The following is a 144,179-nucleotide window of genomic DNA, read 5'->3' on the forward strand; positions in this document are numbered from 1 at the left end:
AAATCAATTGTCGTTAAGAGTAAAATATACTGGTACTTCATTCATAAAGATGAATATTTTTCAATACTAATATGCCATGACAAAATATTACATAGCGTTACACCGACATAATTAACTTTTATACGCTAGACAAATAAATATAATAATATCATTACGAACTCTTTTAGATCGTCTCAAGATAGAAAAAAAAACAAACAAACAAAAAACAAAAACGAAAAAGAAAAAGAAAATACGAAATGGTGACGAAAAATTTATAAAGTACGATATAAAAATGTATATCTCGTTGGATGAATCTAAACGTAAATATATACCTACTTACGTGGTATCTAAGATTTTTGTAACGTCCCCTTAAGAGGTGCTCGCGAATTCGTAAGCGAGATCCTTTCCTAGAATCGGAATTCAAGGGAGTTCGGTGAATGCTATTCCCGTCTGACGTGAACGCATTCGAACGCTGAGAAGCGTCTTTGCCGTTCGAATAATCGAATAAAACTTTTTTTATGCTCCTAGGCGAGAGAGGAGAAGGAGAAGAAGGAAAAGCTTGCTTAGAAAGAAAGAGAGAGAGAGAGAGAGAGAAAGAGGAAGAAAGAGAGGGAAAGAAAGAGAAAGAAAGAAAGAAAAAGGATGGAAAGAGAGAAAGAGAAAAAAAGAGAGAGAGAGAGAGAGAGAGAAATAGAATGAGATAAAAAAAAAGAGGAAAAGAGTAGGAGGTAAGAGGGAAAGAGAAAGATAAGAAGTATAAGAAAAAGGAGAAGGTCTTTCAGTCCAACCACGACGCACCTTTCTGTCTTTGCATTCGAATCGGGAAGCCGTGCAGCAATGCACCTCCTTAAGTATTCTTCTCGTAATGTCCGTATTGCCGTGTGATTTCCTTCTCTCTCTTTCTCTTTCTCTGCCCTCCCTCTCATCACCTCTCTCTCTTTCTCTCTCTCTCTCTCTGTCTGTCTCTCTTTTTCTCATTCTCTATCTCTCTTTCTCATTCTCTTTAGCTTAGGAAAGATATTTACAAAATGTATCGTGGCCGATGAACGAGAAGGAGGGGTCGGTGATCTTGAATAAATGTCGAGTCACCTTGAACTTTCTCACCTCGGACGATGCTGTCAATCGGGTCCATACAAAAAAAAAAGGATTAAAGATAAAATATTATTCTCGCGAAATATATAGGGAAAAGTTATGGTATATAGTTTCTTAGTATTAATATTTATAAAAAAAAAAAAAAAAAAAAAAATGAAATAGAAAAAGACTAAATTAAAAAGATCTATATAGTATAGGCAAGATTTTTATCGACGATATCTGAATCAAAAGTTGATTAAGATATATATATATATATATATATATATATATATATATATGAATAATACATATATATCAAGAGAGGCATAGGATTCAATGGACATACGTAATTACGTATGTACATATATGTAGTGTATATAATATATACGAACAAAACTATAAAGTTATATACTATAAATATATTCTAATATATTTATATGATTATATGTAATACGTTCTATATATCGTTCAGCTAAATATATATATATATATATATATATATATATATATATATGTATATATATATAAATATCATATATATCAGTACGTACATGTATATAGCTAGTTTACATAAAGCACCACGTTGTGTATATATTAACATATTTGTACCATATAAATCTTACATATCTACATACGTATTACATTACATATAACTATAGCGTCGTATACGTATAATATACGTCTACATATATAACTACACTGTATATTATATATATATATCTATTTATCTATATAATGTATATAGTATATATCCATATAGCAATAATCTATATAATATATACGTACATATATAGAGGTGTATGTAATAGAAACGAAGAACTTGCGGGGGTCGTGAGATTTAAACTCTCCTCAGGACATTTTTGGGCAGCCCTCGTTGGACACCTGCGAGGATCACGCCGTGTATAAACGTAAGGTCTTGAGAGAAGAACGAGAGAGGAGAAGGAGGAGGAGAAGGAGGAGGAGGAAGGGGTAGGAGAAGGGTTAGTGGGAAGGAGGGTGAAGGGTGATTGGGGGAAGGGAGGGGAGGGAAGAACGTAGGGAGTGAGGGAAGGGCGCACCACTGGCTCGAGGAAAAAGAAAGGCGGTGACCGTGGTAAAAAACAAGATAAAAAAAATTAGACGCATCTCGCAGAGGGGTAGACCGGTTCGTCTGGTCCTTGATTTGAAGCCAAGAGTGTCCTTTTTCTTTTTCCTCCATTTTTATATTTCCCCCCTATCTCACCCCACCACACCACACTCTCCTTCTTCGTCCTCCTACCACTCCCTCTCCCTACACATCTTTCTCCTTTCACTCTCTCTCTCTCTCTCTCTCTCTCTCTCTCTCTCTCTCTCTCTCTCTCTCTCTCTCTCTCTTTCATCTCCTCTTTCTCGTTTTCATCCTTCGATCTCGATCCTTTCCCCCTCCCTTTTTTATCCATGCATCTCTCTCTTTCTTTCTCTCTCGTTTTTTCTCTCTTTCTTTCTCCTTCATTTTCTCTCTCTCTCTCTCTCTCATTCCCTTTCTTTTTCTTTTTCTATCATTTTCTTTCTCTTTCTTTCTCTCTCTCTCACTCTTTCTCCCTTTTTCTATTTTTTTCTTTCTTTCTTTCTTTCTTTCTTTCTTTCTATCTTTCTTTCTTTCTTTCTCGTGTATCTCCCCAGTTCAGTTTTAAGGGCGTCGCCTGGTATCACGTCACAGTGGTTGGTAGACCACATACAATTTATATTTCTCCCCATACTCTATCGAAGATTTCCTCTAATTGGATCTCTTCCCCTTTCCCCTCGTCATCTACCCGCCTCCTAACACCACCCAACCCTGTTTAATGTAACGACCCATTGCGCTGTTTCTTTCATTAAAGGATTCTTCTCTTTCTCTTTATTCGTGACGAACTTTTCGACGATATCCTTGTTTTTGTTTATATAATTACATATATGTATATATACCAATGATTTATATATATATATATATATATATATATATACGTATATATATATATATATATATATATATATACGTATATATATATATATATATATATATATATATATATATATACGTATATATATTTTTTTATTCTTTTCTTTTATATCATATCTTATATAATTTTTAAAGATATACTTTAAGATATGTTCCAAAATTTATGTTAATAAATAGAGAATAATTATTTAATCTATTGATAGAGACATATTGATATTATAATGATATTATAAAAATGAAAGAAACGATTGTTATCGATCATAATATTTAATAATAATGCATTTGGAGATAATTATTCTGTGAGATTTTTCATACGATTCTTTTGTTAATATTTTACGATCTTTCATTATAAGTATTCGTTTGCTGCGAAATGTGCTCATTAGATGGAATAGGTTTAAACTCGTTAGAGAGTTTATGAGAGACTTATGAAAGACAAAGACAACGACGACGAAGACGACGACAATATTTTCGAGGACGCGTTTCCACGTTGCAGAAGCAAGTTTCATTCATGAAACCTTGCGACACGAATGTTATACGCTTGATTACATAAAGCCATACACAAGCTTTTTTTGAATCTTTCGTGATATCTAATGTTGTAGCCCGGAAATAACTCGAATCTTATCGAATATAATACAGTATATATCTCTATGTGTTTATATGATAATATTTATATTTTTTATATATATTCATTATTATAGTATATATATATATATATGTATTTAATATTTACATATTTATTATAGTATTTATATATGTACAATATTAATACATGAGAGATATTTTGTGTGATCTGAGCACGTCTAAATAATAATAAAAAAAAAAAAAAAAAAAAAAACCTGTATACGTCCTATGAGATTTTATTTACGAGAGTTATAAGACTTAAGCCACTTTCATAATCGTCTATTAGTATGCGTTTAATCTATACTTAATTTATGACTCGAAAGATTTTTTCGTCATTATTCTATATTAAAAAAAAAAAAAGACAAAAAAATTTCCTAACCTTATTCAGTTATTATGATTGTCACACACATATACACGCATATATATATATACATATATTACTATATTAATTGATATAGTATAAACATAAATATCGTTAATATCAATACTAAGATAATACGAAAACGATAAAAATATTTGTGAAATTCATGCATCGTGTATTATTATCATTATTTTAAATATAAATACACACACATATACACATACACAAAGAACGGACTTAAGTATTCGTATAGTACGAATATATTACCATATTCTTACTCTACCAATACTTGAGTTCCCACTGTTACATATGTGTGAATATATATATATATATATATATATAAACGCATGCACACTACTTACGCTTATCGATAAGAAAAATTGAATTCTGGAATCCTAAGCGATTTTTCCACAAAGTCTTATAGTGTCCATGGAGATTGACCAATACAAAGACGCTCTATGAATGTTCCTTTTTATCGTTAAGTATAATAATATCGATGATGATCGTCGTGGCTAGTAGAAGAACGATGGTAACAGTGAACGGTGCGCAAGTAGGACAGCACTTTCCCTGGATTACTCGTTGCTTCGTACCTTCTCTCTTTCTTTCTCACTTTCGTGTTCATTGTAACTCTCTCTCTCTCTCTCTCTTTCTCTTTGTTCATGATTAATCTTAGATAGTAGCGAAAATGAGAGTTTTCGCGAAGTTCGAATGACTTTCGACGTGTACGTACATATATATATATTATATATGTAAATTTATAAATATATATATATATATATATTAATAATGTAAATTTATTTATGTACATATGTAGAGAGAGAGAGAGAGAGAGAGAGAGAGAGAATCTTCCTTTTGTAGAAAAAAAGAAAAAAAAAAAAGACGACTTTTCCTTTCAACGATCTCCCTGGACCGACCGGTTTATTCTCTTGCAAGAAGCTTTTCTTATCGTACTCGTAGAAACTCAAACGTTAAATCGAACTTCCCGGTTATCTCGAACCCAAGAACGTAATGTGTTTCTCTGTTTCTCGTTATCATCGCGTATTTTCTTATACGGTTCGCCCTTGGTGTTGAGGTATGACGTCAAATTGATACATTGTTTGGTTATATTCGATCTTTTTCATATGTCAATCGCGAAAATAAAATGAATAATCTTATCTTATTATTCTCGTAGAATAATATAATAAAACTTATTTATATATTCTATTATAGATCCATACGGGATATATATATATATATATATATATATATATATGTATTATAGAATTTAACGCTTCGGGGAATGAATTTTAATCTCTTTTTTTTATTTTTAGATATAACGGAAAAATAGAATATGTTATTTTTGACTGTTATGTTTATAAACTTGATTTTGACTAACGACGTTATGGCGCACTTTTTAAACTTTTGTATTCGAAAATAATCATTTTTGATCTCTGTGAATTGTACTTGCTTGATATGATACGATACGATACGAAAGACAGAGAAAGAGAGAGAAAGAGAGAGAGAGAAAGATCATTTTCGATAAAAATAATCATTTGATTAATTTTTATCTCCAATGAATATAGATATATATATATATATATATATATATATATATATAAAATTTTGTTATCAATGGTCAAACGACTTGTTTGTCAGAAAGAGTCATTTGCAACAACTTCAACGATTAGATTATATATTCCGCGAAATACAAAATAATAGTTGTATGGTATAAAAGATTCGCCTAATAAAATCGCGCGTGACAGAATTATATTGGTAATGTAGACGATAGGGACAATTAATTATAATGAATGACTCAGCCAATCGAACGGTCAAGTGGTAACAGAACGTTAACCGCTTGTTGAGATGGTGACACACGCGAATTCACATTTTATTTACATATTCTTTTTCTTTTTTCTTTTACAATTGCTTCGATTCTCTATCAACTCTCTCTCTCTCTCTCTCTCTCTTTCTCTCTCTCTCTCTTTCTATCTCTCTTTCTGCCTCTCTCTCTCTGTTATTTATAAAAAAATTTTTCAAAAAATTTGTAATATACAGCACAGTTTAAAAATTTTGAAATTCTATAATATTATATCATTCGCGTTATTTTATATCGTTAATATTAAATTAACATTGCATCAATAAACTAATGCATTCAGGATATTTGAAACAATTGTTCATTCATACATGTCTTCAAAATATTATTTTACAGATTAATCGTCGAAGGTACAAAATATTGAAGTTATTTCTATTTTCTTTTTAATAATTATTGAGATATATAATTATTTTCTGTGATTACTTTAGTATATCTTTTTTTTTTCTTTTCTTTTAGAATAATAAAAAAATACGAAATGGATGATCACAAATCAAAGAATAAGAAGTATGAGCGTAAAGAAACTCGACGTGAGATGATGGCCAGGAAAAGATTGTATTTAAGACAACTTTTTGAGAAAGAATTCATCGAACAGGAAGAACTGTTACGTCAGATAGGCTATGCTTTAATTCTTACACAACCTTGACCATTTCTTTTGTTATACTTTTGTAATTGTAAATGTACCTTGGATTTTTATTTTTCTATAAATTTAATAAAAATAAATTGTGTCATTGGTATATATCTTGCGGTAACAATTCTGTAAAGAAAATATTGCCTTAGGGAGCATTTATTATACGTTAATGTTACATATATGTGTATGCATTTGTGGTGTAATATAAATAAAATAGAGATATATTTTACAAGGTGACAATGAGTGAAAATAGATTGATTCTCCATGCTTTCTTAGATTTTGGTAAAAGAGTTCATACCAAAAAATCATATAAAATGCCAAAAGAAGGTCAAAAAGCGTAAACTCCTTTAGAAGATCTTACTGTATATACACATTATAAAGAAATATTCTTTTTTTTTGCATTTTATTTGCACATGATATTATTGTCAAAAAGTATATCCAATGGCAGATACTTTCTTGCAATTAAATTTTTATGTAAACACACTGAGGACTATTGTGAACAAATACAGTGCAAACCATGTCTTATTCGAATTGTAATGAAATATTTGATGAATATAAAATAATAATAATAATAATAATAATAATAATAATAATAATAATAATAATAATAATAATAAAACTAATAAGAATAATATTAAAAATAATCAATTGGTGAATTTGATTTGCACAGATTAGATCCAAAAACCCTGCTGCTTGAAACAAATGCGTATTAAAATCGCATATTGTACAATATACTTTCTAATGGACGGCATAATATAGTATGCGCGGTATATTTTACGTTACGAGCTTCTATGAGTTTGAACTTATTCCTTCTTTTTAATAAGGACATTCCATATTTTTTGCCTTTTTTTTTCTTTGGATTATCAATCGTCTCCTACATCATTAGGAACAATGCAACTTGACATATATTATAATGCGTAGAAATATAAAGTACATGTACAGTTCGGTTAACATTCATCAAACAACAATTACGTAATATTCAATCATACACGGAATGTCCATGAGTTAAATTTTTGATTTTTGACAAACATTGAAACATTAATATTAAATGTGCTACATAAAAGAGAGTAATCATAAAATTACCACATTTCTTAATTCATTAATAATATATGTATCTCTTTCCATGTTAAATGTAGATGCATACTGTACCATTTCGTTAATCACAAATCGCTTTTGCAATAATAATGGCATTTTCATTGTTCTCTTGTTCATGTTATTTTATAAATAAGCTCGCTACGTGTTGACAAAGTGCACTTTGAAAATATATGTAAAAATATGTCCTATTGATTAGAATAGACGTTATCTTCTCTTTGTTCTAAATCATAAGTTAATTTACTATCCATTGGAGAACACTGGTATCATTTCCACCTGTTGACACCAGTCTAGTATCATCTTGAAGGAACGATATATTTGTCACATGACTGGAGTGACCACCATAGCTATGACATAATGACTAAAAACAAACGTATTTAAAAGATTTTAATATGCTTCATATATATATATAATATATATGAGAGTTTTACAGTAATTATTATTTTATAAATTACCTTTGGTTGACATGCAGGATGCGAAAATAATTTGATTTTTCCAAAGTCATCTCCCGTAGCAAGAAGTTTTTCATCTTCACTGCAGCAACAACAATTTATATCCGTGCCATCTGCACCTTCTGGCCAAATACCAATTGTCTTAAAAGATATTATGCAGGTTTGAGTTACCCATTTAATATCTTTAAAATTAGAGGGTTGAGGTATTTGACGACAAATACCAGGATTCCCTACAATATAATTCATAAATGTAAGATATATATATATATATATATATCATTTTATTATGATTTATTATATTATGAAACATTATTGATGAGGTTACTATACTAACAAAATAGAAGTTCATAATCTCCACTGTTGCTACGCAAATATTCTCCATCTATTGACCAATCCAAATGAGTTATAAAACTAGAATGTCCCTAAAATAAACAATGATACATATGCATTTAAAGATAAATTATAATAATTTTTGAAAAACACAAAGAAATTTGAAATTATAATTTTATTCGTTTGCCATGAATAATTAAATGAAATATATTTTCAAGATAGATGAATTGTTCCTGTTCCTATTATTATGTATTTTGGTATTTTCAACTGAGATACGTATATATTGTGAAAGCAGAAACTACTATACGTGCTCATGTGAAGCAATTTTATCTACAAATTTGCAAATAATATTTATTTTAAATATGAGTCGTGTTTTTCTTAGATAATTTATATTGACATAATATATATCTTTTTCATTTTGAAGCAACCCAAATATAAATCTTACTCGTGCCTTCATATCCGCTTAGGCTAAACAGGAAGAAAAGAAATATGTTAAGTAGCTAAGTTCAATTTAATGTATAATTACAAAATTGCCTAGTTTAGCTCTTATAACACGACTATTAAATAAAATATTTTTAAGATAGTGATTTGAACGAATATATTATGTGTAATGCAAGAAAATTTACAAGCTATATAAACAGATAATGTAATTATATGATTTTGAATAATCATGAATATACAATGATATGCAATTAACGATGATAATAAGTATAAAAAATTTAAATAAACATACCATACATCTGCCCACTCTGGTATATTTTGTAGCATACTCGCTTACTTGATATATGTAAATATAATTATCTCTTGAACCAAGAGCAAGGAGAATTCTATTCGGGGAGAATGCGACAACCTTTTTAAGAACAGAGAAATATATTTATCAATGAATTCATTCATGAAGATATTTCTTAATTTGTAAAAAAATAACTAACTTGAATTGGTTCTGATCCATCTGTATGGTGACTATATAGTTCACGCGTTTCACTATCAATGGCCAACCATTTTCCAGATACACAACCAACCACCATAACGTTACCTTCAGGATAGAAACCGATGCTTTGTGCTTGTTCCTGAATAGAAATATCAAAGTCAGTATTCAGAAAGCATTACTGTAAAATCTAAAAATAAATAAACTGTACAGTAAAGACAAAATATAATATTAAAGAATTACAAACATACCCCTATATCTTTACTCCATACCACTGTATGACTGAGACTATCCCACATTTGTAACAATCTATCATGACCTGCGGTAGCAAATTGAGGCAATGTAGGATGAGTTGCTAATCCCCAAACTTCTTCCGTATGTCCTAACATCACTGGATTGAATCCCATTTCCATGTCTCCAATGAGAATACAATTTTTTGTCGTACCAACTAATAATTGCGATCCTCTGCCTTCGGATATGGTACGGATACCACCAAAATGATCCTCAATCTATAGATTAACAATTAATATTATATATTCCACAAAAAAAAATGAAAGGAAAAAGAATAAAAATATTTATCTTCATTTACTTGTGCTATTTCTCCAGTCGGATTTAATGATATATCAAAATGCAATATTCTTCCATCCTTTCCACCTCCAGTAACAATATTTCCATTTTTAAGAACACATATAGAAAATATCGATCCTTCGTGAAGATTTCTAACCAATCTGAAGATAGTGTTGGTGCCTAAATTAATGAAATAAAATAAAAAAAAAAAAAAAAAAAAGAAAAATAAAAGAAAAAGAAAAAGAATGAAAAGAGAAAATAAATATAACAAGAATTTAATATCATAGATTTATACAGATATACAATACATATGTATATATAAAATAAAATAAAAATATAAAAAATAAAAAAATACCTCTTGCCCAAACAATAATATTGCCATTACTGTCGCCGGTAAGTACATCTCCATTTTGATTGAAAGCGACACACGTGACGTATCTCGGTTTCTCTCTACTTTCGAATATACCCATTCTTTTATACAGCATACCGCCATTATCCAAGGACCAGAATGATACGTGACCTTTACCACAGGAGACAATTTGATTTCTTTCGAGAGGATGCCATTCAGCGCAGACAACCGTGTCAACTGAGCACTACAATCCATTATCATTTATACTATATATATTTAGGTATTTTATAATATTTCCTTTTTTATTCTATGAGCTATATATATCTTTCATTGTATGCTCTCTCGAGAAGATAAGAAAAAGAGCAAGGAAAAATTAAAAATGCACTTCGAACAATTCAATATTATTTTCATTGAAAACGCATATTAAATTTGTTATTATTCATCATAAATAATATTATTGAGATAATAATATTGATATAATTTTATTCGATAAATTTATCAATTAAATGTCCTTACGTAATTAAGGTTAGTTCAAAAGCGCGGGAATTCAATACGGTTTTTAATTTTTTTTTCTCACATAGGGACAAATTTAAATTGAATTTTTCATACATTCTATATGTTCTCGAATACGAACATAAAAATTAATCGTAAATTGATTGAATTTTTATTTTTTAATAGATAAAGATGTAAAAGGACTGTACCTTCGTCTCCGTTAATTTAGATCCCTTATCGCCCTTTTGCCAATCCCAAATCGATATATTATGATCGGACGTTTCGTCGATGGCACATAAATAATTACCACCGTCAGTTTTTGAGAATGACAAACAACAAATCGATCCATCGAACTCGCCATTACCAATTACGCTCAATGTAGCCAAGGTTACTGAGTTCCATATTCTGATGTGTGGCTGTAGAAAAAGTATTTATTTATTAATAAAACACTATATTAAATTTTCATAGAATTCTCTCTCTCTCCCTCTTTCTATATATATATACATATATATATAAAAATATAAAGATATGGTATCCTGGAACTTCGAGGAAACGTTTTGACATTGGATTCGGCAAATGAGAATTATAAAGAAAATTCATACAAAAGTATGTGCCCCGTTTGACCTTCATTTCGAGTTATAACTATAGCGATTTTTATATTGAAATAATTCTATCGAAAGATTAAATTAGTTGAATTAATTTGTAAAACGTTTCAGTCTTTTCCCATATGGAAGAAGAACGTTTTGATACATCTCTTATGAGATTAAACGAGTACATTTTATGTATTAAAGAAGAAACTCGAAATATTATAATAAGTTGAAAATAAAAACATATCAAATATGGCAGTATGTTTATATGAACTTTTCTTATTTTTTTTTTTTTTTTTTTTTACTTTTACCTGTAAAATCCAATGTCGAAGTGGTTCCTCAAATTTACGGGGCACCCTATATATCTTACCAACGCGTCACGTCGATCCAGGCCACAGGTTTGTCCAGTTGCAACTACCAGTTTATTTGGGTGTATCGCGATGCTGGAATTCGATAAAGAAATTTTTTTTAATTTCTTATATACATACATACATACATATATATATATATATATATATATATATATATATATATATATATATATATATATGTCCAAAAGAAGTGATAAATTTAATTTGTCAAGATTTTTGACAACTCGGACTATATTATACCAACGCAAATGAATTTTAAATCACCACTATATATATATATATATATATAATATACCTATACATATGCCCCCACATACATGCGCGCGCGCCTACTTACACACATTATATATATACATATATATGTATGTATATATATGTATGCATATGTACGTATATATACTTTGTAAGGTCTTCACACATATATTATATATAATATAGATCGATATAATACAAAATAAGCGATAAATTCAATTTATCAAGACTGTTGACAACTCGGGTCATATTATAACAAATGCAAATGAATTTCAACTCACCACTTGACGTCGTCCGTATGACCCAAATAATGTCTCTGATTGTGCTCTTCCATATTATAAAGTACAACCACCGCAGCAACGAAGTAAACGATCTCGCAAGTTGGTAGTAGATGTAAATTGCTACGACAATCTCTCCCTCGGTATCCATAGACCCAATCCAATTTGAGTTTACTTTGGGGTGGTGTTGTTACTTTGTGAAGATCGTAATGACCTATCATAGATGTTGGAACATAAAGAACGACTGGTCGTCCTCGCAGGTACATACGAACGGTACCTTCCTCCTCGTTGTACTGCATGTCTCTGGTACTGATCAAATCAAACATTTATATTTTATTATCGATGTTAAAAAAGAAAAGAAAAGAAAAGAAAAGAAAAGAAAAGAAAAGAAAAGAAAAGGAAAAGAAAAAAAAACAGATAATAAGCGATATCATAGATATTGTACGATTTATAATTAATAAATCAGAGAGCGGAAAATAATTTTTAATCAATTAATGAGCAATCTTAATTAAGTTAAAGTTAACTTTCACGTTAAATTTCGCGCTACAATTTTAGCTATCATCTCCCACCCTCCTTTTTATTTTAAATTAATCGTAGATATATCATATTGCTCGTTTCATTCCAATCGTATAATACCAATAATTAAAGGCTATTAAATTCGATCACTTTTCAAATGGTTCTCGCGTGTTACCAGAATTTCGAAGTATAGTAAATTGCATTTCCAAGAGAGCTAACGTACCGCACGAACGTATTCCTATTTGAGGCTCGATAAAGCGTAGGTGTGCCCAACACACATGTTATCTATCAACATGTATAAAAGGTATCAGGTTGTCGTAATTACATCGTGTGACTTACGTCACCCTAACCGATTCATACCACAACACAAAAAACATTTTTTGCGATTCGACTAAATATATATCTTCAACGATTTTACTTTTTATAGAGTTATTTAGTTACCATACAAATATTTGTTCATTCTAATAAGATTCTCACGTATGTATAACGTAGGGCAAAGTTATATTTCGTAATTTCGATCGATTCTAATCTCATAAAATAGACACACGAGAGGAACGAGTTGAATCCTATCATTGAATTACATTCCTCGTGATTGGCACAATGAGAGAGTTCGCGATGATCATTACCTGGAATCGGTTGATTGAAAATTGTTAGGCCTTGATCGATAAAACAGAGCGTGGAAGAGAAATAAAGAAAGAAAGAGAAAAAAAAGAGATAGATAGATATAGATATAGATATAAATATAGCTACAGAGAGAGAGAGAGAGAGAGAGAGAGAGAGAGAGAGAGAGAGAGAGAGAAAGAGAGAGAGAAAAACCACAAGGATATACTGTTTGGCTCTTTCTTCAACGTGTCCTTCGAGCCTTTCTTTTTGATTTCGCAAATGCACGAGACGCGTTCTTTTTATTATTATTGTTGTTCTTGTTGTTATTATTATTGTTATTATTATTATTATTATTAATACTTGTGTACGTAGGAACGAAAAGGTAACTCGTAAAGTAACGATCGACCGTGCGACTCGCGCGTTACTGCGATCGAGAAACACTCCTGATTTTTCATAATGACGCAGTCTCTCCCCTCCTTTAGGTTTCGTTGAGAGGCGTCTCTCTGTCTTTCTCTCTCTCTCTCTTTCTCTCTCACTCGCTCTCTCTCTCTCCTCCCTCTCTCCTTCTTCCTCTTTCTATCTTTCATAACGATCGTACCGACCACCAATGGCTTATTCAGTAAATTCTCGAACAATTCGTGTTTTGTTGATCCTGTTAAAGAAGAAAGAAAAAAAAAAGAAAAGAAAAAAAAAGGAAAAGAAAACAACAACAAGAAACAATAACAACAAGTGCGAATTATTAATGATCGGGAATCGTTGGATCATAAGTTAATTACAAATCAATAATTTACATGCTTTGATTATTATCAAAAATTTGTAAATAAATTTGTGCAAGTAAGTTAATGAACGTATAAATGTTTCGATGTAAGTACGTATTGATTAAATAAGTACATACTTACATGTACGTTTAGATAAAAAAAGATAGGCAGTCACGACGAGTCTTTACATTACGATCTCATTTGAAATTTTTCTCACCTCATTTTCTTTTTTTTTTCTCTTTCTTCCTTTTCCCTGTTTCGTGTTATTTTTTTATTTTCCTTTTACCATTTCCTTTTACTCAATGCTCTGTCTCGACGATCGAGTAATGCAGTATTTGTTTTCCTCACTTGAATATATTAAGCGTCGATAATCACGTTAGACCGAAGGTTTCCTGATCAACGTAGCCTTTTATTTCGTATATATCTGTATCACCGATGTTCGATCAACGAGAAAATAAATACAATATTTTTCTTGTATTTTTTCTTTTTCTTCCTATTTTTTCTTTTCTTTTTTTTTTTTTTTTGGAATAGAAAATTTTACAATAAAATGATTCATTGTATAAGATTCTAAAATAGCGAGCCTCTATCTTCTCTCTCTCTTTCTCTCTCTTTTAGTTGCTTCCCGTGAAGGCTATCAACGATCGCGCTTGTAAACACAACGAAAACGTCGTTGTGTAAGAGCAGGAATCGTTCTACTCACTTTCTTCGGTAACGCAATAGCGCACTTCGCACCGCCGTGTTAAATGAGACTGGCTGTCACGTGGTACGGCTTCGTAATATTCGCCATTGTAAAATGATGCTTTTAAATCTTCGAAAAATTAAAAAAAAAGTTGACAATTTCTCTTATTTCTCTCTTTCGTTTTTTTCCTTTTTTTTCCACGTTTATTTCTTTGTTTTTTTTACATGAATCTAAAAGAAAAAAGAGAGAGAGAGAGAGAGAGAGAGAGAGAATAAAAAGACGAGAAAAAAAAAGGAAAAGAAAAATGAAAAAAAAAGAAAAAAGAAAAAATTAGAAAAAGAACAAAAAACAAAAGAACGGAAAAAATCTACGAAACATATTTCTTTTTTCGTTTTGGTTCAGCGAGAACAATCCTCGAGCGTGCTGGCATTTAAATTTTAAAACGTTTCAACCAACCAACCAACCAACCAACCAACCAACCAACCAACCAACCAACCAACCAACGAACCAACGAAAGAACAAACGAATGCGAAGTTCTTACTCCCCTTCCTCTCTCCGCCTCTACCCTCTTACCCCTCTGCCACTATTTCGTTATAAATTATGCATGCACGCCTTCCAACTTTCGTTTCTTTTTACAAAGGCGCGAACAAGCATTTCTTCATCTTCCTGAAGAATATCTATCCGCATTTTCGTGGTCGAACAATTTCTTTGCATGCGAGGTCGAAGGTCAACCTAACTTAAAGTTACTTCACGTGCACGTGGAATTTTGTGGTGGTGAGGGTGACGGGCAGGTGGGTTGTTTGATAATTAACGTTTATCGTGCCTGCCTTTTTGACCTCAAAAACTTTGAGTTTCTCGTTTGAAATACTCACGAGAGATAGCTGGAATACCTTGGATTCCCTTCTAAATAGTTGTGTCTGTTGTCTGCACACACACACGTACACACATGCACGTACGCACACACGCATGCACATACGCACACACGCATGCACGTACGCACACACGCATGCACGTACGCACACATGCATGCACGTACGCACACACGTATGCACATATGCGCATAGGCACGCACGTACGCACATATGCACGTACTTACGTACTCATGCACGGATTTCCGACTGATCAATTGTACATGTGACTTTGTAGTTGCAATAACGAGATAATAATGAGACGACAAAAATGGTGGATGAATGTGATGGGTGTTGAAAATAATTGCGTTAATGTAACACACAAAGAAACTTTGCTATTTACCCGTGTTTGACGTTGTTCAGCACCGCGGGCTTGAAGAGGTTGAACAAGGATTTGGTGGATGCCGACAATCTATAATGAACGAAAATGCAAAACGAAAACCATGCAGTGCAAAACAAAGTAGAAAAGTTGAAGAAAAAAAAATAAACAAAAAAGGAAAAGAGTAGTAGTATACAAAAAAAAGAAAGAAAACAAATAAAGATCGACGTATCCTCAAAGCACGTTGTTATTTTATTACTCCTTCACATTTCTCCCTTCCGTGTTCTTTCGACGTTTTCTTTTAACGTCTTCTAGATATTGTAAATTATTAGAAAAAAAATAAATAAATAAAAAATGAAGATCAATATGGAACAGATCGAGCTTTGAGCATCACGATATTAAATTAATATAAAAATACCAATGAGATTTTAGCGGTGTGTTGTAAAACGTGAGTTAAATATTAACATAAATGATGGATTACCAAACAGAAAGAAAACGAAAAAGATGAACAAAAGAAAAAAAAAAGAAAGAAAGAAAAAAAAAGAAAAAGAAATATAGTGCGAAAATTGCACGTATTATGTATTATATCTGTATAACAAAAGTCGTCGACCTACCTAGCACCAACTAGTTGAGAGTTGCTTCCTTGATTTTGCGGAGAATGCGTAAAGTCACCAGTGGACGACCACCTTTTTGCTCTTCGCAAGCTACTCTGTGGTGGACCATTTGACCTTGTTGTGGGTGACCTGGCGATCGAGATGGCGAATTTGTATTTAATGAAATAATAATAATATCTTATCAATGACTGATCGGGCATCGTCTTCTTAATGTTTTCCTTTTTCTTTATAAATTCGTTTAAATAGTATCGAATTCTTCACACTCTCGTATAGTTTTATAAGCCAGTTTTCAGTATACTTTCGTTTACGGCCGAGCACAAAACATAGTACATAGATACATACATACTCCATTAGCATTCCAAGCGAAGTTTCAAAGATGGAAGCGGATAAACGTGAAAGGCTCTTGCTAATTTATGGGATAACGACTTACCTGGCTATTGGTAATGGCGTGGCTCGTGGACTTGGCGATGGCACCGGTGAAACGCTACTACTGCTAGGGGTATCCGAATGTAACGATCCCGTTGACTGATAATGAACAGATCTTCTGAAAATTCATTTCAGTATAAATTAGATCCTTCGTTGATTTTTCAAATCATCAACTTGATTAATATTAATCAAGGAATAAGTGATCGTTCTTTATTTCTTTCTTTTTTCTTTTTTTTCTCTTTTCAATTTTTACGATTTTAATATTCGTTCATAACACGAATATCAGTAATGAGAATGAGTTTTGTAACATAGTTAATTTCACGGACATTACTAAAACCATTCTTTAATCGTAGAAAGAAATAAGTAATTATAAGGTACCTATCTCGTAATAAAATTTAATAAGTAATTTATTCTTACCTCTGTGGTAGTTGTGAAGAATGCGAATAGCTAACCGGTCGTCTAGGATTCGTGTTTGGATCCTGAATATCCTGAGACGATCCCAAGGATGACGAGTTTCTAACGTTAGTACCACTGCTTTGACGTAAACGCAAATCTTTTTGAGGCACCGAATTTTGATTATCTGAAATGAATATGTATGCACGTGCACATTCGTTGAAATTTTGAAAACTAATAATAGCTACATTTAAAATGAGAATTTCGTGATATATATATATATATATATATATATATATATATATATATATATGTATAGGAAGTTTCATGAAATATCGAGATGATAAAAATATCTTATCTTCTTACTTCTAAGAGAAACATGGCCGTTCCTTAATGGCGATGATACCATCCTTTCGTTTCTCCTCTCATTTCTTTCCTCCTCTCTCTTCTCTCGTCCTTCGAGCTGAGAGATTCGCCTTAACGCGTCCGCCAAAGTAGCACGAAGACAAACTATCTCGTCTCTTTGCGCCAAGGATTGCCTTTCGAGGTCTGCGACTCGACCCAACAAGGATCCAGTCTCGCATTCTAACATCTCGTCTGAGAAAGAAGAGAAAAAGAAAAACAAAAATTAAAAGTTTAATAGAAAAAAGAAATTAAAAAAGAGAAAAGATGGAGATATGTAAGATGCATTAGAAATGATAAAACGACACCTGGTGCAAGAGAATAATGATTATGGTAATGGTGATGATGATGATGATGATAATAACAATAATAATAATAATAATAATAATAATAATAATAATAATAATAATAATAATAATAATAATAATAATAATAATAATAATAATAAGTAACATAGGTGATATCGAATTTCACCTTTAAAAGATATCCCAATGTCGTGTATAACGAAGAAAATATTTCAATACTACGTATGTATTTTCTTAATACTCACGCCAAGCTTGCTCTGCCTCGTCTATGGTATCCATCATGTCCGGCGTGGACATTGCGATTAACCCCTCGCGATGACCCCGGCGTATTAATACGTTATTCAATTGAATAGATTAACGAACGCAAACAGAGCCAATGTACTCTCCGGCGCCAATACTTAGATTATTTCAAACATTCGAATATTATTTGGGTAAATGCGACTATATTTGTTAATATAGTTTTTAAATATTTCAGAAGAAAATATATCAAACGTTTTTTTTTTCTTTTCTTAGATCTTAACAATTATTCCAACAGGATTTTCATCGTTTTCGTTTCTCGTACACCTTCGACGTATTAGCAATTGTCTTGGTCTTTGTTATTGTTGCTATTTTTGTCTTTCTCATAACGAAACTTTCCGTAACTAGCATCGTATTTGAAATCTAACGAATTAAATATATATGTATATCGACTTAGAGATGGAATCCAAACCGCAAAGAGATCGATATCATCAAATCACTTTTTTTAGCTACCAATATGGGGAACGAGGAGGAGGAGGAGGAGGAGGAGGGGGATGGAGGTAGGATAAAAAACATTGTATCGGTCGAGTAGAGTCGTGACTCGTCGGTGTCGTCGTCGATAAATACGAGCCAATTAGCTTCGTGCAATTAGCGCTAGAAAGCTTCTCATCGTTGCAAGTTACGTACACGCATACACACACACACACACACACACACACGCACGCACGCACGCACACACACTCGATTCTCTTCTCGAGTAGCACGAGGTAAGAGATAAGAATCTGCGTTTCTTTTTTTTTTTCTTTTCTCTTTATCTATCTATGCCCATTTCTCTCTTACTCACTCACTCACTCACTCTCTCTCTTTCTCTTTCTCTCTTTCAAGAACACTGGAGAGTTCGCCAGAGAAAAGGTAATAAAAAATATTATTTAACAAGTAGAAAAGGATAATGATGGAATATTCAAAAATCAGCGCGTAAGACGTTCAAGTCGGCGCGTATACGAACGTTCTACTCGTGTTTCCGCGTATTCGTACCTCTTCGAGAGGCGTAGTTAGACGAATTGCGTTATGTAAGATAACGTATCTATGTCTTTCACTCACTCATTCTATTCGAATTCAACTAACTAACTAACTCACTCACTCACTCACTCACTCACTCGTTCGTTCGTTCGTTCGTTTGTGCGTTCACTTGCTCTCTTTCTCTTCGATTATTATTACTGCACTACTACTACTATTACTATTACTACTACTATTACTATTACTCCTCCTCCTCCTCTCTTTATCTCTGTCTCTTTCTCTCTCTATCTCTCTCTCTCTCTCCCACCCCTTTCGTTCTCATCCATTCGTTCACTGTTTCTCTTTTGAAGTTACGGAAAAGCATATGGAGTTTCCCCTTCCCGTTTTTACGCGCCGGTGCTTTCCCTCACCGCGTGGAAGAGACGATAACCGACGAGACGAACGGACGGACGGATGATCGACCGACGTTCGTTCGCTCTCTTTTATTCTCCTCTCTCTCTCTCTTTCTCTCTCTCCTCCCCCCCTCCCACCTCGCTCCCTCTTTCTTTCTTTCTTTTACTTTATCCCTTACAGCTTTCATTCTTTGCCTTTTATCCCGACTTAACACGATTTTTCGGAAAAAAAATGTAAAAGAGAGTGTGTATGTGTGTATGTGTATGTGTATGTGTGTGAGAAAGAGAAAAAGAACGGCTCGATCGAGCGTAACTTATGTGGGTGGATTTTAAGGGTGATTCCAGTTTAATGGAAGACTTACGACTCGTCCTTTCGTTTAATTTAAAATCTTTTTCCTTTTTGTCAATATATGTCTCCGGTAAATTTCTTTGTCAATGATCAAGACGTCGTAACGAAAAGACAAATTCTATTGTAATCTAATGACTATATATATATATATATATATATATATATATATATATAATATGCGTATGTACGTTTTTAAATTATAATATTATGAACTTCACTGAACTTGTTGTCCGGCTTATCTTCGGAGAAAACATCAAGAAAATATTTATTTTAACAAGAGAGAAATTTTTTAACAATTTTGTGAGTTTTGTGATATCGTTTAAAGAAATCGTTTGAAATTCGTACGAATTTTGAGATACGATAGAATCAAATTTAACGGTTTGATATATTGAACGTCGAAAGACAATATTTGTCACGCGACCTCGGTACTTGTAAACAGCGATCTTACTCGTTTTAACGTTTCGAACATACGTACAATTTCTATTTATTTTTCTTTAAAAGATCGATTAAAAGTTCTTTGAACGTGAGGAACATTCAACCGTACACATTATATAACAAAAATAAATAATAATGGAAAAGGATAAATTAAATAAATAAATAAATTAATAAATTAATTAATTAAGAAATAAATAAACAAATAAATAAATGAATAAAAATAAATTTCACATGGCACGATTGTTGTGTATATGTATGTATATCTATATATATATATAATCTCTTTTCTTTTCTCTCCGTTACGACTTCGAATTATTTTATATTGCGTATATTAATAATATTTTTAATGAATTAATTAATCAATCTTTTCCTACTAACGTCACCGAACCACCTCCTATCCTTACGATTCGTTATTAAATTCCATATAATTTTTCTTTGTTTTCTACGAACGAAAATACAACTCGAAAACTAAACGATAATTCTGCTCGCGCGACACGTGTGTTTTCCCTGCGATCGCCCCGACGTTACTGTCTGAAACGGAGTCCAGCTGCTTTAGACGCGATCAATACGTTCTAGATAGTCGAGATGAACCAGATAAATGCGAAGCGCGTGTTAACTCTAGGGTACTGAGATATATTGTATATGTATATATATATATATATATATATATATATATATATATATATATATACACACATAATAGATACTTATACAACGTATACACGCACTCAACAATCTAATCGAACGATACTTTAGATAACTTTCTGGATTAGATCGTTTTATCCTCCCATCCCCCTCTCTTTTTCTCTTCATCTGCCTTCACACAAACCACCATTTGCTACCCTTATCCCCACTACCATTAACACCACTACCATTTGTACAACCACCGCTATTCTTTCTTTTCTTCCATTTTCGACGTTTCAACTTCGATCTTTTCCTTTCGACTTGTTTGTCCTGAATAAAGGATAGGTCGTATCCTGTGTTATAATGGCGCTCCCTATTTCGATATTACCAATCATAATGCGTAAGCTCCGGATGTCGTTCCGATTCGTCTTACAATATAACATATATAGATAATCGTTTCTTTTACCTTTACTTTTTTATTTTTATTCTTCTATCGTATCATTTTATCGCTCATTTATTTTTATTTCGTTTCATTTCTTTCTTTTTCTTCTCTTTTTTCTTTTTTTTTTATCATTTTTCTATGTTAGATACATATATTTGATATATACATATATATATATATATATATATATATATATATATATATATTATGTTATTTTTAATAATTTATAATAATTATGTTACGTTATTGTTTTATACTTATTTATATATTATTGTTATTAGATCGTTATCGATATACATTTTTATAATATAAAACCATATACATACTTTTATATTATTTATAATAATTTTGTTAATTGTTTTTTTTTTTTTACATTTCTGTTGTTACCTCTTATTTTATTTATATTTCAGTTTATCTATCATCCGTTTTACTTGACGTAATTTATTTATTTAACTTTCATGTTTCTGCTTGTATTATATATCATATTTTATATTATTTAAATATAGTAATTTCTATAACATTATATCATAGTTTTATGTTGTTACTTTGAATCTTTTATATTTAGTTTTATTGTTATCTTTTTATTGCGTTAAATATTTATTATTATTATTATTATTATTTTTTTTTTCTTTTTTTATTATCAGCGAGAATGTTTCTTTTTATTTTTCCTGTGTAACTTTAATTCATCAACTCAAGCACATTTTATTATCTCACTGGTCGGTCACGTATATCAAGAAATTTATGGGAGTCGAATGGGGAAGGATAATATTCGTGACGCCACGATTCTTCGTCGGTCACCATGGTTATCTATGAGCTACCATAGAACACGTATCATGTTATACGCACGTTATATAAGTACATGCGTTGTAATATTTAAATTCGAACAATTTAATATATTATTATTTAATGTGTTAAATCCCATAATGATCGAATTATATTTATATTGCAATTATATGCAAATTTTATTTAAAATAAAAAAAAATTACATAATTTCTTTTCTGACATTTAGAAAATTATGTATAAGTATACTTTCTAATAAGAGTAAAGTTCAATATTAAAAATATGAATTTTTATGTAACTTTTATATAACAAAAAAAAAAAAAAAACAAAAAATATTTATAAAAAATTTAATTAGACGTATATATCAATGTTTGTAAAAAATCCCCTTTTACATAATCAAAACATGTTAATATTTTTTATTAAATTGTACGTACGATCATTATTGTCCTCTTTCTTTCTCTCTCTCTCTCTCTCCTTTCTTCTCTCTCTCCTTCTTTTTCTTTTTTCTAGAAAATAGCTATTGAAAAAGAAAAAAGAAAGAAAGAAAGAAGAAGAAGAAGAAGATGAAGAATTAGTTCGACGAGGACGAAGACGACAAGGGATGTGAAGATATTTATAGTCTGAAAATTCGCACGTATGTAGTCTCAACGTAGGCGTTACTCGTTCTGCGTAGGTGGTGCATAATTAGATACGTAACGTTAATAATAGCTTTGGATACGATCGAAAGAAGTATCGTAAAAAGTGTTTGGCCTTTTTCCGGATTCTATTTAAGTATTCTTTGATCGACCTAAATTTGATGAACTTCGACATCGAAAGGAAAAGTGCTACATCGAACGCTATCTATATGATTTGTTTTTTTCATTTAAAGAAATTTTTCACCTCTCCTGTAACCATCAATGGAACAAAATTCAACCTCAATGCAATTTTAAATTTTATTATAATTAAATAAAATTCGATCGATTGGATGAACAGAAAATTAATGAAAGAGCAGGATGAGTCGGGCACACCTTCGTGTAACGTCATCATGGCACCTTGAATGGTTTATATAACGAATGCCACAGTGTGTTACACCAGAGTGTCCATCGTGTGTATATCTATGTATTTACACATACACATATATATATACACATACATAAATATATATGTATGTATGTAGTGTACGTAGTTTACGAGAGTGGATATTTTTGTACGAGCACCTTCGTCTCGTCCATTGGAATTTTTCAAAGAGCTCGATAGCCTTGAACGCTAATTTCGTTTTCAACGACTTCGAGTCACGAACTATAGTCCTATCGTTGTTTTTGAAATAGTCCAGTTCGAAGTTGAAATAAAATGAAATGTAATAAAATTAACAAAAAAAAAAAAAAAAAAGAAAACAAAAATATAGAAAGATAAATGCGATAAAAGTAGATTGGTAATTCTAGCTTTTAAGATGAAATCAAGTTCAAAGAAATAAGAAAAAAGAAACAAAAAGACTTTACCCATTTCGTGGTTCACTCCGTGTGTCTGATGCCCGTTTACGCGCATCGTCGACTTCGAAGTTTTCTTTTCATATTTTTGAAAAACTTCGTTGGATGATCACCCACGTTCCTGTAAAATAAATTGAAAGAAATAATAATAACGCGAAAAATAAGATTGTTTATATAACATATATATATATATATACGTTTAATGTCAAAATAAACATTATTAATACGTTTTATTGTTTAATTAATTTAGTTCAAATCGATATAATCATTTAACAACTTTCATAACTTTTTTCACATAAAAAATATGAGGCAATACATATATATCGTCATACTTTTCCTATTAAATACTGCTTTTATCTTAATAAGAGTAATTTATTGATCCTTCTTAAAGTATACTTTTATTTTATAAAAATGGGCTAAAAGGTATATAGAAAAACGTTTTAAATGAAATTAGCAAGATTATTAAGTTATTATTATATATGAGTTTTATTGTAAATAATAAGTGCCAAGTCATTAATAATTTCTGGCATATTTAATGCTTTAATCTTCTATAACTTTATATAACTTTGAGATTACATATTTCTATACATACGTATATATATATATATATATATATTTTTCTTTATTTGTTTTCATTAATTTTATTTTTATTTTGTATTAATCTTATTTCCTTTCATTAAATCAGTTTTATATTATTATATCGACAGAAAATGAATTATTACTTCATATAGGAAGTAACATTTTTATATTTTTTAACTAGAAATATAATATAATTATATTTCTACAAGTAAATATATCGTAACTTTCACATTTTATATCATTCTCTTCTTTTTCTTTTTTTTTTGTTTTTGTAGATACAAAGAAAAATAATATCGTAGTGAGTTAAATGGAATAGCTTTCGTTATCGATTAGAACGATACAAGTCAGTATTTTCGATTAGCAAAAGATACGATAAAGTCGAGAGAATAAAATCGAGTAAAACCGATTGATTTTTGTTCAGATTTGCAACTTCATGAGTTTGCAGATCTTTGGTATTTCCGTCTTAATAATATCACGAGATACAATGATCATGGAGGAAAAAGAGAGAGAGAGAGAGAGAGAGAGAGAGAGAAAGGGAGAGAGATAGAGAGAGAAATCGAGCCTATCGACGACAGTACCGTTTGTCAACGGACCGAGTATAATGCAAAAATACATGGAATGTGGAAAACGGGTTGCGGAGAGTGCAGCAAACTTGCGCTTCGACCGATACACGGACCCGCATATCTCGCGATTTAGAAAGGTGCACATGCACGAGCATTCGCACGTGTATTTCTAGAGATAGTTGAAAACAATTTTTATTATATGTTTATCGTCATATTATCAACATTTTTATTTTATTTTCGAATAAAGGGAATATCAATGTTTTTTTTTTTCATTTATTTTAATTTAATTTAATTTAATTTAATTTAATTTTATTTTATTTTCTTTTTATTTATTTTATTTTATTATCGAATTAAAGGATTTACAATATAATTATTTTATATTTCAATGAAACAAGGTTAAAAAATTTCAAGATTAAAATATAATATGTTGTCATTGTATGTTTAACTTTATATATAAAATTATTTAGTTCTTTGTTCTGCGTGTACGTATGAAATAGAAAGAAAGGTGATAAGACATGTGGCAATAAACAAATAGGACAATATAATGTCAAGGTTATTAACATTTTTGAAAGGACAGTCGTAACTTGATGACTGTAAATAATAAAGTTGACTAGATGCAATTTGAATCAAGTTATAATATAAATATTATTTTTTCCTCCTTTTTCTTTTTCTTACTTTTTTCTTATTATTACATACAAATTTCTGTTTTAAGCGTTTAAATATGTATAATGTTAGACAAGCACTCTCTCTATCTGTCCCTCTCTCTCTCTCTCTCTCTCTCTCTCTCTTTCCCTCTCTCTTTCTTTCTTTGCTTATCATAGTAGTGGTTATATATAATTAATCTCACATTTATACTCACATAAATAATAATAAATATTTCATGTGAAATATTTTTACAAAAGTTTGTATATGTTTATACTGATCGAAAAAGTATTATCATTTATTAAAATTTATTAATCCTTTTTTTTGTTATTTTGCCTTAATCCTTTGTTTATAATAACTATTTCATATTAAAATTATATCTATTACGGATTATGTATTTTGAAACAAAAGGATCGACAAATTACGACGATATCATATTTTATGAAATTATAATACAGAAACTTTGCTTGTAGCTATCATTAAATAACATTTTTTTAAAAAACTTTCATATATTTTTCTTGTTTTTTGTTATATTATACTATACAAACGACAAGAGAGAGAAAGAGAGAGAGAGAGAGAAAAAGAGAAAGAGAGAGTTCTTTTATGAATGGGGGGTAAAATAAAAGCGATTGAATTTCGTGGTGCTAAAGGGTATAATGGATTTGATGGAAGGGGAAAGGGGGAGGAGGAACGAAAGTATAGCGTCAAAGCTGGCAACCCTTTGAGCGTTTCGAATTTTGCGTCGTGAGCTTCGAGCCTTCGACCCTTTTCATGCTTCGAAGGCATTTACGCTTTCGACCCTTTTTTCTGCCTTCCTCTTCGTAGCCGTTCATTCGCTTGGAAATTTGTTCTCGGCCTACGCAAAGCGTAAAGCACGTACTTACAAGTACACACACACATACATATACGTATATGTATGTATATACACATACATACTTTTTCGTTTGTGCGCGCGTTTCTACGATATACGAATGATAATTAGTTTTGCATTACTTTGTCGAGTAAAATAGTTGAAAGGTATTTTACTCTCTTCTTTTTTTTCCCTTTTTACAAATCTCTTAGATAAAAGAAAAGAGATTTTGTAAGTATCCATAGTAATTCTCATACATAACAAACTAATAAGATCGTTTTTATTCTACCATGAAATTGAGTAATTAAGTAAATTTAATGTAATTTATTCATGTGAATTTATAATTATAACATTATTTTTACTTAAGAAAAAAAAAGCAACGCATTACTCTCTATGTTATGCTAGAAATTTATCTAAATAGTGTGCGGCGATGCGTGTATATTAAGAAATTTCTATTGTAATAAATTTACTACTTTATGTTAGGTATTATTATAATTAAAATTTCTCTCTCTCTCTCTCTCTCTCTCTCTCTTTCTTTTTTTTCTCTCTTTAATAAAACTATAAACCTACGTATTATATAATTTTATTATATGATTTATTTATCTTATTATATTTGAAATTTATTTAAATTATAATACTGAATTATATAAACTATATATATATATATATATATATATATATATATATATATATATATAAATAATTTAGAACACAAAAATGAATAAAAAAAATAAACAAATGAATAAATAAATATATCATATATTTTTTTAATTATATATTAATCTCTATATACATATATACATAGTTTAGATAAATTTTAATTATACATACATATTAAAATTCGCAAAACAATTGTGTAAAAGAATAATAAAGAAAATTGTCTCGTGTAGATTATAATTACAAATCGCAAGATTCAAGATTACGATCAGCTGTTAACGTTTGATTGTTCGTATGAAAGAAAAAAAAAAAGAAGAAATAATAAAGAAAAAAAAAAGTGATGAGTAGGTACACGCACGTTTAATTTTTTTTTCCTCGATGGAAAACAGCTGGTAAGGTGCGTATAAGTTAATCGAAATTTGATCGGCTATCTGGTAAGGCAACCCTTAAAGAAAATGATCGTAAAAGAAGTGTCGGGTTCGGATATTTCTTACGAAGCTGAGAGATCGTTGAAAGTCCGAAGAGAGGCGAAACACAAAACCAGTAAGCATTGACCCGTCCAGAATGCTACCTTATTGGTGTATAAGACCGGACTCCACGGAGCTTATTTTACAAGATATCGTCTATACTTGTAAATGTCTGTGTTTGTGTGTATTTATGTGTGTATTGCACTCTCCGTTTTATCTACATGCACGATCCTTATATGTACTTGAGACGATGATGGAAAATTGGTTCACCGTTCTACGATCCATAAGCAGTCTCTCTCTCTCTCTCTCTCTCTCTCTCTCTCTCTCCCTCCCTCCCTCCCTCCCTCTCTCTCCCTTTTTTTTTCTCTCTCTCTTTTTTCAATACGTTCAAAATTGGCGTCAAGTCGTGATCGATAACTTTGACACATTTCTTCTTTTTACATCAAGTTTACATAATTCATTTACAAACTACGGAAATGCAAAAATACTTGGATGTTAAAAAAAAAAGAAATATTCGAAATTAATTGTTCTTCAGGAAAGAAAATTGTAATCATTATTCTTATTATTATTAAAGACAGATAAATCACGTTAACATAATCCATACGTAAATCGTAAAACGCAATGATCTCGAAAAAAAAAGAAAAAATATCATAATTAATTGTCCTTCAAAAAACAAAAAAAAAATTGTGATAATTATTCTTATTATCATTAGAGATAGACGAATACGAATCTTCGAACGTACAATTAATTGCTATATATATTAATTATATAAAACGAAAAATTTCTCTTATCGACCATCGGGATATAGATAAAAGAAAAAGATTAAAAAAGTATATTTGTAGGTATCAATCGTTAATAATTCTGATATAACGGAACAAAAGAAAAGAAAAAAAAAAAAAAGAAAAAAAGAAAGAAAAAACTTTGTTATCTTATTTCTTATTTTCGTTCATTAAGCTAAAAATTTATCCCAGAAATGTGAACGAAAACTAGGGTTAATTTAAAACGAACGATTTAACCTCCTAGTTGAGGAATATATATATATATATATATATATATATATATATATATATATATATATAAATGAAGGCAGTGAGAAATAACTTTGCGTGTATACGTCATGTATACATATATATGTATGCATGTGTATATATATATATATGTATACATATCTACATATGCATAGATAGTTACGTTATACTTATATATACGCAAAACGGTGTCACGATATTCGTCGTGACTCTTGACTTCTGCACGTTCGAAACTTTTTAATAGAACACTCGGTTAATTTAAACGAGAGACTCCATGGTATATTAATGAACGATCCCATAACTGAAAGTAGAGCATGCTTTCATTCGTAACAGTGGGAAAGCACATGTCGTCGTTTCTTCGTTCGTAATATACCGTTAAATACACCTAAACGAGACGTCTAAACTTCCGTTCGTCTTTATGATGCAGATTCTACGAAACAGACTTATTTCTTTTTCTTTTCTTTTTTTTTTTATTAACGTCATGTTACGAGCCAATCGTACATTGTCTAACATCTGCATCGAATATGAACATTAAAATTTTATTCGACTATCTTTTTAATTGTGATGGTATAGATATATATATATATATATATATATATATATATATATATGTTATATGTATGTTTATTGATTTTTAGAAAAAAATAATGTTTCGTATAAAATACTTCAATTGAATGAGCCATAAATAAATGATTTTATGATTCATATCGTATATATATTATTTTGAATTTATTTTAAATTATAATGAAAGATTTTTCCACGCGATATATATAAAAGAAAATAATATTAAGTATATATATATATATATATATATATATATATATATATATATGTATAATAATATTCTTTATATTAGTGAAATTATTTTCAAATAAATTTTTCAATCTCTTAGAGATGCAATTAAGTTATTTATTAAAGAAAATAATTAATAAAATAAAAGTAACATTATTATATACGTCTAATGGTATATATATATATATATATATATATATATATATATATATATATATAACCTGTTTTATATCATAAGTTGTTTATATTAAGTATTAGAATTAATATATTTCTTTTTAGAAATTCTAACCATTTATTATTAAAACGAATTCGTTTTATTACTCAATCATTATCTTACGTAGTATCAATATATTCAATTTTTATTTATTATATTTTTCTTATTATTTTTCGAGTTGTAATATGTAATTAATTAATTTTATTCGATTTCAAGAAGTAACATTAACACTTTTTTACGCAAATATTATTATATATATCCTATATCTTTGGTTTTTTTTTTTTTAATTAATTATATAAAATAATAGCGGAATGAAATCTTATAATAAAATTATTTATATGTTATTTAATCATTTATTGTTAGAATAAAACATGAAATAATAAAAATTATTTAGAAAAAAAAATATATATATATATAGTATATACGTATATATAAAATTGAAAGAATTGAAACCGTTAGGAATGTTATTAATACGTTCGACATGGCTTCGGTAGATAGGAAGGGAAATGCGTGATTAGAAACTAGAAACGATGACCGCTAAGTACAGTGATTTTATTTAACGTCACTGTCTATGCTTCTACGAGCATGCTAATAACGTGAACGATATAACGTGCGAAAAGCGGCAAATAACTGTCTGCATCTTCCGTCGGACTAAAAGAAGAGACGAGAGTTAAACACAGCTCTCAACGGTCCTTTCAACAATCGTTTCTAAGCGCTAGCAGTATCGTTTCTTGAAAGAAAAAGCCTCCGTAAGATTCTTCATCATTACTCTAGATTATAATTGATCTATAATCTTCTAACATATCATATAGTATGGTATTACATCGTACATTAATTTAACGATATAATGTGTGTAATTGATAATAATAATGAAAGAAAAGAAAAAAAAAAGGAGAGAAAAGAAAAAAAATTCGGAGTTATAGCTTCCATAGAGATTATTATTCTTCTTGTTGGTAATAATTTGAATTTAATAACATACGATTATTAAACTATTTCATTTCGAATTACTTGCTCGTCAGAAACATTAGATATTCATATTAATATATATCTATTATTTATTAGATTAGATATTAGATATTATTATTTAAAAATGTCATTGGACATTAATATTTGAATATGTTTGATACTTCAATGTATAAATATATTTGATATATATATATATATATATATATATATATATATATATATATTTATACATATTTAAATTTATCCTGATATCTTAATATTTAAATATATCCTGATATATTAATCATGTTTTGATCGATTTAACACTAAAAGGTGAAATTTTATATTTCAAGAAAATAAAAAGAAAAAAGAACGAAATGAAATGAAATCACTGTAACATATTATTTTTCCTAATCACTAGCACAATGTTATTTGTTATTATTATAAAAATTTATTTTCATAACTTTCATATCTAATATTAAACTATGACGAAAATTTTTAATTGAATTCCTTTTTCTTATTAATTTCTAAAATTAAAGAAGATATTTCATCTATGATAAGTCTAAACTGATTTTTGTAATATGATAACCGTTAAGGTTATATTAATATTTAATTTAAAATTTTAACGGATCGAATAGAAATATATATATATATATATATATATATATATATATATATATATATATATAGATATGTGTATAAATATGATTGAAATATTGAGTAGAAATAAATAAATTCGATAAATTTTCTTTCTAAGTCACTTAGAATTCCAATGGATTCGAAGCATCGATTCCCACTCATGGACACCCACTTACACTCGCTATTCCTAACGTGGATAGTGGACATCGAGGTCAGTCAACTGCAACGCAATGCAAGCTATGCGTTTGCGTGCACATAGTGGAATTAACACGTAAGCCTCTTATATATACGCGATTGCATCCGTGACTCTCACCGTTTCGTGCTTATTACGATTCTTGTTCGTTGCTTTGGAAGGTCAAGGAAGTTACTGAAATACTTTCAAATATAGTTTTTCATATCATATCGTTTTAAAGTAATAAATTAGGATAGATATTGCCTTTCTTGTCCGTTTCGCATGGAGAATAAATACCGGTCTTTTTTGACCTTGACACTTATCGCAAACAGATAAGAAATGTTGTCAAGTCTTTTTCATTATGATATGTGTGTGTGTGTGTGTCTGTATGTCTGTGTGTGTGTGTGTCTGTATGTCTGCGTGTGTATACGTATATACTTGTAATATGTATCGCAATATGCGAGATAACGCGTTGTATGAGCATTTATTTTTCTTTATTTTTTTTTTTGTAATATTGTACAATATCTTTTGAAAAAAAAAAATATCTGACGTGTTTACTTGTATTATTCTCGAAGAAGTTGAATATTAGACGATTATTTATTTTTAACTTGTAAATATTTTATAATTTATATATATTATATATATATAATATATTTATATATATTATATATATAAATATATCATAAATAAATTATATAAATAAATATAAATATAATAATATGTTTAATATAATAATAATAATCAATTATAACATATATATATATATATATATATATATATATATATATATATATATATAGATATAAATTATGCGTATTTTAATAATATCGTCATTCGATAGAGGTGCTCATTGAGCGAGACGTTTCTTATTATCGTGAAAAATATAGTAACTGTGATCAACAATTAGGTCACGGCCAAATTATTTGGATGATGTTTATTTTATGAATGCAAACAATATCTCAGAATATTTTTTCTTTACGATTACGCGATCCTCTTCTAATTTAAAACTAAAAATTTAAACGTTTGACAAATTTTTTACTATAATGTGACTAGCTAAAAGAAATATTTCTAGGACAACGTAAAGACATCCGAAGATTTCGTGTGTTCATTTTTAGCTGAGAATCAAGCCGTCATGTACGATGAAACGTTGCTATCTATTTAAGTGAGTACGTACCGCGAGAATTTCTCACGACATTCAGCATCGTAATTTCTCTCTCTCTCTCTCTCTCTTTTTTCTCTCTCTCTCTCCCTATTGTTTGGCTTCGACTCAGCAAATTCCGTTCAAAAAAAAAAAAAAAAAAAACGAAAAAAGAAAAAGAAAAACGAAATATTCTCGCAACATTTTGTTCGGTAAAATAAAAAAAAAAAAAACAGCATGACTCAGATAAGTATTCGGGCATTTTCGTAATGTAACAAAAATTCAACAACATCAAATTAAATATTTTGAATTTGTCCAAATTCAATAACATTTTCTAAATCTAATAAAATACTCGAACATTTCTTAATGGTAAATTAAAAGAAAAATAATTTTATAGCTATATAAAGTATGTTTAGCATGTAAAAGAGAAAATAAATCTTTTTCAGATAACTTTTTATTAAATATCATGTAAAATTGATCAATCCTAAAGTTATGTTTATCTATAGATATTTAAGATCGTAATTGCGATACAATGATAATACAATTATGTGAATTTGTAGATCTTTATAGAACGAGATCTTTGTAGATCTTAGTGTAACTCATTTCACAAAGTTTCACAGATACACATGATACACAAGCACAAATTCATAAAATATATACATTGTAATATAATATAATATAAAAAAAAAAAAAAAGATTTCATTCATCATTATATTTTTTATCTCTGTTACAACAAAAAGATCTATCTATTTCTTAACTTTTTAAATATTTAACTTTATACAACACAATAATTTCTTTATATTTGTTATTAAAAAGTTGTTATTAAAAAGTTGAAAGTATTTTTTTTTGTTTTGTAGAAAAAGATTATTCAATATAAAAAAAAAAAAAAAAGAAAAGAAAATGAGAACCTGAATATTTCTTTAATCCAACGTATAAGAAAGTTCAAGTTTTCGATCGATACTTTCGAAAAATAAACGAGCCGAGAAGATTGATTTTCTTCAAAAGGAACACTACGATCGACCACTTCCTCTCCGCGTCTTGTATTCATCTGCCAGAACGGGATGACTTTTCACTGACGAAAACGACTTTCTCCGTGTCGAAGCAAGTGCCGAAGCACGTAAAGACATTCCTGTACACTCGTAATACGCGACACACAATATAAATATATAAGTATATGTGAATATAAATACATACATACATACATACATACATGCATACATGCATACATACTTATATACATATATATATATATATATATGTATTTATATGTATGTATGTATATACTTATGTATACGTTGCGTGTTATCTAAACAGATATAATAAACAGCTTTTATTCACATAATATATTATATATATATGTGTATATATATATATATATATATATATATGTATGTAAATTCATAAAATCTATAGTGTAGAATTTTTAAATAACTTGTGTTATGCACAGACGCGATCGAGAGTGATCGGATCCGCCATTGTTGCGGTTGGAATGAAAAATCATCTCTCGACCTTGGCAGATGTTGTACAGAGATTGAAACTGGTAACAACAATGAGACGTGCCAATTCTATGCTTATGATTTTGCGAAACAACAATGACTTATCGAAATAGAAACGAATCGTGATTCGTGGATTTGTATTACAATGAATGTTAATAAATATATTTATCGTGATTATCTGAGCGAATCGAAGAAATCGTTTGCGATAAAAAAGTAATCGAATGCAAAGTAAGTAGGTACGTGAATATCCATTACGTGCCGATACGTAAGTAGCTATGTATATATAAGTATGTATTTATATGAATAATTGATCAGTTTCTTTGAAACGCTCTTTAATCTTTATTCTTTTAAGAAGATAAAAAGATACTTTCTATTTATACATTCATTATTATCGTTATAGTTCTTTTTACGATAAATAAGATATTTTCACTTTCAGATACGCTTTTCGAATCAACTGAGGAAAAACGAGAACGTTCGATGTCATTTAATAGATATATACTATTTTATTTATTAGGTCAATATTTCTTTTCTTTTCTCTAGTTTTTCTTTTTTTTTTTTTTATCAATCAATATACAAGTATTTTGTAAAATAAACGATCGTTATATATAAATATTCTGATTGATACAAATAAAATGAATTGTCACGTTTAGCTCACTTACGTGACGATATTTTATTATGAATATTCAATATTTATTGAAAATATTGATCAAATATTTAAAAATACTTATGGCAATAAATAACAGCCGTACGTACATATGTATATATATATATATATATATATATATATATATATATATATATATATTTAAATACATATGTGTTTGTATCTTTCGAGAATAGGAAAAATAAAAACTTGATTTCAATAAAACACTTCGATCACCGTCACATCATCATCGGCGGATTTATCTCTTTGATCGTTCGAGTACTCTGATCACGTTATCCTTGCGCATGTATGTACATCGTACATTGACGTCACTAAAGCTCATCTCTTCTTTTTCTTTTTCTTCTTCTTGTTCTCCTTCTTCTTCTTCCTGCGAAGGTATTCGGCCATTCCAATCGCATAGTTTTGAAATTTTTAGCGAGCGAACGATAACGCATAAACGATCGTACAATAAAAGCATAGATTCGTATAAGTTCAGATAATATGCTTAAGAATTTCTATCGTCTTTCATAATCCCGCTAATAAAAGTAATTTTCTATTTATACTTTAATGAGTAAACAAAATCGTTACTTCATCGATCCTTTTACAAACTTGTTATTCCTTATCAATAAACTTAAGGCATGATCAAATAAAAAGAAAAAGAAAGAAAGAAAGAAAAAAAGAATGAAAGAAAGAAAGAAAGAAAGAAAGAAAATAACAATAACAATAATAATAATAATAATTGTAATAATAATCATACTTTTCGTACGTACCTGGAGAGGAAGGAAGAACACGTCGAGCGAATCTCCTCTTGAACGGTGGTCACAGCAGCACGAATACACTCATACACGGTAAAGAGAGAGAGAGAAAGAGAGAGAGAGAAAGAAAGAAGTATATATATATATATATATATATGGAGACACACGCAAGTACAGAAAGAGAGTAAACTTCTGGGTTGCGTCTGGGTTGCGGGAGCGCGAGCGAAACGATCGTATGGGCGGAGCCGGTGCAGCCTCCCGAGGATATTTCCTCAGGAATTTGCATACAATCCTTTTGGAGCGATAGCGATACACTCTCGACGACTGATCCCCAACTTTGTGTGGAAAGTCTACTTTACTTCCTCTCTTTATTCTTCCCCTTCTAACGCTCTCTATCTCTTTCTATATTTCCTTGTTAAAATGTCCTTTGTTTCAATACATCACAACGTTTACTTTTTTTTCCCCCTCTCCCCCTCCCAACCCCTGGTTTGTTTTTATTCACTTACACCTAAAATATATTTATTTATTATTTACTTGTTTCTCTATATTTTGTTTTTTCTTTCTGTTGAAGATTGCGTGGAAAAAGATAATAGATGAGAGACTGAGAGAATAAGAAAGATAGATAAATAGATAGATAGAGAGAGAGAGAGAGAGAGAGAGAGAGAAGAGGGAGAAAAAAGAGAAAGAAAGAAAAAGAGTAACGAAATACTTCGTGCAGATCGACGATGATGACAACGATGATGATGATAATGGTGTAGAATCGATGATGCTTTTTATTTTATATTTTATCTTTTTTTATCTATCTATCTATCTATCTATCTATTTATTTATCTATCTATTGAGCAGCACCGTACAAAGAGCCACCACCGCACGCTCGAGAACCCAAGCGAGCACTGCTCGCGCCAACAGGTGAGCTTCGGCCTCAGCCACCGCCGACGATTTAGTCCAGTGACGTATCAACCGGTGTGGCGTCCTTAACAAGGGCAACAGGTGTTTATACAAAGCATCCCTACTACTCTCTCTTTCTTTCTTTCTTTTTTTCTTTCTTTCTTTCTTTTTTTGTTTTTCTCTCTCTCTTTCTCTTTCTCTCATTCTCTTTCTCTCATTCTCTTTCTCTCTCAAACACACTTTATCTTCGTCACTTTCTCTCTGTCTCTAGTTTCTTTCGTCGTAGTAAATTCAGTTTTCATTGTTATTTAACAATCTTTACGATTTTTAGTTTCTTAATTAATTAATTAATCCGTCGGGATTTAACATAGGCTTGAAATTATTTCCCCGTATATTAGATTATTATTATTTCTTCCTGATATATTTTCTTTCCTTTCCTCCTGTTGTTCTGATTGCAATAAAAAAGAAAAAGAAAAAAAAGAAAAAAAAGAAAAGAAAAAAAGAAAAAGAGAAAAGAGAAAAAAAAAGAAACAAAAATTCCTTTTCTCCATTGAGAAAAGGAATCCATTGTATTGTACTTTGATTTTAATTTTTTTACTATTACTCTCTTCCCATCGTAATTCTTCTACGTTTATAATTAGACGCAATAATTGTTTGTATTTGTCTCTTTCCTTCCTTTCCTCCTTATTTCTTTCTTTCTTTTTATTTTTTTCTTTCTATTTCTTTACTTTTTTTCGTGTAATAATAATACGGTAATGGAGAAGCCACGACAGTTGTTAAATTTTTGCAAGCTGTTATGAAATTTACACGCGGTTTGAGTCATCAGTCCGATGAGAAATGCATGACGTCGTTGATTAATATCGTAGATCCGTGCGTGGTTTTATAAGAGCGAATTTCGTCTTTGAAAACGAACGAATCATTGAAATAAATTCGAATGTTGCCTTTCTCGACGATCTTTGTATTCGTTTGCAATCGATTTTTCGACAGTTTTGCAATACTTTCTCCTATAGGCGATGGTAAATTGACATTTCGCTATTTTGAAATTGTTTCTTTCTTTTTACATGTCTTAAAAAAAGAAAAAAACAAAACAAAACAAAACAAGAAAAAGGAGAAAAAAGATAGAAAAAAAAAATAGAAAAAAAAAAATCAACTTGAAAGATAGTTCTTGTTGCAATATGTTTTACTTTTATTTTTTTTTTCTATGATAATAAATACTACACATGTCACATCTTGAGATCATTCTTGGTATCTATCATCTTAGGACATATATATATATATTTATATATATACACACACATGCTATCTATTTCAATGTCAACTTTTATATATAAATAGATACTCATGCGGCTTTTACAAATAATTTTTATTAATTATAAATAATATCGTAATATTACGAAAAATTTGAATTATGTATAATTATGAGAGTTAAGTTGACATGTATGAGTACGTATTTATTGTAAAGTATTAAAAAAATTATATAATCTTGTTTTTTATTTCGTCGTCTTCTTTATCGATAGAGAACAATGTGTTATTTGTTAAAGTTAACGCGCTATATTTTCAGATGGCACTGTCTATAACATTCATCGATTCTACATTTTGTTTTGAACAATTTTGATAACACGCATTTAATTTTGTATAAGAGCAAAGAAATATATTCAACATATGAAAAAAATTGACGAGTTTTGATAAATAAATGCAATGTGAATCGATAATAAATAATATGTACAAGAGTTTCGCGTTTACAAAGGCTCTCGATCAATCTTAAAGCTTATACGAGTTAAATATATATATAACAACACTTATATCATTTAATATATTCGTTGTTATAATGATTTTTGTAAATTTATAATAAAATTTCAACAGTTTTATTGTACACTCTTAACATGAGCTGCGGTGTCCGAGTGGTTAAGGAGTTGGACTCGAAATCCAATGGGCTTTGCCCGCACAGGTTCGAATCCTGTCCGCAGCGTATAATTTTTTTTTTCTTTTCAAAATTTTCTTTGCAATGTTTGCATTGCGATATATAAAAAATGTGAGGATATACTTTTAATATACGCTTCGCACAACATATAGAAATCGTTATTTTATTTTTTGATAAAGATTATAAACACGAAAATAATTTTCATAACTGCTATAGATTTTATTGACGAGTACAAAAACGAAATGATTGATGTTCAAAGTAAATAAATTATCATACAATGGAAATGAAAAATATCTTGTTGCTTAGGAAAATCGTCTAATATTATCAAAAAAAAAAAAACTTTAAGAAAATTAATTAATTTATTTAATCCAAAATTATTATTTCATTTAATTTGATTGTTTATGATTTTATCTTGATTGTTATATGAAATATTTTAAAATGCATGAATTAAATCGTCTTTTTATCTATTCTGGCGTTATGAATGATTGAGGAAACACGCAAACATACACACACATATACACACAAAAGTAATATTAAATGTTACTTTTAATAATGTAAGTAAGGTATTTATTAACATAAATACAAAGTATAATAAACGAAATTTATAACCTCAATTAACGCAAAAAAATTACATTTTGTTATTTCGAATATCTAATCAAGACTAATTCATATTGCTTGCATGCTCTTACTCTCTTCTTTTATTGTCTTTTTTTTTCATTTTTTATGATGATGTCTATGTACGTCTTACATACATACATATGTAACAAGAAAATCGATAAAAGTAATTAAATCGTGGTTACATTATATGCTTGTACTATGGCTTTTCGGTAATAGAAGATTTAATGCACTGGTAAAATAGAACTCATTAACTCGTTGGATCATGATAACGTCGAACGAATAATTTTCAAGGAATAAGAGATAATATTGAAAGAATATTATATATTGATGAACTCGTGAAGTGTATCTAACAGATTGAGAAAAATAATTTGCTTGTACGCAATTGAAAAACGCATTACGTTAAACAATTAACATTTTCAATTTCTTAAATGATTTTAATATTATCGTTTGTCAGCATAGATACTTTCAACAAAATTTTCTGTCACTTAACGAACGTTTACAGTCTAATACAGGACTTTTTAAACTTTTATATGCCGTGACTTATTTTTCAAAAACATTAATGAATAACAAAATGATAAGCATTACTTGTTGATTAGGCGATCTATGTAATAAAATATCTATGTAATAAAAGCAAGTTAAGTATATTAGTAATATAACATTATTATTAGATTTAGTGTTTCGATATAACAATTGTATTTTTAAATGTATCAAAATAAAAAATCTTAAATATTTATTTGTTTTGTTTCATTTTGTGAACATAATTTATCTCTTAGTCATCAACTGATATTTAGATTTTTATCAAAGAAAAAAAAGTAAAAAGATAATGATTTTCTATTATTTCATGGATATAAACTTGTTACGTAGAAGTTTAGGCAAACGAAAAATAATATCTCCCATCAATAAGTCATTAACGTCGAAGATTTTATTCATTGGTTCTAAGTAAAAGTTATTATTATTAAAGTATAATATTATCATATTATATTATCATATTATATTATCATATGTATGCTATCATTTATATAATATAAACGATTGTAAATTTTCGATCAAACGAAGGAAAAGAAAACAGAAACTTTGATCTAACTTTTGGGAAAATCATGGTATATAGATAATTAATCATTTTCTTATTAGAAATAAATTTGAATATGAAGAATATGAAAAATTAGTTCTATGGAAATATTTATCGTTCTATTAAATTATCGAGATCTTTTTACTTTTTTGATGTCATATATACAATCTCATTTGTCATAAGTCACTTGATCGAATATAAAAGGAACTATTGAAAATGATGCATGGTTTTTTAAAACAGATAGGTTCGTCGTTTAAACGTGTAAATTATATTGATCTTAATTTTGTAAAATTTTATAGGATTTTTGTATCATTATACTCTTATTTTATATAATTGCAAAACAGAAAACATTTCCATGAACAAACTATCCGGAAATATTCAGAAAAAATTGATCTGTTCAACGAGAATAATATTTCTTTTGAAAGGCTCGAGGATAATGATAAATGTATACTAATTGTTGAATAATAATGAATAATATTGATATAAATATTTGATCTTTTTTTTTTTACGGATTCCATACAGAAGAAAATTACTATGATAGATCTACTTATGTATAATAACATCTTCGAATAATAATCAAATCTTTGAAAAAAGAAATTATGAATAAGTTAATATTTTCATATTTGATTTAGATTGTAGTATACTGATTTATTTCGAATAATGATCTAAGTGATCTAACATTTAAAATGAGAAAATAATATGTAGGAAAAAATCTTCGTAGACTTATGATAGTACGGCAATAGCATTGTATTTTGTTTTGTGTATATTTGCAAAACACAAAAACATACAGTTAATGTTTTCAATCCAAAAGATTGATCGAAATGGATGTGTTTTGTATCTATAATGAATAACTAATGATCTAATAATTTATAAGAAGTTACGTAAGACAAGATAAATATGTTTATACATCAACGAGATGATAAATTAACGATCTCGACTGTAAAAAAATTTTTATACTTGGAAAGATATATCTATGAATCACATCGTTGTTAATTTAAGCGTTCCTTCTATTTCGTTATATTATCATGTAATATGTATTTACATTTCGAATGATTTTTCGTTTCATCATTTAAATCAAATAATTAATTATATATTAATTTTTTCTCAAAATCATTTAGTCCCAGCCGATTCGATTTATAATGTGAATATTTTCAGTGTACGAACAAATCCAGAATATTGGCCAAATTCTGATGTTTTCGATTCCGATAAATTTTAATCGAAAATTGTAGAAGGACGTAATCCTTGCACATACATCCCATTTAGTGCAGAATCAACAAATTGATATCGTTCTATATTACATGCAAAAATAAGAGAAAGATCGATATCGTTGATTTTATTTATTTTTATTGATTCATAAAAATCCGCAATGTTTGACCTTAAACTAATGGCACTTGATATCTTACACAATTTTCAATGAAAATCGAATAGATATTGTGAAAAAAATGTCTATTTTATGGATATGTATAAACTTGACATTAAATGATCTAGATAGAGAGAAAATAATATTCATTTTTATTTTGTCGCTATTAAATTCATCCATAGTTTACTTCATATTGAAGTAATAAGTTGTACAATATGCAAACTAACATTAATTCAAATTTAAACATTTCAGATCTTCGTCCTATGATTTATATTTTTTTTTTATTTCTATATGTAATATTCTTCGAAATGATTTATTAATCTTGTTCTAAAGGAGATATATGAGTAAAAAATATTTTCTTTTCCACATCTGTTACACGTTTTTCGATGAGAATTTATCGAAAAGAAAAACATCGGAATTTGGCCAGTATTATGGATTTCTTCGTATGCCGTAGATATTTATATTATATATAAAATAGAATGGGACTAAATAATTTTTAAAATATTGATATATGATTAAATATTTGTTTTAAATGATCAAACGAAAATTCATTCGATATGTTAATACATATCATATGATCAGCTGAAAATATTGAAAAATTTGATGAAATGTAAGAGAAATGTTTGGATATAAACAAAATGATACTTTGATAGATATTTGGAGGTATGAAAATATTTTTAGAACCGAGATTGTCGAATTATTATCTTTTTGTCGCATAACTATGTTCACTTCGTTTCTTATATTTTTCTATATATTAATAGATCGTTAATTATTTATTATAGTTATGAAATGAATCTCTTGATCAATCGTTTTGGATTGAAAATGTCATCTGAACTTCTTTGAATTTTGTTAGGAAATTTAAAACAAAGTACAATACGATTTCCCGTAATGTCGTTGTTCTATGAAGATTTTTTTTTTTAACAAAATTATTTTCTCTTTTTATTTCTTAGATATTATTCGAAACAAATTAATATATTACAACTTACGTCAATCATGATTGTATTTCGATTTCTTCTCGAATTTATTTCTCATTGATTTGATTACCATTAAGAGATGCAATTATAAGTAGATCCAGCATAGAAAGTTTTTTCTTGAATATCCAACCTGTGACGGAAATATTTGATTTCAATTACTACCGAGATTATGATTCATTATTAATAAACAATCAAAATATACTTATTATTCCCCTTGGAGAATGGTGGATTATATATTGTACAAATTTTATTCAAAACTAATGAATGAAAGTATCCAAAGTTAAAATGATATGAGCTATTATTACGCACTTGTCTAAATCATTTTACAATATGTTCATATCCATGAAATGATAGCAAACGAATATCTTTCTATTTTTTGAAATATCCAAAAGAAACTTTTAAAATAGGTTTTTTTTCTATTTACTTGATACTCATTATGAGTAACTATATGTAACTCATTATGAGTAACATATATGTGACATATTTATCGATAATACGTACATATCTATTTTTTCTTTTTTATTGAATGACATTGACGATTATCATTGAAAAATAGATAATGAGAGAGAGAGAAAGAGAGGGAGGACGAAGAAAATAATTTACTTTGCTCCTGTCTTATCATCACTTCTTTCTTCATTTTTCGTATGAAATGTAGTTAGTAACGGACGAAAAATATATCTTATAGATAGAAAAATATACTTTGTTCATCGCTCTTCATTCGTTTTCCAAACTTTTCCAAAAATAAATGTTCTAAAATAGAAATAAAATATTTTTTATTAAATAAAAATTCCATGGTATAAGAGAAAACTTTAAACTATTGAATTTTTATAAGAATTTTACTTACAATTTTCAATTAGAAAACGATGCGTATTTCATTCTATGGGATATAATTTTGAATCTTTGAATTTAATTGAAGTTATTTCGTGCTCTCTCGATATTTTGTTGAAAGTGCGCACAAGGCAAATAAAAATGAAATGAAATTCAATTAGTCCATGTGGAATATTATTATTTCTGAAAGAAATACGAAATTAATTCAATCAATATTTCTTTATATAGAATCGTATGCGATGATAATAAAGAAAAAAAAAAAAACATTTATTGTATGTGTGCAAGTATGTATTTATATGAACAAATATAAATAACATTTAATCAATAAAATTATTTTAATGATAAAAAATGTGTACAATGAAGTTAGATAATAGATGAATAAAATTAAAAAGATCACATTCAAAAGAATTCATCGTATAACAGAAATAAAGAATATATTGTCACAATAAATGTAAAATACATATACCTATGTCTAGAGAACCTTAGCATTAGTATTTAGAAAGAAGACTTTATGAACTAATTAAATTATTTAATACATTTTTATCAATGGATAATATATAATTAAGTGGACCGGAAAGTAATGTCGTTTCTGTGCATGTCGATATTTGATTGTTAAAAATTTATTCGTTTGAATTTAATTTAAGAAAGCGACATAACTTTCCGGTCCACTTAATATATATATATATATATATTATATATATATTATATGTGTATACATATATACGTGCACTAAAATGAACGATGATTTAATATGCATAAATTAAATATTTTTCTTAAATATTATGAACAATAGGAAAAACACTAAAACAATATTAAGTCCCTAATGGTAATAATGTATAATAAAAGAAAAAAATGAAAATAAAAGTAATTATATGATATTTACATTGTTTACTCTCGCTGCGATTTTCATGCAATAGATTTATCAAGGCACTAGTTGAACAGATCTCTTCAAAAAGACTGAATCGACGTTAAAACGCTGATTGAACAATATTTGAGGAATAAAAGATATTTGAAGGAATATTAGTTTTATATATAGCAATCGAAGTGTTTGTAATAATCTTGAGGAAACGAATCATAAATCAATAACAATTTTTATATTATTTTAAATATTTTTATCATTATATTTAATGAATACTATTATATATTTAATGAATACTATTATATATTTAATGAATACTATTTATCGCACCGAATTATAAAATCAGTCAACTTTATAATCTCGTTAGCTATGTGTAATAATCATAACATTTGTAGAGTTTAATTTTTTTACCAATACTTTTATAATAACTAAATCAAGAAACGCGATTGGTCGAGAATTTATTTTTACTATCATGGTGTTTGTGCGAGCGAATGCGTGTATGACTTCAGCGATAAGTATTATAATTTATTATTATAATAAATAGTTCGCACACCAATTGAAATAGTCCAATAAACTAATCTAATATATAAACTAGCGCTCCGATAGAGTAACTAAAAAGCGTTATATTCTCGGTAGATAACTGCATAATTTTTCTTACAAATTTGAGAAATTTTCTTTTTTCTTTTTTTACTTTATACAAAATAATAATAGTAGTTATTTTATCAAATGCATTATTTATTAACATATGCTTGAAAGTATAATTAAATTATATAATTTCAATTTATAGTCCAATTATCACGTAATTATCAATCTTTTTTATGTGATTGCATTTAAACATTTAAAAAAAATTTCTTTTACATTACTAATAGAAAAACATAGTAAATGATGAAAATTTTTACTTTTTTTTTTTTTTTTTTCTTTTTAATAAAAATCTTTGAAGAATACCGTCGGTATAATATGGTATTGCAGTGTGTTATCGCATCATGAATTACTTATGAAAGTACACAGATGGCGTAACGTCCTACAGGAAGTGAATTACCTTATCGACATGCATAATTGTAAAATTAATTATATTTATTTACATTATTTACATACAATTAATGGACATAAATTCTTTCTATCCTTTTTTTTTCTTTTTCAATGTTTTTATTTTCTAAATAATTTCTTGGCTCCTATATAACGGAGTTTTTAGGTTCGATAGGAAGACGTAAAATAAAAAACTGTTAAAGATAATTAACGTGTTATATTCTTGTAACATTGATAAACGTTGAAACGTATAAGTAAATCGTAAATGTATCATTAAAATATTTATATATATATATATATATATATATAATATATTTTTAGAATATTCGTATAAAGTTGAAAAAGTTTGATTACGTCAGAGTTTCCGAAGGTTAAAATATTTCTCTTAACATATTGAATGTCGCGTGGGCAATACCGGGTGGCCAACGTTGAACTTTTTATTCAGGGCAATATTATCATGAAATTCTTTATATCATCGGATGATACATAATAGACATGTTTAATGTTATTGTCATACCATGGAGGATATCGATGGATAATGCTGCGTGGTAATATATTTTAGAATTATAAGAGGGCGTACTTTTATTATCATCAAATTATCGATTGTGTCTATTTAATTGTTATTTCTTATTGCTATATAAATCGACAAATGTATAATTTTTTTTCCATTAATAACAAAATTTAAAACAAATAAAAAATTATATCGATAAATCATCTAATTTCAAAATATAAAATAAACGCTTATATATATTCTTACTTTAATAATCAATATGATATTACAAGATGAAGAATATTTTCATGCGATGAAATAATTTTGATACTAGCAATAAAAGGTTTCTTTTGAAGAAGGACATATTTCAAGCGATTAACTTTAATATACATAATTGTTTCACGTAATCCAAAAGCAAGAAATTGTACTGTAAAGCTATTAATGTTTAATGACGATTTTTTAGATACGGAATATCATTTTTGTTTACCTTGTTTCAATACGAAACATCATTTTATTATGCTACTTTACTTATATATTAGTGATATAATATAGAAATATTAGATATTATAATTTATAAAAAAATAAATTGATTTAATCTAATGAAAGTATAATATGTATGTCCAGATGTATATGTATGTCTTTTCATAGATGTAAGAGAAAATATTTTATAATTTATTAAAAGCTTACAAGAAAATTTACTACGAAATATTATCATTGAGCTTCGAGTCAATTATAATATTTGCATGTAAAAATTTTGTACTTCTTTTTTTTCTTTTTATTCATGACCTTTTCCAATTATAAAAGTAAATATAGTTGTTTTTTTTTTAAGTGAATATCTATAAATTTTTTTTTTGTGTATTTCTATAGTAATGAACATTTGCAATTGTAATCTTATGTATTCAAATAGTTTGTTTTCCATATTACAATTTTAAAAACTATCAATCACTTTCATTCGTTAAAATACACGATTATTTCATTCGTAAATATTGTATTTTTATGAAATTTTTCTTTTATAAAAGAAAAGAAAAAGAATTATATGTATTCATTTGAAAAAACTATATATTGATCTTCATAGCTCGAAAAGGTCACAAAAAAAAAAAAGAATAAAAGAACAGAAAAATGTTTACACGAACTTCGTTGCTGTAAAAGCGGTAATTGCTGTAATCGCTCTCAAAGCGGTGCAAATTTTTTTTAATAAACTTTCTTTTTCTTAATAAACTCAACCAATTATTTGCGAAATATTGTATAATATGTAAAAAAGAAAAGACAAAAAGAAAAAGGAAAGAAATAATTCATGAAAATAAGGAAATTATTGTATATAAATATAATTTAATAGATTATTATTAAAGCAAGAGATGAAAATATTTAAAATTGAATATTAAAAAATGTAATACGTTACTTTATATATATGTATATATACTATATGACCGTATTAATTAAATAAATTATATGTTTCCTGTTTATGGGGTATATTAACCCCTTTTTTTCTGTTTACTATTTATTTTTTGTTTTTGTTTTTGGTATTATAAATATTATAATTAAAATAAACATACAACGATGAGTGCAATAACTTGGATCATAAGGATAATCCATGCGGTCTGAAATCGTATAAGTCACGTAAAAACTTAGATCAACATGACGTTAAACGTGTTAAATTTGCATAAGAGAAATAATTCTGAAAATATTATTCATTATGACGGCTACTGAAGTTGACCGAAGAACGCTATACGATCATTTAGTTTTGTTCGAATAGACTATGAGAAATTCGATGCAGTAGCTAAAGCTGATATTAAAGGAATTAGTTAAGTGCTAAGAGTACACGAAACATTACATATCGCTTTTTAGCGTATATATTTACGTAGGTACATGTATATGTATGTGTGTGTATATATATATATATATATATATGTACATATATATGTACTTGCATTGAAATATGTCGGTAGATTTACAGAGACGAAGAGTCGTTAAAAGCAATGTTAATTACTCATTTCTTTTCCATGACCTCAATGTTTAGAAGGACATTGAATATTTATTTTACGCGAATCGACATTTATTTTACCGAGAGAAAAAGGAAAGTAAAACGAAAGGAAGAAATATTCTTTCTATTTAACATGAGTAAATGTTATTACAATTGTTACATAATTTTTATAATTTACGTATTAATGAACTTTAAAATGGAAGACAATTTTATTTCATATTTCAATGAAAATTCATACTTTGTTTCTTTTTTTCTTTTCTTTTCCTTTCTTTCTTTCTCTTTTCTTTTTTTCTTTTATCATAAACATTAATATAAAGTAATTTCTTAAATTTTCTTCCTATTAATTTATTTAATTGCGTCCGATATAAACGTCATCCAAGTTAGAAAGAAACGAAAAACGAAATATTAAGAAAAATTAAAACGAGAATGTAGTCGTAGGTTTGAATTTTATTTTAATTACCAAAACAGAAATGACAATTGTACATTACAATTGACGGTTGGGACAGTTAGTATTAAAGTCGAAATTGCCTACCGCCGTCATTTGTGTAATTTAATTTGAAACATGAAACAACATTCTTGCTCTTGCTGATTCCATAGCTTCCACTTGAGGTCGTATGTTCTCTGAAAATTGAATTGATGGAATCGTTAAAATAATTCGGCGCACGAGTCGAGGAGTATTTCTTGGCACGATTCTCTCGTCGCACGAGGTCTTATTGTATATATGTATCTATATACATACATATATATATATATATATATATATATATATGTGTACACACATATACATACATATATACATACATACATGTATATATATATGCGTTATCATCTATAATGATAACGAGAGAGAAAATAGCACCACATGCGTAATAAATTTTTAGGAAGATAAAACGACGACTCTTTTATCTTTTTTTTTTTGTTTTTTTATATATTGAAGAGGTGAAAGGGCATAGAGATGCGTCTCGTTAAAAGACAATGGTGCTTTAACGAAGTTAAATGCATGGACACATGCATTATATATGTTTACGTGTATAACTACATAAATAAGTATATATATATACATATATATATATATATATATATATATATATGTATATATATATATATATATGTATATGTATATGTATATAATTATGCATGAATTAGATTGTATAAAGAGATTCATAAATTATTACGATCGATTGTAAAACGATATGTAATCGATGATAGAAAAAAAATTTCGTAATAATTAGTACTCACGATTGGGAATTTTTTCGAGATAAATAATTGGACGTTGTAAGTTTGGTTTTGACCCGACACAATTGGGCAGGAAGTCATTGTACAAGCATCTCTGTTCATTCCTAGAAACGGAAGATCGGTAAGAGCACTGGCCCAATACACTGCAGTTTCTAATGTATCTCCGTTGAAGTCTGTAAGAAAATTTTATTACGATTAATTTTCATTTCATTAAAAAAATCATTAAGAAGATAAATCGATAATCGATCATTTAATATTTATTAAAGATGATATATTTGAGGTTAATGTAAACGACAGAATATTTTATGATGAAAAAAATCGTTTAAATCAGATTGAAAAGTTTTTTCTTATTAACTTATTAACAACTTACTAGGCGTATAATCAAAACTTATGCTCGAATTGTATCCTCTCCTAATTCGGCACGGTTTATCTTCAGCAGCTTCTCTGCAAGGATCGACGCGTACCTCGTGTATAGTGCAGTTGGAGACTGCATCGGCTGAAAAAAAGAAGAAAATTATTACAACCTTTGAAAAGCTTAAACTAATACCAATTGCTTCAGTTTGACGAAACGTATAATATTTTTGTAGTTCTATAAATAAAATACTATAAAGTGAATTTATTTCATTTTTTAAATCACCAATTTAAATCTCATCGAACGGTATGTAATATTTTCAATTTATTTCATTCTTGAAAATAAATTGATAATGAATTTATAAAATCGGACGATTATAGGGTCAGAAAATCTTTTAATCCATTACATTTGTAGAAATTAATAGACAAATATGATTGATAATATATTTATGAAATTAGACGTTAAATTTTATTATATAAATTCTATTTTGTTTTTATAATAAATTTATAATAACGAATAAAATTTGATTATAGATTTACAGATTCGTTCGTTGAAATGAATTTGTTAAATAATTTGTTAATAGAATTAAACGTTCGATTTTATTACAATCATGTAATTCTCGAGTTACTTTTTCGGTAATAGGAAATTACAATAGTATAAAATTATAATTCGCGTTATCAACTTCGTTTTTCGAAATTACTGAATAGTTATCTCGGTGTGACGTAATTTCGTCAAAAAACTAAATTAAATTAGACGATACCAGTATATGGGTCAATGTACGTTAACCTTTATGATATTTGATAAAAGAAAATAAGAAGAAATCAACGGGCAAATATTTCTAATTGATCTTACGTTGTTTGATATCAGTGCCGTTTGATACAAATGTACTTAAAATAGATAAACATTGTTTTTCCTTGTAAGTAAATAATATCTAATCAAAATAAGCTATAATTCTTCAGTGCATTTTGAGTACTATCAAATGTACTGCCGAAGGTCGTTCGATTTGTTGATCTTTCGACTGTTCCGGATAACGTCGTTCTTATATTTTATTCAATTAATTGTTATTAGCAATTAAATACTTCTTCATCATTCAGCAATTAACGATTCTATTTTCTTCTATTTCTACAGACATTTCAACGATAAGACACGACGAAATTATATATTAAGTTAAGATTGATATTTCCTTCTGTATACATATTTATTTAAAAAAAAAAAAAGAAAAGATGTTTCTTCGGAATTAATTAATATATTTTGATTCTATTTTGAACGATTAACGTGTCTATGAAGTCGCTTGATTGCATGATTCACGTCGTGTGTCTACGAAGTAAAACTCATTAATGATCGAATCACGTAGAGTCAATTTATTTCTCACTTTATCGTTTTTTGAATAATCTTTAAATAGTACTAAAGAAACAATTAATCGTAAGAAGGAAAAAAAAATTAATCGTACAAAATTAAATCGTTAATCATAAATTCAATAAAATATCGACTAAAGTTACATCTCAGATAATAAATTTCTTAGAATGGAATTAACCCTGTGACTTACAAAAATTATTAGAAAAAAAAAAAAAAAAAGAAAAAACTATAAACGATAAAAGGAATCGATCGGAAAGCATAAACCTTCGACTATTATTTTCTTTTTCTCTTTGTATTTCTTTTTCTTTATTTTTCTTTTTCCCCTTTATCAAATTAAATCGAATAGAACTTGACGAAACACACTCACGGGATGGTTTGGGACACTCGCGAAAATGTACGACTTCCGCGTAGCTCTTGAACGATGACAAAGCCAGGAGCAGAGCAACAAAGACGAATTCACTGTTTCCGTTCATTCTCGGTCTACGGTACAGAGACGAGTGAAAGAAAAGCATCGTCGAGGGTCGCTACAAAAGGCGGATAACGATCGAGATAAAGAGAGAGAGAGAGAAAGAGAGAGAGAGAGAGAGAGAGAGAGAGAAAGAGAGCGAGAGAGAGAGAGAGAGTGAGAAAGAGAGAGAAGGGAGACGAGGCCATAGGTCAATTGAGATAGTATCTTAGCTCGTAAAGAAGCTATATCGGACTTACTATTCGCTTCTTCGTTCTCATCTTTATGACAAAGCTAAAAGTAGAACTCGTATAGGTAGTTACCAAACCGTTTTACGTTTCCTCTCAACGTCAAACTTTATCGACGTTGATTTTGAATATGTAGGGTATTCGATTACCGGGGATATTCCTCGAAATACGTTGGTTGGTAGATATTTATTCTCACGCGAATCAACGGATAACGCGTGACCCAGAAATGACGATGTCATTTGCTCGACCTCACTCTATTAAATCATCTTTCTCTCTTTTTCTCGCGTATAAGAAAACAGAATGCATGGAAACAATTTCTCTCTCTCTCTCTCTCTCTTTGTCTCTCTTTCTCTTTTTGTCTCTCTCTCTCTCTCTCTCTTTGTCTCTCTCTTTTTCTCTTTTGTCATTAATCGATACGATCTAATTTTTGATTACAATGCTCTGTGAGATGAACTCGAAAATGTTATCGATATAAACGTGATTATCTCTTTTTTCTTATTTTTCCTTTATTTTATTATTATTATTATTATTATTATTATTATTATTATTATTATTATTATTAGTATTATTATTATTATTTATTTATTTATTTACTTCTTTTAACGACACATCTCGATTTATAAATGTTTCCTTTGACGTACTTAAATACTTACATATATTTATATGCACATGTATATATATATGTGTGTATATATATATATATATATATATATATATACGACTAAAGATATATATATATATATACTTGGAGCATATCGTCAGACGTTTGGCACGTTGACCCGAAGGCAGTTCACTCTATTTCCTTCGCGGCATGAGATCGGTCTGCTTTGATTCGTTGCGGACATAACAAACCTGTCGCAGTTGACGATGATCGTTAAATAAGAAGCTCTCCAACCCCTTCCGTTCCAACCCTTGACATCGTATCTTCTTATTCGTCTACTTGTCTCTATAATTCGAACCATTGGATCAAAGGAATTTGTCACGCATTGTTATACCAAACTGATTTATCGCTGTCCTGATTCGTTCAAAGGATTACCGACTACATCTAAATATCATCTAACCTACTGAAATAACATTTAGGTTCTTTTACATCGAATCCTTCGAAACAATAGCGCAGATACGCCAATGAGAGTGTTTAGCATTGTAATCAACGCTCTAATCTTCTAATCGTCTCGGCAGTTCTTACTCGTCAATTTGGATGGGTAATAATTATACCGGTCTGTTTAATTGAGCCGATTAAGTATTTGTCTCAGTTTCTTTCTCTCTTTCTCTCTCTCTCTCTCTGTCGCTCGTATGCACTCACAGACACACACATACACGCAACAAGCAAACAAACAATCAAACGAAACAACAAACTCACTCACTTCCTTTGATACCCAATAACAGAATACGAAGTTTATCGGAGTTTATACTCGTAAATAATTCCAGGAGTTCGTTAGTAGACGATACAATCTGACAAAGAGAAAAAGAGAGAGAGAGAGAGAGAGAGATTGAATGAAAAAGAAAAATGTACGAGCGGGATTCGACAATCGTTCTTTTGTCCTCTCGCAAGGAAACGATCTCATCGCGTAGACTCGGAGAACGCGGGGAGGGAACTCGGCTTGAACGATGGCGTGGCCTCGGGTGGCCAATCAAAGAAGAGTCTGCTAGAAAAAATAAATGGCCACAATTGTTAAAGTGTGCATTTCCTGATAAAACTTATTTCTCACTTCTAAACGTTACCGATCGTTCGCAATTATTTTCGATTTCTTTTTTCTATGTGAAAAAAGAAAAAAAAAATGTTAATATCCATTTCGAAATTTGCGATAATAGTTCTATGTTTAATTTTCTTATTTTTTTTCCTCTTTTCCCTTTTTTTTTTTGTTGAATTCGAATTCGAATTGACGATCGAAAGAGAGAGAGAGAGAGAGAGAGAGAGAGAGAGAGAGAGAGAGAGAGAAGAAAAAAGAAAAAAAATGAGTCGCGTTTCCGAGACCCCGATCGTTACTTTTCTATCGGTGTCATTTTCTCAACGTCATTAAAATCGATCCGTCGATGATCATAAGCGAAATAATTACGATCGTCGAGGCGTCAATTACGTTCTCTGCCCGAGGTCAGGGGCCATAATAACAGATCACTTTGCTCGACTTACGGAACGGCGGTGTTCACGTTGAGGGAACACTGTTAACGCGTGATTATTCAATTGAAGAAGATTCCTGGTCACGTAGAAACTTTGTCGGTTCGTCAAAGACACCTTTTCCCGCCAAACTATGAATTTCTATATTCGATTCGAACTTCGTTCGATACGTCTATAGATAAATTCGATGTAACGATACCATATCTTTTGCTTGAAAAAGCTTATATCGAATCGTTTATTAAATACAAGATTTAACAACACAATAATAATAATAATAATAATAATAATAATAATAATAATAATAATAATAATAATAATAATAATAATGATAATAATAATAATAATAATAATAATAATAATAATAATAATAATAATAATAAAAATAATAATAATAATAATAATAATAATAATAATAATAATAATAATAATAAAATACAAATATTCGTAGCTATATGTCGTATATGTCATACGTCTCTCTTTGGCAAACATACATTTGCGGATCTTCATTTATAAGATGAGCTCGCAAGGTTACTTACGTGCTGTTCGTTTGGGAAACTTTAACTATAATATATTATAAAAATAACGTGGAAGGAATAACACAGGTCTCGTCTTGTTCCTTATGTTCATTTAAAATAATCGAGCTTTTTTTTTTCCTCGATACTATCGCTACTTTATAATAATAGCTTAAATTAATAGATATTATTACCATTTGCTAACATTACTAAATGCTATTCTTATTAAGTACTATACACGTAATATATGCAAATAATAATAATAATATTAATAATAATAATAATAATAATAATAATAATAATAATTATTATTATTATTATTATTATTATTATTATTACCATCGTCAAAGTGAATAATATTATGTAAAAATGATCTGTTCGATTTAAAGTCTATATGCTAATCCTTTCAGTCGGAGGCACACACAAACGTGCGTTTGATCCTATGTACATTTTGGTACGCTTTAAAACCTGTCAGATTGAATGAAGAAGAGAATATAAAAAAAAAAAAAATAAAAAAAAGAGAGAGAGAAAAGAGAGAAAGAGAGAAAGAGAGAGAGAGAGAGAGAGAGAGAGAAATAACATCATATAATAAAATTGGTCTCATTATCGACGAAGCGATAAAAGGGGACGTATCGTTTCATACGACATAAACAGCGTCCTTGCACACGGATATCCTTGCCTCCTGTAGGATTCTCAGCCTTGGTCCCAAGGGTATTCCCATTTTTTGTAATCTCTCTTCGCTCAAGTAGGGCAACTCCACCATACCGACCTTCTCCTTCTCGAAGGCACTCGCGTATTTCTGTGAAGTAGGAAAACCAGTTCGTATCGAATTTAATGAGTTCATTGGAATTCCTCCAAGTTGTTTTTTTTCTTCTTCTTCTATTTCTTTTTTTTTATTTTTTTTTATTTTGTTTTTTTTTTATCATCATTTACCAACCTCATACCCAAGTTCCCTGAGGAAGAGTCTGATAAGGGGTGGTTCCGTTCCGAAAAACTTGGTCAGTTTTTTCACCCTCGATGGATTGGACAGAGCCGGTAATTCGGAGTCCTTTATCAATGGCTGCGACTGCGATCTCACCATCGCCATGCTCGTTTGGGTTCGAAGTGCCGCGATTTCCCCCCTTATGTTCTCCATTTCCTGCGAAAACCTGGTAGTAGTGGAGTCTTGCGACAGTCGCTTCGATTCCCGTTACAATTTTCGCGTTCTCGCTCACCTGCATCATCATGTGCTGGGTTCTCATTTCCGAGCTGAGATGTGCCACCGAACGTGCCAACGTCACCACGTGAGACTCCAACAGTTGAAATCTTTTGTTGATACTCTGAAATAAAAAGGGAATAAATTCAATCAAAGTTAATCCATCTCACATGTATTATTATTATTATTATTATTATTATTATTATTATTATTATTATTATTATTATTATTATTATTATTATTATTATTGTATTTCATTGACTCCTTGCTAACCTTGATGTCTTTGGCTTTTTTCATACGATCGTCGATCATATGCGATCTGCGTTTATCGTGATGTCTCGTGACTGGTCTAGAAGATACAGATGACGTTGGTAATGAAGAAACGGAACCGTAACTGGTCAGACCTCTCGTCTTTCGTCTTTTCTTCACGCTACCACCTAACAGTTTCAATACCTATAAAGAACGAACCGTAAAAATTCGAGAAGAAGTTTGTTTAATAACAATTCATATATCGTAACTGGACAATTACCTCGCTGTACATATTTTCCAGACCCTCCAATTGCTTCCTGATCGTTCTGGCGTCGTTGGTACTAAGATCGGAATCGCTGCGGTCCAGCATCGAGTCCAAATCGAGTCCGGTCGTCGTAGACGTCAGATCAGCAACTTCCCAGTCAAAAACTAACGTAAGTTATATGCCGATATGTCTTTTTTATTAATCATACAAAATTTCTTTTGTTTTTCTGTTTCATTTCTTTTTGTTTTATTTTTCTTATCATTTTTATTTATTTATTTATTTATTTTTTGTTTTGTTTTTGTTTCTATTTCGTTTTTTTTTTCTGGAAACAAACATGCATAATAATCCATCAACTTACGATGAGAGAACTTTTTATTCGAATCCTTTTTCGATGTTGAAGCACCGCGATGTTTTGAACTGCTTAGGAACCCTCTCTTCTCCATTGCTTTGCCATAATCACCGTAACTCGGCTTGGAACCATAAGGCAAGCTGAAAAAGATATTAATACTCGATCGATTATATCCTTTTAACGCTCAACGCGAAGTAAAGGGCCTGATTCGATCTAAACTTTACGGTTAAAAAAAAAAAATTCGAAGGTGATCCGACGCAATGACCGGAAGTAGCATCGTCGTTTATAGGAAGAAGGGATCCGTTTGAAGTCGTGTTACCTCGCCGAGTATCGATTTCTTGGCGTCCGTGGGCTTTCATGGGGTGACAGAGGCGGTAAAGGCGGTGTCACGGACGATACACTTTCGGATAGAGTCGAGTGTGCCATTGCTGGAACGTCTCTTGGTTCTAAAATGCTTCTCAATTCGGATTCCACTATATCGACCCACTCTGAGTCTTGCGCTGTTATTAAGTAGGACAGAAAATATAATTTCTATAATCTACTTTCGTTTTAATGAAGATTATCTTCATTTTTTTCATTTATGAATTAGACGAAATGATAGAGTTATTAGCCTCTTAAAGTTCTCTTTCTATTTATTAAATAACAAAAATTTAATAATATTTTACTAAGGAAAGGAATCGTCAAAAAAAGAAAAAGAAAGAAAAAAGAATCATAAAGTATTAATATATCAAAAATAAATGTATTATAATGATTATAATAATTATAATGATTATATATCTTATAATTAATAATAATTATAATGATATATATCTATATAAGTAATAATTATAATGATTATATATCTTTTTTTTTTTTTAAGATTATCCAACAGAAAAATTGTACAAAGATAAAATACAAAGTACGAACCTTGTGTCAAATTTCGATCCTCCGGAGGTGGTCGCCTTCCACTGGAATAAACCGCAGAACCCCTTCCAGAATCGACGTTCGAAGAACTCTGACCGGCTTTATCGTAATCCGAGCCAGATCCTTGATTTTGAATCTTAAGCCGAGCGATACCCTGTTCCAGTTCATCCTTTCGACTGTCAGATTTCGTGGCAGAATCTTTTCCCGAATAGGAGGAACCAGCTTCTAGTCTCTTCGAAACATCCAACCCTAAAGTTTTCGAACTGGCTCCGATCCTCGTTGCCTCCATATCGGATTCCTTCGATATTTTACCAACTATCGAATGATTATTATCGTGTTCGGTTCTCCTCTGCAACTCCTCGATCCTCTTTTGAACTGATATATTCTCCGGCGAATCTTGACTCTCCTGTTGAATGATATTAACCCCAGAATGTTCATGATCTCTCGTCGAGGATCTTATCATTTCGTCCCTATGTATACCAAAACTAGTTTCCGGCCTATAATCCTCCTTTCTCTGGGAACCATTCCTACCAAACTCGTTTTGTCCTCGATCTTCAACGGTTATCTCGTATTTCTCCTTGTCCAATGGATCCATCGTGTGATTTTTTAGCCCATCGACCACCGGATTTCTCGATGCCTCGCTAATAGCTCGTTCCTCTTCGTAAGAGAGCTGAGGTTGAGAGGCTGCCTTCTCTATTCCCTTTGCTGAATTTCGCCTTTGGAATTCTACCTCTTGATTGGTTTCCGACTTCATGTAGACTTGTGGTACACCGTACCTAGGCCTCCCTTGAGCATAATGATAATATACCTCTTGACTGGATATCCTTAATTCTTGAGTTTGTCTAGAGGTACTTGGTAGATCGATTTGCGATCTGGACATAGCCTGTCTAGCTTGCTGATACTGTTGGTACGATACGCTGTTCGAGAAATATGCCTGTTGTTGTTGTGGTTGTGGTTGAGCATTCCTCGCACCGCCTTGTTGTTGTCCCGCCATTTGTTGTTGATGCATTTGCTGAATCAATTGACGTTGGTGCATGTTCTGAGCATGCTGTTGCGCGAATCGTGGACTTTGGTGATGATTTTGGTTCTGATGCAATAACTGTTGGGTGCTTTGGTACGGTTGACTCATGTGCTGCATGGTATTTCCTACTTGTTGTTGTTGTTGTTGTTGTTGTTGTTGCTGTTGTGGCTGTTGTTGTTGTTGTTGCTGTTGTTGTTGTTGTTGCTGTTGTTGCTGCATCGGTAATCCGTGCTGCTGCTGCTGTTGTTTCTGCACCGTGCTATTTTGGCCCTGTTATATATTTTTTAGAAGAATCTAATTAGATTACTTATATCTCGTGATATGAACGAAACTTCGACCATTATACCTGTCCCTGAGAAGGATTCGAATGAAGTCCTTGATGCGATTGTTGATTCGTCAATTCGACCGTCCCTTGAACGACGTAATCTCTGGCAACATTTTGCACCTGTTGACCACCTGGCGTTGATTGACCGAAAGAAGGTAGTTGAGTTTGATGGACCGTTTGTACTCCACTAACTGGAGCGTGATGAGTTACGTGAAGCTGTGCGCTCTGTCCCGGTAAGTTCGGCTGAAGTTGACCAGGTAGTGGTACGTTTTGTTGATTGCTCTGGTAACTGTACGAATGCCCGTATTGACCTAAATCATCGATATCATCGCAGATAGAACGTCTCCGATGTAACTACTCTCCGAGTACAGAACACGATCGAGGATCGAGGAAGTAACAGACAATCGGTCCAATTCTCATGCTGAAATTACAATTGTGTAACGAATATATACCACGTTAAAATCCAATCCAATCGAATCACTCACGCGAGAGTTCTGTTATTTATCATGGGAGTTCGTTGCTCTGCGCATTGACCGAAGAAAAGTACGTAACGCGCGTTTCTCATTAATAAAGATGGCGCCGCTAATTATAGCAAGCTTCGCGATACGCTCGCTGTACATGCTTATTATTATTTATAATTCCACTCGGTCATCCACCGTGTCTTCGTTTTATTAATATTACTATTATTATTATTATTATTATTATTATTATTATTATTATTATTTTATTTTATAACTTTTTCTTTTTCTATTCGATTAATCATTTCATTTCTTTTTCTTTACTTTAACAATTATTTTTCTTTTCCTTCCTCGATCGAAGATCGATTGTTGTTTTATCGATTGTTCGATAAAAATCACGATCTAGTTCGTTTTACCGTAAGCGTTTTTAGGATATTGCTGCATGTTGACAGGAGGCTCTTGAGCACGAGGTTTCCCGTAAATGGCTTCTTTCTTTTTCGCTTCTTCCTCCTCGATACTCTTACTAGGTTTCCTTAACTCGTCAGCGGCGTTGTTCAAACTCGCTTCCGGTTCTGGCTCGATGTCCTTGCGATTCTGACCAAATCGACTGGATATCATGTCCTTAATCGTGTGATAGGTCCTTGACAAAGGCTTAGACTTCTCTTCGTCTATCTTTGTCGATCTTACGACCGCTCCGCTTGTGGTCGATCTAATAAGAAAGAAATTGTACAAAGATTTATTAGTTATTAGAAATTTGATCAAAAATTTTAGGATAACTTTCATTATCATTCGTTTAAAAATTTTAAATTATTTCTATCGTATATTAAAATCTAACTTTGTAAGTTAAATAAATCAAACGCAATAAAGGTTATCCTTTTAAATTTAGGATTTTAAAATATCATTGATCGATTATTGTCAGAACAAATGGAATATTTACAATGAAGATTCTTGCGATTGATAGTTCCTCGCTTGAGCTTCTTGCCTCACCTCGTGCATTTGATTCGCCTGGAAGGGGAAAAAGAAAAATAAAAGAAAACGAATAAAAAAGATATAAATTCGAATGCGCCGATCGAACGCGCCTCGTCTCACGAGTTCTAATACGTGAGATTTCTTTTTCTCCTCCCACCCTCCCTTCCGACCCTCTCCGCCACTACCATTATTTCTTCCTACCAAAAGCAATGTCATTTCAAGTTTGAAATTTTTCCTACAAAAGTGATTCCTCGGAATCCCAGAAAATGATTCTCTTTCGAAGAGGGCAGTGGACGGCTAATGGCTCGAGGCGGCTGTAAGAGCGAAGCGCGTGTGCGCTTAAGCCACACATGGAATTTCAAAGTTGTCGGACTGAATTCTCCGGTTCTTAGGAAGGGATGCGCTTGGAATAACAACGCTTTGCCTGGTGCAAAGCGAGAGAAAAAGAAAGAAAGAAAGAAAGAAAGAAAGAGAGAGAGAGAGAGAGAGAGAGAGAACCTAGCGTGGCTCTCTCAAGCATAGGGCCCTAAAGCAACGTATCGTGCATACGGAAAAAGCTTTTCTGACTTATGACTCTCTACGGATACCCACCGTCAGGATTACGCGCATTTCAAAGATAAAAAATGATTATTTTTGCCCCCAGAGAAGAGGCCGAAAAACGTCATCCCAACGGCCATCCTTCACGAAATTCACGATCTTAACAACGTAAGTCCATCCTTCTCATCATTTCTGATATGATGATCCATAATTCCGAAGTTCCGAAGCGAGAACCCTTAAATTTCTTTTTTTTTTCTTTTTTATTTCTCAACTTTCTCAAGTTAATCCACTTATTAATCCACCTATTCTTTTTTTATTTTATAATTATGTAAATGTAATTACACACATACGTAGCTACGTGTATGTAATTATGTCCTCAAAGAAATATGCAGATACTTTAGTTATTTTCTTTTCTTTTTTTCTTTTTCCTTTTTTGTTTCTCTTTTTTTTCTATTTTCTATTTCATTTTTTCTTTTTTTTTTCCAAAGCACTAACCAACTAAACTAGATTCTATGTTACAATGGATATTCACTTTTTCATATTACTATTACCATTATTATCTTTCGTAAGACCATGTTAATAACACACAGTCTAGTACTATATTATAACGCAACTGGAGAAATTTAATATAGTAGAGAGGCAGAAAGGATTGCGTTAATGAAAGGATATTGTAACATGTTCTCAGCGAGTTGATGATAAAAATCTGAAAGAAAGCCTACATATATCTCTTTCTCTCTTTCTCTCTCTGTCTGTCTCTCTGTTTGTCCCTCTCTTTGGCTCTGTGTCTATTTCTTTCTAGTCCGCCTACAAATAAAACCATTCTCGAACAATTAGTTTCACGTGGGTTTAACTATCGATCGTGATTTTAACAAATAGATTTTCGTACGTAAACGAATCAAGGATGATTCATTAATTAAAATTGCGCTTTTCTATTATGAACAATTAATTATTCCAAAATTAGCGATTTATTCGTTCTAACAATACACGTGAAGGTGTTAGAAAGGAAAAAAAGATGATTTTTGTTAATATCTCTTCTTACCTCTTGTACCCAAGCTTGCTGCTTGATAGGAGCATCCGGTGCGATCGCTACTCTTCCGGCAGTCCTCTGTTTGTATTCGTGAAGAATCGGAATCTTTGAATTCTTGTCTCCCGATGAAAGGACCACCTCTCGTTCTATCTGCAATTAGAAATGTTGAAATTCCTCTTACTTATCATATTTCTATTTCTATTTTTATATCTAAAATAGAAAATCTAAATTTAATATTGAATTTATCGACATTTTCCTTTTTTATTGTATGAATATAATAAACAAGGATATGTATTCACACGTATTTTTTTATTGTATTTAATCTATTAAATTTAATTGGATTTAACTTATTAATAAATGTAATTTTTTTTTTCCTTATAATATCTCCTTGTATTGTATACACAGTAGGTAATATTATTAACACGATATACACAGTGACGAATTTATGTACAAGCGAAGGAAATGTTTGTTTTGGACCCCATAAAACAGAGACTTTCCAATACTAAATAAATTTAACAATATAAATTTATATTATATAATATATTTCATTGAATAATCTATTGGCCGATATATAATATTTATTTCAATATTTCTGACCGTAATCGTATTTAAACGATTTATTTCACACTTCGTCATTTGCATAAACAGTTGAAGCGAGAAAATATATAATATGCATAATTAATTTACTTTAATGGGGTCCCCAAAATTTGTCAAGCACCTCAGGCAACTTGAAAGTTAAATCCGCCAATATATATACCTATGCATATATATATATATATATATATATATATACATATAAAATACAGTTTATATCATTGGACTAATCAAAGTCAGCATATAAATTGTTAAAAAAGAAAAAAAGGGAAAAGGAAAAAAATAAAGGAAAACAAATAATATCCATAATTTCACTAATTTCAAAGATAAAATCTGAGATCCGTTAAATCGACGAGTTCCGTAAAAGAATCTAGTATTAAAGGAAAAAAGAGGGAGGGAGAGAGAGAGAGAAAGAGAGGAAAAGGAAAAAAGAGAAAGAAGAAGAAGAAGAAGAAGAAGAAAAAGTAAAAGGATAAATAAGCTTAACACCGAGTTTATTCTAATTAAATGACGAGAGGAAGAAACGTGCGTGCAACGAAGAGTTACAAAGTAAATTTTGAGGAGACGCCTAGCGTACGTGTGTTGTTGAATGGTGAAAGGCAGTGAATTCCAATAAAGAGAGAGAGAGTGAGAAAGAGAGAAAGAAAGAAAGAGAGAGAGAGAATGAAAAAGATAGAAAATGAGAGACAAAGAGAGAGAGAGAGAGAGAGAGAATGAAAAAGATAGAAAATGAGAGACAGAAAAAAGAGAGAAAGAGAGAGAAAATGAAAAAGAGAAAATGAGAGACAGAGAGAGAAAGAGAGAGAGAGAGATTCTTCGCTCCAGGAACATGAAAACGGAAGGAACGAGATCGTCGCGACGCGTACATATTTTTGTTTTCTCATTGGCATTCGAGATCTCTCTTGACAATGTTAATGCGAGAAAAGACGAGGATGCACATGCGCTCCTTACCGAACGATTCGATCGGAAGGTACTTCTTGCTTCCATTCCCATGATACACGAGGAGTCCCTCGGAGATACATCGAGACTAACCTCGACGTGTGTTCCATATACAGGGTGTTCCATTAACCATTCTTAAGGATCAAACAAGAGTCTTATAGAATGTAGGTTAATCGATCTTTTCTAACTTATTGAATGTCGAACATTCTTAAAATGTTGATAAATATTATTCAATAAATATAAAAATGATTGTCTAAGTTAAATAGAAATAAACAATTTGAAATACATTCTGTTAGAATATAGATATTTATTTAGATCTTTAAATCTTACATAAGAGATTTCTAATTCGAAGTAATGATGTTAGCTCAGACAGATAGTATATTTTTATTTATATTTCCTTTTCTTTCCTTTTTTTTTTAATTTCTTTTTTCTTTTTCCCCCTCTTCCGTCAACTACTATCAATTTTATTTGAAACACTTTCTTTTTTAAGTTGACGTTAACCGAAGGTACACCCCATAGAAAGATACATCTTGTGCGTAGGTGTCACCAAACCGAGATATACTATTTCGCTTTAAAAGCACTTAACCGTACACGATCGAAAAAAGTGCGAACTCTTCTGTTTCTGAGATTATCGCATAATGGAAAATCATGTAGGAAATATGACGTTTATAGATAATTAGAATGCGAATGAGTGTACGATCTTATATATGCGAAAATAACTCTAGTTTTAATACGTTTAACTCGCTCACTCATACATTTTTATGTTACTATGAGAAGTATGTTAAAGTCCCTTCAAATTGCGATCTTTTTCCAATGATAGAATAATCCAGGAAAGCTTTACCGTTGTCAGACGTAATTTCCATCGTAACGCGATTACTTCCATGGACGGATAAAGATCTTCTTTGCGGTTGGTGCGGAATAACGCATTATGTTGCACCATTATAATTTCGACAAATACGTAGATGGGGAAGTTCCATATTTGTTTCACGCGAGTTTCATTTCCGGAATATGAAAGATCAAGAAATCCGGGGAAACACGTTTGATAATGCGATTACTCGAATCTCCATAATGCGATTACTTGAAACGTCCAATTTTTTTTTTTTTATTTCGATAAAATATTATACAAGGGAAATCATTTTAGAGATCATGATATTTCTTTTTATTTTTCTTTTTCTTTTTTTTTTTTTTTACATTAACATGTTGAATATTGCGTAATCGTTAATGAGAAGGGCATTGAATTATGCAGATTTTATTTAATAGATTTTTTGATCGCATTTAAACGATTAAAACTATACTTCTTTAATAATATATTAAAAAATATTATGATGAATTCTGTAATTTTTATCTACAAAAAGTTATGAAAGTTATCGTTAACACATCGAATGTAATTCGAATAATGCTGGCCTGTATAAATTCAAACACTGAATTTTATGAATTTTATTATCCTTTCTTTTTCTTTTTTTTTTTTTCTTTAAAATTTCTTTCGTCGTATATGAAAGATTCAAAGTTTTTTTAACAATATTAAAAAAACTTGACAATGATTTATATAATATTTTTTATTTATTTTATCTAAACTAATAATACACGCATTGATTTAAAATCTTTTAGATATAAAATTATCCAACGAACTAGAAGATTGAGAGCCTGATAAAATAACGTTGATAATTAGAACGAACGATGACAAAGAAGAAAAATTCGAGGAGAGTTTAAAGAAACGATTAAAAACGTAGGAAAGTCGATGATACGTCAGATTATTCATTGATCGTGATCTTCTACTCGATTTCTTCTCGCCTTCGGGGACTCTTATAGAAAAGTGGTCTATCTGAACGGCTATCGCAACACTTCTGGCTTCCGGTAAACGGTAATAACGACCGTATGATGCCTCTCCTCCTCTCCCCTTCACCCTTCACTACTTTGTACCAATGTAGTCCTCTCTGAGAATCTTCCCAAGAGACTACGTACCAACATACAATGAACTACTATTTGAAGATTTCACTTGGAGTCCGATGTCCGCGTTTAATTCGATCATTCGTACCTTTATAGTATATATGTATGTAAGTACATATATGAGCGAATTCACAACGATGTGATATGGAAAAAAGTATTATATGTAAGTACACACACACATATATATATATATATATATATATATATATATATATATATATATAAACACGTGGGATTTCTCGATTTATTTTAATTTTGCATGTGCAAATAAGTATGAGCGAGTAACATACGAGAAAAAGAAAAAAAAAAAGAAAAAAAATTATAATTTCTTAAGTGAAGAAAAATCTCGAGTTGTTCGGGAATGTTATATCTATCTACCTACTTGCCAACCTACGTATAGTATAATATAGTCGTGATCTTACGGTGGTTTTACGGGAGCTCTTGAAATAAAGAAAATAAAATTATCATATCGTCTCGATAATAATTTCACTTGCGGTTATCGAGGCTGGCAGTAAAATTTAGCGACACGCGGTCGAGTTTGCTCGTTTGGATATATATACATATATATATATATATATATATATATATATATATACACATATACACATATATATATATATAAGTTTGGATATATTATATATATATAAAAGAAAGGAAAAAAATAGAAGAAAAGAGAAGAAAGGATCGTAGAGAGATACGAATACGGTTGACATCGTAGGGTATATCGTGTCGTAGGTGCTTCTCCTCATATATACATGTAGAGACACACAGATAATATATACACATACTCGTCTCCGTTCGTAAGCATGTGGAATAAATGGAGTCGGTCTCTCGTTAATTAACTTACCGCACCATCCATGACGCGTACTACCACCTATGTTACTCTTTACGTACTATCTCTCCTTCCTTCTTTTTTTCTTTTTTTTTTTTTACTCTTTATTTTCTTTCTTTAATCTTTCCTTTTTTCTTTTCCATCGAAATAAAAAAGAGTCCAAAGATCGTAAAAATATCTCGTTGAAATTTATCTTCGTTGAGATAAGATTTCTTTATTTTTCCTTTCTTTTTTTTTTTCTTTTTTATTCCACATTAATTCTGTCTCGTTTTAAAAATTGTCCTCGTCGAGATTTCTCGATAATATGTTTCTAATGAGTTCTTACGAACAAAGATTTCAATCGATACATTCATTTATAAGAAACATACACTTACCGGAAACTTGCTACTGTGAGTCTGCAGACTGGCCGCCTGTTGAGCCTGACTCGAACTCTGTTCCTCTCCATAGAGCGGTGGCATCCTGTATTCCGGTGCAAAAGGAATTTGCCCGGAATTTCGGATCTCTGTCCCAACGTGATTCGCGTCCCTTCTTTCTGTACCGGAAGTTGGTACTTGCGGATGTGCTAAGGCTACCGCCCGCCGATCGTCCCACTGTAGTCCGTTCTGTTTTTTCTGATTGTTCGGCACCGGTTTCGGTGGTGGTATTGCCTTGTAAGGTCCCTCCTCATCTGCAACGACGACAAACAAGAACTCGCTTTATTTTATCTCCAATTAAATTAAGGTATTCATGCCTTTTTTTTCTTTCTCTTTTCTTTTTTTTTCTTTTCTTCTTTTTTTTTTTATTGTCATAATAAACTTGCGTATATTTATCAAGAAATATTTATACATCGTCAATCCATTCCATATTTTTTTCCCCATTTTATTGCGTAACGTCTGTTTGTAAATATATTTATATTTATGTAATATATTTACAATATATATATATATATTGTTTAGCATTATTATTTAGCGTTATAAAACTTTAATATTCATTGTTGCATGCAAAGAGAATATCAACGGAACACAATATATACATATGCACAAAACTATACACAGAGAGAAAGAGAGAGAGAGAGAGAGAGAGAGAAAGAGAGAGAGAGAGAGACACACACAGATAGACACAAATGTCATGCGCGTACACGCAAAACACATGTACCTTGATTCTGATTCTGTCGCCTAAGACGATTCTCCTGCTTTACTTTGCGAACAGTAGTGGCCATCGCGTGTTGGCTGACCATCTCTGAAGGGTGGTTTCATGAACGTACAGATCTCCTCTTCCTCCCCCCACTCTCACTCTCCTTACAAACGAATCCTTCGCACTCGCTTGAAAGCACGCGAGCTTCCCCTTATCACTTTTCGCGCCTCGTGAAAGATAGAACGAAACGATGCGTTAAAACGTACATATATTTGAACACGATTTTTCTCTAATACTATAAGATTCGGAGGATTTAATCGATTTATTTCTTCTTTTTTTCTCTCTTCTCTCTTTTTTTTTTTGCTTTTTCTTTTACTGTTTTTCTGTTTTATTAAAGAGTTTTCCCTTAAAAACCGAAAGGTTCCTCAGATCGAAGAACAATGTGACCACTTCTCGAGCGTACTGAAAGAAGTCTAACTTTCCATTGAGTGAACGTCTGGTTCCGCCATTCTGACTTCACTTCCGGTATCGTCCCACCACGCCACGAGAAATCATTACGAACTGCGGAGGGAGAACGATCGAGCGGAGGAAAGAGAAAGAGTAAGAATAAGAGAAAGAGTAAGAGAAAGAAAGAGAAAGAGGGAGAGAGAGGGTGGGAGGAAGATGGACGTAGCGGAGAAAGAAAGGAGACTCGTCGAGGATGAAAAGAGGAAGGAGACATGGTGGGAGTGAGTGAGTGAGTGAGTGAGTGAGAGAGAGAGACAGAGATAGAAAAAGAGAAAGAGAGAAACAGAGAGAGAGAGAGAGAGAAAGAGAGAGATAGAGAGAGAAAGAGAAAGAGAATGAAAGAGAAGAGACACAGACGCCGAGATAATTTATTCCAAGTCCATACTCAGCCGGACTCCGTGGCGCGCGTCGGACGAATATCAAGCTGCCGCTACTGTCACCGGTCAGACGATCTCTCGATCCTCGATAGATCTTCTGGTACAGCAAGAAGAAGGTACTTACATATATACACTCAAATATATATATATATATATATATATATATATATATAATGTATATATGCGCAAAAGTAAGAAAGAGAGAGAAAGAGAGAGAAAGAGAGAGAGAGAGAGAGAGAGAGAGAGAACGTGTGCCATCTCGCGTACTCCACTTTCTTGATCTCTTTCCAAGAAGAAGAGGACCGATCGAAGCTTCTACTTTTCTCCGTGAGTTCTTCTTGATATTCGAAGAGTCTTTATTTCGAAAATTTATCGCTTTGAATAGAATCTTACGAAATTCTATCCTTGACGCGTTTCTCCCGACGGTGTAATATTGAATATCTTTTTCTTTCTTCTGGCTTTTTCTTCTTTCTCTCTTTTATTTTTTTCTTCTTTTTCTTTTTTTTTTTCTTTCTTTCTTGGAAGAAAGGAAGAGAAAAGCCAGAGGATCATGTTAGAAGAAATTTGAATATGTTTAGAATTAATTCAACGAGCCAGATAAGGATAACTCGTTCAAAGTTAAACAACTTTTATCGAAGTTTCTAATTGGGTTTTAATTAATTTTATTTGCAAGTGTCTCATTTAAATTGAATAAAATGGAAATCAAATTATGTGGATATAAAAGGGGGAAATCTTGTATTAGATTTGATTTGATTAAACGTAAGAGATATTCAATCGGAAACAACTCAAAGAAGAATTCAAATAACGATATACTCAACGAATAATGAATTCTAATAGAATATAAATTCAAATTAGATTACTAATCGATTATTATAGAATCTTAAGAAGACGAGGAAGGATTGGACAGGTTACAGAGTAGTGGTTAGGTTGGGAGGAGTGAAAATTATTCTTTTCCTTTTTTGCACAAACTCGATCGCGAGAAGGAACACGAATCATGATAATGATGCCTCCGTCCGATAAGATATCAATGAACAATGGTACATAAAACGCAGAATGGCCGTTAACGAAGGCCAACGTTCTTCAAGAAAACGAGAGAGAGAGAGAGAGAGAGAGAGAGAGAGAAAGAGAGAGAAAGAAAAAAAAAGAGACAGAGAAAGAGAGGGAAAGAAAGAGAGAGAGAGAGAGAGAGAAGAAAATAGGAAGCCATCGGCCTGCAACGAAGAAATCCTTCGCTCTTTTCCTATTTTCTCCCGCTCTCGTACCTCTTTTCCACGAGACTCGTTTCGCGCTTCTCTCCCGTCTTTATTTCTCTCTTTTTCTCTCTCGTGTTCACCTGTGTAACACGCTCAAGCACGAGTACACGCGCCAAGGAGAGGGGAATCACGCATGGTTGAATCGTTTAAACGGCTCCTACCTTTCGAGTCGTTCTAGCTCTTATGTTAGAGTTTTACTACGTTCTCTACCTATAGGGATATATAGGGAATATGTGGATCACTGTAGAAGTCTTTCTCTCTTTCTTTTTTTTTCTCTTTCTTTCTTTCTTTCTTTCTTTCTTTATCGATCAAGCTTACTCCAACGTATTTTCTCACGACACACGACTCGTATGCGTCATCTTCCTCTCTTTTTCTCTTTCTTTCCCCATTGCTTCGTATTCGAAAGAACCCTTCGAAAGAGTGGACGACACTTGTGTCTTCCGTTTCTCTCTCTTTCTCTCTCTCTCTCTCTCTCTCTCTCTCTCTCTCTTCTTGTTTTCGCTCTCTTTCCTTCTCTTTCTTTCTCCCCATTTGTCAGTGTACCTCGAACTTAAGGACTTTGTCACAGGATGTGGAAACGTCCTAAATCTTGGCCTTCCTGTTTTCACCATGACCTTGAATAAAATTTCTCTCGATATATTCCAAAGATATTTCTATTTCCGTCTACCTTTTATCCTTGTATTCTTTTCTGGAAAATATTATATTTCTTCGTTATATATTTTCTCGTAGAAGATATCGAGGTTATGACGGTTTTATCTCCTTTCCCTTTCTCATTTTCTCATATAAAAAAAAATAAATAAATAAATAAACAAATAAAAAAAAAAAAATAAAAGAAATACAGGAAAAAAAATGATCATCATATTCCGAAACGATTCCCCCAAAGGGAAGAAATGAGAATTTTCCCCCTTAACTTTTCCCTTCGCTTTTTAAATTACGACTCGTTCGGATAACAGCCTTTTCCGTATCGCGAAATAACAAGCTGGCGTGACGATATCGATCGCATATCCTAGCCGTAAGCAGGCGCAATAGAAATCGCAATCGCTCATCTTTCGATTATTTGTTATTTCTTTTCTAGTGTCATCTATTCAATTCGCGATCTCGACTAAATTTTACCAATCGATTAAAGAAACTACTGCTTATCCTTGTCTCTCTGTCTCTCTCTTTCTCTCTCTCCCTCTCTCTCTCTCTCTCTCTCTCTCTCTCTTTCTCTCTCTCTCTCTCTCTCTCTCTCTCTTCAATACTCGGACTCGACGGAGCTGCGAGCAATTTCTTTCCTTCTTTCATTTTTATCTTCTTTATCCTTTTTTATCTCTTTTTTTTAATCATTTTCTTTTCTTTTCTTTCTTTTTCTTTCTTTTTTCTTTCTTGTCTTTTACTTTATCATCTCATTGAACGGGATATAAAGTAAAAGAGAGAGAGAAAGAGAGAGAGAGAAAGAAATGAACGAAGAGATAAAATGCGATAAAGTATTTGTAAAAGTAGTATAGAATCGTAACCCCGTATCGCTACGTTGTCACTCTCTCGCGATTGATGCTTTTGCAGACACGATTATATTAGTACATACTGTGTATATAACTTGACATACTAAACATGTGTGCGTACTCACGAACGGTCAATGTGATGTTCACCAATATCAATTGAAAGAAAGAGAGAAGGAGAGAGAAAGAGAGAGAGAGAGAGAGAGAGAGAGAGAGTGGGAGAGAGAGACAGAAAGAACGTGAGAGTTTCGGTGTGAACCGAGCTTTCTCCTTCGAATCCAACGCGTGACGTTGTTCGCCTCTGGGCAACACCTGAATAGCCAATTTTTTTCTCGTGATCATGGTAAATTCATCGCGTTCACTCGTCTCTTCTTAACACCGACGACGATTTTTCGATTTTTCGTAACGTAATTTGAATAAAAAGAAAGAAAAGAGGAAAAAAAAGAGAAGAAAAAAAAGAGAAGAAAAAAGAAGAGAAAAGAAGGAAAAAAGAGAAAGAAAAAAAAGTAAGGAGAAAAATAGAATTCTCACGATATTTCGATATAACGATATATATATATATATATATATATATATATATATATGTATATATACATATATATTATTATTATTATTATTATATATATATACATATACATATAAATATTATTATATATATATATATATATATATATATATATATATATATATTGATTCTCAAGATCGAGATGTACATTAGACAGGTATGTTGTTACGTTTCTTTGCGGTAAGTAATGCTCGTGTAACACCGTCCTGTGGTTAGTAGGAAAACACTTTCGCGCGATTCTTCGATGGGAGTATCACGACAACATCGGTGGATCTTGATCTTGGAGATAAGTTTAACAACGGGGAGTCGAAGGCTTGTTGACGGTTTTTTAAATATCTCTCTCGTCCACTTTTGGCTGATATTATTATTAAAATAATAGCTAGTGTTAGGAAAAACAAAAGAGAAAAAAGAAAAAAGAGTAGAAGGGATAAAAAAGAAAATTGAGAAAATCGAATCGATTAAAAAATAATGCGATTCGAAAAAGTTTCTGAAATCTTAATTAAATAAATGTAATATCATATTTTCTTTTTTTTTTTTTATTTATATTACAAAAAATATTCTTTCATTACGATCATCTTTCTTATGAATTTCCTATGTATTTACCCCCATGAATTATATTCACACATATATACCGTATATACATTATACATTATTAATATATTAATAATAGTATAATCAAATACATTTATCCATAAATTTTTTTCTAAACAATCGATTTAAAGCTTCTCATTGGCCATCATTAAATGTCAAATCGAAACAATAAATGTGAAATTGTAAAAAGACGAAAATAAATAAGAAAAGAAAAACGGGCGATTGATATTGAAATCAAAGATTTTCTCGATCAGTTTAACGCGCTTCGAGTAGCTCATTGCCGGCTCATCTCTTCGTCGTCTCACTTCCGTTTTTATTTTGCTCCTATTTCGTACGACGTACGTTCCTTCTCCCTCTCTCTTTTTCTCTCTCGCTTTCTGTCCTTCTTTCTCTCTCATTTTATCCTGCAGGTTCTCTCCTCTCAACTCGTCGTCTTTCCCTCCTCTCATCTCGTTTTTCTTTTTCTCCGTGCGCTACAAACGGCCTTTGAATAGCGTCTAGTTTTTGCCGAACAACTAGTTTCACCGAGGGTTTTCATTCTACGCTATCGACGTAGCCGAGCGTCCTTCGTCTCTTTCTCGCATCGAGAAGCGCCGTGAGAATGAATTCTTTCTTTTAAAATGAATTATACTACAAGCCATTACATGATTTCTTTAAAAAAAAAGAGAAAAAAAAGAACTACTTTCAAGGAAACGATTTTTAGTCCATTCAATTTTCTTCTTCTTCTTCTTCTTCTTTTTTTTTTTGTTTATCACCTTTGTTTTGTTACTTCGTTGATTATTTATTTAAGAAAAAGCTTAAGAAAAGATCTTCATCGGATTTCAAAAGATAATATCTAAAAGAATTGAAATTTGGGAAATTAATAAAAGATAAAAATTATTTTTCGAAGATAAAGAAATATTTATATGTACATTGGAAATTTTCTCGTAGTATTACGACATATTGTTTTCAGATATGAACATACGTATATCTAATGCCTGCCTAGATCCGATCGAAATTACAGCCACGCTACGATCCAACGCGTAGGAGGAGGACGCGGAGAGAAGCGTGACACGGAAATCGAATGAAATGCACCGTTAAAAGCCGTCACGTAAATAAACCTCTTTTAAGTCGATATGGAATTTTCGAGCTCGGCTATGATATTTTCATACTCATTAATCTGCTTCGCGCACACTACGAGAAAGAGAGAGAGAGAAAGAGAGAGGAATCTAAAATCGTTGATGCGTTTACAAATGGCTGCCATTTATACGCTAAAAATACGAATAGCTCGTCGAGAAATTTCGTACTACGTTAATATAATTGCTTATGTGTAAATATATCATAGATAAGTGCTAATAATTTTACAAATGACCAAAAGGAAATATCTATGAATACAATTTTATACGGATATATTTTTATGTAGTATATATAAGTATATATACACATATTCTTAAATATTTCCACATTACTAAAATATTATTTTCCTAATACAATTTTCAATAATAAATATTGTATTGTTTAATATTAATATGTATTTACAATAAACATATATAATTCTCATAATAATATATGGATTTAATATATGTATATATTTATTTATTTATATATTTATATGTATATATAAATATATTTTAATATGAGTTAATTAATATTTTAATATAAATCAATTATACTATTAGTTTTAATATTTAGTATATTTTTAGTATTAAACAAGAAATTCTTAAAAAAGAAATATATATACTATATTACTTATGTTGTATATTACGTATATAAAATAAATTATACTATATTACTTATGACTTAGGCTATAATAAATTATTTATATCGACATACGTTTTAAATATTTTAAATTCGCCAAATTCGGAATTTAACGAATCAAAAGATGAACTTTATTCCATCTTTCTCGATATAGTAAAGCACGATGATTCTGTCAATTCATTTTGCTTTTTCTTTTTTTTTTTGCAAAATAACTCCATAAGTCTTATCATTGTTCCGCGTTCATCCATGACCGAGTTTGCGAGAACATAACAGATGGAATATGAATTCAAAGCGTTCGATATGTTCTATGGAAATGACGATAGAAACGTTAGAATGACTAGTACACGTTTAGTCGAAATAAAACGACGAAGTTGTAACAACGTTTCCGAGTATCAAAAGATTTTATCAGAGAAGACGATCGAAAAGAATTTCTTTTATATCCTTTATGTTTTCTTTTTCTTTTTATTGTTTATTCATTTTTTATTCAAATTAAAATACCCTCGACATAAAGAATTTTTTCGATATATACGAAATTTTTTTTCTATTAAATCTATCTAACGATTAAATAGTACTTTTTTTCCTTCTCTTTTTTTATTATCTCTCCCTTCTTTCACCCCCCCTCTTTCTCTCTCTTTCTCTCTATCTCTTTTTTCTTTCTATCTTTTCCTTCCTCGAAAACAGGTTTTCATTCTCGTCCTATCTCTATAAAGAAAAAAAAATCTAAACGAGCTCGATCCACTTTTCCGATCATAACTGCTCTGATATACACACTAGATTTAACGAGTACTCTTCTTTGCATTAATCCTTTAGGTTCTACTTCGTTCTTTCATTCATTTATCGATTTGTAATCTATAAAATAAAGCTTGTATACAGTCAATGATATATTTAGAACTACAAAATACGCATGGATATGCAATGATATCATTGCGTATAATTGATGAATTTAAAAAAAAAAAAAGAAAAGAATAATTAGAATCAGAAGAAAAACAAAAAGAAGAAGAGAAGTAGGAAAAGAAAATTTATTCTATACCTATATATTAAATTTATACTCGTAAAATGAATGAATACATTCTTACATTAATGGAGTTTAATGAATCATTGAATATGAGAATAAACGTTTGTCAACAGATTATACCTATTCTATGTCAATGATCAAATGATATTCATTTCAAGATTGATAGTAAGATTAACGATCAACATGTGCAATAATCCCATTCGTTTCTTCGTAATGCTCGCATTCTCTCGTCACTCCACTCGACCGTGTTTACTCGAATGCTTCTTCGGGAAGGTTGCAGCAGAGTTCTTCGAGCACGACACCGTGAAACGATTTCTTGAGTTAAAAAGAGAAAAAGAAAGAGAGGAAAGAGAGAGAGAAGACTATCTCGCACAATGACACGCGTCTTCAACGGTACGAACATCTGCTGCTTGCGTTTGTCTCGCGTTTCTTCGTATATCGTAGCTTAGAATCTAACTGTACAGGTTTACGCCAAGACTTCGATCTGTTCTCTCTAAGTCCATTTTTATAATTTATTCGTGTGATCCAACGATCTTCGAAAAGAATATATATATATTTATATTATTGATTACAAAAGAATATATATAAAGATATAAATATGATTTTATATTATAATTTAATATTAATTAGCATTTAAAATGTATTCGCTGTTTTCCTTTAAAATTAAAATTGATCAGCATACGATTGGCCAATAAATAATGACGAAATTTTGTCACTCGTAATATAATATAATAATTTATTACATTACACACGTAATAGAATATAATAATTTATTTTTATATATATTTAATAAATAATATTGTAGAACAATACAATATTATATTATTGAATAGACCATTAAATAATGAACAGAATTTTCAATATCGTTTATTTAACAAACAAACAATATTCTAATGTAATAATGTATAATAGATGATGTTTATATATATCTCAATAGATAACAGGCTAGTATAGTTTTACTGATAATTATATATTATTTTTATATTCGTTCTTTTTTTTTTTTATATTATTATAAATCGTTTTTTTTTCATTAAAATGAAGATGATCATTATAAAAATCTTTCTGGTAATAACAATTATAATAATTAATTTGATAATTACAATATTAATTATTATCGTTGAACGTTCAATCGATCTCGCGTTCAAGTTGTTAAACGAGTTTGATATCTGAATAAAAAAAATAAAAAAAAAATAAAAAAAAAAATAAAAAAAGAAAAAAAAAGGGAAAAATTGTTTTATCAATATCGTAGATAAATCCACAATAGAAAGAAAGGTACTTATCTAAATTGAGATTCACGATAAAATGAAACGATCGTTGGTAGGTCTGATCCTTGAAGAGAAATTATTTCGAGACGTTCTAGATATTGTCAGAGCTTCGAATCGAATATTATCTGTTCGTTTTTCGTCGTACATTTATAACTTCTTAGAACAAAGTAACGTTTAAATCCGTGAAAATGTTTTTCATTACAAGGTCGGACTCTCCTATCGCTCATCTCGAAGAAAGAAAGAGGATAAACGAGAAGAGAGAGAGAGAGAGAGAGAGAGAGAGAGAAAGAGAGAGAAGACTTTAAAGAGAGAGAGAGAGATAAAAACAAAGAGAGAGAGATAAAAACAAAGAGAGAGAGAGAGAGAAGATTTTAAAGAGAGAGAGATAAAAACAAAGTGAGAGAGAGAGAGAGAGAAAGAGAGAAAGAGAGAGAAGATTTTAAAGAGAGAGAGATAAAAACAAAGAGAGATAGATAGATAAAAATAGAGATGGAGATATTAAAAGAAGCTTCGCGTAAACATTCGTTCGAATTTAATAGCCGTTGAGAATTCAGGAACGAAGAGAGAAAATATATAGAAGAAAGAAAGTAAGGAATACAGTAACGAGAAGTGTAAAGTGAATTTCTCACTTTGCTTTCGAAGATGTCGTCGAAGCTCGTTTAGCAACTCGTTTAAGTATCGTTCTAACGTCTTCGCTACGCGTAATAAAATGAAGTTGTAACAGGACGAGTCCTTCCTCTCTTTCTCTCTCTTTCTTTCTCTCTCTTTCTTTCTTTCTCTTTCTCTCTTTTTCTTTCACGCGTACACACACAAATATAAACACACATGCACACGTGCACACATTCGTTCGTTCAGATATATTCAGTTTTATCGAAGTTTCGCAAAACAATTAACTCTCCGCCAATTAGCCACCGTTGAAACTCGCGTCGACGAATCTAATTAACGCAGCAACGAATCGAAGCTAGAAGCTCGAATGAATTGACGTAGCAAACATTTAGGTAGGTAGAACAAACGAAGCAAATGACTAAATCCTATGTCGTACGATCAATATTTTCATTTCTAAGAAGATCGCTATAATTTCGCGATAAACAAATCCGTCAATATATATATATATTTATATACATATACATATATATATATTTATATACATATATATATATATATATATATATAAAGGTTAAATACAATAGTAGTCTGATGATCGACATAGAATTGCGTCTATTCCGCTCCGTAAAACTGGTTTCCCCATTTACCCCAACTTCTCCACCCCGCACTGTGCTATTTCTCATCTGAGGACGGTTTCCCTTGACAGGAAATCGAGAAATTTCTACGTTCCCTTAATAACAAAGGGCAGATAGAATTTCTAGACGTTGCTAGACAATCCATACGCGATCTTATTGCCGCTCGAAGGATTTCCTTTCTTCCTTTTTTTTTTTATCTTTTCGTTGAGATTTCATTCAGTTTAATTAGCATTGACCATCTTCGAGCGTGACACTAATAACAAGCAAACGTATACTTATAATCTGTGTGCATGTATGTGTCTGTGCGTGCGTATGTCTATATGCGTGCACGTATATATGTGCGTGTATGTATATTTTGTTCACCTTCAATCATCTTAGTTTTAAAATCCATCATCACGTATGCAACTCTTTTCTCATAGGAAGTCCACCAGGGAGTTCATAATCTTCCTAACTGTTTTTTCTTCTCTTCTACGCCAGAGATTCAAAGATAATGAACATTTTTAGTTGGAGAAATTGCCTAAGGGCTGCTAGAGAATTCGACGACGTGGAAAGAGGAAGAATATAAAAGAGTAGAAGAAAATTACATCTAATACTTGGTATAAAATCTTCGTTTCATTTCCTGTTTCTAGCAACACAAATCGTCGGGCATTAGACGATGCAACGTATTTGAAAACATTTTTATCATCTCCTATCGACGAAAATTGTAAGCAGCATCCAATCGTCAACATCGTCGTTTTCGTCGTCATCTTCGTCATCGCCGTCATCGTCGCCGTCCTCGTTGTCGTCGTCGTCGTCGTCGTTGTCATTGTCGTCATCGTTGTCCTTGTCGTCGTCGTTTCTTACGAAAGTTTTCTCGAGGCTTCCGATTTTTCGATGCGAAAAACTTGGCCAAGCGCCTCTTGCTATACAGAATTCGATATAACTTGAGTAGATCGATTTGAAAAGTGGGTTATCTACGATCTAACATGGTCTCATCTCTACGGCCCCTTAGATATAACTGTATAGTTACTTTATTTCTCGACATGATTCAATTCCCTTGCGTTTCAGTACGCCGAATAAAATCGCGATTGTTTGAAAATAACTAAATCGATGTCTAGAGTCTCTATCTATACAATCTCTTTCTCTCTCTCTCTCTCTCTCTCTCTCTCTCTCTCTCTCTCTCTCTCTCTCTCTCTTAAATTAATCGTATCGAAATATAATCCGAAACATTTTAAATCGAATCCATAAAAATTTACTCGTGTTATAAAATGTTTCTACTATTTGATTAATATAAAAAATACAAATGATTATAGAAATGATTATGATCGTTAAATAAAATATTACAAAATATTACAAATAAAATATTAAAATATTACAAAAATTATAAAAATAATTATTATCGATATTTCTGTTCTATCCCACATGTCTTTTCGTTTTGTTTTCGTTTTTATAATACACAAACACACACATACACACACACACACACACATATTACATACGATGAATTATTTCGATCAGATTTATCTAATTAAAAAGACATTCGATCGGCAAAACATCAATGTGTTATGAAACGAACATCGATTGGGAAAGTTGCACAATCAATAAATCTAACGTTGATTCATCCTACTGATTTTTACGTAATTATCTTACGTTCGTCTCGCTACGTGTCGACGATAACGCTCTTAACCGTTATAATTCTTCTTAACGAGAATCGCCTCATTCTCGGCGCGTGGCTCAATTAACTAACTCCAGTTGATGGGATAATCGAGAATGAACGATGTCATCTCTCTCTCTCTCTCTCTCTTTCTCTCTCTTTCTCTTTATCTCTATCTCTGTCTCTATCTCTTTCTTTTTCTCTTTCTCTCTCTCTCTTTCTCTCTCTCTCTCTCTCTCTCTCTCTCTCTTTCTCTTTCTCTATCTCTTTTTATCCCTATGGATCTGAAACTTTAAATTCGCAGTAAGAAGAAGAAAAAGAAGATGATGACGATGATGATGATGAAGAAATGATAGCCAGGTTATTGCACTTGAGAACAACTCGAGTGAAAAAACGAAGTAAATTGTTGTACGTTTAATTGGGTTACGATTCATGTACTTTGTACGACCTTTATAACTTTAAACTCTTACGAGGTACTTTTATTAACATTGAAAGGAGTTTTCCGACGACTAGGAGTTCGCTTAATGAGAATGGAGATTATCATTCTTACGCGCTCATGAAAAATCTGTTAAACGTACGGTCTCCTCTCCTTCTTTACCCCTCCAACCCCTTTCCCTCTTGAATTTTCTATGCCATGAGAAAATAGTAGAAAATAGATTTTCTTCATTTCGAGAATACTTAGTTACCGATGGATGTAATATAAATTAACGAGACCGGTTTCATCTTTTAGCTGTACCTTCCTTTTATATGCGAAGTCGTGCAAGGGAAATATCAAACATGTTTCTTCTTCTTCTTCTTTTTATTCTTCTTCTTTATCTTTTTTTCCTTCTTCTTCTTTTTCCTCTTTTTTTCCTCGTTCTCTTTTTCTTCTTTTCCTTTTATAAACTTTCTTACTTCCGTTGACTTGTTTTAGGAAATACATATACTTTCTCAAGTTTTATAGAATAACCCGTTTTCAAATAGACTTTCTACTTTCTTTATTTCTTTCATTTTTTCTGCGATGATAAACAAAAAATAAAAAATTTTATATATATATATATATATATATATATAAATGAAAGAGACGAGGGAACAGTCGAGCATTTGCCATTTCGCATGGTTCTATCGGAACACGCTCGGTCATCTCGGGAGGAAGACAATATTACCCTCGAGAACATTGTCCTATACGTATACGTATACATTCATACATACATACATATATATATATATATCCACGTACACACATACACATATACGAGCATAGGACGAAGCAGCACGTTATACGAAGGTATGTTGCGCACATGTTCGTTCGTAGCCGTTGCCGCGCGCCAGAGTTCATTCTCTTACGCTGATTCACCTGCTCTTAGAATTCTCCTCGGCTCTAATGCGATGTGATTTCGCTTCGAATCCTTGCTGAATTTCACACGAGTGGAGGAGAGTAGTGGGTGGGGTAGGTAGGAGAGGAGGGAAGTGGACGGTGAGGGGGGTAGGGAAGTCTCAATAAATCGCGAAGCATGACGTAAGATAAGATACTATCTAAATAATCATTTTTCAATAGTATCAATTGTTTTATTTTGTTTTATATCTTTAAAATGGACGTTTGTTTTATACATGAGGAAAGTAATTCGACAAAAAAATCAAAGGGAAAATAATTAAAGAAATAATAAAAAATGATTTTTTAACTTACCTCTCGGCTATCCTACGACGAGCACGTAGGGATTAACATGTTTGGACGTTGTCGATGATTCAAGTCGATCCGTTTCACGGAGAAAAAGATAGATTGATAAATAGATAGATTGAGAGAGGAAGAGAGAGAAAGAGAAAGAGAGAGAGAGAGAGAGAGAGAGAGAAAGAAAGAGAGAGAGAGAGAGAGAGGGAAAGAGGAAGAGAAAATGAAAGTAGGAACACTTCGGAGTCTCACACAGAAATATTGAAATTCCTGATAAAGTTCCGTCGAAACACTGACACGAGAGTTTTTTTCTCTTTTCTTCACACGAGACACCGCACGGTCCAGCAAAATCGAGTCGCGCTCATATTCAATCCTCGCAAAATTTTCCTTCAACACCAATAATCGTGGTCGTTAACTTCTCTTCCTCTTTCTTCCTTTCCTCTCACTCTGATGAATTCTTTCTCGTTATTTTGATTTCGTCGATCAGTCGAAAAATATCTTCATCCGATCGAAAGTTTTTGTTTTCTCGAGACGTGATAACAGAGAACAAGGTAGACAGACAGAGAAAAAGAGAGAGCGAAAGAGAGAGAAAGAGAACGAAAGAGAACGAAACAGAGAGAGATAGGTAGATAGAGAGAGAGAGAGAGAGAAAGAGAGAGAGAGAGAAGAAAAGAGAAGCACAAATTAAAAAGAAAAAAAAAACAAGGAGACAGTGAAAGAGAAACAGATGAAATAAAAGGGAATGAATGAACGTTGAGGAAGTACAGAGAGAGAGGAAGAGAAGAGGACGCGCACCGCACTCGCGGGGACCGACGCAGCACTCAGCGGCGAAGGTGCTTCAGGTGAGACGCCAGGTGGGTGTCGCACGATGGAAGGCAGCCGGCCTCCTCTCCTTTTCCTGCCCCACCTGACGAGCACAAGCAAGGTTTATGGGAGAATGAGCGGAATCCCATGTACTAGCTTTTGTCCGAGCTAAGACTGCCATGGCGCCTCCTTTCTTTCATGCTTACACACCATCCTTCGAAGATCCTTGGGTCCCGGTTTACAGATCTTTAACTTACCGACCGCGTTCTGAGAAATTGGGCCCGCCATTTATCTTCACTTCGAATTTTCTTCTATTTCCTAACGGCACGTTCTTTCATATTAGTTCATATTTCGAACGATTAGAGTTAGAATAGATTGGCACGAATCCGATCTCTTTAAGAAAAATAAAAGTGATACGGGCATCATAGTTATCGTACTAATGGTTTTATGAATAGGTATAGAATCTAGATTTCATCGAGTTCATGAAACTTTCATAACGTCGCATCTACTACTCTACGCGATATACTAACCGATACACTTTTACGACTTTCATGATTGTTCCCTTTCATACTTTTCACGATCTCGAAATCGTTGTCTTCGTTGTCGGACTTGTTTCATAATGGTTCAATCGTTCATTATGCACAGATTCCTACCATACCGATCGATGAATTTATTCGATTAAATACAAAGAATCATCCATTCCGTGTAATTTGAACGTACCAAGTTCATTCTATGTAGCAATGATTCACGTTTAAATCGTTACCTACTCGCATTACCATCAATCCTAATTATTCTTATACCTCGAACTTGACACCTTATTCGAATACTTCCTCTCTTCGTTCATTTGATAGCTCCAATTGAGTGCCTGGCAGAAAGAAATCAACTGACAGTCTTACGTATAAACAAGACTGCCGGAGTCCGAAGTGAAGAACTTCCTTCGGTTTCGTGACCCGAAGTCATTATATGGCGGAGCATTTTCTCACGAGATACCTCGCTCTAATTATATGTCTAGCTTGCTCCTGAAACCTACAGGTTTATTGTTAAATGTACTGGCTTCAACGTATTCGGAAGGAAAATAAAACGAGAGATAGAAAGAAAGAGAGAGAGAGAGAGAGAGAAAGTAGAAGAAGGAAAAAAAATAAAGAAAATAAAAAAGAAAAGAAATATCTAATTTCTACTTTGGCTTCTGTACTTTGCTCTTGAAAGAATTGTTTCGAATCCAATTCATGCGATAGATCGCAAGACGGAAAAGATCAAAAGTTTTTTCAAAATCTAATCTTTTCTTACGTGTGGATCTTAAGAAATTTGTTTTCGAAAGCCCACGAAAAGAAGAATCCTTTGTAACATTGTGGTTTGTAAAAAGTAAACTCTTCGAACGAATTCGTGCTACTTATCTGGCAGGATATCTTGGCGTCAATTTTGTAGGAGATCGATCCTAATCCCTTTTTCTTTTTTTTTATCTTTCACTTCCTCTCGCTCATTCTCTCTCTCTCTCTCTCTCTCTCTCTCTCTCTCTCTCTTTCTTTCTCTCTCTTTTTTGTTACGTGCCGAAAAATTGGCGGTGCTGGCATCCGCTCCCGTCTCGAACGTTTCGTTCGTTCCCGATAATTTCCACATCGACCGGCTCTTTTACAAGTCTTCGCCAAGAAAGAAATTTCATTTCTTATAATAGAACGAACTAACATAATTGGATGGTAATGATCTATTTAACTTCTCGTTTATATACAGTAAAATATTCACACATACGTGAGTGTATATGTATATTTGTGCGTTTCTATATGCGAAATAAATGAGTGAAAAAAAAGGAACGTATACGTATGATTTCTATTTTCTAAACTAACGTTCAAGGCCATCATTAAAGGAAAAATGTTACCTATGTAAATCATATTCAATAACATTATCCTGCTTTGTCCATTGTCGAGCATGTAGAATCAGTTAACTCCGTAATCAGAACGACGTATTCATGCTCGCACAATGATACAAGTATGTACGCTTACTTCGCTTCGAACGCGAAAGCTTTAACTGCTTATAATTTATATGAACGAAGTATGATTATGCAGATTGCGCGTATACGTTTTACAATAATCAAATTGTTCGTTCCTCATCAACGTCAATAGGGATTTTCGATTAAACCAATGATAGAGAAATATATATTGGTATATATATATATATATATATATATGTATATATATATATATGTATATATATATATATATGTATATATAAATATATATCGATGGAACATATCAATAAAAATACTTTTACTTTTTAATATTTGTGTTATTTGTTAACAAACAGGATTCCTGTTCCTAGTAATAAGTGATTTAAAAAAATATGACTTAAAACAAATTTTAATACTAAGAAATACTATTCTGTACTTATAATCATATTAAGATATTCAAGACTCTATACTTCTATTTCAAGACTCCATATATATATATATATATATATATATATATATATTTATATATATATACGCATACATAAAATCATTAGTTAATATTTTATGGTTATACAATTTATTGCGTTGAATATGTATAATTGAATAAATTTTTCGAGCTTATAATCGTATCAACAACTACATTAGATATGAGAATATATAATAACGTACATGTGTTAAATTTACTATATGAATATGTTTACAAATTGTATAAACATATTATTTCGTCGAATTATGAAAACGAATTTATTGAAGACAGCTTTTCTCTCTCTCTCTCTCTCTCTCTCTCTCTCTCTCTCTCTCTCTCTTTCTCTCTCTGTCTGTCTCTCTCACTTTAAATCTGTTTGAAAAAAAGAAAGAGCGTTCGTCATATCGATAATAAATAAAATATTATATGAATTTGATCAAATTCACAAATTGTCCATTCGACATGAAAGTGGAACGGAAGAAGGATACAGCATTTTCGTTTTCGTTAACGGTGAAGGCGTCGAAGTAAACGCCCATCGAGTTTCGACCTCTCGAGGCCGCGTCTGTGCCTAGAATCATAATTTCGGTATGGAACGAGAGTTCTTGGAAGAATCCCTGAGGCATTCTGCCTACCAACTATGGAGAATATACAATTTGATCTACGATAAGGGAAGGACACAGTATTGAACACTTTGGGTTAAAAAAAAATATCTTTTGTATTGGCGTGATATCTTTCTTAACTTTCAACATCGCTCGATGTTCTCACTTTATCCCTTTACTTTTTTTTTTCTTTTGCCATCGAGATAACGATATCTCACATTTAAGAATGAACATTTTCGATACTCGAGATTTTACATAATTAGATAGGTACACACACACACACATACGCATATATCATCGATCTTATTCTTCGATCATTCCATTGGAATGATATATATATATATAAATAATAATTTTCATTTCTCGATAACATATTTCATTGATGGATAAAATTTCTTGATACTTATTGTATCGATAAAAGTATATATCGTATAATTGTATCAATCGATCATTAAGATTCGTAATACCGATCGACTCGTCTAATATACATGGAATACGGAAGGAAGATAGAAAAAAAAATGGATAACAGAGAAAAATGAAAAGTGGCCGATTAATTGGTCTCGTAGCATGTGGAAAAGAGGATGAGGATGAGGATGAAGATGAGGAGGGATATAAAGAGAACGGGGGCTAAAGGATGGAAAGGGTCCGCCGGCGTCGGGACGCATGCGTCGCGGAGCGCTTGTTATGGGCGCCTCAGTCTTGGCTCGCCTGGGCTCTAGGCAATATCGCCGACGTGGAAGAATCGCGGTAAGCTCTTCGCCAGGGAGCCCCGGGAAACGGTCTAAAGATAGAAAACGGGAAACGCGGGAGAACGATAATAGAAACTGATTCAATTTACAAATCTAGAGTTTGTTGTAAGTGAAAAGTGAAACGATAAATGAGTGATGAATGACACGTCGTAGAAAAGATTTCGTGAATATGGACGATAAGCTGTAAGGGAAAGTAAAAATATCGAGTGTCAATGGACGACGAGATAAGACTGGACCGAATGATGTTTCCTTGAAGAGGATGATCAGGATTAAATAGATACGATAGGATAGTTCCTTCTCGGTTGATCTCTTATTCTCATTTATTTCTGTCTCGGTGTTATGAGGAGCAGAAGGAAAAGATATCAGTTATAACGGAGAACGTCAGGTGCTCTCGATTGGCCCGATATAAACGAAGATAGGAAGAGAGGACAGGAATCGATTTGAGGGAGAGAGAAAGAGAAAGAGAGAGAAAGAGAGAGAGAGAGTGAGTGATATATAGATACATACATATATATATATATACACAACGTGTCAGTGAGAAAAGAGAAAAGAAAAAAGAAACAATTGTATTGGAAGAAATGATCATTCGATGAGGACACTCGATATCTCGAGGAACACGCGAGAGAACGAGAGAACGAGAGTGAAAGAAAAAGAGAGAGAGAGAGAGAGAGATAGAGAGAGAGAGAGAGAGAGAGAGAAAGCTTTCTCCCGCCGACACTCGACCTCCTGTCAATATCATCATCCCCCTGATACTCGAGAGCAACCACCACTTGTACTTCCTTCACCCTCCAACTTCGCATTCCGCCGACTCGAAATGAACATTCCCAATGTGACGTATCCTAAATGACGTGGTTCTTTCTCAATTGGCCTTCGCTGACTTAGTTTCAATTCATTCTAGAGAAGATTGAATTGATTCTTGAAATAACCAACGAGATCAGTGAGAATTCTGTACCATCTATTGTTTCCTTGTTTTTCTCTTCTATTCGAAGATTAGCGATGGAAGCAGAAGAAATTTTAGCGACGAGCCAGTGCTTCGACCGGTGTCACTATTTCAAGCACGTGTTTGCGTGTTAAAGAGGGGCAAAAGTAGATCTTGATCGCGCGTGCGTGACGACGATGATGAAAATGTTCCGATAAAATGACGATCGTGATTATTAAAGAACGATCGATTTGTCGTCGATGACGAATCGAAGGAAATTAGAAAATTTCAATTTTTTCAATATCTTATTGGACGACATTTCGAGTTCGACAGTTTTGCGTATTTTTTACTGTGGACCAGCTTTAAAAAAAGAAAGAAAAAAGAAATATTCCCGTGTTTTTTTTTGGGGGGGGGAAAGAACATTTATGAAGGATAAACTTGACGCTAAACGGAATGCTTTCGATCAATAAACGAGACGAGAGAGACGAGCGTTCTCGATCGATGATCACCGCTCGAGGATTCTCTCGATCGCCATTTTGAATCTACTCGTGATTTAATCCACACGAGAAATATCTCATTGCGTTTTCTCGACCAAAGTGAAATTAAAGTTAAAGTAAAGCAAAAAAAGGAAAGGACGTCGCGAGGACGTCGTAGATAATCAACCAATCAAGATGGGCTGCGAACTTAGCAAGCTGACAGCCGCGAAATCGCGAAATCAAAATGATCGCGAAGGTTCACCGCCACCTCCTCAAACTACGACGGATCCAAGACTTCCTCTAACAGCAAGACAAAAATTTACTGTTATGGCTAGTTGGAGAGCCGTAGGGAGAGCCTTAGAACCTACTGGTGTCTACATGTTCATAAGGTTTGTTTTATCTCTCTCTCTCTCTTTCTCCCTCTCTTTCTTTCTTTCTCTCTCTCTCTCCCTCTCTCTCTCTATCTCTCTGTCTTTCTGTCTCTCTTTCTCTCTCTTTCTCTTTCCCTCTCTCTCTCTCTCTCTCTCTCTCTCTCTCTCTGTCTTTCTGTCTCTCTTTCTCTCTCTCTCTCTCTCTCTCTCTCTCTCTCTCTACTTCTCTACCTCTCTCTATCTATCTCTTTCTTTCTCTACCTTTATCTATATACCTATTTATCTATCTCTTTTCCTCTTTTAACGAGAATACTGAGGAACGATCGAACGCTTTCGTGTCTCTTCAAGAGCGCACGTTTCAACTTAAAAATAGAAAGGATCTATAGTTACATGAACTATAATAGATACAAGTCGATCGATCTATGTTATATCGTTGGTAGTATCAAATAAAATAGATAAAAAGATTGTTCGATCGAACTCGAAATATTTTCACGAATGACGTTAAAATGACACATATACATATGTCTGTATTATCTAAAGAACTTTAAAATAATTTACTTCAAGCTAATATTTGATATACGAATTAAACGATACTTACAAAACTTGTCTAGTATTTAAATTATTATTTATTATTTGTCATATGAATTTATATTGATTTAAATAACTTTCATTAACGTTTAGCGATTATTAAACTTTATATTATAAAACGAAAAAGCTTAATAACTCATCACTTCCAGTGGTAAATCCAACAAAATAAATAAAGATAAAAACGAATTGGAATGAACAAATATTAGTTTTGTACACAATTCATTTCTGATAAGAGATTAAGAGTTCAAAAGATATTTAGGGCTTTTCTTTTTCCGAATTCATCATCGATGACGTCCGAAAAAATCTCAACCATCAATTTCTACTTTCGAGTTAGCGATTCTTAGTGACGTTAGCAATTTTCTGCCTCTCTCTCTCTTTTTCTCTCTTTCTCTCTCTCTCATTTTATCTGACGCTATCCATCTATCTGTCTATCCATCTATCTGGCTATCCATCTATCTCTCTTTCTCTTTCCTTCGAGAGCACATACATTTTCCACGGTAGAGCAAGCTGTGTTTCTTCGCGTCATGCGCCATTACGTGATTAGCTGAGCGTTTAGGCTCTTCAAGGCCGCCATCAACGTCAAACACAACCCTGAAAGTAGGGTGGATTATTCACCGAACCACCCTGTTCCTCTGCTTTCGAACGACGCCGATGATGTGCTTTATCTTTCTCACTTTCTCTGCCTCTTTCTTTTCTTCTTTCTCTCTCTCTACTCCTTTTTTCTTGAAAAAAAAAACAATAAAAAAGAACGAAGAGTAAAAATTATTTTATCGTCTATCGACAAAAAAAGGCTTCGAATTTAACGCAAGTCATACATCGAAAATTTTTTCTTTCGTCAATGAATTAAATTGTTTAGGGTACCGTCATAAATTTAATGACCATACATAATATCTATTCTATGTGAAAAGTGTTATTCGTATTTAACGCTGATAAATAAAAAAGAAATAAAAAAAGAGAGATATATAAAAGAAAAAAAAAAGAAACAAGACAAATCTCTTATCATCGATAAGTGATAGGTTCTATGCTGGTCACAAAACCTATCACTTACAGTTGTTTGAATTTCATTCTTATTAACGTTAATAAATTTTTCCTTTTGTGTATATGTGGGTATGTGAAAGTGTTTGTATGTACGTATGTATATATGTGTGTGCGTAGAACAAACGAAAGTACGAAAATTACTTACTGAAAATGAACCTTGTCGTATTCTCAAAACGTCCTTTTCCCAATCACAATATATCCTATCGATTTAATTCAGCGTGCCTGTACAGATTCGCGTGTTCGTTTCGCATTCATAATTGAATTGGTTATTCGTGCGAAGTCGAATAAAGCTTTATGTGTATAAGTAATATGTCGATTCGTATTTATATATATGTATATATATATATATATATATATATATATATATATATATATACGAATACGAATATATACCGGGTTCATACGTACACATAAGCGTTTGATATCGTTCCACAAAATTAAACAAAACGTGCCGACATATTTTGCGATTCAAATTTTCCGTATACTGTATCTCTCACTCTTTCTCTCTCTCTCTTATTCCTTCTTATTTCCATTCTGTAAATATGAGTATAGATATAATATTCCTATAGGGAATTAATCTCTTGCGAGTGATTACAAATTTGTAGGAAAGTTTGAAAAATTTTCAATACTTTCATCATATTTAACGTTACTTATTCTTCAACTTTTTCTACATTTCTTTTTGTTTTTCCTTTCATCCTCCACTTTAAATACTTCATGCATAAAAGATGTACCTACATTGTACATATGTATTATCGCGGTCGATGAAGAAAAAAGAGCACGTTTATATGCAACTTTAAACAAAAAATTTTCAAGAGTACATACTTCTTAAACGCATATTCCTCTCTCTCTCTGTCTCTCTTTATATAAACATATATAAATGTCCTTTTTTTCCTTTCATTTTCCTTTTTTAGATTATATCAAGCGATGATGATGATGATGATGATGGTGATAAATAGATAGATATATATCTCATTCTTTCCTTTTGTCTCGCTTTCTATCTCAAAAATAATAAAAAAAAAAAAAAAATGAAAAGTAGAAAAAAGAAAAGTTTCGTTGTTAAAATAGTTACTAAAAATAAAATAAACTTTCTCGAGCGTGTCTTTTTATCTCTCTCTCTCTCTCTCTCTCTCTCTCTCTCTCTCTCTCTCTCTCTCTCTCTCTATCTCCTTCTTTCTCTCTCACGCTCTCTCTCCCTCGAAAGTGCGTAACGATTTTCGATAGCGCAGGAGTAATAGCGAGGTAGGAATGAGGCCGGGTTCACTGCACAAACGTCGTCGGTACTTCACGAGCGAAGTTGACGTTTGTCGCAAATAAAGATCGAATCGTTTCATCAAGGAACTACGTTTTGATTCGCAAACATTTTCTCCCTCTTTCTTCCTCTCTCTCTCTCTCTCTCTCTCTCTCTCTCGCTCTCTCTTTCTCTCTCTTTTTCTCTCTTTGTCTGTATCTTTGTTTCTATCTCCATCTTTCTCTATTTCTCTTTTTCTCTCTTTTCTTCATCTATCAGAGTCGAATGGCCAACGTCCAAAGGAAAGATATAGCAATGGCTATAAACGGTAACACGATAAACCGATAAAACGGCAAGAGTCAAGGATTTCTAGTTGCCTTTTCTAATTTTTCGATATCATTTGTCTTTTGTATATATATATATATTTCGATATCATTTGCTTTTATATATATATATCTATATTTCTCTCTTTTTATAGACGAAGGGAAATTGACGAGTATGATAAAACAAAAAACCATCTCCCAAATTTACGTTCTTCTTTCCTTTATTCGTTCCTCTTTCCTTCTCTTTCTTTTAGTTTTTCTCTTTGTTTTCTTTTTTTCTTCTATTATCATTGCAAAAAACAGACATTCAAACTCATTCGTATTTTCTCATTTTCTCTCTCTCTCTCTCTCTCTCTCTCTCTCTCTCTCTTTTCTCTTTCTCTTTCTGTCACGTACACACGTATACTTCTTTTTTGTCTCTCACTCTCTCTCCCTCTCTCTCGTGCGCGCTTGCTCCCTCGCTCGTTCGCACTGGACGAACAATAGATTTTCTGGTATAGGCGCACTTTGGATATCCGCGTAACCGGAGCACCGAGCTATGAATGACTTTACAAGAGCGTACTCCGAACGATTCCCTACTTTTTTTACGTTTTCATACAAAAAAAAGAAAAAAGGAAAAAAGTGAAATCGTTTCGACGGACATTTCGACCAAGTAGTAAATGGAAAAGAGAGAAAGAGAGAAAGAAAGAAAGAGAGAGGGAGAGAGAGAGAGAGAGAGAGAGAGAGAAAAAGAGATGATCGTTTTCGATTCAAAAAAGTTCTAACTGATAACTGATATACTTGAAATCGAGGCGTTTCTATTCCACTGGGAAATTCTATTGATGACGGTTTGATTTTGTTTTTTTTTCTTTTTTTTTCTTTTTTTTTTTTTTTTTTGTTTTTTTTCTAACGAAGACAATTGACAAACTCGAGCATTCGTGACGAAACATTTCATTCCATTTTTTAAAAGTTAATCTTGTACAACGCCATGTAACATTTTAATGTTACAAACTCATGTACAACGTGTATGCATTCAGTATTATTGACTTTTTTATGTTTTAATTTTTTGCTAAACTAAACTAAAGTTAACTAAAAAAGCTCTTTAACAACAGCTCTAATCCTGTTGGTTCATATACGAAGTTGATTGTTTGGTAAGTATGCATATCTTCTACTGTACTGAGTAAAGCGTAAATATACATATATTGGTTTGTCCGGAAAGTTTGTGCCGATTTTGCTCTTACGTCAGCTACCAAAAATTGGTACGAACTTTCCGGGCAACCTAATATATATACGTAAAAATGTCGCATTATATAATTTTTATTTTAACGCGAACAAATTCAAAAATTGGATTATAGAAGGTTAAATCTGAAATTAAATCAAGATATCATCAGACTGCCTTAATTTTTCTCTCATCTTGTACAACGTAATTTTCTTTTTTCCATCTCTCTCACTCTCTCTCTCTCTCTCTCTCTCTCTCTCCTTCTCCTCCCTCCCTCTCTCTCTCTCCCTCTTTTCGGTCGTTTACTAGTAGAACTACGGTGATAAGGACAACGAGCTCGGTCCAAGCTCAGACTGAAATTACGCTAATCGCAGGAAGATCTTGCCGGGCTCGTTTAAACTGTTCCAGTTTTACAAGGTCTATACATTGATCTTGGGATTTGCGGAGGCTGCGTATTAGAAAAGGGCTCGGAAAGTTTGAATAGAATTAGAGAGAGAGAGAGAGAGAGAGAGAGTGAAAGAGATAGAACTCGAACACGAGTCCCCTAACATTTTCAGTTTCTCTACTAGCGAAAGGTAATTGAAACTGGGAAGCTTTCGCTTCGGCAAACTCCATAGTAACATTGAAGCTTACGAGCAATTAGTACCATAATTTCATATATTTCCACTGACTTCTCATCCTCCTTCTTTTGATATTAAATCAACAGCTACCGGTCCCTTCAACCCGAGTTAAACGTCGCAAGTCATTGAATATATTAGACTTTAGGGTCATCGCCGAGTTTTCCCCATTCCTTTTTCCTTTTTTTTTTCTTTTTATTTTAGTTTTCTCTTCATCCTCTTCTTTTTCTCCTCTCTTTTTTCTTTTTTTACTCCTTTTTCTTTTCTTTTTTTTTTTTTTTATTTATTTATTTATTTATTTTCCTTTTATTTTTAACATGATCGCATAATACAGACGTGTAATATTAACGTGGAACATTTAAAAATATCTTCCGAGATTGTAATTGAACGACGACGATGAAGATTTGCGTTACGAAAAGTGGGCACATTTCGTTTCTCTAATGAAATATTTGTCCAATCGCAATTCAATCTATCGCGTGAAAGGTACCACGATATTTCAATATCGTTATCGAGAAGTAACCTGTTCGACATTAAATCATAATGATAACAAGCATGATTCATAATTTTCCTCGTAAGAACAATAATAGAATATTTCGAAGATTGTTGCGATAAGTAGGTAGCACGTTTCATTTGTCTATATTATTACGTTCGATTTTCGTTACGTTCAGTTATGAAGATTGAAATATATTCAGAAGTGAAACGTGCCACAATTCACGAATAAAATCGAAACGTGCCTATTTTCTTGACGTATTACAGAAACGTGCTAATTATCGTAATCAAAAAGTACAACATTCTATTTTTCATTGTCATAAATGAAAATATGTTACTTTTCGAGAACGTTATAAATGAAAACTTACTGCTTTTCTTTTTATTGATCACAAAGTCCATAATGTTAGTCATCATAATATGTCTATAGAAATAGATATTATTAAACATACTTACGTTACGTCGTATTATTTTATTTTCGTATTTTGTCTAACAACGTAATGAATTTTCATCGTTCAATTATTTTCCATATTTTGAGGTAATTCATTGGAAACAGAAATAACACGGTTATTAGCTAGATTCCAATCGGAAGAAGTCCTTCGAGCCGTAGCACCCAACGATCGTATCGTCATTGCTTTCATAGTACACGCTAATATAATTAATGCAGACCATTATGGAATAAATTGCAGACTGCAGGCTAGTAATTTGTCAAGTTCGTATCGACATTTTTTCGACTTGCTATAGATCTTGGAAATTTTCTCTTAGAATGAGATTTTTTCTTTTTTTAATATTCATATTATTTTTAAACGTTGTAAAAAAAAATTGATTCGAATTTATTATTCTCGAATTTCAAAAATATCTCGTCTCATTGTCAAATGTCATGCGCACAAAGACGTGGCAATTTGATAGATAGCTTTAATGTAACTTAATTAAATTCGATCGAGCTACATATCTATGGGTATGTCGCATAAGCTACAAGCGTGAGAGTGTATATGCATTTGCTCCAGCAACAGCTTCGGAAATCAATAAACGATGTATGCAGATATGTGCGATGCATCGACGTTATCATTAATAACTACTATGGTGGTTTCTTTTTTGTTCTCTTTTTCTTTTCTTTTCTTGTTAATGAAAGGAAATAAAAAAAAAGGAAGAATATCTTTCAATTTTTCTTTCTTTTCTTTTCATTAAGATCATTACATATTGCGATTATATTAGTTCATCGATAAAGAAAAAAAATATTTGCGAGCCCCTATACGTAGACTACACAAATATACCGATTTATATATCGGGTTGCATAAAAAGTTTCTTACTTCGTAGATAACAATCGAAATTGTAATTATCGGCTAACTACGAATCGTTATATATCTTCAAGTAGAATATATAAATTCTCGATTAAATTGTTTTCATTAAATTAATTTTATTTCTGAAATTAATTAATTTCAGAAATAATCGTCTATTAAACTATTCACTATGTCGAAAGTTTTATAAAGAGACAATGTATTATAATTTAACAAGAAATATCAATCGTTAATCATTTCTGTCGTAAAAATGTTACGTTGTAGGACTGTAAATCGTCTCACTTATTGATTGTTAATTTGTACATGGCTCGTTATATTGGGGAAAGAGGGAAGTATTTACGTGAGTAGGAGGGAAGGACGATTAGATCTAATCGATCTAATCAATCAGTCACATTCCTTGAGGTTAGCTTGACCGGCGATCGAATCTGTCAATAATGCAGAATTAATTTCCTTCTAATTTTCGATTAAGTGAAATTCTATATATCCATTCTGAATACTCAGATAATTTAATATTCAACAAAAATTACAAGTAACCCTTGTATAAAACGGTATTTAAAGAACGCGGTTTCGATAAAAATATATATTTTTAAATATAAAATACGTGCGTTAGTTTTTAATCTTTCGCATTACGTCGCTAAACTTATCATAGTCCATGCAGCGAAATTTTCTTTTTTCCCAAAACATTTACGTGTTATGTGCAATACACATATATATATGCTATAAATATATATATATATATATGCTTTGTATGTTAACTTATATAAACTATTAGATAAAAATATATTCCTTTTCATCATGGTAATATTGTTTATATAATTTAAAAAAGAAAAACTTAAAATAATTTTTAAAAAGAATTTGAATCCCACCTCGTTTTTTCTATTAAATTTGAGTCTCTCATATAACGATTTATGTAACGCAGGATTTCAATGGAAGGAAATACCCGTGTTATACAAAGGTTGCCTGTATTTTCATTTTAACGAGCATATAATATATATATATATATATATATATATATATATATATATACCTACTAAAAACAGGAAAAATTTAATAATAAAATAATAAATTAATCCAATGAATTGTCAAAATGAAAGGAATGCTTAACGAAGATATATATATGTATGTACATATGTACCACTTTGTATATTTCTATTTTTAGATTATTCGAGGAGAATGCAGAACTCTTAAATCTCTTCACCAAGTTTCGGGATTTAAAAACGAAGGAACAACAATCGTCGAGCATGGAATTGGCCGAACATGCTAGGACGGTCATGATGACTCTCGATGAAGGAATTAAGAGTTTAGACGATATGGATACTTTTCTAGCGTACTTGCATCAGGCTGGTGCATCGCATACTAAAATACCAGGCTTCGATCGACAATATTTTTGGGTATGCTCCGAATATGTTTGTACGTCATGGTTTTTTTTTGTTCCTGCTTGTTTTTTTTTTTTTTTTTCATTTATTTTATCTCATATTTATCTCATACTTATCATATTTTTTATATAAAAAAAAAAACAAAAAATCTTACGACATGTCCCAAAATTATTATTACATATGTATCATGTTATTATTCCTTAACCATACATTACAGTAATCTACTTTATCTACAACCGTTAATAGTAAATTAATCTATCTGTTATCTATCATTTTTATGATAAATTATCTGATTAAATATATTTTAATTATATACATTATCATACTTATATTTTTATATTATGTTATATTAGAAACAGATTCTTTTCCACGTTGTAAATTAATTTTATTTTTTATCTTTTATCTATCTTTCTCTCTCTCTCTCTCTCTCTCTCCCTCTTTCTTCCCTTCCAAAAAAAGCTGAAGTGATATAAGGAAAAAAAAGAAAACGGAAGATTTGCTTTCAGAAAATCGAGAAGCCTTTCCTAGACGCGGTGGAGCGAACATTGGAAGATCGTTATTCGGAAAACGTTGAGAGTATCTACAAGCTGACGATCAAGTTCATCATCGAGACACTTATCGATGGCTTTGACAAAGCACAAAGCGAGATGGCCAAGTCCTAGTCGTACTCATCAGATGAAAATGCGTCCTCTCTTTTTCTCTTAACGCGCCCTTTCTTTTTCTCTCGCGCACACGACGTACACCGGTACATTTTGAATAGCATGTGCGCGCACGACACACAAGCAACACGATGGACACACACACACACACACACAGACACGAAGTTAACACGCACACTGCATATGTATACATACGCAATCGAGGAAAAGGTTCGCGAAACAGGAGTTACTCTTATATTACATATTTTCACGATCGATCGTCGGAGTTACGATGGGATCCTAATTGTATCGTCTATATATATATATATATTTTTTTTTTATATATATATATTCTTTTTTCTTTTTTCTTTCTTATTATTCTCAAAAGAAAAAAAAACGATTGGAACAAAACGGAATGACAAAGAAGGAAAACGAGAAAATCTATACTTGCCTGCGACTTTCGCGGCCATCTTGCTTTCTTTTCTTATTAAATGACTACAACGTCATTGGTCGGAGCTCGGTATCGTCGACCCCGGCCGCCTTTTTTCTCTTTCTCTTTTTTTTCATAGAAATTCTGAAAAACGATGAGAGAGAGAGAGAGATCGTTTAGAGATTAAATAAATAAAAAAAAAAAAAAGAAAAAAGAAAAAAAAGAGAAAAAAGAGAAAAAAAATTGCAAAAAGAAAAAATAAAAAGAGAAAGGAAGAAAAGAAAAAGAGAAAAGATAATGATGACCGATACTTCAACGTAGACGAAAAATAATATCGGCAAAGGTCGCGTCGGTCGGTCGATAAAGAGAATTTCCACGAGCGTCTGTCCTTTTTTAATTACGCTCGCTCGTTGTATGTACGCACGTATGCGTGCGTGCGTGCATGCATTTATGTATGTTTATACGTACGTATATACATATATATGTACGTTTGTATGTACTTTGATGTATGTATGATGTATGTATGATGATGAATATGATGTACCTCGTATATGTGAGTATACGTGTAACACGTATACACGCTATTCACTTTTATACGCCGTTCGTCTCAAGAAGATTCGTCGTCCGAGCTCTCTCCAAGAAAATAAAAGAAAAAGAAAAAGAAAGGAAAGAAAATAAACAAAAAAAAAACTAACAGAAATAAATAAACAAGAAAAGAGCGCGAGAGGATGTTCCGAATACTACATGAGTACCTAAACCTTATCGACGCAACCGAGGCTGAACGATTTTACTATGTATTATGATAAACATATACATATATTTAAATACGATGCGATGTCAATCACGACACAAATATCGCGTCCAAATATGCATGTATGTACGACACATACGTTTTTACACGTAATTAAATAAGTCGAAAGTGACTCAAGAGGATGAAGAAGTAAGAGAATATAAAGATAAATATGAAAAAAAATAAAGAAAGGGTGCATAATTTAGGATACGCTCTTTCTCGTAATGTCAATTCCCTGATAGGCCCTTGAAAAAGGGGCCTTACTTTCTCTCTCTCTATATATGTATATATATTATATATATATAAATTATATATACTATATATATATAATATAAATTATATATATATTAGATATATAATCTACTACACTATATATATATAGTTTATATATTTTGTGTATATATATATATATATTCTCTTTTCACTTTATTTATCTCTGTCGATATTTTCGTCCGTACCGATCGCAGCGCCCTACTACGGATAAAACAGAAACGACAATGTTATCGATCGTCGTTTTCGACGAAAACAATTATGGTAACATCTTCTTTTAAATTAACACAGAAAAAATAAAAAAGAATAATAATTATTATTATTATAATTATAATTATAATTATAATAATAATAATAATAATAATAATAGTAATAATAATACTAATAATAATAATAATAATAATAATAGTAATAATAATAATAATAATAATAATAATAATAATAAATGTTCGAATTTCGTGTGTTCCATCGTCGTTGTTCGTTTTCGATTAGGGCGATGATCGGCATCGGAAAACATCAGGAGTATCATACAATCGTACCACGTACATATACATATATTTTATTTCAGATTGTGTATTTAACATGACAGAGTGTTTAAGAAAAGAGATACTCGTACGTGTTCCATTATCCACGATTTTACGGTGTGCATGGGCGAAAGATAAAGTACGTATGTATCTACGAGAGAATGAGAAATGTTAAAAAGAAAGGAGAAAGAGAAAAAACAGAGAAAGAAAAAGATTGAAAAAAAGAAAGAAAGAGAGAGAGAAAGAAAACAAATTTCTTTAAAAGTGTCAACGCGCGTTAAAGTGTGCTTAGTTTACTTTTACTTACATCTCGTCGATAGTGATCAGGTTATTTTAAAACGCAAGTGTTTTCGAAAATTTAATCTTTAAACTCGCCACTTTATTTTTCCTCCCTCGATTCGTCGCTATTGTACAGTGCGATTTTCTTTTTTTTTTCTTTTTTCGAATGTCGATCGATCGATTATTCTTATCGAGAATGAACGTTCAAATCGAACGACGTGTAAAAATGGCGAGAGGATCATAGGAGTCGAAAAACATGAGCCAGTGATGTAAAGGAATAAGTATAGTTTTGTAGTGTGAAAGAAGGAAAGAAAGAAAGAAAGAAAGATGAAAAAGAAAGAAAGAAAGAAAGAAAGAAAGAAAGAACGAACGAATGAACGAGCGAATGGAAAAGGAACAAATGCACAAAAGCCGTACCTTCCTTTTTCCCCCTACGTGGGAGACCTATGTAACCGAATGTCTTCATTAAAGTGCAAGAGACGCATATACAAGGATTACAAAGAAAAGAAGAAAGATAAATAAAGAAATATATATATATAATATATATATATATATATATATATCGACTGCTAGATTACCTCGCAGTCACACAATTGTTACATTGTCTCTGCTGTTCGTCTATCATACATACAAACATATATACATATATACATACATACTTATATACATATATACATACATACATCATACACATACATACGTACATACATACATATATACATACATACAGCAGTTCCACACCGATGTACTTATTGTATCTAATGAAAAAAGAATATGAAAAGAAAAAAGTCGCGCCGATGTCATTTTTGTACTCGCTCGTACAGGGACCTTTGACCCCATTTTAAAATGTCACTAAAATTTCATTTAATTCGTCCTCGCAGCTGATTAATAACGGGCCTTCACGTGTGAGTATGTCCTATCTGGGTTAAGCACGTACGCTAACTAATAAGGTAAGAGCCTTTGATAAGTGGCTCCACCACCGACCGTTAAAAAAAGCGACCGCTTGGAATAGGATATTAAAGATCTTGGTGCTGTGCCTGTCGGAAAACATTGTTGCTTCGTGTCTCTTCAAGTTCAAAAAAAAAGAAAATCGATTAATATCTTTCCGTATTTATTAATTAATTTTATCTTTTTTTTTTTGGATTTTATTATATCGCGACGAAACCGGAAGAAGACATTATGTCAAATAACGATCGATTGATTAATTGATTATTTACGAATGATCTGTCGTATCAAATGGAAAATATGGATGAACATTTCTTTCTTTTTTTTTCTTTTTTTTTCTTTTTTTTTTTTATCGAGAATCTTAAAAAACATCCCACGCAAGCATCGTGCTGGGATGAAAACTCTGTCGAAGTAAAATAAATGTGCTTTTGTTATATAACCTCTCGTTCGTTTTTAATCGACCTTGACATTATACCATATACCTCTCTTCTCTCTTCAATGTGCAATTCGATATGCTTATACGTCAACCATGTAACTTTTTCTGCAGCTATTTTTTCTTCAAAGCGTGAATCCGATACTCGTCCATTTTAATCTGGATGTTAATCCGGTTAATTGTTTTTATCCATGATGAGAGGAGAATTTATTCTATTTTAGAAAAAATCGATAAAACTGCGTCTTCCGGAGACACGAAATTGAAAATGGTATAACGAGAATGACCTTAACAACGGTCGGTAAGATCAATGCATTATTATATGATAATATGTTTTGTAACTTTTATTTTATAAATATTATATTAGAATAAATATATCATTTGCCAGAATCTTTAAACAAATTCAAAACATTTCATAATTATTCTTTGTTTCACGAACATTATAGCGTACATTTATTTTGTTTAAATTAACGAAAAAATATTGTAAAGTATTGTCATTTCTTTTTATTTTCTACTATATCAACCATATTTCTACCATATCGACTGTTGAAAATTATTGACGACAGATCCATATTAAAATTCTATAAATAAAATTAATACTATTCCGATAATATATCGATGGAACATTTCCAAGATTGCATTTATATTGAACTAAGAAGTTTAAAGAAAGTTTCGTAATAAACTATTAAAAATATCTTTTATAAATCACAATAAAATATCAGAGTACTTTAAAGTTTCTTCCAAAAGTATCATTCATTGGAAAATTATCATCATTATCGGTAAGTTGACAAAGTAAAAACGTAGATACGAGATATAAGATTCACATAGATATATTCAACTAGTGCGCCTCTTATTATTATCTTCTTCGATTAAAGATATTTATAAAAAAGCTATACTACTTGGGAATTTGTCACGCGACAAAATCGTAAAATGGCGGTAAGGTGCGAGGCATTGTGAAAGCAAGAGAGAAAATGTGTTCGGACCCTTTGAAATCTAATTTCACTATGGACACGCAGGAAAGGTCACTAACTCTTTCTCCCATCCTTTACCCTCTTCCTCCCCACCCCACCCTACCCCACCCCATTTCACCCGTTCGATCGTCGAAACGAGTACTTCTCGCTGACTTCTCGGCGCAGTCAAACTAATATCTCAATCGTTAAAGTGCTTTTCGTTAGTGTGCGAGTAGAATATGAAAGGGTCGTTCGATAAATACGCGCGAGAAGCCATTTTTACTTTTCGCTTTACGTATATACATGAGTGCATATGGATGTCATGTGTCGTCTATGTGTTTGTGTATATATATATATATATATATATATATATATAAAGGTACTTATACATTTGTGTGTAATGTGAGCGCAGGTTTGTACATAGGTATTGGGCCCGGTGTGTAAGGTTGGTACGCGCAGTCGTCAGAAAAGCATCGGCCATTACGACTGGCCGTGTTGTGGCGGTTCGCGCGGCGCGTCAAAGAGCGCTCATTAAATGCTGGCAATTAACTGCGGGCCAAGTCCGTAGGCCGAGGCTTCCCTTTTCCTCTCTTCATGCACGAATCGTATAAGAGAAAGAGAAAGAGAAAAAGAGAGAGAGAGAGAGAGAGAGAAAGAGTTTCATATGCGTTTTCTACCTATCTCTCTCTTTCTCTTCGTTTCGTTCCGTTCCATCTCTCTCTCTCACTCTCTCTCTCTCTCTTTCTCTCTCTCTCTCCCTCTCCCACTTTTTCTCTTTCTCACTCGTTTCGAAACGTCTTTCTCCGTTTCTCGGTCGAACAACACGAGCACGAAGCTATATACGCGCGCGAAAGTCGAGAGCCCACGCGCTTTTAATGGCTCTCACCAACAAGAACGATTGGCATGCATGCCATCTATCGTTTCTGTGTGCAAAACTCGTTATATTTAATTCTACGTATAATATCGGCGATATCGGTGATCTGATAGATCAAACATATACATATTATTCCTTCGATCGTCTATGTCAATATCTTTTATCCAAGACGAAAGAAAAATGAAAAATAAGAGAGAAAGAAAAAAGAAAAAAAAAAAGAAACGAAAGAAAGGAACGAGCGGAGTTTTGAGAAAATTGGAAAAATTGTTTCCTCTTTTTTTTCCTTTTCTTTTTTTTTTTCTTTTTTCTTTCGCGAAATCATCGATCGTTACAATGGATCACGCCCACCAAGTTTGACTCGAGCAAATTGTTCGAAAGTCCTAACGTTGCCGTAGAAGGGTAAACTTTTCGCCACTGTTTGCCACCAACAAACCCGTCAAAATATGTCAATGCGTCGTCATGAATAATAGACGTACAGCTAACTCGACTTGTTAGTCGAGCCAATGGAAAAGGGTTTCGTATAGTTGGTAAGAAGATGACACCGCGCGATGGTGATAGTACTGCTCGTTGAGTGTCCTACGAAAAAAAAAGACTGAATGGGGAACAATTAGGTGGATGCTGATTCCTTAGGGAATATTTTTCGAATAAGAAAAACGATCAGGATGGTGGGACACAATCTTTTACATCACGGACTCGATTCTGATCCCATGGGTACGTTTCTTCTCGACAATGACAACGACCAATTGTCCTACATTATATAGCTGATATATGGTTAAAGAAATGTCTTTTATACAGAACAGTTTTGAAATTTTTCGAACTCTCTCGACGAAAAATTTCGATGTTCTTCAGAGTCCTACTATTCCTCTCGTCCATTATAACAATTTGAGAATACGCCCTTCCCGACAGACCGATTGATCATCCGAACAGCGGGTGTTTCACGATTCGCCAACGTTTCAAATCTCAAGGTCGCCGTTGAGAGAGACCGGGCAACTTCGAGGGAAGATAACGAATTTGTCGTTCGACCCACGAGATTGCTCGACTCTGACATCGTTATGTCTTCATTACAACCACGCTTTTGTTAAAAGTTATCGACGAATTTCTCGAAGATTTCATTTTCGTTATTTCATATGTGCAATAGTTAATATTGTATATTTCATACAGAGAAATAATTATAATTATAAATATCAGATGATAATCATCTTTATTTTACATTTTTTAATCGTCATTGAACATTTCTCTAGGACAAAAGTTATGGCTAAGAAAAAGAATAAATTTTATGTAACGTAAAAATGATCTATTAACAAATTAGAAAGATTTATCTAAATTATCTAATAATGTTATTATTATTATTATTATTATTATTATGATTATTATTAATTTATTTAAAACACTTGATTAAATGAAGAAATGCGTCATCAATTCTGATAAATTTTCTATAATGCAAAAGAAAAAAAAATAATAATAAAATTAACGATTCGATAAATCTTCGATCGATCGTGATAAATTCTTAAGTAAGTTGATATGAAAATCATTGAAAAGGATGCGAAAGTCAAAGTCGTTTTATAGAAAATTTATGTTCGAAAGTGACGCAGGGCAAACGATTGCTGCTCGCGAATCGGACACGCTCTCGCGACCACGGCTGCTCGTCATTAGGAGTATAATGCATATCTTAATGATTACGAAACGAAACACTGACACTGGAATGGATATGTAAAAGGTGGAATGAATGGAGTCGGAACTCTCCAGCATGTTTCGTGGCGTCCACACTACTGCAACCGACCCACGCTCTCGACTGCAATCAGCTCCCCATAAACTACAATCACGACACGTGCTATCGTACCGAACTGAGCGCATCCTCCACCCTCTATGAATCGTCCTCCTGCTGTTTGACGATTGCACCCGTACTAAGACGATCTACGGAAAATTATTATCATTTTAACCCATTGTTTTATACTATTTATCTTCTAACGAATATATACATTCATACCTACTCATATAGATATCATTCTATTCTTATTTTGTTGTTTCTTTTAAATACTTACTTAATATTAAGGTTGATCTATAAGTAATGTCAGCACATTATTACTGTGTATATTACATGTGTGTGTATGTGTGTGTATATATATAACATAGATAATAATATAATATAGTATATATGTATTTAACGTATGATGTAGTAATATAATATAATATGATATAAAAGTATTTATAGAATTGGAACAAATATTGGTATATAAAATATTATATTTAAATATATTATGTTTAATATATAAATATAATATAATATAATATAAAGTATACGTATATATATATATATATATATATATATATATACCTACATAAATGAACACTAAGAAATTAACAAAATAATGATTTGTTAATTGTCATAACAAAATTGAAGAATAACATATAGAATATCTATCCATCAAACTGTAACTTGAATAACGGCCAGCACTAACGTACGATAAGTATGCAAAGAAAGAATAACGTTATTAATATCAATTCAATTAATAATACGAACAATTTGTAATGATACATTCTTTAACACGTTGCCGCAAATGACGGCTGTAGCCGTCCGATTTTTGGCGATATGTAGCAAATGACGGCTATAGCCGTCTTGCACATGACGACTGACGCTTAATTTTATATGGCAGTCATAAACAATTGAAAAAAAAATGTGTTTTTGAGCACGATCGTCAAATTGAAAGTGTGCGGTAACGTGTTAAAGAAAAAAATCGAACTGATCATATACATATGTATTATAAGAATTTCTACGAGACCCATGATTGTTTTTTTAAAATAAACATACATAGATATGCGTAAACATTTTTAAGAGTTTTAAAAAAAATTTTGGTCCAAAATTGAAAAAATAAGATATATATATATATATATATATATATATCAAGTAAAAAAAAGAGAAAATATTTAATTAATATGTTATTCAAATAATGTCCAACTTTAATATACAAACGTATAAATAAGAATTCGAAGATCCTCGTTGTTATAACTCGCGTTGTTGTAATATGCCATATAAATTTTTAATAATACGAAACATTTGTAAATAATAATCCCGTTGATCGTTTCTTTAAAACGTGACGAGGATTCGTCGCACCGGCCGAAAATTAACCGTTCATATTCTGTCCACACAATTCCCCGATTCAATTAAATGTATGATTACACGGGTAACTCGATTAATTATAATTAATGATGTAAACGAAATTACAAGCGATGCTTCTCGTCGTTGAATCACGCGAAATGAAAAGATAATTCTTAATTTTAAAAAAGAAAAAAAATTCGAAAATTACTCTAACGGTTTTTATAGAGATTTTTGGAATGGAAATTATTGAATTATGTCGATGTTTACATGCATGTTGTATCGTAAATGTTACAACACTGAAAACGATAATATTTTAATTAATCCTTGTATCTCTTTTTATCGGTACGATATTTAATTAATATTAAAATTGTATTACTCGAATTAGAATTGACAAAAATATAAATCGAAGAATATGAGATAAAATAAAAATAATTTACAAAGTAAAAACCGAACGACTTCATATCGATAATCGATCTTTCGTACTTTATTTTGAAAGCAATTAAATATCTTTTTTTTTCTTTTTTCTCAAAAAAAATTACGTCTGTCATGGAAAATCTGAAAAAAAATCAAAAGAAAAACGAAACAATTGATCGAAAAAAGATTTCAATTAACTTCCACGTCTTCTTATTGATATTTATTTATAATAATACTAAAATCGTATTACTTGAGTTTAAGCCTGACAAATATATAAAACTCGAAGAATCAATGAGAAAAATAATAATTTAAAAAATAAAAATCAAACGACTTTTCCATCATTCGTCGATATCTAACAAACATTCGAGGTAACTAAATAATTCTTTTATTTTTTTTTTCGAAAACATTCGATCATCTTCTTCAAAGAGGATATCGTAAGAATCGGTAAAAAAGAAAACGAAAAAAATAATGAAAGGAACGATCGAAAATCGCAAATATGTATTCAAGTATACATATATACATATGTACTTATTTGCGTGTTGTTCCAAGAATGAAAACAAGGAAGGAGAAGGAACGAAGGAGAAGAAACGAACGTAAAAGACGAGAAAGAGAAGAGGAAGAGAAGACTCGGGCGGAGTCGAGGTTGAGACCACCTCCATGTGGTTGGAATCAGCTACATAGTGACCAATGCCAATACAACGTTCACGACCATGCTCCCGTTTGGTTTGCCTTCGAGTTGAGATGGTCTGGGACCAGTGCTGTTTTCTTATCGAGGGGCCTCACGAAGAAAGGCGGAGTCATCGTCTTTCCTTTTCTCCTTTCGAGATCCATATCTATCCATCCTTGTCTTTCTCTTTCTCTTTCTTACCTTTTCCTTCAGGTTCTCGCTTGCCAGACTCCTCAAGACTTCGTTCAGCCTTTTGGCCAGTCCGAGTCGAGAGTCCGAAGCAAACAGGTCCTCCTCGTTGTCCTCTTCGGTCATTATCGGTCATTTTCGTTTCTAGTTAAAAAATTCTTTCGTTTACGCGAAGAACGGCGTATCTTCATCCGCGTTTCGGATTTTTGGAGGAGGAAAAAGTATTAAAAAAAAAAAGTAATAATAAAGAAACAAAGGAAAAAGAAGAAAAAAGAAGAAAAAGAGGGAACGTAATTCGAGCAAAAAGAGATCGAGTTTTCTTTTCTTTTTCCTTTCATTCTTGGATCCGAATCGTCTTTCGTCATCGATAAGTGATCATTCGAAGTTATTCCTTTTTGAAAACAATTCGACAGGGTGGAAATATATTATTTTTGTTGGTTTCCTTTGTTGTTATTTTTATTATCCGACAGTAATTCTACCACGGAAGAAGTGAACGGTGAACGTGAGAAAATTATTCCGGGTCCAAAAATACGGGCCAGATGGCGGTCAGAACGCTCAGTCAACATCGAATGCCGCCGTATTTTACTGGATACGCGTTTCAAGGTAAGTTCATATCGATTGTTATACATTTTCTATCAAGTTTGATGTTTTGAAAAAGAAAACAAAAAAAAACATTACAAGTCGTCTTTCGATCGAAATTATTTTTATTTTTCGTCCTTAACGTCCAACGATCTCAAAATTATTCTATTATTTGAAAAAGCTTACTAAAACATTGTGACAATTTTGCTTATAAATACGTCCAAGAATGAAACGATATAATCAAATGTTTGGCATTGCAACTCTCGTTGACTTGAAACTTTTTTTTAAATATTACGTCTAACGAACAAGTATTAGAACCGACGGTAATAATAAGAGACATTAGAAAGTGTTAGTTTATAGAAAAAAAGTAGTATAGAAAACAAAGGAATAATTGACATTAGAATTTTTTAATATGTTTAGATCACAAAGACAATTAACATACTTTAATTATAAAACTTGTCTTATATCGCGGTGTAGAAAAGATAGATAGAAGAGATGATTTCAAGTAAAAATCATCGTGTTGTGGGCGTTGAAAGGAAGACAAGTTTGATGCATCCAAAGAGAAAGAAAGAAAAAGAAAGGAAGAAAAAGACAGAGAGAGAGAGAGAAAGAGAGAGAGAAAGAAAGAAAGAAAGAAAGAAAGAGAAAGAGAGAGAGAGAGAGAGAGAGAGAGAGAGAGAGAGAGAGATAAAGATAGATAGATAGAGAGAGAGAGAGAGAGAGAGAGAGAGAGAGAGAGAGAGAGAGAGAGAGAAAGAGAGAACTCGTGGGTACCTAATGTCCGATATCGAATAGGCCGCAGGCGACGGCGCGATGATTGAGGCCTTGCAACTCGGAACTCACACCGAACGCTAAGTACATGCATCCCTTGGTTGCACGTAGATAATCGCACATAGTCGTGTACACCTCTTCCTCTTGTAATTTCTTTAGAACCCTTCCTGGACGACGGACGACGCGAAGAATATTCAATCTTCCTGGACAAAGAGATCTTGACGGGTTCGATCCTTATCGATCCCGAAGATGTTATCGATCCTTCTTGACGATCTTGCTTCTATAGTTTTGTACTATCACCAAAAATAAGAGAAAATAAAATATACATCTATACATACACATACATATATACATATGTGTATGTGAGTGTGTGTGTATATATATATTCAATAGATCGTAATAACGTACTGGATATAAATTAAGATTTATTATTTCGAATTACCAGCAGCTACAACAACACAAACTTTCTCTTAAACTGTACCAAGTAACTTGTGAAAGCTGACCAAATCTTGTCAAAACCTTGTAACAGTTCATTTAATCGATAAAATCGAAAAATAATCGTTGTAAAATCTAAGAGATCACCTAATCTTCTTTGAGATAACATTGAATATTCGGAGAAAAAGAGGTATAAAGAGAAAGAGAGAGAGAGAGAGAGAGAGAGAGAAAGATAGAGAGTGAGAGAGAGAAACGGCAAACTTGGGCCTCGAAGGGAAGCTTAATGACGAGCGATGCGTCGAGCGTATTCAAATCGGTTCGATCCCCCCTCTCTATCGCGTCACATCGCTGCCACCGATCATGGTTATTAGCGTGGATCGCTCACAATCAATTGCCGCTTATCAATAATTCATGCGTTAAATTATTTCCTCGTCGTTTCATCATTTCACTCGCTTCCAGGGTGGTCTTCTTCTTTTCCCTTTTCCTTTCGTAATTCTTAAAGATGAAGATTTTCTTCGATGTCGTCCTTAAAAAAGCAATTTAAACAATTTTTATTTTATTTATCGTATATGTGATATACGATACATAAAGATTTTTATAAGTTCGTTCGGAAGCGTACATAAATATAAAAAGCTTTGTTACTTGAGATCGTTAAAAACGAGAAAAGTTACGAAGGTTGACTCGCATAATATTCCGACTTATCAGTTCTACGACCAAAGTTACGACCGACGAAGTCCATAACTCTAAACTAGTCGTTCGCATTTGAGTAATGAATGACATACGCATTTACGGGACGCATGTAAACCGAATACGAACAAATCGAAAGGTCTTTTCAAACATGTAAAAAAATGTTCGGCAATATTTTATTCAACGATTAACAATTACTATTGTATAATGATCGAATATTTTCTATCTACAGAAATGTTATTAATACGACATGTATTTATACGATCAAATTAGAATTATTAATTTTTGAATTATATTAATTGGCTTAATTATTAATAATTTATGTTCTCATTCTCATATGATTATGTGTATCGTACTTTCTTTCTTTTTATTAATATTTCAAAATGAATCAGAATAATGAATATGGTAAAAGTAATTTTACAGAATAGTTGAACAATAATATACGTGTTTGTCAAATTTAAAGCGTATGTACGGGATAATTCGTCAATGACGTGTATACGAATAGAACGATTCAATGATTCTTGACGTATCTATAAAGTATTTCGTCAATTTTTTTTAACTGGTGTATTGTTAAATTACTGAATCATTTTATTTGCATAAACGTCGTAGATCATTGAATCGTTTTATTCATAGACATATCGTGAATTATTGACGAATTATTCCGTAGACATACTATACATTATCGAATCGTTTTATTTGCAAGCATACCATGAATCATTGTCCAACTAATCCATTAAGACACTGTAAATCATTAAACTGTTTTATTTGTTGATACGATTATTGAATCATAGAGACACTATGAATCATTAACCAACTATTCCATAGTACTATATTTATCGTTTGACTTAATTTTCCAATGATTATAAGAAAACAAAATAAATTTATAGGAACGAACATTGATTTCATGAAAATGAAAAAAAGAAGAAAACAAATCAATCGATTAATCGTTAATGCAATTATAAATGATTAAGTAACAAAGATTAAATAAAAACTTAATCGTAAATGATTAATCGAATTAAATATTATTCATTCAAAGCTGATCTATCTTCCAATTGAAATTAAATAATAAAAACCAAAAAAGAAAAGAAAAAAAGAAAACAATACAGGCAAATAAATAAAAGAAAATCAAGGAAGAAAAAAATAAGCAATCGTACACCTTCTTCTTCTATTCCGTAATTCGCGCGAGTGTAGGGCGTGCATTCAAAGGCAAGTCCTCGTCATCGGCGGCGGTGTCGGCGGCGACGGCGGTGGCGGTCGGCGTCTTTTGATCTCGCCTGTAATCCCGTCGGGCCCCGCGGCCCGACTGACGTCACATACACGCCGGGACCGTACGGGGCCTGGCTCCCTCACGGATGTGTGTCCCAGGATCCCAAACGTAAGAAAGAGAGAGGAAGATAGAGAAAGAGAGAGACAGAGAGAGAGAAAGAGAAATAGAGAGATAGAAAGAGACGGGGAGTCTTGCAGAGAGCTGGCTTTGCCCGTTGATAGAAAGAGAGAGAGAGAGAGAGAGAGAGAGAGAGAGAGAGAGAGAGAGAAAGAGAAAAGAGAGTAGTGGGGGAGAAGGATGTAAATCTCGAGGCGTTCGATGAACGACGAAACGGGACTACATTGCCCTCTCTCTCTCTCTCTTTCTCTTTCTCTCTCTCCCTTTTGATAGGAGGATGGATGGGATCTCCTTTCTGAATCCCGTCCTCGTGATAATTAGCGGAGCAGACCCTCTGGATTTCTCATGGAATCCGATTAAACGAACTACTCGGGATGAATGAAATACGCGGAATCGTTTTGATTATATTCTCTATGCGATAATGATTTATCAAGGTTCGTTTCCAAGAGAGTTTTAGTTACATAGAGAAATGTTGTATAGATATACCTTCTTCTTAACGTTCCTTATTCTTACTTCTTCGTCGTCGTCGTCGTCGTCGTTGTTGTCGTCCTCCTCCACCTTCTTTTCCTCCTCCTCCTCCTCCTCCTCTTCCTTTTTTATATTTACACACGCTAGGACGTAACTCCGTCTTCTCCGTCGGTTTTACTGCTTCGAGCAAAACCGAGGATAACCGTAAGGCGCATCAGTACGAACGTTCGAACGCCTTCCTCATCTCGCACCCGTTTCGCAAAAGGCACGCGAGCTCGTTCTTTTAACGCTCTGGCTTTCTGGTCCCCGCTCAAAACTTTCTCTCTCTCTCTCTCTCTCTCTCTCTCTCTCTCTCTCTCTATCTCACTTTTTAACTCGACTCGACTCGACTCAACTCGACTCGACTCGACACGAAGAAATCGCGCATCTCATTCGCTTCTTTGCTCGGTTGCCGCAAAGGACGCGTAACACGCGGTTTGTTTGACTTCGTGATTATAATTAAGTTAATTAAGAGGGACCCTAATTACCGGTAATTAGGAACGTTTGAGCGGCACCTTGCGTGTCACTGAGTTCTTCCAAACGACGAGTTTGCTGCACGTTGCAGGTCCATCACATTTTTCTTTCTATCCGTCTCTCTCTCTCTCTCTCTTTCTCTCTCTCTCTCTCTCTCTGTCTCCCTCTCTCTGTTTGTAAGTTCAGTAAAGCGAGTTTAGTTGTTCTTGCAATTTGTGTACACCCTCGTCTCAATTCTTTGGAAATTACACTCACTTCTACTCTACTCTCGAAATTTCATCTTCCTACTCTTTTCTTTTTGCTTACTATACGTCTCTTATCCTGGGCAACTTCAAACTGCCTAACAAGCAAACTCTAGTTCAGATAGAATATTTATATACAGGACGACTATATTTAAAGAAGCAATAACTTTTACGTTGATATGATATTCAAATAAAATATGACATGTATGTATGTATGTCAAATATGGATAATAATACATTAATTAAAAATTCTTTACTCGACGTTTCAGGACAAGGTCGCGTTAATCAATTAGGTGGAGTCTTTATAAATGGTCGTCCACTACCAAATCATATCAGACTAAAAATTGTCGAGATGGCGGCGTCCGGTGTAAGACCGTGTGTGATATCGAGACAGCTAAGAGTCTCTCACGGTTGCGTGTCGAAGATTCTTAATCGATATCAGGAAACCGGATCGATCAGACCAGGTGTGATCGGTGGAAGCAAGCCACGAGTTGCCACTCCTGAAGTCGAGAGCAGGATCGAAGATCTTAAAAGACAAAATCCAAATCTTCTCAGCTGGGAGATCAAGGAGAGACTAATAAAGGTCCGTTGACATTGTCTTTATAATATTTTTCTTTGATACTTTTATTCTTTGATTATTATTAATTATTATCAGCTGGTATATTAACTGGTCCAACGTGGTTCTGCCAGCAGGATGGCGTTTGCGATAAGGCATCAGCGCCATCGGTTTCGAGTATCACCAGGCTACTTCGTGGTCCACCAAATAAAATTCGTCGCGTTGACGATCTCGGAACGAACCATTCGATCAACGGAATCCTTGGTAAGCTAATTTCTATTTGATAAACGTGTAATATATATAATTAAATAAATGTATAAAAACCTTACGAATTCGATTATCGATTAATAAATGGAAATTTATTTACGTCAATTAGCGAAGCTCGTTGAAACGTCCAGTTGATTATCCGTGTAACTGTTACATCGAGTATTAAGTATATAACAAATCATTTCGATGGGACGCAACCCAACCGATGATACATCCTTCTCATTGTCAGAATTATTCAACGACCGTATATATGTATGTATATACATACTTTAACTGCAGCCTTTCGAAACATATCATACGACGTCGTAAAATGCTACGTCCGAGTAACATTCTCTCTTCCGAATAGAGAAAAAGAGAGGCTCGAGCTCCTGTAGATTGTGAATTCTACGAAATCTGTTCGCTACTTTGATGCAATATTAAGTAATATTTAATTTAATTAACTAATTAATGTTTATTTAGGCGGGCCTTGACGTTAATTATAGGATAACTTTGAATTAATTATTTCATTATTGAATGGATCAATAAATGAAGTTTTCATCGGTTTTAAATTAATGTTTAAAAATTAATCAAAACGATCATTGAAATATTATAAAATATATATAATTCTATGGAATAGTAATTGGTCAACGATCGGCGGAGTATCTATGAATAAAACGATTCAATGATTTATTAAAGAAGTAGGTTCGTCAAAATATATAACTTTCAATTCAATATGAATACATCATAATTTATCGAGACGTTTAATTTGTGGACATGCTTTAAAGAATTAAGTCGTTTTATATGTAAATATACTGTGAACCATAAAAGAATTACTTTTTAGACACTTTAAATATTATCGAATCATTTTAATATAAAAGAGAATCATTGACAAGTTACTTCATAGAATCATTTTCGTCTCGGTTGTCATTTTTAAATGGTAATAAAAAGAATACATAGAAACAAAATTTAATTTAACGACGATGAAAAGTAAAATTATTAATAATTAATCCAAATAATGATTATAAAATTAATTTAATCGTGTTATATAATTGCCATAATTTCAAATAAAAATTTCATTGTCTAATGCGACTTGTATAATAAAATATTGCAATTGAAATCGTTAATCGTTGATTGAATTAAATATTGTCAAAGACTGTTTTAACATCGCGTTGAAATCATGCAGGGACTGACCGTAAATGAAATACTCTGGGTTAATCGAGCGATAAGCTATAATTACGGTGAAGCCTTCGCGTTAAGTTAATTAAGTTAAGGCGACGCCGACGATACCCCGTAGCTGGATTCTCACTAGCAAGAGTTTCAATTCTTGCATTAATATTTTTTTCGGCGTAACATTTAAGTTCGACTGAAAATTATTATTCGCTATTTTTTCAATATTAGAATATTTCAATATAGACAATGTATTATAAAAATGATAATTAAAACATTTATTCAAAAACATAAGTAAGTACTTAGTTCGATTAGAAGATATGATTATCGCAGAAGGAGAATACTGGGAAAGAAAAGAAGAGATTTCATGGCGATCTTTTAAAAGTATTCAGAGAGCACAAGAAGAAAGAGAAGAGGATTAGCAGAAATATAGGTTTGGTCGGTAGAGAATACAAAAAGGGGATTCCTTCTTTTTTTTTCGTTTCTTTATTTATCACCGACGGTAGAGCTCACGAAGAAATATTAGGCGTCCCGTGGCGCGTAGATGTGTCGAGTTTATTACCTTGTCGGAGAGATTTAGTTTTGATTAGACGTATACTACAAGATTGCAACAGAAAGAAAGAGAGACTTCCAACACTCTTAATTTTCAGCTTCGATTAACACCACCATCTCCGTAAACTCCGTTTTATCATTTTTACGGCGTCTCGCTTCGTCGCTTCTTCCCTCCTACAAAATTCGTACATATGCATGTTGCACGTATATAATGTATGCCTGTAGACGATGACGAAGTCAAGCATGCCTGTACCAATGTACCTCTTGAAATTCGAAGTCAACGAAGAAGAGACCGTCGTCGTCTTCCAAGCTAAGAAAGCAAAGAGCTAAAGCGAAGAATGGCGAAGCACGAGTCTACCCTGTCCGAAAAGGAACAATGAGATCCATCTTCTCTCTTTCTCTCTCTCTCTCTCTTCCTTTTTTCTTTCTTTTTTTTATACTTATTCCGAAGGTTCTCCAAGGGAGTCCTTTATTTGTTAACAACGAGCGATGGTTTAAAGGCGAGGTTTTTCGTCCTAACGAACGTGGACCGAAGAAAAGAATATATTTTAAGTACCCCTCGAATTAATATCTCCTGTCATCTTCTGTAAGAAAAATAAATGGGAGAAAAAGATCTTTGAAGTATTTTTCATCGGTGATAAAAACTTCGAAGTAAAACACAAACGTTCATTGCGAAACCTAGCGGAATGGGAAGAACGATAAAAGAGATCGACGGCAGAAGGATGAGATGATAAAAGAAGATTGGATGGTGTTCCTCGCGCGAAATAAGAGGAAGAAAAGAGAAAGAGAGAGAGAAAGAGAAAGACAGAAAGAGAGAGAGAGAGAGAGAGAGAGAGAGAAAAAACGCGGTATACTCTCGCGGCACACGGCGTGTGGTCTTCGGCTCGTAGCCTGCCTCTAATCTTACAAACCGCCAACAACAGCTCGGCCTGCCAGTTTGTTCGAGGAATAGCAGCGCCCTCTATTGATTTAGATGTTCTTACTGCGGGGCAAACTTGCGGTCTTCCCATGATTGAGACGTACTACTCTCTTGCGGCTCGAGCGATGATGCTGTCCGTTTAAACTTTCTTCTCTATATATCTTTGTGTTATCTCTCTTTCTCTCTTTCTCCCCCCCCTCTCTCTCTCTTTTCCTCTCTTGTTTTTGATTGCCCATTTACTCGTTTCGCTTTAATCAGAAAAAATATCTTTTCTATAACGGCGATAGAATTTCCAAGATGATTTTAAGGAATCTTCATCGACAAACACGCTGATAGATTTCGATAAATCATGACTTCCATCCACACGAGGATTTAATAGTTTAAAGGCAAAGTTCGTGATCTTTAATTTTTCTAAAGGGACCGCTTATTTCGTTGGTGCTCGAATTTTTACAAGATTTCAACTCGTATTTGAGAAATTATTTGATAAGGAAGACAATATCTGTTTTCGTTTGTCGAAATTATTTGGAAAAACGAAGAAAGTTTTCTCATTGATCGGTGAAATAAAATCGGGACGTACTACGAGTCTCCTTCATTTAGCTCGGGTGGGACGGGACATGTCAAAGAACTTAATTTCTTCACGGCGGACCCTAATTTCTCCGGTGTTTTAGTTTAGTATAGGTTTGGCTGCCACGGCTGTAATCAGGCGGGTCTTAATAGTGGGTTGCTCAGTCCGGCGTGTGAACTGTGGGCGGGTACGACTCGCTTCCTATCTTCGGTATCTGACGTGCAGCACGTGCTGGACTGAAAGCTTTCTCTCTCTTTCTCTCTCTCTCTCTCTTTCTCTCTCTCTCTTTCTCTCTCTCTCTTTCTTTTTTTCTTTTTTTCTATCTTCCTCTCTCTAACTGTTATGCCATTCGTGACACATACCAATGATACTCGAGAAGTTTGACAGGATCTTGACAGAACCAAGCCGAAGACATGTAAGGGATTTTAATCAGTATGGACATTATTTTTGTCGTTACTTCAGGTGGAAGCGATGGTGGAGACGATTCCGAGACGGAAAGCGAGCCTGGCATAGCTCTAAAGAGAAAGCAACGTCGTAGTAGAACTACCTTCACGGGAGAACAATTGGAACAATTGGAAGCAGTATTCATTCGAACTCAATATCCAGATGTTTATACAAGAGAGGAGTTGGCTCAGAAGTAAGTGAAGCTCTAGAAACAGATTTAAATGTGGAAGGGAAAAAAAGGATCTTTCAACAATTCGAACTATCCGGCATTGTTTCAGAACGAAGCTAACGGAGGCTCGTGTTCAGGTGTGGTTTAGTAACAGACGAGCGAGACTAAGAAAACAGATGAACAGTCAGCAAGCGAATGCGTTCAACACGATGAGTTTACAATCGTTTCAGAGTCAACACTATGGTAGCGCAGCGGAGAGTTATCAGAGTTACGGGCAAGCAAGCGTTGCTGCGGCGGCAGCGACAACAGCTGCTTATCCTCAACACTACAACTACGGGGAAAACTATTACGCTCAGCAGCAATGGTCCAGAGCGACGGCCGAGAACTACGGGTAAGTCGATCTTGAAAAACATCGATGTTCCTTTCCGTTCAAGTAAGAGAAAGTAAATTCCATGTTGGGGGGGCTTTCGATGGAGGAAGACCTCCCACGAGACTTCGTGTGAGATAGAAAAAGAGAGTTCCGTGTAATATCCGAACGCCGCTAACGTTTAAAACGGTTTGAACCAGGTGATGCCGTCGAGAGAAAGCTGAGCAAAGGTTCGAGCCGCGTACTCTTCAACAATTAATTCAGCCATTGTGCCGTAATAACAGGTTGCCGGGGTGATCGCGTTGCTACAGTGTGCCATGTAACCTTGTGTTGTCCTCGCACACGTTCGAACCTACATCCTCGCGGACTCGTCTTTTCTACTCGTCCATGTTCGTGGCTCTTCTTCTCTCTTCTTTCCTTCTCCTCTCTCTCCACCGTCTACCGACACCGTTTTCTGTGTGGTCCTCAATTATGTTGCTTCGGCCTCCGTAATGAAACGCTACCGGCTAATAATCCTCCGGCCGCGGTCGATTCTCAGCCCCCTCAACGCGGGACGCATATTCTCTCGCGATCGATCTCTCTCTAACCGTCGCTACGAACGGATCTGTCACGTCTCTTGTTCTCTCGTTCTCTTTCTCTCTCTCTCTCTCTCTCTCTCTTTGTCTCTCTCTCTCTCTTTGTCTCTCTTTCTCTCTCTTTGTCTCTCTCTCTCTTTCTCTCTCTTTCTCTCTCTCGAATTCAACCACGTGCATACATTGCCGTCATTAATAACTCAACGTGTCCCAAATAAGAATATAATTATGATCCGACTCATTTCCAGATCGACCTTTCTCGCTTTTCTTTTTAATTTTACTGCCAAGTCATTAACGCGGCATAGAGAAAGGGATGATTTGTAGTCGTTAGAGAGATCTACTCTCGATATTTAGAATTGGTTCAGTTAAGGGTAGAGAGGAAAGGGAACACAGTCGATAAATCGGTCGAGGCTTCCGCCACAATCTTCGCGTTTCTTTTCAAACTGCCTCCCAAGGAGTGTGAAAGAAAGAGAGAGAGAGAGAAAGAGAAGAAAAAAAGAGCAGGGTCGTGCATCGGCACGATTTAGAGACCTTAACGGTTCAAAAGGTACCGCGCTCGAAAGCGCGGGAGTCAAAACGTTCGGCACGCCCCGAAGAAACACACAGAACTCGTGCGCCCACGCGCGTCTTTTATTGCTTTTGTAAACACCAAACGAACGACGCTTTGTTAACGAGATGCCAGATTGTGCTTGACTTTAAGATAATCTCCAAGATTAGTTGTTTAATCGTCGACGTTTTCTCAATTTTATGGAAATTTTGGAATAACGTAAACCGAGAATAAAAGAAAATTAATATTTATATTTATTTTGGAATTATAAATTGTATTATGAAATATAAATTGTACTAACGTAGAAATATAAAATTAAATACATTTCATGTAATGGTATCATTTTTCGTATATACTTGGAATTCTTTTATTTTATTAATTTTTCTCTTTTTTCTTCTTTTTAATCAATCTGTGACAACAGGAATTTGTAATGTTAAACGATTGAAAATTCTTATAGGAAATTAATATAATTATATTATACATAAATTTAATTCGTATAAAAATACTCAATAGCACAAAATCAACATGCATAATTGTTTTAGTCACAAAAAATTTTTTCATATATATCAACAAAATAATAATAATTATTATTATTTTTATATATAAATAAAATTAGCATAGATGAATAATCAGCAAATATATTCAACTTGAATTAAGATTCAATAGAGCAATCGATCTCCTCTCAAACTCCTCTCAATCTCCTTTAGAAATCATTGACGTACTTTGTTGCAGAATATTCAACGCCTCTCACTATGGTAGCAGCAATCTAAATTTGAGTAGCCTCGGTGGTAGCGTCAGTCCAACGGCCTCGAATATGAGTGCTTGCATGGTACAGAGTGCGAGTTCCGCGGTGCCAGCAAGTACTGGTGTTGCTCATCATCATGTTGCACCTCACAGTCCTGGCGAAGCTAAAAGTGGTTATCCATATTTGGGTGGAATTGACTCACAAGTTTGCGGAAGAGTACACGGCCCAGATTTCGTCTTGTCGACTGGCAGGTCGAACGACTTCAATGTTCCAGTCTCGCAGGCTCGAAGTACCTTAAACGGTTACACGAATGAGCCACTTGATCAAAGCCAGCTTGCTTTCCTCAGCCGAATTGGAAGTAACGTTGAAAAGCGATAAAATATATTTCTGAAAATAAGTGTGCCTTAATCTAAACTCTGTGCTTTAAATAAAATGATCTTCGATAAAATCGAAAGGACATAATAGTAACGTGAAAACTTCGAAATCGCTGTACATATGTGTAATTATATGTAAACGTAAAATATTCGTACTTAATAGATATCTACATACGTGTATTTGTGTACAACGTGTTGCCAGTGCAAATGATTAACGAATTTATCGAACAATTTTAAATAGACAAACAAATTCGATTTGTCGCTTGAATGTTTTATTATTTTTCGTGAACAACGAGAAGACGTGCCTTGTTAACTTCTTGCCTTAATGATCGCCTTAAATTAATATCGTAAGTAATTTTTTATTAATATTGCTAACCTATTTATAAAGCGTTAAGAGATTAATATCAATCGTAGGCGTTATTTAATAAACGAGATTAAATACGGCAATAATATTAAAATTGATACTAAAGAGATTGCTATCGTTAGTATTTACTTGATGATTATTTTAAACGATTTATTTAATTTAACGTTATATATATATATATATATATATATATATATATACATACACGCACACATACACAATTATTGTACATAAAGGAAATTTTACATAATTCACATAAGAATATTTTCAATCGGTAGCTATAGCTATGCTGTAAAAATCGACGTTATGGAATAAACAAAGCTTACAGTCTGCAATCGACGATTTAATCAAATACATCCTAATTTTTATACACATTTGTGAACAAATCTTATAATTGGCCTAACAATTTATACGGTAAGTACTTACATTCGCCTGTTTAATTTTTTTTAAAATGTTATAAATAAATATTAATTATATTAATGATCAACATGAAGCCTACCGTTCTTGAAAATTGACCAGACTTGAAAAGAAAAGAAAAGGAAAGAAAAAAAATGAAACGCAAAAAGTGAAAAGTCAGGAGAGCCGACAATCGGGTGTACAGTGACAACGAGCAATCAGCCTGCCGTATATCTACGAGTCCTGTCGCCACGCATTTGTGGCCCATTGTGTTCGCCAAGTAGGTGGTCGGACCTCTTCGCTTTTCTCTATCATGACATAAATATATCGTCGCGTAGGAAAGATACGGTTGCGTTTTTCGGCCCGATCTTACCGACTTTTTCCCAATGTTGTCCTCGATCCAATGTAATATCAACAATATCAAATAACATAATAAAATATTGCAAGCAAAATATATCAAAATGCGATCACGTGAATAATATAAAAAAAAAAATAGATAATAAACAAAAGAAAAAGAAGAAAATATTATTGTCACGATCAATTCCAATTGGCTTTGATGTAACAATGTTTTGTCGTGCGGCCTCCTGACCTACCGCATGAAACGGGAGGGTAAGAAAATTCTAGAGCAACAGATTGGAGGATAGTCCGTCGCATAGGATTGGCGATAGGGGCTGAAAGAAAGGGACTGGGCTCAAAGAAGCCGCTTCGAATGGCAACCCTAAACTGTAAGCTATGGGAGATAGGAAATGGGCGGAGAAACCTTGAGTTGGTTGGAAACTATATGTGAGGTCCGAAAAATTCACAATACCGTGGGATATAGAAGTTCGACTGGTATTCGTATTCGCTGATTGTCTTCAATTTATCAGATTTAGTCCTTCCTGGTAAAACTAATGAAATTTTCGTTAATTTAATCGTTGATAATCTCTTTAAAGATTGAAATAATTTCAAGTTTAATTGAACGATATTTTAGACAATAATTTTTATCTTAAATTGTATTTACAACGAACGCATAAAAATTATCATTTCTTTGTCGATATCGAAAGAAAATGCTGTAATTAATTTTACGATTTTAAAAAAAAAAAAAAGAAAAACGTAAACCGTTCATACAATACGAACATTCTCGACAGATGTATAACCTACGAGTAACTTTAACGAGCGTAACGACCTACGAAACTTTGAGTTTGCACCCCGTGGATAGGAAGGGGAGTAGGTATATACCATGAGAATATATCACAAATTTAACATCTCGTTCGAGTTGAACTTAAAATATATATATATACATATATACATACGAATGACGTAGGAAAGTATACCAAGTTCGTAAATTTGTCGAGTGTCACGATAAAATATGAAGAATAATATTTAAAAAAAAAAAAAAAAAGGAAAAAGAAAAAAAAGAAAAAGAAGAAGATATAAAAACAATAAAAAACAAGAAAAAATACGGGAACCTTTTTTTTCGCAAATCAACCGCCATTTTCCCTATAGGACATAGGACGCTGAGCAAACGGAGCACAAATCATCGTCGACTTAACTCAGCGGAAAGGGAGAGAAGAGGGGTGCAAAACAGGGAGAAGAAATGAAATGGGCAGAGCGAAAAACACACAAAACCAGTTCGGCCGTGGCTAGTAATGGCTGCTTGCACGTCTTCTCCCAGCCTTAATGGCAAACACCGTGGACCCCCCATACAGATGTACGTGTACACACATATAAGAAGGTCTTATGCCAGGCAGCCAATGGGACACAGCGGTACGTTTCGAACAATGGTGCGACCGATTAGATTAATCAAACTTAACCGAGCCAATGAAAAGCGTGCAAATCGGGCGGCGTAGGGTAGCTTCGTTTGTTCGTTCCGTTGTAGAAACTCCGTGGTACGTAGGTTAGACTGATATGGGAATATCATGCGGTGCCATGGACTTTCCTAGTGTTACTAATTTAACGATGTTTAACGACGACGACTAAGCTAGCTTCCTACGAGACACGATTATCCCTCAGACAAGCTCTTCCGACGATCGGATCTTACTTGGAGCACGATGAAACAAACTTTTAATGAAGCTATCAAGGTACACAGGAAGTAAGTACTTGCTTCCACGATCAATCTTCTTGCTCCTCTAATTTCTTCTTAAGTTACATATAAATCTTACGATGTATTATATAGAAGAATGCTTAGATACTTTTTACGAAACTTACTGATTGCCTAAACGTCTTTGAAATATGCTCGATGAAAATAATGTTCCGATAAATATACAAGATACAAGTAACTTGAATAGAAATTTTCACGTATCTACACGTGGTAAATTCCTTAGTTCCATCGAATGAACTTTTCTCGATCTATTATAAAGAACAGTCATAAGATCTATCGTTTTTTATAGATTCTTTAGTAAACGATCTTTGTTAGGCCACACGTCGATGAGAACAGCGAGGAAACAAAGGAACCTTTCGAGACGATCGATAAAAGAAGAGAGATTTTCGGGTACGCTATTGCATCCTGTAACCAGGAGCTTGATGAATGAACCCAAACTAGCGCTTTGGGTACGCGTCGGCTTGGTTGGCGTTGCCCGCACGGCAGCTGGCTACGCTGCGCTGATTGGACGCGCATCACGCTGCATTTGTCGATCTTTTGCAAAGCGATCCGCGCATATATATTCGGGGTACCCCCAACTAGCTCCCCCGTAAACCTTCCGACGTTCCATCGTGAGTTCCTTTCAAAAGGGCAACGTTACAAACAACAATGAAACTTTCTAATGTTCGTCGATTCGAGCTTCTTATCGTTTCTCTAACTTTTATCTTTTTTTCTTCATAATTTGATGATTATATAAAAAGAAAAATAGGTTGCAATAATCAGATCGACTTATTTTTCTTTTTATTTTTCATACCCCTTATTAAACTCTTCTTTTAATAATTATCCATCAGTGAAATTATATTATCCAGATCGTTAGATCTAATTTCTTCTGATCAAAATTTTAAATCCGATATAACATTACGAGAGTTTATTAAATGAGGAATTAAATATCAATCAGTATCAATGTGCTGCTTGTGGCGTTTATATTAAGAGATAAAAAGGCAATACTGACTTAATAATCGACGTGGCTAATCTAATTTCACGTTGAGATTCGATCGGCTGGCGCATAATTGGCCTAATCAAATTCTCCACCGATGCTAGCCGCACGAAAACCGTAAAAGCATCGCCGTCGAGTGCCGTAAGTAGGCATGTCATCACGCGTTATGAGCTTCGATCTACCCAAAAAGACTTCAAGGGGTCTCCCTTCCTAGTTCAAAGGCTACATTCCGATTCGCTGTATCTTCGCGTTACTTTTCATCCTCTTTCTCTCTCTCTCTCTCTCTCTCTCTCTCTCTCTCTCTCTTCCTCTTTCTCTTTCTGTCCCTAAAAGTTGAACGCGATCTTGTCGCGGTCGAAATAATCGCGATTGAATACGGTCGCTTCTCTTTCAACGTTGTGATAGGTCAATGAATACTTAAAAGAAAAAAAGAGGTATACGTAATACAATTTTACAATCTCTTGATTACGAAATAAAACAAAAAAACAAACAAATATTTTCCAATGGAACAAAGTAAAATATTTCTTTCAAATATCTCAGATAAAATAATTGAGAATGCTTAACATGATACGGACTTTATGTAATTTAAAAATATTTAAGTAGCCATGTAATATATGCCGTTGATAAAAATAAAAATATAAATTTACAATATATTCTCCAATCATCGCACGCCTCGACCGAGGAAAGTTATATCTGAGCAAGCCGTTCAAGTCCATTTGATTCCGTGAAACTTAATTAAGTCAGAATAATAATAGTCGAACGAACGTGCCTATACTAATGGTAGTTCTTGGTTCTCATTATAGAACAATATCCGTTAACACTTTAACGATCGTTTATTGCCTCTTGTCGAATACCACGAATACGACGTTTTATTGATTCTACGTTGCGATAACGTTTGCCATTATTTCAATGTTATTGCTGAAAGGAGATAAAAGAAAAAAGTCTAAAACGATTTTTTAAATTCCAGAATTTGAACTTAGACATTTATTTTATCTTATTTTGTCTTTATTGTTCGCTCGAGTCGAAGAGTCAAGGGGTCACTAAGAGTTCTTAAAACTTCGAAGATAATCGGGATGATCCACGCTTGTCGCGTACTAAGAAACAATGCCGTTGGCGTTTCATGAAATCCTTTTCAAAAAATATTATGGGTCGATGGAAAAAGAGATATAGAGAGATAAAATAGAGAGAGAGAGAGAGAGAGAGAGAGAGATAAAAAGTTGAAAGGTAAAGATATAAAGGTAAATGTATAGGAGAGAGAACTCGATTCTACCTTTCTCAATAGTAAAAGATGATCGGAGGGTTTCGCGAGAATGTGAAAACATCAAGTAGGCGGGACAGAGCTTAAGCATTGTGAAACGACGAGTTTCGAGCCCGGATTACAACCCTTTTTATACTGAAAAAAGACTTTCTAACGTTGCTTGCGAACGATAGATGAAAAAATGCGAGCTTTCTCATCGGGTGGTCGACATAGATCAACTTCGATACTTGTCAATATTTTCAGACATTGTGGTGACAGCCCGGTGAGATGAAGCAATAATAATTTTTTTAGAGATACTTTGAAAAGAATAAGAAAGAAAATGGTGAATATGGCATCTTCCTTGTAACCTTATAAAAAGATTGTATTATTGTATTATATTAATTTCAACAGTTAACATTAAAAAGCGATCAAAAAAATCGAAAAAATTAAAATGGGAAAATACAAATTAATGAGAAAACGGAACAAAGACTTTTATTTTAGCGTAGAATTGTCACCTTTCGTATTTTAAAACTGTTAACGATGACATTAAGATCGTTCTAGGTTCTAACGAAATCGTCTAAATTCTTAGAGTTTCTTTCTCTCTCTCTCTCTCTCTCTCTCTCTCTCTATCTCTATCTCTATCTTTCTAGTTCGGTTAAATAGCCTAGTCAAAAGATTTTGTAAACCACGCAGCATCATCCTTCTTTCTCTCTCTCTCTCTTTCCCTCTCTCTTTCTCTCTCTTTCCTTTGACTTCAGGGTGGCGCGCGTAGAATCGAAGCGTAGAAATATGATTTAAGCGTGCAGTAGTCGGCACCCGAAAAAGCAACTTTCGGGACAGAGCGAATCGGAAACACTTTTCAACCCCTAACGAATCTCGTCGAAAGCAACCACCCAGCTCGGGGTCTATAGTCCGTATATTCATACTGACGCACACAAACGCACTCACTCACTCAAACATAGGAAACAAGAACGTTTTTGGAGTTTCTTTTTAATATTGAAAGAGTCCGTATATGTATATATGAAGGTGTGCATGTATATGTATGTAAAAGAGAAAGAGAGAAAAAGCAAAGAGAACAGAAAACATCGACGGTGGCCTCTTTTTCCGATATAAGTAGGTAGAACCAAAGGGACTTGGTGTGTGTAACATCCCGCGTTTGTCCTTTTAGTTAAGCTGGTTAAGATGATCGGTATGAATTAGTCTCGTTTGATTATGACGATGATATAGACGTAGACATGGTGAATTCGGCGTTTCTCGTTAATTCCATGCAGAAAACGTGTCATTCGCATCAACGTGTAGTAAATATCTTGTATATGTAATGTTCAACGATTCCTTTCGATTACTTTGAGAAAAATGATACGTTCGAATACGAGTTTTAATGCAATATTTTTTTTTTAAATTCACAAGAGAGTACAATTTTGGAAATGCTTATTTATTTATTTATTTCTCTCTCTATCTCTCTCTCTATCTCTCTCTCTCTCTCTCTCTTTTTCTCTCTCTCTCTCTCTCTCTCTCTCTCTCTCTCTCTCTCTCTCTCTCTCTCTCTCTCTCTGTTTCTCGCTACCTGTTATCCAAAAAGCGGATTTCTTTTTCTCGACGAGGTTACTTTTGTCGCGGATTAGATGGTAAATAAACAAAGATTTAAAAAGTCAGAATGCACGACGGGTAACGGGACTAGAGGAGTTAGTGTCAGGTTCGCGGCTTATCCAGCGGCTAAGTCGTGCCTAAATCTTTCAAGAGGGAGAATGTAAGAAGGGCGCATTATCTTACTGGGGGGTCCTGTTCGCTTGACGACCATCAAGGACCTCAACGATCTCTCTTCTTCTTTTTCATTTTCTTCATTTTTTTCTTTTTCTTTTTCTTTATTTTTTTTTCCCTTCTTTTTCATCCTTTTTTCCTTCGCCATTCTTATTGTGACCCATAAGCATAGTTCTGCTCAGACTTATAATTTCAAAACGTTTGTTAGATTTAGTTCTGACACTGTCTACCCTTTATACATTAAATCCGTAGATCGTGTCCTTCTTCTCGTGTCCATCTAACATAAGGAAAACTTCGTCCTTCATTAAACAGAAATATTTAGACATCCTCGGCAAAGTTATTTTAGGATTCTCAGATCGTATGACAGTTCAGGTCATTTTCGAGTGTTATGCTAAAAGTATTACAAGTTTTCCTTTCACTTGTTAAACGAGTTTATTCTAAATCTATAAGCGTATTTTCGAATTTTTCTAAAAATCGATATATTTATTTGATATTTTTAGAAAGAACGTATTGTGGATGTTTAAGAAATATTAATCGTGTTTTTAAATGAAGATCGCAAAATAATGCAATATCATGCTGGTTTTATCTTCGTGACATTTAAGAAATTTTTCATTCAAAGAATCACTCGAGAATGTCCTCGAGAAGAAAATCTTTACATCATTATATTATTATGATTATTATTATTATTATTACTATTATTATCATTATTATTCGACTCTCTCGATCATCGTTCGACAGATCTAGAGAGAGGCTCGAGAACTTCCCAAAGAGGTACCGACGAGTAGCAAGTCGGGTTCGGATGTTTCCGGCATTGGAGAAATTTCTCCGCTCTTCTATAGATTAGTAACGGGTAGGCCAGCACTGTTCGTTGAGCGTGAGTTTGCCAGCTGCAGACCAGTAGCGAGCGAGAAATCATCGACAAGGATAGCTAGAGAAATTCACCGACGTTCTAACGAAGAAGTGCGAGAATGGTTTCTCTAGCGGGACATTCCTGGGTTCTACCAGGCCGAGGAGGATACGGCGAATAATCGGTAAATGGGAGGACGTCGCGAGCGAGCGACACCGGGCCGAATCCAATCCGCGTTCACGAAGGAAGCGAACTGTGACGAAATCTAAGACTTGAGGAACCAGGGATACGGGAATAGCTGAGTTGGAGAATCCCATAGATCGTTTTCTATTTCTTCGTCACTTGGCTCGTGTACATAAAGGATCGAAGGATCCATGGTTTTTATGTTTTTTTTCTTTTCACGATGACTGATGGAAGAGAAGAGAAAATAAAAAAAGAAGAAGAAAAAAGTAAAAGTATAGGGAAAGAAAAAGAAATAAGCGGATACTGTTGTTGATCCTACTGATTAAAGAAGAAAAAATCATAAAGCAGAAAGTTAAATTCAAATAAAGCGAGAAACGATCGATTCGATTGACCGTCGATCGTAATGGCTATCGAATATCAGGCGAAATGCATAACGACGATAGTAGTGGAAGAACAAAGGTGCCGCCACGTTAGCGGGAGGTTTACTCACTAGTAAAGGCTAGACGTAAAATCGTAAGACGTATTACGCGGGCCGCGACTCCTACGACCACCACCAACATGATCATCATCACCGACAACACCAATACTCGGATTATTCGCAGGACGATGCATATCCACACGTGTAACTCGCGAAAGAACGGACAATGGGCGCGAGTCCTACTACTCCCTCTTTACTGGCGAGAGAAGGAGAAGCGTGAGAGAGAAAAAGAGAAACCAAGGGAATGTAGATGGAGCGAGAAAGAGAAACAGGAAGAGAGGAAGAGAGAGAGACAGAGAGACAGAAAGAGAGAGAGAGAGAGAGAGAGAGAGAGAGAGAAAGGGTGCGCAGATGGGAGCTCGAGTTGCTGCCACAGGAAACGTTTCTCCCGCGAGCGTACGAACATTAATCCTCGAACGTTTATTGCAACGTTTAGCCTGCATTCCCTGTGCAGCCTCTCGCCAGATCTTTCGATTCCACTCGGGTATAATTAAACGAAAAGATCGGTATTTATCTTCGACTCGTAATACACAAATACTGTTTCGAATGACTGAAATCCAAGTATACCTAACTGGTGTTTTCCATAACCGGAATTCTCCGTTCCGGCGATCTAAGTATTATACACATAATAAAATACATATATAAATATATATCAATACAAATTTGATAGATCTCTCTCTCTCTCTCTCTATCTCTCTCTTTCTCTCTCTTTTTTCTTAGTCTATACAAAATAGATGGTAGGTATAGAAAATTCTTTATAATAGAAATTACATATACTTCGATAGAAACTCGATTAACATCTTCTTGGACATGTTCATCGCAGGTTAGGTTTAAGGGTCTTAAGAAAGACGAAGAGAGTAAAAGAACCTTCTCTCAATCCTTAACACCTTCCACCTTCGAGACATTAAAGTCACGAAACGAACGCGGAACGGCTAAACGGACGAAAGCTCATATTGTTCCTTCGGAGGTGAACGCGTTTGCCGATGTCTGCCTTGCGTCCGTTCTCCACAGGATCCTTCCTCTTCTTCGCACGTAAGAGAAGAGTGGTCCCGAGAAAGGTGAAGAGAAAAGAAGAGAAGAGAAGTTCGTATGTTCCTTCGTTCGCTCGTTCTTTCGTCCGTTCATCCGTTCGTTCGTTCGTTCATTCGTTCGTTCGTTCGTTCGTTCGTTCGTTCGTTCGTTCGTTCGTTCGTTCGTTCGTTCGTTCGGCGTGCCCGAGGGCTCGCAATTTTTCAGAGGGATTTATTAGAGCATCATTCTAAGGCTTTACGACCCACCTGGCCGCGGCCGGTTGTCTCCTTCCATCTCGACCACTTCCAGCCTCGTTTCGTCTCCCTCGACACTCTCGTTCCGTTCTTCTTAGCGCGAGTAGCAAGAGAGACGAAGGAAGAGAAGGCGAGACGCGGCTTGAGAGAAGAGAACAAAAATGTGTGAGTATGTATATATGAGAAATAGGGAGAGAGAGAGAGAGAGACAGAGAAAAGAAGAGAAAGAGGTATATAGAAAGGATAAAAGCGTGGGAGAGAGAAGAACACAAACTCCGTTTGTCGTGGAACGAAAAGAAAGAAAAAGAAAAAGAGAAAGAGAGAAAGAGAGAGAAAGAGAAGGCAACTCGGTTAATTATTTTATTCTCACGCCAGGCCGTCAGACTGCGCGTGCCTTTCATTAGACTTCCTCCACCCGAGTGCCTTAGGGCCACCAACCGTTTAGTGGATTTTCTTCGATATAAAAGAACTCCAAAATAAAATGGATAAATTATTCATACGATTCAAATATCGTATTGAATCGTTTCATAATATATATATATATGCTTCATATCATATGGAATAATACCAATTACTCCATACGATATTTAACCATAATTGACGAATCTTGTTTAATACGTTTCAGCTTTCATTTAGTAACATATCAAAATAATAATATATGATTAACTCGTTAACTCAGTATTAATTAAAAATTTTTGAAAAAATCGAAAAGAACGGAGGAACGTACATTTCGAGTATTTTCTGATCTGATTGGTACGAAAAAAGAATCGTTCGCCACGTCATATCCAAATTTCAGAACGGTTTGCTCATCGTCGTAGTCGTGGTCGTCGTCGTCGTCGTCGTCGTCGTCGTCGTCGTCGTCGAGTTCGCCGCGAGTTATTTAAATAAAGCCCTTTGTCGGCTGGCTCGATCCCATTACCGAAGTTACTTTTATAGCCGCGCGTGTACGCCGATATGGCGAATTACCATTTCCTTTCTCGCTCGGCCCTACCCTCCCTTCCTCCCAGCCCACACTCAACCCCCGCCCCTCCGTTTCTATACCCCTTTTATATACCCTTTCCCTTCTCTTCCTATTCTTTTTTTTCTTTTTTCTTTTTATACCTTCCTCGTTCGCACTCTCTTCACGTTAAACAGTCTACTCGGATGATATGACAAAATAAAAGGAAGGATTATAATCAAATTCGATGACAAAGGTCAAAGTTCGTTTAAATACGTTAATCCATAGTAAAGAACTATGCGTGTAAAAATATCATTCGATATTTCGCGGTGAATATTAGGAAGCAAGAGAATTCTTCTCATAATCGGGTAGATATGCAAAGTGTCGAAGGTCGTCACATATCTTAAACCGCTTGTAAGTTATGGGCAAAGCCAATACCTATCGGTTAGTACAGATTTACGTCCACGAACGTTTGCTACCGCACGTACGGAGTATGTTCCTTGACCTTTTGTACTGGCGCCACATCAGTCGTTTTGCTTGAAAGTAATAAAAACGGTGAAAAAAAGGAAAGGCAAAGAAAAGACAATAATTCTTTTTTTTTCTTTGTCATCATGATATACATATATAGGTAGGTACTAAGGTACTTTTTCTTTTTCTTTTTTTTTGTTTTTGTTTTTCTATTCCGAGCGTTATTATTCTTAAGGAAAAACAGAATTCAATTAAATCTTTAACGCCGATTCTATGGAAATAAACGTCGGTAATAATAATCAGGAAATAAGATATGAGAGAGAGAGAGAGAAAGAGCGTAGAATCTGTCCCATAGGATTTGTCGAGATTCATGAAGGACGTGTCCTGTAGAAAGAGAAAGAAAATCTATCGATCACAAGATCGAATGTTACTTCTTCACACATTGTGAGTGTTCCCTAGCGAGTCTAGCTCCAAGAAGAAGAAGAAGAAGAAGAAGAAGAAGAAGAAGAAAAAGGAGGAGAAAGATGAGGAAGAAGTGAAGGAGAAAGAGAAAGACTGTAACTTGGTTGTTCTGATGTTCTACGTGTGAGGGCAGTCTCGTGGGCCTTGCGAAGTATGCGCGGCGAAACGTCAAGGCGCAGGGGTATGAACATAATTCAGCTCGTTATACTTCGACCGAGTGGAGAAGGCAGGACCAACGGAGTTTCGGAGTCCCTTATGGGCCGTACTCACAACGAAGGTCAGGAGGCCTCTGTTCCAATTTTGTGCCCAATAAGACTAATTCCCTCAAAGGTGCCGCTGAACTGATCCAGCCACCTCCGCTGGCCGAAAACTTATCGTCAAATTTTACGTCGATTATGCGACGCCACGGATCACTATACCGAATGACCGTTTCTATAGTAAAAACTTCACTCTTGGTTACGGCTAAGAGATCTTAGCTACTTTGACATCGTCTCGACAAGAAGATCATATAGGCTTTTACATAGTCATGATGTTGACGATCATCAAGATATTTTATTCAATCGATCAAGATATTTTATGATATCGAAATGTTAATAAATTTCGAGTTGCTTCGTTTCAAAAAAAAAAAATAATAAATTAAAAAGAAAAAATTAAAAAGAAAAATAAAAGAAAGAGAAAAGAAAGAAAAAATGATCTTTCTTAAATGATTAAGATCGGCTTATCTGTATTGTCCTGGAAAATAAAGGCTCACAATAGAAGAATTATGTTTGTTGACTATCGAAAACCACGTGACAAAGGAGCTTCTTCAAAAAAGACAAACGACGGTGTAATAATTCACAATGACGAGAGAGAAGAGGATTTTACATAATTTCTCTCTCTCTCTTTCTCTCTCTCTCTTTCTCTCTCTCTCTCTCTCTCTCTCTCTCTCTCTCTCTCTTTCTCTCTTTTTCTTTCGTCTGGGTGGTCGTCGCTTTGCTAACACGTTACGAGTTCCAAAGTTATGCAAAAGACGCATTCATTCGGTCAATAAGCTAATCAGGAAGATATTCGGAGCATTTGGTAGTCTAACGAGGAAGTCACACGGTGCTTTCAGAAAAAGAGAGGGACTGCCCGTTCTAAAACCACGAGCTCTCCAGTTGTTTTTAAAGCGAGCTATTCATCCAAGGCTACCCCTATCTGTGCCGATGACGAAGGTCAAGCTCTTTCTCCATCCTTCCGAATATCGTTGCATCTCGTATGTCGTGAAAGATTTTTATCTATTGCGATAATAATAAACTTCGAAACGTGCGTCCTCTATCGATATCTAACCTAGCTTCGAACGAAGAATCATGATGATACATATACTCATTTAAAATTTATGGATTATGCATCGTTAAATTTAAGCGATTCCAACGAAGCAGAAAGAACGAGAAGAGGAATATAGAAGTAAAAAAAAAAAAAAATAAAAGAAAAATATAGAGGAGGAGAGTGGTAGAGGTATCTCTCGACGGACACATAGCACGAATTTCTATTAAAAGCGGCAATTAGTCTAAGTCCCGATAAATCTTTATGAGTGATACGCCGACATCAGTCTCGTTGTCAAAGGGGCCCGCGGGGAAGCCCACACCGATTTCCACTACGTATTCTAACTCTTAGAAAAAAAAAAAAAAAAAAAAGAAAAAGAAAAAAGAAAGATAGAAAACATTGAGGACTGATGTAAAAGTGAAAGAAATAGAAGAGAGGAAGAACGAGAACGAGAGAAGAAGGAATTTTTTTCACTCGCTCTCTCGAACCCTGTCGTTGTTATGTTAAACTAGGTGAGAAACTTGGGATATGCGTGGCTCCATTAGAATTTTTAATGCGCCCGTTTAGTGGGCGCGCTGCCCTCGAATTGGGTACTACGGCAGCGCAGCGCCGCAAGGAACTCCTAAATGCTTCGTCCAGCTTCTCTTACCCATCCGCGTCCAACTGGACTTCTTTCTCTCTCTCTCCTCTCTCTCTCTCTCTCTCTCTCTCTTTCTCTTTCTTTCTCTTTTTTTCGTTCTTTTTCTTTAGCTCGAACCTAATGCGAGCTGCTCGGCTAGTCCTTTTGATCATTACGTTGTGCTCACCACACTGTCTACCTCTTTCGTTTCCATCTGCTTCTGCTTCCTCTTTCTTACTTTGAAACTACTTAACAATAGTTCGAGATAGATATACGAGAGGAAAGTGATAGTATTAATATAAACATTTTCACAATAGAAAAAAAAACAGAAGAAATGTGATAAGGCGAAAAAAAAGAAGAATAAACAAATAATCGACCGAATTGGAATTTCGCCAAATTGTCGTTAAAATCCTGACGTTTGGGATCCTATGTCCTAACTAAGTGTACAAAAAGAAAAGCAAAAAAAAAAAGAAAGCGTTTCTCGCAAATAATAAGACCCCGTGGTAAGATTCTCGAAAAAGTCAAAAATCATCTAATCAATTTCTTCCGCATTTAAGCGTGCGCTACCTGATCTGCTACTTGTTCTAACCAGACTTCTTATTCGTGTGTGACCTTGACAAAGAGCACCGATTTTTAGAGGTTCCCTTTCTTTCTCTTCTTAGAAAAAAGTCAGAACATCGGAGGAATTAGAAAGAGCTTTGCTCTTTCGTAAACCAAAGGAGACATCTTCAGGCTCAGTTCACGGTAAGTTTACCGTTTTCTAGACAATGCAGCAAAAATATTGAGAGAGTGGTTTTGTCTACACAAGAATTGCGAAAGTACACGGAACTAAGTCGACTTCGAAAGACTTCTTTCTCGAGGATGACACGGTTCAATTTTAAAGTCTAATCGTCGAATTCTTTCTATTCTCTTTCTCGCTCGCTCTTACTTTCATTTTTTGCAGGTATTTTTTTATTTTCCAGGTTTTGTCGTCAATTATCAAAATTTAATTCCAGTTTGTAAGGTAAAAGTAAGCATTGAAAGAACATCATTTCATTACATTTTTATATAGATCGATTCATGTAAAATGATTTCTATGTCTCTTGACCATAGATATTTTGTCACGGAAAGCTTTAAATCTACTTACTTAACCCAAGTAATGAGGCAGAACAGTCAGTAAAATATTTGCGGATATCTATTGTGGACCCAAAAGTATCGTTTTCCCTGTGGTACTCAGGGCCATAGACAAAATTTGTCATATCCAACACGTTAATCCTACAAACAATTAACGTGCAAACGATATACTCATGTGATACGTTTTATTGACTCTTCGTAAACTTTCATATATCTATAGTAAATTTTACGATATATTCGACACGAACGAATTTTCAGGATAACGGGTTAGTTTAAGAGTCCTCAGAAAAATTTTGACTCGAACGCTCACTGTTCTGAAGACCTCCCGCTGTTTCTACGGGCAACCAACCAGCTTTTTGCTACCGTACGGAAAGATTTACAAGCGGCATAGGCACGTTTATTAGGGAAGATGAGCAAGTGGTAGGATCTTTGTAAAAATTTATACCAGTCCATCACGCGTTCATTATGATTTTACTTTCAAACGTTGATGATAGAAAATATTTTCTCATTTTTATTTACACGGTTACTTTCCAGTACAATTCCGAAGGATAATTCACTAAAAGCACGGATCTTATTTCATTACGAATGGTACCAAAATTCGAAACAAGAATCCCATTATCGAGGTAGAACTGTTTCCGCTAAACGCCATTTGCTTTGCCCGAACAATTGTTTGGGCACACTTCGGAAGATCCTTGCGAGGTATTATGAACATTGATAGTTCTCGATCACATAATAAATTATTTGAGTAACGCTAGAAACTTACCATATCAAACTCGTACTCTATCTTAACAAATCGCATTTGTAAGATATATTATCAAAGCAGTGTACAATATAAGTGGATATCCAACTGAGCATAGATAGAAAGTTATATTAAACGAGTAGGTATAGAAAATTTGCTCGCATAGGATTAAATGAAAATAACTTCGAATTTAGCTCAGTAGACATCAAGAGACTCTCTCGATCTGGTAATGTATTTACATACACATAGACAGGGATAATATAATATATCGAGGAATACGTGGGTAAGAGAGCACGTTCCGTAGGCGGTTCCGTGGGTAGAGCCGCCCATTGTGAAGTTCAGCTTTACCAACCACGTGGCAGGGCGTAGCCAATGAGAGTACCACTCTGGTACCATAAGTCCCAACGAGGCGACGGTCTCGTTTTTCTCTTATGTTGCTCACACTCTGTTCCCTCGGGTCCAGCATGCTGAGGAGAGTGGGGTGAAGAGGGGTCCAGTACCCCAACTCCGACACGTTATTGCCGCGGTACCCCTCGCAACGAAAGCCACGCGTGCTTGCTTCTATTCCTTTTCTCTTCTTTCTCCCTACGTCACCTGAACGTTTCAAGTTCTAGTATCCCGTCGATTCGACATTAGCGATCGTTAGTTATTCCAATATATCCAATTGATTTAGTTTTAGTTTCCAGTTTCGTAAATTATTTTTATCATAACTTTCCGTGAACTAATCACGGAATTCCTTTGCCTCGGGCCAATAATTCGACGTCATTCGTCGTGCTGTCGGTCGTTTTGTTCATACTTTTATCAGTGTCAGTGACTCGTGTATCTTCCTCTGGACGTCATCTTCGGTGGGTTTGCAAGGAAGATTATACAGGCTTGCATACGAGATGGATGTCACCAGTGGAATGAGACCTATCTTTAGTGGATATCCCTTCCAAGGTTAGCTCGATGTCTATTTATTATCGTTGAGAATTACGTCTTATTCTTTTTTCATCAATGGCATTGTTAAAAGTCGAAGAAAGATCGCCGAAAAAATTAAAATGTAAAAAGGAAGAAGAATAAGATGAAAAAAAAAAGTAGGAGAGGATGGTTCTCGTGGACTTTATTGAATATGCAAAGGCTCTCTGAACGACGATTAAAATAATTGGATGCTTTCGTTGTTTACTCGGACAGCACGCCGGGCAAGCGTTCGTGATGCGTAAACATAGTAATTACCTCGTGCTGTACATCGGAACGCGCTGATGATACAGGTAGCTAATGTCACGTACGGAAGGGTGGCTAATTCGACTAACGATCCGACTTTATACTCGTTAGTCCTGGAAATGGCCAAGCACGCCCTCTCGTGAGCATAACTTCTTCAATTTTACGGCTGTTAACGTGGCTTTTGGTATCCTCCGCGCGAATGTATCCCGGCCTTACCGGCTGTTAGGCGATTTCACGTGTTCGCTCGGCGGATTCCGTAAATAATTTCAAGCTTATCGAGACAACGCGCTCATCTTTTCGTCCTAAGTATTGCTGAGACATCGAACCAATGTTCACAGGACAAGGGCGAATGAATCAGCTGGGCGGCGTCTTCATCAACGGCCGTCCCCTTCCAAATCACATTCGCTTGAAAATCGTAGAAATGGCGGCCGCTGGGATACGACCCTGCGTGATATCGAGACAGCTTCGTGTTTCCCACGGTTGCGTATCGAAAATACTCAATCGTTATCAAGAGACAGGCTCTATCAGGCCGGGTGTTATTGGTGGCAGCAAGCCAAGAGTTGCAACGCCGGAAGTCGAGGCTAAGATCGAGGAATTGAAGAGGGTCAATCCTGGTATCTTCTCTTGGGAGATCCGTGACACGCTGGTAAAGGTAAAGGATTTGACTTATCAAAGTCGATCGATGTTTATTTTAACATATGTATATATAAAAACATATTAATTCGTTAATCGTTCAAGAAAATATTTTCATGTTTTTCGAAGTAATTAGTAAATAGATGGATGAGAATTATTATTTCGTACGTTGTTGAAAATATAAGATACAACTAAAAATAAACGTTAAAAATATTTTCATCATAATCGGAAGAATCGACAAAAAGTTCGATCGTGGTCCTTATCTCTCTTCAACGATCACTCTCAATGGAAGTTTTTAATGTTGCGCACGAGGCGTACACGAGGCGTGCACGAGGCGTGCACCAGCCGAGCAGGGCTCTCTACGTATGTACGTGAGTACCTCGAGGCGACTCGCGTGTCCTTTAATACGTTACTGCTCGCCGCCTACACCCACACTTCATTGGCGTAATACCTTTCGTCCTCTTCATCGTCGTCGTCGTCGTCGTCGTTCTCATCGTCCTCGTCGTCCTCCTTCTTCTCGTCTTCATTGTCTTACCTTTCGCAATTTATCAGACGTGATTTCACGTGTCTATGATATCCTTACAAAATAGAAACTCAAGAGATCAATAGTTTCTCACGTTTACGTAAGAAAAGTCTAATTTCCAATATTTTTTATTGATATTTCTTTCTTTTGATTTTTTTTTCTTTTTAATGAAAAACAATCAAAAATTTTCTATCTATAATATTCTATAATATTCTATTCTATTGAAAGACTTCTTTTTATATTTTTAAGCCAACATGAGAGATATTAAAATTAAAAAATACTAACACGAAGGTTTTCCAATTGGCGATATAAATTTAATCGAAAATAATTGTCATCTCCTTCACCGATCGATCTTGCAAACTTTCGATAATATTTTAAATCGTTCCTAATATTTCTTTGATAAAAATATAAATCTGAAAAATCTGCAAAAATTAGAAAGAAAAATAAGTACAGAAAGTATGCAAAAAACTAGAGAAAGAGAAAGAGGGAAAGAACCAGAGAGAGAAAGACAGAGAGAGAAAGAGAGAGAGAGAGAGAGAGAGAAATAGAAATATAGAAAGAGAAAGATAAAAAGAGATTGTATATAAAGAAGAAAGAATATGAAAGGCTGAGAACGATTTTAGGAACATGTACGCCTCTGTGGAGGCAGGCGGTCGTTGCCGGCATTAATACGGCATTTAATGCTGGAAGGGGGCGTTCCGGGGCCTGAGGGCCCGAGGCTCTCTCTCTCTTTCTTCCGTCTTCCTCTCTTCTTTCTCTCTCTCTCTCTCTCTCTCTCTCTATATATATATATATATATATATATATATCCATCGTTCGTTTCATCCTTTTTCCTCTCTGAAATCATCCACCTCACCCACAATCCTTCCTTCCTTCTTTCCTGTCATCACCCCGAACCCAAAGTCTCGACCACCACCGGCAGAAGGATCGTTATTGTTTCTGAGATCGGCGAAGCAAGAGATAGCGATCGACACCAACGACCCCCCTTTCCCCTGACTTTTTTTGCCTTTTAAATCCTCGGTTAAAGCGAGAGATCCAACCTTTTTATATCCCTCCCCTTTCTCCTCCTCCTCCTCCTCCTCTTCTTCTTCATCATCTTCTTTTTCTTCTTCTATGATCTTCCTTCTCCTTCACTACATCTCTATCCTTCATCTTCGCTCGCTTGCACGTGCGTTACGCTTTGTACGATCAATACGAGAGATAAGCAGCTCGATCGATATCGATCGTCGAAATTTTCGCAACTTCTCGAGGTATCCTTTGATGTAAGATTGTATATATATATATATATATATATATATATATATATATATATGTATATATATATATATATATATATATACATATGCATATATACATATATATACATATATATGTACATATATACATGTATATATCGATAATGATCTCGATACATGATCTTCATTCTTGAAGTTTACTCGTTAGATATTCTATCGAAGTCATCTCGGAGAAGAAATTTTCTTTCCTTATCTTCATCTTCTCTCTCTCTGTTTCTCTCTTTTTTCTCTTTCTCTCTTTCTCATTCTAGCTCTCTCTCTCTCTCCCTCTCTCTCTCTTTCTGTAACATACTTTGTCAAGCAATTCCTTTCAATTTCTTCAACGTTGGTTAGAGTCCGGCCGATCACGAAGCAAGAAAGCGAGCGTAGTAAAGGCGCGTAACGGTGCCTAGCTCACAATGCGTAATAACGTTGAATCGTCCGGGAAAATGTGTACGTTGCGAACGAAAATAATCGCGCGAAATTGTACGCCTTGGTAGGCTGCAGTTGCGAAACTGCGAGCGTGGCCTTCGATGTATCGCGAGGGAACAACAGCTAGCTTTCACGCCCGTTTCAATCTACTCTCTCTTTATCTCTCTATCTCCCTATCTCTATCTCTTTCTCACCCTCTCTCTCCTTCTCTCTTTCTCTCTATCTCTTTCTTTTTCTTTTTAAAAGACTTTTAAGCAAAAATAAAAGAAAGAAAAAGAAAAGAAAAAAAGAAGAAGAGGAAAAAAAATTCGACAAGAACGATACGCATAGGTCCTCGCTTTAATCTTGCCTCTTTCAAAAAGGCCCCGTGCTTTTATTTTATTGCACGCAGGAAGGCTTCTCCGATCCACCTAGCGTCAGCTCCATCAGCAGGCTACTTCGGGGTGGAAGACCGGGGGACGACGGGAAGAAGGATTACACGATAGACGGTATATTGGGAGGCGGTGAGTAGCACTTAAGTATATTTCTCTTTCATCCCCGCGATCCGTATTGATCTTGATCGCCGAGAAAGGTACATTTCGTTTGTCTAAATTCATAGCCGACGTGCCCTCGATTTTACACTAGTTGTAGATCTTTCGAATTCGAAGAATTAATCTACTTTATATGATTCGAATAGATTATATAAAATTGTAAAAAAATTTCGATATTGAAATATAAAATAATTTATAAAATACTCTACTGTCAAATGAAATTCCTCTAAAAGATCTTTTGATTTTCATGATTTTTTAACATCACTTTTTTAACATGTACGTTCAAACCTGTATGTGCATTCGCACGTAAGTAGTTACACATACTTATATACCTGTATGTAGTCATATTCTTATTCATACAAAGCTGCATATATAATAAGTATAGAAAAAGGAATAATGCTTGGTACATGAATTAAAGAAAAAACAAATAAAAGGAAGAGAAAATAAAAGAAAGGATGAAGAAGGCAAGAAAAGAATCGAATGTTCGTTCTCTCATCGTCGGTCAGCGTCGGAAGCTTTTAACCTCCTGCTACGAACGAAGCGAGTTTGACGTACGCGAGCGTGTGTACGGCGCTTTAAGTCCGGTCCACTGTCGGATAGGCCGAGTTAGTCCGAATGAGCAGGGCAGACCGGCAGGATTTAATCTCCGGTGGGCGTGAGCAGGATTAGCCAGGTTGCCCACACGTCCGACAAACGGATTACAGGAGTGTCAATATCTTACGGGGCACGCATTATCCCTTTTCTGCTTCTTCTACTTCTTCCTGTCTTCGTTTCTGTTCTTCTTCTTCTTGTTCTTGTTCTTATTCTTATTCTTATTCTTGTTCTTGTTCTTGTTCTTGTTCTTGTTCTTGTTCTTGTTCTTGTTCTTGTTCTTGTTCTTGTTCTTGTTCTTCTCCTTCTTCTTTTTCTTCTTCTTCTTCTTCTTCTTCTTCTTCTTCTTTTTCTTCCTTGCGTCCTTTGCAATCCTCTTTTTTAGATTTTTTCTTCATCTCTCATATTCTCTTTTCCTCCTTATCTTCATGAGTATACTTATCTTTTTCTTTCATTCTTCATTCTTCTCTTCCTTCTCTCGCAACTCCATCAAACTTTCTTGCCCTTTTCGCACGGTTAAGTGTTTGCCGAACATTCTCAAATTGCTCGTGAAAACTGTCATTAGTTTTTGCTAAAGGAGTACTTTCAAGCCTCATTATTGATTTAACCCGGCGAATACCCCGAGCGTTAAATTTAAAGTACAAATTGAAATACGTCCTTTTTGCCTTGCTTCTCGACGACGGCCGCGAGTGTCTTCTTCTTTCTTTACTTCTCCGCCTCTCTCTCTCTCTCTCTCTCTCTCTTTCTTTCTTATCCTATGTCGATACTTCTACTTCTGTTTTTTCTTTTTTTTTAATTTTTTTTTTATTTTTAATTCGTCCGTCTTTTAACGAGGACAGGTGCCATTCAAATTTCTTTGTCGATAATTAGCAAGTATCTAATTCATTGGCGACCAAACAAGTTTTTGTCTCATTTGCCTGCCCCGACAGGATATAAGAATTCGTGAGTACCACGATCGGTGGTGGCGTTGGACATGAAAGAATTAGTGGGTACAGGTGTCCCAAAGTCTTAAAAGTTAATTCGACGAGGATGCTGGTGTGGTCGGAGAAGGAGTTGAAGGTGGATCGAGGGGAGCAACAGGGAATGCGAGGAAAGAGAGTCGAGGGCCAAGAGCGAAGAGCAGAGCCCGGGGCCTCGAGGCCCCGCGAGGGTCCCGCGGAGATCAAACGAACCGCCTGCCACACGTCGACAGTGGCGCTCATCTCGGGCTCCGTTCGAACCACAGTTTATTTTAATTCGACGATTAATCGTTTCTCCTCGTTTATTAATTCCTCCTCTTCCGCATCCATAGAAGATATCGTTCTTCTAATCGCCTAAATATAATTCTGTTCGACACCAAATCGAAAAGTTCTTCGATAAAAAAGTTACAATATTTCTTTATGATTTTCTTTGTTAAACCTCACGTGGAAAAAATCTCTCGATAAACTGATTTCTTATGTTAGAGCGATAAAGTCTAATGAATTTTAATGCAAATTCGCTTGGGAGCAGGTGTAAATGCCCTTCCGAGTAGGAGGATATTATCCTCGAAGTTACGTGTCGTAACCCTCAATTAAAGATATTTATCGCCTCAAATGTGGTTAATTATTCATGACCTCCTAAGTAATCTCTAGATTGTATTTTATCGACTGGTCATATCACAATCGTTGCGATATTTTTTCTATAAACTGTTTTAATACTTACCTTTAAAGATTCGACATTGAATCATCAAGATTGTTTAACTATGAAATTGAATCATCATGATTGTTGAACTATAAAATAAATCGTTAGTTTTTCTTTTTAAGGACAAGTAGGATATTAAATCTCGATAATCGAAGCCATTATGAAACCATAAACGAGATCATTCGTGCTAGTTCGTACTCTACTATGTTAAAACTACATATACCATGATCAAACAGACGATCAGATCGCGAATAGCAGTTCTAACAGAGGACATTCGTGATAGAGAGCACCTCTGAACGGATATACTCGTAGCTCGGTCGAAGGTGTCGGGTCCAGGGTATAGGTGTCGGCAGGCCGAGCAGGAATGACACGTAGCCTGTGGCTTTCTTATTCCTTCTTATTCCGTTCCTTTGGCTTCGGCCGCCGACGAGGGATTAGCCTAATGGGTCCTGCCCACCCCTCTCACTGCACCTCCACACGCGTATAATATGTATATCCATCTCGATTCCTCTCTCTCTCTCTCTCTCTCTCTCTCTCTCTATCTCTGTCTTTGTTTTTTTCTTTCTCTTCTTACCACCTTCTTCATCTTCTCTTCTTCCTTCTTTACTATATAGGTACCAAACGATCGAAGAGCAACGTCGCTAAGTGATTCACGATCAGCTTCATCGATTCCATCGACACAGTGATCCATCAGTTTCAGGTTTTTACCAAACGATTTCGCGGATTTATCGCAAAAACAAGTATATCTTATCTGTTTGTGTACATCATAGAAATACATCGTAAGATTCGTATAGGAATGATTATATGACTAAATCAAAGTTGAAATCAAATCAAAAAATTTTATATTACTTATTTCATAGCAATCCGTGGATAATATATTCACTGATTTCCATATGCGGAATGCATCGGTATAACCGGATATTAAAAACAAAAAATGATTACATAAGACAGTAAAAGCTAGCAGGAAGAGTTAGGTAGATTCGAATTAACGTCGAAGCTGAATATCAGCGGGCGTATCTAATCGACGTTACACGATCGAGCTTTAGCGAGCGTGCAATTCTTGTCGCGTGATCGCATAATCCGCTGAGAGAGTCTAGTACCGACATATATCGTACGAGGCATCGGCTTGAATGCATTTCAAACGCTTCCAAACTGCTACCCTCTTCCTCCTTTGTCTCCTTTCATCGTACCTTCGAAGGTATACACTCCTACAACTCCTTCATTAAATCGGTAGATTCGATCGAGCTCAGTTAACACTCCGGGCACTGTACTTTTGTACTTCGTGGAAAATGTTAATTCCTTGCTGGTAGAAGGATACGCTAAATTTGCTGCACTCTTGCCCGTTCCTTCGATCGTTTTCATCGTTCCACCAAAATAACTGCTTTCTCCAATCCGCTATCGTTGTTATTTTTTCATAGGAGATAATTTTGTCTTTATTTAATCTATAACACGTTTGTATTTTTATCTAATAACAGGATTATGCCGATTATTAAACCTTGAAATTATTCTTTCTCTCAACATATTCGATAATTAATCAAAATTTTAATTTAGATTTGATAAAAAATATTGTAAGATACAATTATAAGATGTCGAAGTTACATATTTGAAATGCAGTAAAAATTATTCTGACCGACGGACCAACCAAGGAAACAGACCTTCGAACAGACCACCAGTGACGAAATTAATGGTTTTTAAGGGGCGGTGATTTTCCGACAAAGTTCACGAGTAACTAATGTGACCACCAAAAATTCATTCAACCACCGTTCTCTCCCTTTCTCTCTCACTCCCATACACTGCTGAAAGTCACCTTCTCGAAATAAGAAAAGTGAAAAAGTCGGAGTATTCTCTATGAAACTTGCACACAGGCGTTGACAGGAAGACTCACTGACTTCTCCAATGTCAACCCTCGGCCGTCCTCATTGTTAACCTTTTTAAGGACATTTGTTACCATTTAGGGGACCTCACGCGCGTTCCTACGGATATCCATTCCTCTTATTCGGGAAGTACCGACTAAAAAAAGATGAGAATAGATAGAAGGAAGAGAGCACAACTAGATTTATAACCTACGAAGGTGCGGCACCTTTTCTGCTATTCAGAGTCCGATTTGACACGCGGAAAGCGGAAAAGAACCGCGGGAAAGTTATGAGCAAAAGTTACGCGCAAATGTGACAAGTAAACAAAAATTTCTTTTTTGTTTACTAAGCGGCTAAAGAGAAAAAAAGAAAAACGTAACTTTTTCATTCGATTAATGTAACAATCTCGTATTTATTAAGCTGATTATATAGCTTGTTATCTATATCTGATAAAGACATAGATAAAAATCTGCTGTTTGACAAAAACAATGTAATTAACTCGTTAAATTTTTATCATATTTTTAAATATCCTTTATTGTCTTAAATGATAAAGAAGTTAAACGCGTGCGAAAGATCACGCGACACTATGTAGATATAGGTACGTTCCAATGGGTGGTTCAGACCGGTATCGATAGATGTACGATCGGACACAGCGGGGATGCTGACCGGCACATTTCTCGATGACGTTGCTACGAAAGAGATATTTGCTCTCGACTCCGCGGGCCTCCTCTAATTGATTACACGCATCTTTTCACGCGATCTATTCAACCGATCGGACGCTTTTCATCTCCAAGAAACCGATATTGATTGTGCCTATCAACGAGTAAACCCGGACGGCTCGCGGAAATAAGATAGAAATATGTGTATTTATAATCTAATATAACAATATCTAAATACGTGACATTCAATAGTTTTGCTTTTTTTATTTTTTTTTATTTTCTTTTTAATTATTATTGACAAAGAAAAAGCACTTTTTATTTTCAATATAAATCAATTTAAGAGATAATTAATCTAAAGCACATTGACAATCAAATCTTCTTCAAAAAGTAATTGATATTTCTTTATGGATCGACACGACTAAATGGACCAAATGAATGAAACAATAGCTAAAGAAAGAGATAAAGAGAGAAAGAGAGAAAAAGAAAGAGAGAAAGTGAAAGAGAGAGATAATCTATAAACCATTTCATCGAGTGCCCGCCTCCCTGTCTCAACCTGAGAGCACGTTCTCTCATTACAAGTCCAACATATGGGCACCTAAACGATCACACCCGATCTTTCCATCTCTCTCTTTTTCTTGAGCTCGCTTCCCTTTTTTCTTCTTTTTTCTTCCTTCCTCCACGCGCTCTTCGACTCGAGAAAGGAGAGAGGGAGAGAGAGAGAGAGAAAGAGAGAGAACGATGGGTGGGCTCGTGAAGCAAAAGGAGATGAAGAGCACCTTCTGAGAGGACCGCCGATGTCAGAGGGCGCACGAAGGAATGCTGACTCGACTCCGACCTGCCTCCTTCTCTTTTCTTCGACGTCCCTCTTTCTTTATTTCTCTTTTCCTCTCTCTTCCTCTCTCTCTCTCTCTCTCTCTCTCTCTCTCTCTCTCTCACTCTTTTTCTCTCCTGAGTCATAGCATCCAAGAAATACACCTGGAACACCAACTCGAGCACCCCTTTACTCCCTTAGAAAACGAGAGAACTCGGATCAACACGAATTTAGAAGCCAATTATGTCAATTGATTATTCACCAAAATTAGGTGGATCCCTTTCTCGATCATTCTTCTTTTTTTCATTCGATCGATACAATCCGAAAAACAAACCAACCAACGTCGAAGACGTACGTATGTACATTATTATTATTCTATTGAACAGAGTTGTGTTCTATTGAAATCTTAGAGAGTAATGTTTCTTGCCAAAGTAACGTGTATGGAAAAAAAAAAACGAAAAAAAAAGAAAAGAGGGAAAGAAAGAAACATTGTTGGTCTTTTACGTACGAGAACGATTCGATCGCGAAGCACGTAGAGTGTTGCAAAGAAATAAAAAGAGAGAGACAGAGAGAAACAGAGAAAGAGAGAGCGAGAGAGAGAGAGAGAGAAACAGACAGGCAGAGAGAGAGAAAGACAGAGAGAGAGAGAGAGAGAGAAATAACAGTGACTTGAGAGCAACCAAAGTCGAAGGCTAGAAATTTTCCTCGTAGATTTTCGAAGACGTCGGTGAATCTTTCGAGATATATTCCCTTTGGCGGCTTCTTTGGCGGCTACGGCCGCATCTCTTCGTATGACAAACGAAAGAATGGAAGAATGACCACGGAGACAAGTTGCATCTACAATAAAGCTTGTAGACCCACGGTTTAAATTCCTGTCACCTCGTTCGCCGACTAGGAAAGAAATGGAATTGTGCGTTAAAGTAGGGTGGAGGGTAGAGGTAGAGGAGGAAAGTGAAAGAAAAAGAGAGAAAGAGAGAGAGAAAAAGAAAGAGTCCAAGTCGAAGTGGACGGCCGAAAAATGTTCGACGATATTTCACAACACGCCTAAGAAACACAATGCCTTCGATGTTCATAAGAATGAACACCCGTTGTGAGTGGTATCTTTGAAAAGCCAAACTGTCGTAACTACAAGCGACAAAAATCGATATTGAAAAATGAGACTTGAAAGGGATCGAGTATTGTCTCTAAGCGATCGAACAAGCCTAATGTTTGCTTTTTTTTTTATCGACGACATTCGATAATTAATTAGAGAGATTTTGTCAAACTGATGGGAAGAAAAGAGAAAGAAAATAAAAAAAGGTACGCAATAAATTCTAAAGTGAGAAATTACAAAAGATTCCTTGTGTGAGACTATCTTTGACTTCTTCGTAATATAAAAAAAGAAAGGAGAAAAAGAAGAAAGAGAAAAAAGAATCGCGGACTATCTTCAAAAGACTACCGCTGAGAATCCTCTTCGAATTTGGACTTCCGTCGTTGAATCTTCTCTTTACCTTTCGCACAAAGTGAAAACCGCAAGGAAAAGAGCAGCACAATTCATATTGTATGCGTCGGGTTCTGTTCAAGGCAAGTCGTACTGTGCTTAGGCAAAACAAAATTTTCCTTTGCCGTATATATATATACCGACTTCGACTCAAATTTCGCTATTTGAATCTCTCTTCATTCAGAAATAATCTAAAAGATTCAGACGTATTATTAAATTCGAAATTATGTCAGTTAATTAATATAACACATGTTAATATAATACATAACATTACGAACGTGGATTTAAAAATTTTTATTAAAGATTTTTCACAAAAACAGTTCATTTTTT

At 33.3% G+C, this 144,179-nt stretch overlaps 6 protein-coding genes, 1 long non-coding RNA gene and 1 other non-coding gene across 19 annotated transcripts in view; 4 read left to right on the forward strand and 4 right to left on the reverse strand.

Annotated features, from left to right (window-relative positions):
• Positions 1–6,609: 6,609 nt before the first annotated feature.
• Positions 6,610–36,302, reverse strand: LOC124426512 (echinoderm microtubule-associated protein-like 2). Of its 7 annotated transcripts, XM_046968265.1 has the most exons (19): positions 36,119–36,302; positions 35,425–35,917; positions 23,842–23,950; positions 17,747–17,977; positions 17,405–17,567; positions 16,992–17,105; positions 16,562–16,690; positions 15,972–16,040; positions 12,168–12,473; positions 11,634–11,706; positions 10,886–11,092; positions 10,191–10,428; positions 9,858–10,015; positions 9,520–9,777; positions 9,273–9,410; positions 9,077–9,193; positions 8,348–8,435; positions 8,017–8,243; positions 6,610–7,922 (listed from the first exon to the last, which is right to left on the reverse strand). In XM_046968265.1, the coding sequence occupies exons 3-19, from the start codon at positions 23,885–23,887 to the stop codon at positions 7,797–7,799; spliced, it is 2,688 nt and encodes an 895-aa protein (XP_046824221.1). In that variant the 5' UTR covers positions 23,888–23,950; positions 35,425–35,917; positions 36,119–36,302; the 3' UTR covers positions 6,610–7,796. The 7 variants fall into 7 exon arrangements, with proteins under 7 accessions (XP_046824221.1, XP_046824217.1, XP_046824220.1 ...); XM_046968261.1 differs by lacking the exons at positions 23,842–23,950; positions 35,425–35,917; positions 36,119–36,302 and adding exons at positions 18,333–18,747; positions 20,896–21,048; XM_046968264.1 differs by lacking the exons at positions 23,842–23,950; positions 35,425–35,917; positions 36,119–36,302 and adding exons at positions 18,333–18,747; positions 20,922–21,035.
• A 1,882-nt stretch (positions 36,303–38,184) lies between these two features.
• On the forward strand, positions 38,185–38,266 carry Trnas-cga. The gene has a single exon. It is a non-coding gene; the product is annotated as a tRNA-Ser (tRNA).
• A 516-nt stretch (positions 38,267–38,782) lies between these two features.
• On the reverse strand, positions 38,783–44,136 carry LOC124426884. Its single transcript, XR_006942824.1, has 3 exons — positions 43,951–44,136; positions 43,084–43,250; positions 38,783–42,989 (listed from the first exon to the last, which is right to left on the reverse strand). It is a non-coding gene; the product is annotated as an uncharacterized LOC124426884 (long non-coding RNA).
• Positions 44,137–47,852: 3,716 nt separating this feature from the next.
• On the reverse strand, positions 47,853–50,894 carry LOC124426882 (MD-2-related lipid-recognition protein-like). The gene is made up of 4 exons (XM_046969067.1): positions 50,735–50,894; positions 49,030–49,155; positions 48,663–48,832; positions 47,853–48,044 (listed from the first exon to the last, which is right to left on the reverse strand). The coding sequence occupies exons 1-4, from the start codon at positions 50,877–50,879 to the stop codon at positions 47,961–47,963; spliced, it is 525 nt and encodes a 174-aa protein (XP_046825023.1). The 5' UTR covers positions 50,880–50,894; the 3' UTR covers positions 47,853–47,960.
• Positions 50,895–53,625: 2,731 nt separating this feature from the next.
• On the reverse strand, positions 53,626–80,617 carry LOC124426894 (putative mediator of RNA polymerase II transcription subunit 12). Of its 4 annotated transcripts, none has more exons than XM_046969098.1 (14): positions 79,740–80,617; positions 65,673–65,965; positions 60,999–61,136; positions 59,391–59,458; positions 58,870–59,162; positions 58,017–58,306; positions 56,653–57,940; positions 56,066–56,246; positions 55,756–55,886; positions 55,413–55,561; positions 55,157–55,336; positions 54,903–55,007; positions 54,626–54,826; positions 53,626–54,487 (listed from the first exon to the last, which is right to left on the reverse strand). In XM_046969098.1, exons 2-14 carry the CDS (start codon positions 65,754–65,756, stop codon positions 54,326–54,328), a joined length of 3,270 nt encoding a protein of 1,089 aa, XP_046825054.1. In that variant the 5' UTR covers positions 65,757–65,965; positions 79,740–80,617; the 3' UTR covers positions 53,626–54,325. The 4 variants fall into 4 exon arrangements, with proteins under 4 accessions (XP_046825054.1, XP_046825053.1, XP_046825052.1 ...); XM_046969097.1 differs by lacking the exon at positions 79,740–80,617 and adding an exon at positions 66,433–67,068 and having other exon boundaries at positions 55,413–55,546; XM_046969096.1 differs by lacking the exon at positions 79,740–80,617 and adding an exon at positions 66,433–67,068.
• Positions 80,618–84,212: 3,595 nt separating this feature from the next.
• LOC124426582 (neuroglobin-like) lies at positions 84,213–98,514 on the forward strand. Its single transcript, XM_046968427.1, has 3 exons — positions 84,213–86,065; positions 93,983–94,214; positions 94,706–98,514. The coding sequence occupies exons 1-3, from the start codon at positions 85,872–85,874 to the stop codon at positions 94,859–94,861; spliced, it is 582 nt and encodes a 193-aa protein (XP_046824383.1). The 5' UTR covers positions 84,213–85,871; the 3' UTR covers positions 94,862–98,514.
• A 140-nt stretch (positions 98,515–98,654) lies between these two features.
• LOC124426581 (protein gooseberry-like) lies at positions 98,655–117,653 on the forward strand. Of its 3 annotated transcripts, none has more exons than XM_046968424.1 (7): positions 98,655–99,284; positions 104,390–105,299; positions 110,045–110,358; positions 110,466–110,595; positions 114,243–114,417; positions 114,503–114,784; positions 116,612–117,653. In XM_046968424.1, exons 2-7 carry the CDS (start codon positions 105,236–105,238, stop codon positions 117,000–117,002), a joined length of 1,356 nt encoding a protein of 451 aa, XP_046824380.1. In that variant the 5' UTR covers positions 98,655–99,284; positions 104,390–105,235; the 3' UTR covers positions 117,003–117,653. The 3 variants fall into 3 exon arrangements, with proteins under 3 accessions (XP_046824380.1, XP_046824381.1, XP_046824382.1); XM_046968425.1 differs by having other exon boundaries at positions 99,177–99,284; positions 105,167–105,299; XM_046968426.1 differs by lacking the exon at positions 98,655–99,284 and having other exon boundaries at positions 104,078–105,299; positions 110,469–110,595.
• Positions 117,654–133,574: 15,921 nt separating this feature from the next.
• Positions 133,575–144,179, forward strand: part of LOC124426430 (protein gooseberry-neuro-like) — a 13,830-nt gene continuing 3,225 nt past the window's right edge. Inside the window, exons 1-2 of the mRNA XM_046968095.1 lie at positions 133,575–134,056; positions 136,658–136,769. Of these exons, the coding sequence (XP_046824051.1) occupies positions 133,733–134,056; positions 136,658–136,769 (436 nt within the window). The 5' untranslated portion in view covers positions 133,575–133,732. The remainder of the gene's footprint in view (positions 134,057–136,657; positions 136,770–144,179) is intronic.

This window comes from Vespa crabro, chromosome 9 (assembly GCF_910589235.1).
Source record: "Vespa crabro chromosome 9, iyVesCrab1.2, whole genome shotgun sequence".
NCBI classification, from domain to species: domain Eukaryota; kingdom Metazoa; phylum Arthropoda; class Insecta; order Hymenoptera; family Vespidae; genus Vespa; species Vespa crabro.

What these genes read in the sequence shown, in the direction of transcription:
- LOC124426512 (XM_046968261.1), bottom strand. Translation starts at nt 18,384, where the DNA reads ATGTCCACGCCGGACATGATGGATACCATAGACGAGGCAGAGCAAGCT. An exon ending in TCTCAACTAGTTGGTGCTAG is followed by an intron (nt 16,041 to 16,561) that starts GTAGGTCGACGA and finishes CGTTCATTATAG; the next exon opens with ATTGTCGGCATCCACCAAAT. An exon ending in AGATTATGAACTTCTATTTT is followed by an intron (nt 8,244 to 8,347) that starts GTTAGTATAGTA and finishes ATTATATTGTAG; the next exon opens with GGAATCCTGGTATTTGTCGT.
- LOC124426882 (XM_046969067.1), bottom strand. Translation starts at nt 50,879, where the DNA reads ATGCTTTTCTTTCACTCGTCTCTGTACCGTAGACCGAGAATGAACGGA. An exon ending in CGAGTGTCCCAAACCATCCC is followed by an intron (nt 49,156 to 50,734) that starts GTGAGTGTGTTT and finishes TCTTTTTTTCAG; the next exon opens with CCGATGCAGTCTCCAACTGC. An exon ending in TCTCGAAAAAATTCCCAATC is followed by an intron (nt 48,045 to 48,662) that starts GTGAGTACTAAT and finishes TTCAATTTTCAG; the next exon opens with AGAACATACGACCTCAAGTG.
- LOC124426894 (XM_046969096.1), bottom strand. Translation starts at nt 66,514, where the DNA reads ATGGTCAGCCAACACGCGATGGCCACTACTGTTCGCAAAGTAAAGCAG. An exon ending in GGATCGAAATTTGACACAAG is followed by an intron (nt 56,247 to 56,652) that starts GTTCGTACTTTG and finishes ACTTAATAACAG; the next exon opens with CGCAAGACTCAGAGTGGGTC. An exon ending in CCCAGCACATGATGATGCAG is followed by an intron (nt 54,827 to 54,902) that starts GTGAGCGAGAAC and finishes AGGTTTTCGCAG; the next exon opens with GAAATGGAGAACATAAGGGG.
- LOC124426582 (XM_046968427.1), top strand. Translation starts at nt 85,872, where the DNA reads ATGGGCTGCGAACTTAGCAAGCTGACAGCCGCGAAATCGCGAAATCAA. An exon ending in GGTGTCTACATGTTCATAAG is followed by an intron (nt 86,066 to 93,982) that starts GTTTGTTTTATC and finishes TTCTATTTTTAG; the next exon opens with ATTATTCGAGGAGAATGCAG. An exon ending in TCGATCGACAATATTTTTGG is followed by an intron (nt 94,215 to 94,705) that starts GTATGCTCCGAA and finishes ATTTGCTTTCAG; the next exon opens with AAAATCGAGAAGCCTTTCCT.
- LOC124426581 (XM_046968424.1), top strand. Translation starts at nt 105,236, where the DNA reads ATGGCGGTCAGAACGCTCAGTCAACATCGAATGCCGCCGTATTTTACT. An exon ending in TACTGGATACGCGTTTCAAG is followed by an intron (nt 105,300 to 110,044) that starts GTAAGTTCATAT and finishes TCGACGTTTCAG; the next exon opens with GACAAGGTCGCGTTAATCAA. An exon ending in AGAGAGGAGTTGGCTCAGAA is followed by an intron (nt 114,418 to 114,502) that starts GTAAGTGAAGCT and finishes GCATTGTTTCAG; the next exon opens with AACGAAGCTAACGGAGGCTC.